A 131626-nucleotide genomic window follows, 5' to 3' on the forward strand; every position below is an offset into this window, starting at 1 on the left:
ATCTCAATCGTTCTCGTTGAGAATGTAATTATTAAATAAGAATAAAAGATGGATACAAACTAGAGTGTCACATCGGTGATTATCTGATCGAGGATATATATCGAAATGATGCTAGTCACATCTAAATTAAACTTGATGATACCACCGATACCATTTCATACTGATTAAAATTATATCAAAGTTTGAAGATGATACGATATTAATTACCCACAAGAAACGACAATGGCATTAACATTACTGGCGATTGTCAGTTGAAAAATCGCAATGCAGTGGAACGCATATGACGCTAAATATAACATTTAAATCAGAAATAAGTCCGGACGGAATGACAGGTGAAAAAACAGTATACTTTTCGTTATGATATGTCACGCGCATGCGCGTAATCGTTGATTTATTTTGCTTTTGGGTACACGTATTGGGATGTTTGGTGGTACTGGGGGTGTACGCTTAGAGGAAATATTCAGTACTTGTCACAGTGTGCATAAATACATTTCAGAAGTGTGCTAGGTAATACAATATTTCAATACCATGCGTTATACAGTATTACTCCTTTTGTAAAATATGCGTTACCAGCGGCGACGTGACATAACATAATCATGAAAGCTTGTGGATATTACAGCGAGTCAGTGATTAGACGGCTGAACGGAATTGGCAAACTACATTCCTGATATTTATTACATTAATCTTTGAACTCAAGTGATATATTTTCATGTACTGAAAACCATTAAAACCATCGTTAATGGCCAGGAAACAGGTTCCATTTGCAAACCAGACAAAAACACGTCATTTCACGGCACCATGCTCTAAGCGTTTATAAGATTTGCATTCAATGAATACAACGACGGCGACGACGTCGTTTCTTGCGTGCAGACTAACTTCCAATATAATCAGATTGAACTGAGGTTGGGTGACAACTATTAACAACGTATACATGTTTAGGCTACCTAAAAATTATTGGCAACATTGTATCATTTCAGTTTGGGAAAGTGATAAATCAAATAGAGATTGGAGTTCACTTTAAGACAATGACGAAAATTTTAGTCGATGTTTACCATGTGTTTCAGTAATACATGGCATACATCATACACTTTGCTGTTATCAATTGTATTTCAAATATTTTATTTCAGAAAGTCAATTCAAGAGAATAAATTCTGTACTATGAGTTATATTTCACAGATTAACTATGTCCCCTATGTTTGATTTATGATTGATGTCAACAAACATCACACGACGGTTTATAGACTACAAATGCGTGTATGACGTGAAGCCGCATATATTTGAGACGTCATTTCAAAATTGTACCTAGTTCGACTTTTCCGTGCACATCATTTTGGTCCACTTATGTCTATTGACGATTCGTCACGGATTATGCAACAGCCACAGTGGTGTTTTAACAACTCATTCGGTTCGATGGGTAGACAGTGACGTCATATGTATCAACTTGATCAACGAATAAGTTACATCTGGTTAAGTTCAGGTTGATATTGTTTTGGAGGAAACCCAGAGTCGTCAGACAAGGTGCGGGGCTTGATATATTCCACCACCCGAACAACGATTATGTTATTCCTATTTGTTGATTTTCTTTAAAAATAATTGTTTATTGGTTGTTTATTTAAAGAGCCATGGTCATCGCGTCTTGGTGGTTATGGGGCCCATGCGATAAATACAACGATGTCAATTACAGTCTGTTTACACAAAATTCGAACACGACTGTCGCGTTATAACTTTACTCCAGTTTCCAAATATCATTGCCTTGTAACAGCTGTGCTAAGTTAACAAAGCTCATAAATGAGGTCAGAATAAATCCCACAGTTCCCACCTACTTTCTATTGAATGATAAAGTAACACGCTGATATATTAGAAGAATCGGACATTGGGATGAATATTCGTTTCCCCGTAAGTTATCATTATTTCTTTCAAAATATGCAACAAAGCAGCAACGATTCTGATTTATCGACTACGAAACTTGCGAATGCACTGCGCCGTTCCACTTCAATACCAAGTCGTTGATTACAGCAAGGAAACGAGATAATCTGATAAGAACTGCAACGATTCATATTATCATTTAATCACCCACGCCAACACCATGATAAACGATGCATCGGAGATAGACATCCGCTGATAATTTCATTACCTGTGGTAAATAAAGGTTCCGGAGCCTAGGAAACACCGAGTGCTTCATCAATCTGAAGAATACCGTCAAAACAACGCCATACATTTTAAACGTAATGAATTACGCGCCCTTCAGCACCTGGAGGTATTCGCCTACATGAACGTCCCATTTACCGGGCTGCCGTTGATAATCAAGAGTTATTGAGGCAGTTGAAAATCCAGTGACCAGAATACTATAGTCTAGCAGTGCACATACTCAAGCAAACTAGCGCTTGGATTCCTCTCCCAGTACTTTATTTATATTTTGATAATATGACACAAGAAAAAGATGTATAGCTACTAAGTCAAACATTTAAGTTCACGCACGTAACAAGCGAATCTAACATCTTTACTCACACGCTCATTTCAATTTACGCACGTAGTTATCATCGCTTGTAATTCTAGACGTTGTAAACCTCGCACCTTCAATAACGATGCAGTGAACCACGCATGATAATTTACCTTTGAATGTATCTTCTACGCGTACATAGTGAATCTCACACTTTCACCCTAATACCACCTGTTGATTTCAACGCAATGTACCATTTGTGTTATGTAAAACTGACGCTCCTTCATTTATTTACGTAACATATGGTATAATGTTTTTTGTTAGAAAAGGTTACTACTTCAATCTAAAAATAATATTTGCAGTATTTTATACAAATAATTGCATTACCATAAAGAAAGTTGATGCACATACTGTGTTTATAGCACCATATGTCATGTAGACAATAACACATTCATGGCTACCATACAGTTTGCTGGAGGGACGTTTATAAACAGACGTTCGTTTCCTTTTTATAAATATATATCACCAGAGACTAAAGCAAATTCACATATTCCGTGTGTTCCCTCCAGGCTAAGTTGAAGTGGATTGAGATAATGATTTAATATTTATTTAGTTGTGTGAAAATGTACAGTTGTAAATATTTGTAATAAATCATTAATATACACGATATAACTGATGACAATATGTAAATGCAAAAATGTATATTCCCATTGAATATTTCATTCACCATATGCATTCATGTGCTAGACATAATTTTAGACACGTAGTTCAACAGCATATAGGGTAAATATAAAACCATACCAGAAATGTCCCCTCTAATATAAATTTGTAAATTTTAACGACACATCGAGAAATGTGAATTCTCTTTTCAACCAGCATATAGATCTATATTGCGACAAACGCAAAAGTGTTCACATTAGTCGTAAATTAAGTGACTCTCGGCGTTACTTGGGTGTACCAAACCAGTTAATTTAATATACACAGATCGATTCGATTGAATATTTGAATAAAGCAATATTCAATCAATTGATTGTTTTAACACAAAAAAGTATAGCTGAAAATAGTAAACAAGTAGACAAATTAGCCAATCCCTACAAAGCATTTGTGAGCAAAATTTCCAGAGCCAAATTAGAAATTATCCAAGAATTAGTCATCAGCTCAGTCGCACCAAGGTAGCGACAGAACAAAAAATTCAAGGTAATATACATGTTTTGTACTCTGCAATATCTTCACAGGGTGAAATTGTATTTTTCTTATTTTGTGTAGATGTTAAAACATTTGTTCGTTCAAATCTGTTCAGTCTCCATAATTGAATAATTTACAATCCGCTGACAGACCCACGATACATCAGTGTTGAATGATGAGAACTAATTATCACCACATCACACCATTTTACCGGGCCATTGTTAAATATATAAAACACACAAATAAAATGAAAACACTTTATTTTATGAATTAATTACCGTTTACCAAAATAAAAGTACAAAATAACTGAATGCATTATGAATGCATAAACAGAATGTAATAGGTGTAACAATCAGGTAAAAATATACATATGCATGAAATTCAAGGGGAGCAAAAAACAAATGTATGACATTCACACTATTTGGAAAACCTGCCAAATATACATGAACAATTCGTTACAGAAAACAATGAATTATGAAAAAAAATTATGGAATTAAGGGAATGTTACTCATTCTAGAAATGAAGTAATATGCACCAAAAGCATCGTCTAGTATCAACAAAAATTAAATGTATTAAATGACTTTTCCGAAATCGTAATATATGTTCAGAAATCGAACAGGATATGCTATTCATGTTTTTTTGTATCCAAACTGAATTTCATTTGTCCAGGCTCATGTAGAGAGATACAAAACACGAAATGAATCATCATGGACATGTATCACAACATGTATAATGTTTGTATCAAATTTAAAATCGAAAAATCGTGTCCAAGATACCACATTTTCGAAAAAAAACAAGATGGATCTTTGATCTGATTATGAATAAACTGACACAAACATGTATTTCTATCTGCATAATCTATGTGTCAAATATGATTGAAAATGGTCCCCAATATATAGTAGTATAATCAACAAGCCATGCATGGCACAGTCCCCGATGGTTATCAAATTTAAGATATATAGTTTTGTTTATAGTAATATAGTTGGAATATAACCATGTCAGGAATATGATTTTTTTAGCATTAAAATGATTGACATTTGTATCTGATCGTCAAACAAGTACTTGTCCATATTGAGAGATATTGCTCTGGAACAGCATTCAAAATTTTGAATACATGTATATATATAAAATGATGTATAACGAATATATAAAATTTGAATATAATCAGTCAAAGAATTTAAGAGATATGGATCTAGAACCCCAATCATTAAAGCAAAATGGCCGTCAGTCAGCCATTTTGAATCCAATCTGAAAAATAAAATGCCGTGCATCAGGAACCCGTCTAATGTATGTACCAAGTTTTAACGAAATCCACCCATAAATGCCAGAAATGCTTGATATATGATGATTTTTTAGCACAAAAATGACCACCATTCGGGCATTTTGAATAGGATAGTCAAACCAATATATCTCTTTATCTATGACATGATGTATAATGAATATTTAAAATTTGAATATAATCAGTCAAAACAAGTCGGAGATATGGGTCTAGAAGCCCATTCATTAAAACAAAATGGCCGCCAGACAGCCATTTTGAATCCGATCTGAAAAATAAATGATGTGCATCAGGAACCTGTAATGTCTAACATATGTACCAAGTTTGAACGAAATCCATTCATAAATGCAAGAAATGCTTGATATTTGATGATTTTTTTAGCACAAAATAGGCCACCATTTGGCCATTTTGAATAAGATCGTCAAACCAATATATCTGTCTATCTATGACATCATGCATAATGAATATTTAAAATTTGAATATAATCAGTTAGAGATATGGTACAAGAGCCACATTCATTAAAACAAATTGGCCGCCAGTCGGCCTTTTTGAATCTTATCTGAAAAACAAAATTATTTGCATCAAGGTCCCATAACATCTAATGTATATACCAGGTTTGAACAAAATCCATCTGTAAGCAGCCGAGAAATGCTTGATTTATAGGATTTTTTAGCAGAAAAATGGCCGCCATCTTGAATCAGATCTTGAAACAAAATGATGTGCATCAAGGTCTTATAATGTCTAATGTATATATATGGATTTGAACAAAATCCATCTGTAAACAGCCGAGAAATGCTTGATTTTGATGATTTTTAGCACAAAATGGCCGCCATTCGGCCATCTTGAATCAGATCGTGAAACAAATTGTGCATATGTATAATATCATGTATAATGTATGTGTGAAGTTTGATTGTGATTGGTCCAGGCATTTCTAACATACAGGTCCGGACGCACGCACTGCGTCTAAACGTGGACTAAAAAGCAAGATGACCACCAGTCAGCCATCTTTTATTTGATTGACAACAAATTGTCATAAACATGTAATCAAAAATGTCCAAATTTGAACAAAATTGACAAAGCATACATAAGATACCACATTTTCAAAAATCAAAATAGCTACCAGTCGGCCATCTTAGATTAAATCAGTAAACCGCTGCATGTTCATATGTCCCAGATAAAGTACTAGGCATCTGCAAAGAATGAACAGATTTGGTCAACAGGGTTCTGAACGGTAGGAGACCGAAATACGAGTCCCTGTTTCAAATTTTGATGAGAAAATGAGATGAAATGCTCAGTCTACTACACAAATAAATGACAAGATCACCTCGTGTTGTTATTTCTGTGACTGTAACCGCCATGTTGAATCGTATGGGATTCGACAAAATCTTCATTGCAAGCAAGGTTCCCGAAATCAATACATTCGTCAATAAGTTCCAAATTAGTTGGACAACAATTGGTATTCAAAATGTATTTTCACAAAGCGTTTCCGGGGTCAAGTATGTTCTGAATATGCGTAGGGCTACACAACTCACCATGATGATGATGATTCATTGCCATCAAAAATATGTGTTTGACTGTCTCTTTGTTATATCAATAGATATATTTTCGAGCTACAAAATCGACAGTTCCAATTAAATGTAGTTTTAGTAATATAATTCTTTCAACCCCGAAAAAAAATCATTAATTTTGAAAAACATATGCCAAGTTAGTGCATTGTGTGAAAAAACATGAACTGCGCATATGCAGAAGGAAAAGTAGCAGTCATTCATCGGCGAATCACAGAGAGGTGTGCAAAGAATGCTGGGAATACAAAAAACAGCATGGAAATCCCCTATACCATTCCTCAAAATTTCGAGAATAAAACAAAGAAAGAAAGTTTCAAATCATTTGCATATTTATCATGTGTACCAACAAATATGATGGTGTGTATGTTTTTTTTATTTCAATCATCTAGTACTTAGATATAGCTGGAACACTAATTTACTAATGATAATCCAAGCAAATTTGGAAGTGAAGCATAATCCCAATTATCTACAGGAGCAATGTTTTAGTGCCTTGATCTGCAGCTGTCTAAGCTGTCAGATGACAACCGTGTTGTCACACACTCAGATAAATTAAAAATTGATTAGCCTTCAAACCTTCTGATGATATCGACATTTGACTGTAGTATATCTCCAGCCTGACGTCAGTAGTTATGACTGGTGACATATAATTATCCACTGATTCACGTTGTCTTTGGTTTGAAAAAAGCTTTTAAGCCCACTTGTCTCTTCTTGTCCCTTTCATTGGTCACAGGCCCATCAGCTTTCCTCTTTATGGAACCCTTGAAAAGTAAATACAGAAACAGATTGAAAATACGTTAGAGCTACCTACTGATGAATATAATATTTTGAGAGCGGCAGTTGGTAATCATTGTCTTGGTATTAATGCAAAATAAATGTTAGTGGTTACTTTGAATGATTGTCAACGACTATAATTACAAACTACTTTAACTTTAAGTTCTGCTCGACTCAAATTTAATCAATGTCTTTGTTTTTTATAGACATATACAGTGTGTGAAAGCGTCCCCTATGTTACAGCTTTCAAAATAGCAATACATGTGTACACCCACTTGGCACCGGAAAATCTAATGCATCTGTTAATTATTGAACTATAAATAAGCTCAGCTCAATATCAATTTAATCAATGCCTTTGGATATTGCAAGTTGCCACACTCGCACGGGATCAATCCTCGCCCAGTGGGACGACAGAGAGCAAGGTAAATATTCAGCCGCTACAGAGTGGCTGGTAATCTCTCAAATTCAAATACTATAATCTGGAAACTATAACAAGTACTTTATCTAAGATATGGTAAATGGGTTCTGTCACATTCCTTTAGGGATTCCATCCAATATGTTGGTAATTAGGTTATTTCGGAGTTCAAATGAGCAAGTATAGGCCCCAGTTATAGATGTTATAGTACAACATACACTAGCCATCACACTTCAATTACATGTTGTAATTATCAGAGTTTCATTAGTGAAAGTGTACGGTGTAAAGTCAAGTGTTCTTTCTTTAAATTTCCATTCAATGATTGAAGTATCCAATTTGAGCTTACGATGACATTTTAATGCAACATATGCTTATACACTTGGGAACAGGTTCATGGAATATAAGAGGAGAGATCACTTTAATTTATATGCTACGTCTTATTGAAGTGTAGAGTCCTGCTTGTGACACCATCAGATAAATTGGTGAAAAGTGTATTGACATTACACGCACTAAGCATTAAATGCGTGTATTGAAGATGTCAAATATATAGATATCATGACGCTAGCTTCAGAAAATATCAAATTATAATCTCATAAAATTTCAATTCAATGATTGCCACACCTGGAATGGTGATAATTTTATATCATCAATATAAACCACGACCTTTGATATGGAGGTTGAGTAAGGTCATACTTTATTTAACCCTCTGTCTGAAAATCTAAAATGCAGGGGCTAAGTTAAGCCTCACAGATACATAACCATAATTACAGGATATAAAGCGAACTGCGTCAGTTGTTAATACATTATTAACGCGGATGATGGTAGCAAGGTCTGGCTGTATCCATTATCTTCTACACTGTAATGTGTATTAAGAACATTCGCTTGCTTTCAAAAATATACTTCATGTATTATACTGAAATAAAAATCACTGACATACCCATTCATTAATCTAAACTCAATAGTTGTATTTCTACGTTCATTCTAAGTTTAATGAACTTATAATAAGAGTATATATGGGACATCCACGCACATACAAAGGACAATGTGTACTGTAGTAGAAAAATGGATGTGGTACACAAGGAGAAAGGATCAGTCTAAGGGCATTCACAATAATTAATGATAATTAATGATATGTGGACCTCAAGGATAAGACCAAGAAGTGATATCAGAGTGATCATATCAAAGAAGATAGTCAACAATATCAAATAATGTTGTAAAAATCACCACTGAATATGTATTATGGATGGTATTTTGAAAGTATTTGTATAGTATACACTCTACATTTCTACATGTTTCATTCAAATGAGACTAAGACTCACAATGGAAGCAATAAATTGAAATGACCAGATTTGATAATATACAATGGTGCGAGTCATCACTGAGCCAAATACCGTGCATCCAAGAGTTGGAATGCTCTAATTTAAGCATGCAGGTTTATATAATCAAAATCTCATCAAATAATTTATGTTGATTTCAATTCTGTTTATATTAAACCTACTACAACATATTCTAGATTATCCATGTTATTATTTAAATAAAATGATAAATCAAGGTAAACAATTTTACTTCAACAATGAAACTTTTTTTGTGTGACGACAATCTTATTTAATCTCTCACAGAATAGTAAAACATGCCTAGCATAATGCGACGAGTAATAGATCAGAATACACGTTACGTGCAATGAGTACGTACAACTCCGTGAGTTAACATGAGAGGTGACTTTAATTGCATCAATTGTGAGCCACCGCATGCAATAATTCATTGACTAAAACGAAAACTGAGGAGATGCATTTGTGAAATTATCATTATATAATCATCCAACTAATATGTAATTAATAAATAATGTGACAGAACATTTGTCAATACATATTAAATATGCATTATTATATAACATTTGTTCACTCCGCGCAGCATCAACAAAAATTATACATTGAACTGTCGTGGTCGGCAAACTAAGCAGTCCAAAATAAAAAGAGATGAGAACGTGGTGTATCATCAGAGGAAACGTAAACCTGTTGGTTTCATGTTTTAATCGTGTCCTCATTGCACATAGCAAATGACATTATTGCCATAGTGGGTAGCAGAATACCACGCCACGACTAGGATCTACCCTAATTTCGGTCTCATAGAAGATGTGGGTTTGCCCTGACTATCTTCCAAATTAAGTATGTATGTATGAATGAACGAACGAACGAATGAATGAATATGAATTGTCTTAGTCGATTTCATTTTAATGTCATGTTTCCATAAATCAATGTTTACTTAATTGTTCTGTCACTCATAAAGCGACATCAGAATTTACATAATGCACATTTATGTTGTCTACATCTAACAGGGTCAATACATATATGCAAATAATAATGAGAAATAGCTTTTTACAGAGATGTAATTGTTTCTGCATGTCACATGAGACCACAAATCAATCAGCTCAATAGTCTCCAGCACTTGTCTCAGGGGAGATTACTTGGTACGTAGTACGATCTTGCGTAAAATACAAATGTGTGGTTAAATCATCCAATCAACTCCACTAAAGGTTAAAATGGATACTACATCATGTCATTTTGATATAAAAAAGCAATCATAATATTGAAAATGTTTGATCAATTTCTTTGTAATATTCGATCATCATAAATGAACTTAATAAATGAATATCAAAATAAATAATTGAAAACATATAGTTATATGCAAAGACTAATAATATACATTACTAATCATATCTTGTTTTGATTTTATAGTTAAAAGTTTTTTAGACTCGAGTGGACGTTAGTGGAACACGATTTGTGCCTGGCACATCTACAGTGCATATTATGACATTTAATTAACTGTAGAACGTTCTTCAATTAAATTTAATGAGAAAATGAATAAGTGCATGGACGTATACACGAATCTGAATTAATAAATCGGCCACTCCATGTATTGTCTTCACGCTGTATTAAATTGAGAAAAAAACAGCAGAAAGAATTAATAATAAAAACGGCAGCTGTTACCTACAAGTAGATCTCAAAACAAATTAATTGACTTCCTCTGGGTGGATTATTTCTACTATGCTGACCTGTGACTGCAATAAAATGTAGGATTTGCACAAATCTATGGAGATTTACACGACACAGGAATGACATATCATTGGAAACACAAGAATCTATTGAAGCATATTACACTGTCATCATAACGTAAATCACCATTCGACAGCGTATACGGGACACAGGGGGGAAATGAAGGCTTCATTAAATTGCAGCCAAGTGGGGTAAGGGTAAGATCATAAATCGAATATCACGACAAGTTTCTTTATCCAAGTTATGGATATGAAACTCTCCTAGATAGAGCCATCGCTATGCCCGTTATCAGTCATAATTCATTTATATGATATGTTAAAAATTAATTTCATGATTCTGTATTGCAGTTTTATTCACAGCGCGGGTGCATTTATAAAATTATATGGTATTATCAAACTTTTCACTATTTCTTTTTATAAATAAACATATAATGTATGTACGATCAGACATAAATGACCTTGCTTGCATTCACTGACCATCATGTTACTGCCGAGAAGCACAAATAATCTCGGCTAGCTTGAGTTGAGATTCTAACAAGTGCAACAACGCCAGGGCTGTTTTTCAACTAATATCCCATGTACTTGTAAGATGAACACATACCCAAGCCAGGCCGGAGTCAAATAGAGAGCACATGTTCCATTCAAAATTAAGACTGATGAAATCTATTATGGTACAAATGGATGAATAAATTTAATCGAGTATTCGTCACATTACATACATACTAATTTAGAAATATTATCTTCATCACAATTTTCATTATTACAAAGCACAGTAGTGCTATAACATATGAATAATCTGTCAATAATTGTGAATCATTATATATCCACTGGGTTTTAATTTTGTCGAAATATGTTTAATGTATTCTATGTGGACATTACAATACAAATGATTGTTTCACTTGCAAACCTACCTTGCGTGCTCAAAATACGATAAACTAGTTAAACCGGTGAAGCACAATGCTTTTAACACTGTATTGTAATTCATTGTGTTTTCAGTGAACATCTACGCTTACTCAAAATGCAAATACACCAAGTTCGTATATACATATAGTAATTCACTTATAACTATTTTTGGAAGGCCTCAATTTAACTTTTTTTCCCCGACTCTGAATTTAAAATGGTGAGAGGGATATATTGAATTTAAAATGGTGAGAGGGATATATTGATTATATATATATATATATATATATATATATATCCATCTCACTGATATGTACTTCGTGGCGTGCTGTTTGTTATATCGCACGACATGGTTTGGGGTTTGTAATTTCTATTATAATTTACGTTTACGGAGTGGATACCATGTTATATTCTACATTCAAATGAGAGAACCACGAGAGAGTCAATATTTTTAGAAGTCAAGCCTGGGACACAGATTAGTTTTAACTGAATTATTCTATATGTAACAGTTTTCAATAGGGAACACATTGTGCTGATATATTTACATGCGAGTTCAACAAAGGATAATCAGATTTTGACATCGCTATGCCTATCATAGAACAGAGTGACAGTGCAAAATAGGGTGTCACATCAGGTATAAACATTATACTGCGATATTATGAAAGACTTTTGATAGCCACTGACTGCAGTCATGTAACTATAATTACCCAATTCGCATTTTAAATATGACCGACAACTGCTCGTTATAAACACACTTGTGACTTCTTCTATTCAATACTGTTATACACCACTATAATGTTATTCAGGGTGTTCAGTGAATGGGGCTGCAACTTGAATTATCCCTTGACGATATTTTACAGTTTGGAAGCTGACCTGATAAAGATAGAATAAGGACGGCTACAAACTGTTGACGACATTGCCGTATATGTGCAAATTGATCTCCACATTCAAACTCTACTGTTTTATTTAATGAAATCATTTATATTACTTTCAATAATAATAATAATAATAATAATAATAATATTAATAATGCTGTTAATTAATGCATATGCTCACAATTTACATTTTGAACACCATAATAACAAGATTTTACTTGGCAGTACGGTCAATACCCATACTAATGAAAACAAGCAGATTTACATGGTTAGATTCTGCATTACAATCTGCCTTTATCATTTAATTATGCATTGACACTGGCGTAGATAGATTGCTGGTATCCAAAACTTATTCAAAAAGTAAGATTCAAATAAATAAATCACCACAATTACGATGTTCGTAGATCAAATTACAAGTTTGTCATATTAGTCATTCTGTCTTCTTGATGGTTTTGATGCCCGGACGTGGGACCACAAATACATGTTGTTTGTTTGTCAAAGGTTCTTCCCCCATGAAACCTAGTAAAAGTGATCTATAAAAAGCAGCAATAAATTCCTTGATAATAAAACAGGAATTACTTAGACCAAGTTGTTAAACGGTGTGATGCAAACCGTCTAACAATTAATTGTTCAAAGACCAACTTTATGATTATTAGTGGTCGACGTGTGTTCCATACAGTGAACAGATCTATATCGATAAAAAAAAAAAAATATTGTGAAAGAGACTGAATCAGCTACCTTTATTGGGGTTGAAATTGACAAACATTTAACATGGAAAAATCATATTAAAAAAATTAATAAGCTGAACAGGAATTAAGGCATCATATTCCAAAGCACACCCCTTTGTTATTATATTATTTAATAATCCAACCATATTACGTACGGACTGAAAGTTTGGGGAAGTACATATCCATCACATCTAAAAAGTATTCTAACTATTCACAAATTTATTACAAGAATTATAACATTTTCTGAATTTATTGCCCATTCTGTCCATATTTTCAACGAGCTTGAAATCCTTGATATTTATAAACTACACAAGTTTCTTTTTATGTTTTTGACGATATTATTAATTGGAACACACCACACAACATGTCAACCTACAACCTGCATTATATTCAACACAATTATAATACCAGACAACAATACAGAAATGATATCTCAATCCCAAAATCGAACACAACAATCGGTACATCTGTAATATCTCATTTAGATCCAAAATTATGAGAAAGGAAAAATCAATTTTAAAAATTAAAATAAAAGAAAAGCTATTATCAGAATATTTGAAGTGATTATATATTAAATATATATATATATATTACATATTATCAGTGTCTGCAGCTATTTCAGGTTCCTTTTACTCACGACTATTTTCATTACAACAGTGTTTGTAAATATTCGTAACAATTATGGGTAAAGAAATAAATTATTATTATTGTGATAATTTGCCTTTAAACTAGCTTTTATGTGTTATGAAGGAATCATGTATATTCACCACCTTCTCACACCATCTTTAACACATTCTAAACAAGTCTGATAACGATTTATGAATCACCATATCGCTGCATGAAATGCCACTGAGACAAGAGACTAGTCGGTAAAAACAACTTATATACACTTTTTTTTATTATCACACAATATATAATTAATAAAGGTGAATGTTCTCCTACATCAAGATGACTGGAATCCAGAACATAAATAAATGAAAATTGCTGCACAAATTAAACTTTATAGTTGAATTTGAATTGATCATCATTAATCTATCTTACTGTGACAATCTATTTTACTTTTGTTTATCTCGAGCTTTGGTTCCATTCAAGCAAGGTGGATACTATTGATGGATACCAAGGTGGATTTTATTCTAGTGACTGATCTAAGCGCTGTGAAGCAAGTTAGATACACTAATGTGGCACCAATTTCTTGCAATGGTTGAAAAAAGTTCTCAATGTTACATTCTCGACTCATTGAACACTAATGAACACATTTGAACAAACTAATTACAACAAAAAAGGAAAACCTATTTTAACTTTGAACAATGTCAGTCAAGGCATGTCGAAGGAATTGAAAACAAAAAAACACTTATGAATAAAATAAACAGCCTCTAGGCTGAGAGAGTTCCGCTGATAGCAATGCACATTTCAATTAAAGAAGTGAATATATCATTATAAAATGAACAAATACGAGAGAGATATACCTGTAGTACTTGTATGTATAATATCAAATCCATCAGACTTGCGGTTTTCAAATATCACTTTTTACCAAAAATATTCACCCAACTTAGAGAATTGAAGATGTCATTACGAAATAAACAAATCTAAGAGAGGTCTGCCCAAGGTACATATGCACCAAGCATCAAAACAATAAGAATTGTAGTTTTCAAGAAAAAGTTGAAAAAGTGAAACGTGGACATGGACGACGAACAACAACGTACAATCACTCATATGATAAGCTATATATGAGCTAATAAAACCTAACGTGTCTGTTAGTCGGCCATTTTGAAATAAATCATGAAACAAACGTAAATGCATCTGTTCAGTAAACCATCATAGGAGGGTGGGGGTATCAAGTTTGATTAAACTCAGCACAGGAATGCCTGGGAAATTGTTGCTGACATGTAGTGTTGAGATTTTGTGATTTTATTACTATTTCGGATACTTATTGTGTAAGATGGTATTTCTACTTTCCCATTATTATATAATTAGATTAGTATCCATATACAAACATACTAAATATATTACAATGGCATTAATCTTTATACAATCTAATGCATTTTCCACACAATGTTATTCAGCAAGTTGAGAGAAAATGTTAACTACAAAGTGAAAAATATTGATATGATTGAGTAAAGGTATATGTTCAGTTGTAAGCACTGAGTGATGAACAGAGGAATGATTCTATATATAATTAGGAATGAACCACCTCAGGATTTCCCTTGCATGCAGTTTTTGAGCCGTCCTTTTTGGGGAAGTTAAAATGAAACTAATTCTTAATGTTTCGAGCATATTGGTATAAAATAAAACAACCACTGACTCGAAAATGCATGTTGGCTGGTATATCACCATGATTTTAAATTGGCTAAATACTACCATGAAACTGACAAATATATCCACAATGCAATGTGCCAACCAGCCATACCATAATTACAAATTATAGACATAAATGGTAATCAATATGATGCATGTTCTTTTTTTTTTTAAAAAGAAGTCGGAAACAAAAACGTTAACAAAAGAATATCTTACTAGTTACCTTATTAAAAACATAGATAAACACAGGTGGAACACTGACCACAAAATATAAATTTTGATAGTCAAACAATTTCGGAATTCCCAAGATAAATATAAACTGATTTAATCTTCAACGTTTGTCAAACCATTTTTTGACCAAGTTGAACTACTCACTTCATACAAAATGAAATAGATGATATCTCATGAGTAACCCACAATATCTGATCTATTGAATGAGTATAATAATTTTCGTTTGTTCTGAAGAAAGCATTATGAACACCAATTACCATTAGTTTACTCTCGATTATCTGGAATTCATTGGTAACATAATTTCGATCTGCTTACATGCACCAATCAGACTACCGAGATTTTTATTACAAAGTATGGAGATATAGACAATTATTACACTGTTTTATTACACTGAAATGCCATGTTGTATGGGAGGTATATATGTATAACACATAAGCCAACAATAATATACACCTTTAACAATTACCATACAATCAAAATCCATGATTCACAAATGTATTATAGACACAGTTAGATTGTCAGACAATCATTCGTCATTTAGGCAACAAAATACTTATCCCATCTCCTGAAATCAGACATCTGTAATTACAGTTCCAAATGTCAGGTTACAGTCTCCATGGATACGAATAGTTAAGATTAATTCTTTAGTTATTTCTGATACTGCAGCATTAAATGACTAACTTCACAGCAGAGCAGTAGATCAAAGGTTGCATCAAATATGGAATAAATGACATTTAATCAGGGATAAATTGATTTTTTTCTCATGACAGGCATGATTTTTCATCTTCAAATCAGATCCGAGGCTACGGATCAACCGGAACCATTTGTCAACACATTTCACTCTGATTATTATCTTATCCCGTATACTCGAATGAATTGTCAGTATGTATATATAAAACGATCATCAAAACCAGGGGGTAGGAAAGGAAGATAAAACACATTGAAAGGAAATAAGATTCATGATATTGGAAGGAGTTTCCAATGAACCCCCCCCCCCCCCATTTTAAACTGGAACCTTAACAATTCAGCCCCAATGTAATTGCATATGTATCTCCAAATAAGTGTCCTGAAGAGGAGTATATAGATTAAGGGGGCGCCGAGGCAGGGTTAGGATTAGAGTTGTGGATGAGGGGCCTTAAGGAATACTTACCATGCCATTAAAATTAAATACATAACATGTCACAGGTCATAAAAACTGACAATGGGTAGTATTGCAAAACAAATCACATCATCGATTTTTCATACACATGATACAAAACATTATTTAATCCGAGTAGGGGCCATTGTACTTATGGGTGAACGCTTTTTATCTTATTAGGCACATAATATAATAAATTTGGACTTAACATTCAATGTTACGACTATGCCAATAACAACAAATAAATAACTGAGGAATATTCCTAGACCACAAATAAATAACTGAGGAATATTCCTAATTTATTCAGTGAATTTACTGAGGCACTTAGTTTATGTTATCAAAGAGGTGGAACGAGTTTTAGCCCATAAATGGTCATAAATATCCTATTATAACATTACCACAATCGCAGATATTTCCAAGTGAATTTTCACTGTTTCAGTACTTTTAATGAAACAATGCTTCTATAAGCTTAAAATGACTGACACAGTTGAATGTGTGACAATGTAGCCATTCATCGTTTCTCAAAAAAAAAACAACATTACTCTGTGTTGATAGACAACTATAGTCTGTGTAGTATGCATCATCATTTTTTAACATACAAGTTGCAATGTATAACTGATGTCATAGTCATACACCCCCGGTAACAGGAAGAAAGGCCACAAGTCATGGCCTAATGTAGCCCCAACTTCTGACCCAGTGTATATAAGCTGACGTGTGTGTGATAGACAAAATTGATTTTATGTCAAATGGGAGGTGTGGATTATACAATCACTAAATCAATTTACCATAGCATTATCAAGTACTGTCAGATAATGTAACATCATAAGCCCTTATTTTTCAAAAGTGCATATCATTATAGACAATTTGGAATGTATCTTGGATGTTTTTGGGGGGAAAAAATAACTTTTCACAGCTTTAATTATTGAGTGAAACATTATGATGGCAGAAATTGACACTATTTGAACTAACCCAGAAAAATGTGTATACATTTTCAAAAAACTGTTTAAATGTTCCTTCTATTCGTAAGTGTAAATTAATATATCAATATGCAAATAATTCACCTTATCAACTTTTATAGAGCTTTTGTATGATCGATATTCGTATATAAATCATCAATAATCTCAGTCAAGCAATTTAATTTAATTTAATTTGTATGTGGCAATTAAAAGTGGAAGAGAAGCAAATGACACAAATTTCATATTAGTCAATCAGTCTAAACACCACTAGCACTACTTATACATTCTATACATGTCCTTCTATGATGAATTTCATTTTACGATACAGGATGCTGTTACATTTCAATTGCAGTGCAGGAAACATTAGTAATTTAAACAGGGGAAAATGCCATCAAATCATCATTTACGAAAAACATAACCATTGCAAATTACAGTGTTCCTATCTTTGTGAAATAAGCTTAGCTAAATGGCATCATGATTGATGGTGTGCATGCCTCACCTTTAAAGCAGAATGTACATGAGTTGTGATTCTGCATTACTAATGTCAGTTTTCATTTCTTTATAGTTTATCATTGCAACTTATTCCATCTGTGTCGATGTAGTTTTGTTTGGCACTTAAATACTGTAGAACTCCTGGGACTCATTTGAAGGCAAAGTATAAGGTTCTTTTTTGTCACACACCATATTTAAGGGATGGCTTTCTCATGCTTATTATACTCCAAGCATAGATGTATTTAATTAAGGGAAATTGATAAACCATGAGATGTTAAATTATTTAAAATTTACTAATAAACTACATACTCATATTACATGACATATACTTTGAGATATCTAATTGTATGAACCAGTGCTCTTGGACTCACCAAGATATACCAATATCAAACATGGTATCCATTTGGATGTGGTGTGATGCAAAAATAAAGATTCAACAGAATTATTTATTCCCCTTGGAACTTATAAAGTGCATGCACAATTAATATAAGCTTTTGGTCAGAAATTCATGGAACACTTGTAAACTACATCACTCAATTGTTAATAATTTATTCCAGGAATGAAATATTGCAGGAAGAGTTTATAATATATTACGGGATATGTGTGGGGGATGAATATTCCTGAACTGATTAATTGATACATGTGATTGTATTGCATAAACGCTATGAATTATTTCATGACAAAGTCAAACATGCACCATTAATGGTGTAATACCTGAAATGGAACAGTTTCTGGCCATTGTTCAGTAGATGTAAAAGATAAGATATAGTTGACCTAAATAAATGCAGAGATTATTTATTTTATCGAAAATGAGAGAAAACTGCTTGACCATCAGGAATCAACTGCATATTAACATCCCCTTCTATAACCTCTATAGAGAAGTGCTATTTGTGCTGAGAAACAAACATGTTTGGAATTTCAGGTTATAAAGCAATTTAGTTAATAGCTTTAAAGACAGTGGGGAAGATCGGCAATGACCAATAACATATCTGAACAGCTAAATCATCTTTGATGACATCAGAGCTATAACATTATAAACTGATTGCTATACATGTGCTCATGACTGATAGAGACATGCCCACCTAAGAATTGTCACCAACATGTTGATAACCACTACTAATGAGGTCCCATCTCTTAGTCAAAGGCTGTTGTGGACTAGAAATAAATGTTTCAACCCTCATAAAGTGTTGAAAATAGTCACTTCCAGTTCCTTCCAAAATGTTAGCCAAACTAGTTGACCAATCACAATTCTGAAAGCTCCTAATATGCATGATATGTTTCAGAAGCATGTGTGTATAACAGCTCCTGTGCTTCAACAAAAACGAAACAAAGAAACAAGAAAGAAAAGAAAGCACTGCTACATTTGACAATACTCAATTTTTTTTCTATAAAATTATGACCAAAATGTTGAACAAAAATGGAAATATAGTACCGGTATCTATGAAATAAGTATCAGAATAGAGGTCATTATTATGCAGAATAGGTATGCATGTATTTGTATTTACCCTGAGCTAATCAGGTCTGTTTGTCAGAGCACTTAAGATCCAAGTTTCAAATATGCTGAGTGGTGCTTCTTTAAGATAACAGTAGAACATGTGCACATGCACAAATAAACTAATGAAAAAAATAAATAAATAAATATTGATCATTTCCAACCTTTCTGTGTAGTCCTATTGAACTCTCGTATTCTCGCATCACTTTCTTCATGGCAGTTGAAATTGCACAACCATCAAAATCTTCCCTCGTCACCCATCTGCAAGTAGGCTGATCGTCATGACAACATTCTATCTTCATACTGTCCACAGTAAGTGTTTCTATCATGTACGTCTGGTGAATATGAGAGAAGATGTGGACCAACTAACATGGGGAGAGAATGATATGGGTAAGTGATTTTTCACATCCATAGTTGACCACAACAAAAATTTGCATGACATTTTAATTAAAATAAAAAAAGGATTAGGGTAATCTTCACTAAGCCCTGTTTAAAATAATGAACAAAAACAAAAACAAAATTTCTTGGATTTGGTTTCAAGTTATAGATTTAGAAACGACTTTTATAAAGATAACAAATAGTTAATAATTATTATTATGAATATTCTGTGAATAAGTTGTACAGTCCCATCTTAATAAAGCTGTCCGAGCCAAGTTCAAGTTACCAACTACAGAGCATGTTACTGTACACACGTCATCATGGGAGAACCCATGTAAAAGATGTAAAAGATAGGATATAGTTGACCTAAATAAATGCAGAGATTATTTATTTTATCAAAAATGAGAGAAAACTGCTTGACCATCAGGAATCAACTGCATATTAACATCCCCTTCTATAACCTATAGAGAAGTGCTATTTGTGCTGAGAAACAAACATGTTTTGAATCTCAGGTGATAAAGCAATTTAGTTAATAGCTTTAAAGACAGTGGGGAAGATCGGCAATGACCAATAACCTATCTGCACAGCTAAATCATCTTTGATGACATCAGAGCTATAACATTATAAACTGATTGCTATACATGTGCTCATGATTGATAGAGACATGTTCACCTAACAATTGTCACCAACATGTTGATAACCACTACTAATGAGGTCCCATCTCTTAGTCAAAGGCTGTTGTGGACTAGAAATAAATGTTTCAACCTTCATAAAGTGTTGAAAATAGTCACTTCCAGTTCCAGTTCCTTCCAAAATTGTAGCCAAACTAGTAAGTTGATCAATCACAATTCTGAAAGCTCCTAATATGCATGATATGTTTCAGAAGCATGTGTGTATAACAGCTCCTGTGCTTCAACAAAAACGAAACAAAGAAACAAGAAAGAAAAGAAAGCACTGCTACATTTCACAATACTCAATTTTTTTCTATAAAATTATGACCAAAATGTTGAACAAAAATGAAATAAGCATCAGAATAGAGGTCATTATTATGCAGAATAGGTATGCATGTATTTGTATTTACCCTGAGCTAATCAGGTCTGTTTGTCAGAGCACTTAAGATCCAAGTTTCAAATATGCTGAGTGGTGCTTCTTTAAGATAACAGTAGAACATGTGCACATGCACAAATAAACTAATGAAAAAAATAAATAAATAAGTTCAGCCACTGTACACTGGGTGAGTGTGCCACAGACTCGATGGGGAGGTCAAAGCCACTGTACCCTGGGTAAGTGTGCCACAGACTCAATAGAGAGGCAAAAGCTACTGTACACTGGGTGAATGTGCCACAGACTCGATGGGGAGGTCAAAGCCACTGTACACTGGGTGAGTGTGCCACAGACTCGATGGAGAGGCAAAAGCCACTGTACCCTGGGTGAATGTGCCACAGACTCAATGGGGAGGCAAAAGCTACTGTACACTGGGTGAGTGTACCGCAGACTCAATAGAGAGGCAAATGCCACTGTACACTGGGTGAGTGTGCCACAGACTCGATGGGGAGGTCAAAGCCACTATACCCTGGGTAATTGTGCCACAGACTCAATAGAGAGGCAAAAGCTACTGTACACTGGGTGAATGTGCCACAGACTCGATGGGGGGGGGGGGCAAAGCCACTGTACACTGGGTGAGTGTGCCACAGACTCGATGGAGAGGCAAAAGCCACTGTACCCTGGGTGAATGTGCCAGACTCAATAGAGAGACAAATGCCACTGTACACTGGGTGAGTGTACCGCAGACTCAATAGAGAGGCAAATGCCACTGTACACTGGGTGAGTGTACCACAGACTCAATAGAGAGGCAAATGCCACTGTACACTGGGTGAGTGTGCCACAGACTCGATGGGGAGGTCAAAGCCACTGTACCCTGGGTGAGTGTGCCACAGACTCAATGGGGAGGCAAAAACCACTGTACCTCGGGGTGAGTGTGCCACAGACTCAACAGAGAAGCAAAAGCTACTGTACACTGGGTGAGTGTGCCACTGACTCAATAGAGAGGCAAAAACCACTGTACCCTGGGTGAGTGTGCCACTGACTCAGTAGAGAGGCAAAAGCCACTGTACCTTGGGTGAGTGTGCCACTGACTCAATAGAGAGACAAAAGCCACTGTACCCTGGGTGAGTGTACCACAGACTCAATAGAGAGGCAAATGCCACTGTACACTGGGTGAGTGTGCCACAGACTCGATGGGGAGGTCAAAGCCACTGTACCCTGGGTGAGTGTGCCACAGACTCAATGGGGAGGCAAAAACCACTGTACCTCGGGGTGAGTGTGCCACAGACTCAACAGAGAAGCAAAAGCTACTGTACACTGGGTGAGTATGCCACTGACTCAATAGAGAGGCAAAAACCACTGTACCCTGGGTGAGTGTGCCACTGACTCAGTAGAGAGGCAAAAGCCACTGTACCTTGGGTGAGTGTGCCACTGACTCAATAGAGAGACAAAAGCCACTGTACCCTGGGTGAGTGTGCCACTGACTCAATAGAGAGGCAAAAGCCACTGTACCTTGGGTGAGTGTGTCACAGACTCGATGGGGAAGGTCAAAGCCACTGTACCCTGGATGAGTGTGCCACTGACTCAATAGAGAGGCAAAAGCCACTGTACCCTGGGTGAGTGTGCCACTGACTCAATAGAGGCAAAAGCCACTGTACCTTGGGTGAGTGTGTCACAGACTCAATGGGGAGGCCAAAGCCATGGTACCCTGGGTGAGTGTGCCACAGACTCAATGGGGAGGTCAAAGCCACTGTACCCTGGGGTAGTGTGCCACAGACTCAATAAAGAGGCAAAAGCTACTGTACACTGGGTGAGTGTACCACAGATTCAATAGAGAGGCAAAAGCCACTGTACCCTGGGTGAGTGTGCCACAGACTCGATGGGAAGGTCAAAGCCACTGTACCCTGGGTGAGTCTGCCACAGACTCAATAGAGAGGCTAAAGCAACTGCACCCTGGGTGAGTGTGCCACTGACTCAATAGAGAGGCAAACGCCACTGTACACTGGGTGAGTGTGCCACAGACTCAATGGGGAAGTCAAAGCCTCTGTACCCTGGGTGAGTGTGCCACAGACTCAATAGAGAGGCAAAAGCTACTGTACACTGGGTGAGTGTGCCACAGACTCAATAGAGAGGCAAAAGCTACTGTACACTGGGTGAATGTGCCACAGACTCGATGGGGGGGGGCAAAGCCACTGTACACTGGATGAGTGTGCCACAGACTCGATGGAGAGGCAAAAGCCACTGTACACTGGGTGAGTGTGTCACAGACTCGGTGGGGAGGTCAAAGCCACCATACCCTGGGTGAGTGTGCCACAGACTTGATGGGGAGGCCAAAGCCACTGTACCCTGGGTGAGTATGCCACAGACTCAATGGGGAGGCAAAACCACAGTACACTGGGTGAGTGTGCCAGACTCAATGGGGATGCCAAAGCCACTATACTCTTGGTTACTGTGCCACTGACTCAATGGGCTGACCAAAGCCACTGTACACCGGGTGAGTGTATCACAGACACAATAGAGAGTCAAAACCCACTGTACACTGAGTGAGTGTGCCACAGAATCAATGGGGAGGACAAAGCCACTGTACCCTGGGTGAGTGTGTCACTAACTCAATGAGTGCTCACTGTTTCACTCTTATGTACCCCGTTATTGATATTGATGTATTCAATAAGTGTTAAATTGGTGAAGAAATTACTGGTTAATAAAGATATAATGGCACAGTTTCCCATTTGTGTGCATTATTTCATTTGAAATTTGTATATTATTCTATTACCGGGTAATTATTATTTTACTAATAGCTAGTTACCAGCCGAAGCCTGGGCAGGTAACTAGTACACTAACCTTTACATTATTCCACAAATTTTTCAAAACCAGAATGTATCACATACCAACACATTTGCCTAACGTCCTTGCACAGACTCGATGGGAAGCCCAAAGCCAGTACTATAACTTGGGGGAGTGTGTCACAGACTCAACTGGGAGTTCAAAGCCACCGGCAAGATTCCTTCACTAGTGGCCAGAGATTTTGGGAGTACATTAGTTAAGATCCACAGGTGCATGTAATGGACTCAGTCTGGTTTAACTAGGGTAGGACATTAAATTACTATCCCAAACATATATGGTTTTCATAGCAAAATGTTTACTGTAAGCAATTATTAAATAAACTTTCAATCTCAGGAACAATAATAATAAAAAAAAAACTGCCGATAAATATAAATACTCACCTGCCCCACATTACGCCGTTTTTGCACAGTTCTAATATTAAACATAGTAACATTTTCCTTGAGGTATGTATCCATGGCAACTTGCCTCTTTTTCTCTGAAATATCCAAGGCACCCAGGAGTACGCTTGGGAATTCCCACATGTTTGCCAATAACCCTAGAAAAAACATTTATGATTACCATTTGATTGTCATATTTCCTGCCAAAATTATCAGGCAACTTTTCAATAATTTTATGTATTTGTGGTAGTAGTTGTGCGTGTTATTTTTTGGACATTTTAGAAGAAAATGATCATAAATTCAATAAAAAAATTGTAAACAATAACTAAATAAGTGAACTAAATATAAACAAAGTTTATTTCAAAATTAACATTCAAATCATTTTCAAGAATAACTAAAGTTTCAAGATGCAATTTCCAAGCAAATATGGTTGTCAAGCATGAAGCTGAAATATCAGTTCCTATTTCTAACATCACATCTTTGTACATTTTCTAAATAAAATATAAATGGAATTGATACAATCACAAAAATATGTTTGAGTAATATTAAGTTTTCGAAAAGCAAACAATTTTAAGTGACAATCTGCTGACCTCAGAAAATTAGATTCCGTCAACAAACCCGGAAAATCAGGAGTACTCACGTACAGATTTGACGATTGTTTGAGCAGGAATTACAGAAACTGTTTGAACAAAGACAATCAAGCCCTTGGGAAATACTAGTTGTCACCCATGTTTTTGTAAGATACCATAAAATTTACAAATATTGCACCATATCAAAGATTTGTTGGCATGTATAGGGATTCATCTCTGAATTTCACATTTCTGTTTGAGCGTGAAAGTTAAATTTTGACTTATTTCACAAAATATAACCCACAATTTTTTATTCATAATTTTTCCAAAATTTTGATAAATATCTGTAGCCAATAGGAAATTATGTTTAATTTAGTTCAATATTATCAAGAAAATACAAAAAATTCCAAAAAAACAGTCAAAACATTTGGTATGGAGTTCAAAAGACTAACCTGATATACTTAACAATTATAGTTACAATCTAATTGAACATTCGTGTCTGGCATAGTGAAACTGATGTAAAAATGATCAACACTTTTATATTGACTTAGGCATTATATCTACAGCCTGTCAATCACACAGAATAATAAAAAGCTATTAACATTCAAATTCTCAAGATAAAAATAACATATAATATGCAATAATATTGAACAAAAGTTCCATTAAATGAAAACGAGCAAATAAAAATTAAGATCTTTATTTCCATGGAAACATCAACTGTGTGATTTCCCTAAAGCATTAAGCCCCAGTGGCAGTTTTGACTTAAAAACTGGTTAAAATACACTCAATCTTCATTCATAATTTCAAAACCTAGTTCAGACTTTCAATTTGCCAAACATTAGGTTAAGTTTAGCAAAATTCAGGAAAATTCTGAATCAAAAATGTGCCATCTATAAAACAAAATTATAGTAACTTGACTCTACTGAACAAAAAAATAATGAACTTCAGAAGTTCATTAGTCATTGAAAAGGAAGGTATCTTAAAACACCACTATTCTATCATCGTTAGTCTGTTTTCTGGGTGGTATTCCCACATCACACACACTACATGTACCTACACTATGTTTTTTATATAAAGAAAAATGGACATAAACAATACCCACCATTCTAGTGCATATCATCAATCCCTATGCACATTCATGGTTCTGATGCCAGTGGCATTTAAATATCAATCAAAGAAAGCTTAGAAAGAACTCCCGTGTGCTGAGAGTATTAGAGACACAATAAAAATTAATTCAAAATTACTTGAACTTGAGATACTGATGGAAAAGCTTATGCAAATAAGGTAACTAATATGAACAGATATAAGTGTAAAACTAATAAGGTCTGCACAATGTAAAAGTAATAAGATCTGTGCAATGTAATATCTATGTACCAAGTTTCATTGAAATGTGATTAGAACCAAAGAAATATTAATTATTATGCTAATTAGATAATTAATATGAACAGATTTTAACCCAAAATTAATCAGGCTGTCTATTGTCCTAGAGCATTTATGTACCAACTTTTATTCAAATGTGATGATCAGTACTTGAGATACCAGTATTAATCAATTAATTATGTTAATTAGGTGATTAAGAAGCATAAATATTTACCAAAAACTAATATAGAGTATAGTCCTAAGTTCATTGAAATGTGATGATGAGTACTCTTTAAAAGTGTCATCATAATCTAACGAGTGGCTCTTTAAACATCAGTGCAACAGCCATGGAACAGCAAAAAATTAACTAATTATGCAAATTAGGTAATTAATATGCACAATTATTTACCTCAAAACTAACCAGGTCTCTGCATAGTCCTAGAAATTCTATGTACTTGAGATATTAGGTGAAAAGCTGAAAATTAACTAATTATGCTAATTAGGTCTCTGAACAGTAACTATGTACCAGGTTTCATTGAAATGTGATCATTTCTACTTGAAATATCAAAAGCTGAAAATTAATTAATTATGCAGATTAGGTAATTAATATGTACTGATATTACCCTAAAAATATCAGGTCTGTGAATTGTCATATGATATCTATGAACCAAGTTTTATTGAAATGTTATGATTAGTACTTGAAATATCAGTGGAAAAGGCCAAAAATTGATTAATCATTATGCAAATTAGGTAATTAGTATAAACAGTTTTTTACCCAAAACTAATCAAATCTGCGCATTAGTTCAGAGCATCCATGTGCCAAGTTTCATCAAAATCCAATAAGGGGTTCTTCAAATATCTGTGGAACAGACATGGAACAGCTTAAAATCAGTTAATTATCATGCAAATTAGGTAATTAATATTCATAATTTTTTACCCAAAACTAATCAAATCTGCGCATTAGTTCAGAGCATCCATGTGCCAAGTTTCATCAAAATCCAATAAAGGGTTCTTCAAATATCTGTGGAACAGACACGGAACAGCTTAAAATCAGTTAATTATCATGCAAATTAGGTAATTAATATTCATTGATTTTTACCCCAAACTAATAAAATCTGCGCATTATCCTAGAGCATCCATGTGCCAAGTTTCATCGAAATTTGATTAGTGGTTCTTGAGATAACGGTGGAACTAAACAAGCAGCCTATCGGCTGAGATAGCTCCGCTGTTAGCAATGCACATTTCAATTAAAGAACTGAAGACATCATTAGAAAATGAACAATATGAATAGTATCAAAGCAATAGGACTTACAGTTTTTAACAAGAAGTCGAAAATATCACTTTTTACCAAAAATTACAAAAATATTCACCAAAATAAATTAATTAGAGAATTGAAGATATCATCACAAAACGAACAAATCTGAGAGAGGTCCACATGTAGTACCTATATATGTAATATCAAAGCAATCGGACTTACAGTTTTCAACAAGAAGTCGAAAATATCACTTTTTACCAAAAATGACAAAAATATTCACCAAAATTAGAGAATTGAAGATATCATCACAAAATGAACAAATCTGAGAGAGGTCCACATGTAGTACCTATATATGTAATATCAAAGCAATCGAACTTGCGGTTTTTAACAAGAAGTCAAAAATATCACTTTTTACCAAAAATGACAAAAATATTCACCAAAATTAGAGAATTGAAGATATCATCACAAAACAAACAAATCTGAGAGAGGTCCACATGTAGTACCTATGAATGTAGTATCAAAGCAATTGGACTTGCGGTTTTTAACAAGAAGTCAAAAATATCACTTTTTACCAAAAATGACAAAAATATTCACCAAAATCAGAGAATTAAAAATATCATTACAAAATGAACAAATCGGAGAGAGGTCCACATGTAGTACCTATATATGTAATATCAAAGCAATTGCACTTGCGGTTTTTAACAAGAAGTCGAAAATATCAGTTTTTACCAAAAATGACAAAAATATTCACCAAAATTAGAGAATTAAAGATATCATTACAAAATGAACAAATCGGAGAGAGGTCCACATGTAGTACCTATATATGTAATATCAAAGCAATTGCACTTGCGGTTTTTAACAAGAAGTCGAAAATATCAGTTTTTACCAAAAATGACAAAAATATTCACCAAAATTAGAGAATTAAAGATATCAACATGAAATGAACAAACCTAAGAGAGGTCTACCCAAGGTACATATACACCAAGTATCAAAGCATTTAGGCTTGTAGTTGTCAAGAAGAAGTCGAAAAAGTAAAACATTGACACGGACGACGGACGACGGACGACGACGACGACGGACAATCACTCAAATGATAAGCTCCGCTCGACAAAGTCGACAGCGGAGCTAAAAAGTGACATACATACAGACAGACATACAGATATACAGACAGGGTAGCTGCAAAGACTCCCTTTTGTGCTTCGCACACGGGAGCAAAAGTCTATAATTTATGGTTTGTTGACCTCAAATAACATTTCTCAATAATGTTGTCACTTATTATTTGCATCAAGAAGATTTCAGAATTTGAAAAACAAGAAAAGGTCACCAACTCATTTCTATGGAGATTGGAAGAAATCTGTGAAGGTCACGAAAAAATATCGGTTACCCCTCAACTCAGCATATCCTTTATGATGCATCACTCACTAATTATGCTAATTCACTTAAATGTCATCAAAGAAATCAGAAATTGTTGTAGGGATCTTGAAAAACGACCACACTGAAGTAGATAATTATTCTGAATAATAATTATTACACTGAAAGGTGCTCTGTATTGCAAATATTATTGGTGCATGATCAATTTATGCATTTGTAGGCACTTAGTTTACGACCGGGAATTGTGGTGTAAAACAAGAGACCACTAAAGAGTTTAAACAGCATATACAATGCTATCCCATGATTCCATGTAATCCAATAAGACCTTTTAAGAATAGTGACATTTACCTTTTTCAGGTCTCTTGATCAGTAAAAACTCATCTTCGTTTTTACTGCTCTTTTTGACAATACAAACAGCAGTCTGCAATAGGAACATACAACTTCCAATGCATAAATTAGTTTGAATATTGCAAATATGAATGTTAGATGTGAAAGTAAATAAACAGATGGTATTAAACTTTGGTTTTTGCCAATAAAGACACGCAGGTAGAAAAGCATATTAAAACTGGGGGTTCCAACACAGTTTCTGTGCAGCTGCACTGCAGTCTCTCTGGGAATTCTGCGGTACTCTGCAGCAATACTTATGTAACCTCTGTTTCCCTGGCACAAAATGAAAATTTACTGCGATACCTCGCGTAATGCGTGGATCCAACGTCTGCCACAGTAATCAATAATGTTTTTTTCGTGGGTTATTCGAACTTGAATTTCCCTTTTTACTGCTCAATGTTAAAATATCAATTTCATACCAATCTTTCAGAGAGAAATATGGTGTTATTTCATCAAAATTGAACCCCTCAAAATGCATAGCACATTATTAAGTCTAAAAATACCCAAAAAATAGTTTTGTGTTTGTTAAATCCCATGCAATGTTTCGAAACCACTATGATGCTATGACTTTTACTTGCCCTGTTTTTACATTCAATTTCACATGTAATGTGTGATCTCCCAGTGAACAGTCTATTAGAACAGCTTATTAGAATTAATGTGTTCTCAAAATTCATCGTTTTTGATGAAATTAATTAAAAACTCCAGTAGAGGCGAATCCCCGATAGAAGCACACTTGAATAAAAATAGCATTTATTGTATACTAAACACAATTTTGTCTCAAACTATGAATAATCAAATATTGTACCTTTTCTTCTCTTGCTGGTTTTTTTCTTGATTTTCTTGGAAAATTCATAACTCCCAGATTACTATCCCATGATTCATCATTTGGAATACATAATTTACATCCACTAGATACTGGAATAATAAAATAAAGTCACAGAGTATAATTGTATAAGGATTTACTCATTTAAAAAGATGAGGGTAACTGGTCAATTTGGAAAATAAATTGCTGGTAATTTCCCGACTTGACTCGATAAAGAACAAAATTTTGAATAAGAAATTGTTGTGTGGTATAAGTACATAAAATTGCACAATTCCGCCATACTACCACTCATTTCAAATGTACAAAAGTCATGAGAACACACATTATGATGAGTTTTTCAACAAAAATAGAAATATTAAAACAGGACTTAAACTTAAGAGTTGAGAAGGCACCCAGTTTCAATGCCAAAATTTATAAAACTACTGGGGTATATAGAGAATGTATTTTTTGAAGGACAACAATAACTTGTTGCTAGTTATAAGAGTATCAAGGGAAAAGCTTTTGATGCCATTGTGAAGTATTAAATGGTTTCCCATAAACCAATTAAGATAAGAAAATTCATCGCAATAATTATTATTCCACTAAGGGTATGCAAATGACAGCCGACAATACAATGACACAAAGGAACCATGGTTCAATGGTTATTATGCTGAACTGGCAATAACAGGCTGTTTGTGTTTTTTTGTAAAGATACGCCAGTATGAGTAGTGATCCCTATGCTAATACATATATAATAGAACGTCTTCTGAGATGTAAACAGTATTTCCACTTCAAGCCTACTCACAACTGTAAAATTGTACTGATCAACCTTTAGGCCGGTCTTGCAATGAAAACAAAAGCAGCAAGATATTCCGCTATTCAGAAATATAAGCATGGCACGTGAAATCATAAGCAATCATTAATACAAGTAATCAAATATTTAACCTCCATTGCATTTTATGAAATTCTAATGTAAAATGGTCCTTTAGGAGTGAAAAGAAGACAAATGTGACAGTCATAATGTCTTCTTAGGATTAAAGAATGAGTGAATAGTTAATCAGTGCAGACAGATTTGTGACAAAGACGCCATACGAGTCTAATCCCATACAGATGCGCTTCTCACGATTTCAGAGAAATAAATATGTGTATACACACAAAGCACCTTACTGGCTGGATTACATCTATTGCTAGGATCAAGTGGTTTCAAACACACCATACATTTAAATCTAGATTTGTGCAGCAGCAGCAATCTGTCTTATTCTGTGATAGAAGAGTACAACAAATAAGATTGATGACAATCATGCCTATAAACATTATAATATTTTAATAATACAACAATTAATCAAAGAAAGGCTTAGAAAATAAAATTTAAGATTATCCTTTTTAAACGAGAAGCATGTCAGCTAATATAGCTCTGCTCTTTGAGTTGCACAATGGGAAAGCAATCTGTTCTACAGAGCTGACAGTTCAATATTAACAGACAATTATGAAAATATAAATTTAAATATGATATGTGGTTATTGAGATATCAGGACATTGCATCAGTGTCCATACACGTTCACTGTGGTTGTGATCATTTCTCAGCCCAACAGTTGCTGCACACTTCCCTTGGTTCAGTCAGTGTCTGGTTTCTCAGCTAGGTCTGCCAACTATCGGCATCTAAATCACAGCTCGTCTAGTCTCATAAACCGTCAACTCAGAAATATGCACCAAGTAGTTTGGAGCTCACTCTTTTTTAGTTTTATTTGTAAATTCTTTTTGTGTCAGGTGACAGTTAGGGATATTGAATGTTACTGTTGTCTCACTTGACAACAATGCTTACATGTGTATTTTTACCACAGACACCATATTTCTGTTTGTTGACAGGGTTGTATGACCATCTTCCTATCATAATAGCATTATAGCAATTGCACTATCCTGGCATAAATTAGGCCCAGGTACTTGCGGACCTTAACCATGGTACACCCAAAGTCATTTTCGTTAGTGAATGAATCTCCACCAGTGGATTTAGCCTTCCTATTGAGTCTATGGTACATTAACACAGGGTAGGGGGTTGACTCTTTTTATTTTCAACCCGAGATGAGATTTGAATCTTGGTCTACTGAACATGAGTCAATTCTACAACCACTATATGCTACAGGTGACTGTTTGAAGCTCATCCTAATGTATTGTTTCAGTTCAGTCGTTACACGTAACCAACTAAAGTTAGTCTGTAATGATAATTGGAGTTTGAGTTTCAAACTCCTCTGAAAAGCTAAAATACTGACTTTCTTTATCACCAACCATCAACATATTGTCTAACAGTCGAAACCAATGTTTCCCAATACCTCAAGCAAAAATGTTTTGCTCACCAACTGCGTTGATATATTCCAACTTTCACACAGTTTCCACTCATTGTAAATACAAGTAGTACCTTGAGTCAGCTAACGTTTGACCAAACACGACTCATTTTATTAGACAGAATGTTTCATCCTTACGCCACAGTCATTTCTCGTATAATTTATTCATGATTATAATCCAGTAATTCAATTGGTTAAATCAACAAACAAATAAATAAAGGTCACAAAGTTGTGACATCCCATAGTTACTTTTATTTGATTTTTAGGAATACAAGCTAATTATAATTTGGTAAACCCAGCACAATTAGGCTCTAGACCAATCAAAGTTAAGACTGATTTAATTGTAGTACAGAAATCTTATCACTGGGTTTCGTTTTATAATTTGATAAGAAAGATACTGACCCGAAAAATACATAATGAAAAATAACACATCACGTTACTGCACTATCTAAAATATATGGAAGAATGATTATTTTCCTCTGCATCTGCTTCAAATGATCAGCAGTTTAAAAGTTTTCATATCTGTCCACTTATTTCTATGTCTAACAAATTTTGCATATCATACACTCAAGTTATCTCTGAACTTATATTGTTCAATAAAATGGTCGACAAAAAATGTTTGACTTTATACTGTAAGAAGAAAATTATTCCAGTTACATTTTCACTAATATCTTGAAAAATATACCTGCATGACCATCCCATATAGAACTTGTCTATGATCACAAAGTTTGAGTTATTGTGATCAAGGTAAAAACAACGAGAATTTGAAAATCATGAACAATTTGAAATGACATTTGAATAACAGTGATTGAATTAACCACTAATTGACAGTCACTGCAGAGATTCTTGTGGCTGTTTAGAACATAATATTATTCCAACTTCTTGTCAACTTTTAGGTGAAAATTATGCATAAATCATGCCAAACTATATACAGTAAACTAACATAAAAATTATATTCTATAAATATTCATTATGACTCAGGGCAGATGCATCACCATAGAGTGCAATTTGCATACTGATTTGCATCCTAATTTGCATACTGGTCACCATCTTTCCTTTCGTACACCCAGAGCCATGGTTACATAGTCTACTTATCATATTTGCTGATTTTTTTTTACTTCATATCATGTTTCTATATAAAATATATAAATAAATAAATAAAAACCAAACTATGAATAATACAGCATATTTGAAAAAAAACATGAAATCCATCAAATTGAGGCGTAAAGAATCGCCTGTGGCAGTAATCAGTCGTGACTTGGAGAATAAAAATGTTGCATACACATTTTATGTTCATCAGATTTATCTGGAGGCAAGTGTGCAAACCGATATACAATTCTAATGAAGAAACACGATAAGGTAAGAAATATCTGTCTTTAATAGTGTCTTTGTATTCTGATAGAAGACATGAAATTAGAACACTAATTAATGTACACAATCATTTATATCAAACCCTTCAGGGGTGAAATGGTTGTAAGTTGAGTCAATATATTCCTTAAAGCACATATACAATGATTTACTCAAGTGATTAATCTTGTTTGTTTGAGTTAAATGATGTATGCTAAGTTCTGATTATGTTTGTTGTGTTATTATATTGTAATGATCTATAAGTAACTTTATCCATGTCAAATATATATTTTGAATACTTTCAATGATGACTGTGTTAAGTACAAACAAAGTTAACATGTTTGCTCTATTAGAAGAGTATTCTCAAAATCACATGTTTTTCATATGATTTATGGTTCATTCGTTTGTTCATCCATTTTGGCTTGTAAGCAATGCTATTGGAGAAAAAATGATACTCGAATAAACTAAATATTATTTTAAAAAGATAATTTGTTGTTTTCACTTTGGTGAAACTGGAAACTGTGACGCTGCTGTCATAAATTCACACCCACATAACTACTGATAATTAAATGACTGCTGTTTGCTAGGAGTGTCTGCTAGTTTCCACTTTTTCCTAAGATGTCAGCTAGTTCACACTGTTTGCTAATGGTGTCTGCTGATTTGCACTGTTTGCTAAGAGTGTCTGCTAGCTTCCAATGTATGCTATTAGTGGCTGCTAGTTTCCACTATTTGCAAAAAGTGTCTGGTAGTTTCTACTGTATGCTATTTTTGGCTGCTAGTTTCCACTATTTGCAAAGAGTGTCTGCTAGTTTCTACTATATGCTATTTTTGGCAGCTAGTTTTCACTGTTTGCTAAGAGTGTCTGCTAGTTTTCACTGTATGCTATTAGTGGCTGCTAGTTTTCACTGTTTGCTAAGAGTGTATTCTAGTTTCCACTATTTGCTATTAGTGGCTGCTAGTTTCCACTGTTTCCGAAACATGTCTGCTTGTTTCCACTGTTTGCTAAGAGTGTGTCTGCTCGTTTTCTGTTTGCTAAGAGTGGCTGCTAGTTTCCACTATTTCGTACGAGTGTCTGCTAGTTTCCACTGTTTCCTAAACATGTCTGCTTGTTTTCTCAGTATGCTAAGAGTTTCTTCTAGTTTTGACTATTTGCTATTAGTGGCTGCTAGTTTCCACTGTTTCCGAAACATGTCTGCTTGTTTCCACTGTTTGCTAAGAGTGTCTGCTCGTTTTCTGTTTGCTAACAGTGGTTGCTAGTTTCCACTATTTCCTACGAGTGTCTGCTAGTTACCACTGTTTCCTAAACATGTCTGCTTGTTTTCTCTGTATGCTAAGAGTTTCTTCTAGTTTCCACTATTTGCTATTAGTGGCTGCTAGTTTCCACTGTTTCCGAAACATGTCTGCTTGTTTCCACTGTTTGCTAAGAGTGTCTGCTCGTTTTCTGTTTGCTAAGAGTGGCTGCTTGTTTCCACTAATTACTACAAGTGTCTGCTAGTTTCCACTGTTTCCTAAACATGTCTGCTTGTTTTCACTGTTTGCTAAGAGTGTCTGCTAGTTTTTACTGATCCAAAAATATAAAAGATATATTGATAAAACTATACAGATTGTCAGCCCATGGAGGCGCACTTCTACCCACAATTCATCACTTTGCACATGTGAATTTTTATCATCCACCATGTTTGATTTGTTCTTATATAATGATGATCAATGCAAATTTTGTAAGTATGAGTGACAATCTCAGGTTGTAGCAGAATAATTCAATTGAAAGCATAACTCATTTCGTTAATGGATCAGTATCGGATGATGTCATCAGTACACTAGTGGTATAATAAATGCTTGAATAAATATCAAAATTTTAACATAATTTCTGTTTCTGTGTGGTTTATTATGCACAAAATGTTGTACTTCATTACTCATTTTCAAAGAAAAATTTTAAATTGGTTGCTAAGTGTCACTAGGGAAAATATAAAACTTTGAGTGCTGATACAATACAATATGTAAATGACCTCACCTGCACATTCAATATCAGGTATTTCTGTCTCAGCATCCTCTTCCAAGGCTTCACTTTTAACATCTTTCTTCAACAATCTTTGTGTGGACTGCCATCTATTATTTTCCACCTGTAATTAACCATTCGTATATTATAGGGGATAAAGCTGACATTTTTTATTGACAAATATTTTGTTATTGTTCAATGTTCAATAATTACGTTATTTTACATTAGCTAATATTTTTCTTATTTAATATCTTGATCAATATTTATTTTATTCACCAATATTCTGTTATGTTTTTTTCTTGAAATTTATAGATGACTTTATAAACATCTGACTGACTAAATAATAATGACTCAATATAGTTTAATAGTATATTTTCATCAGCCCATACAAAATGAGGAAGACTTAAGGAATAATGAAGGCTAGTAACAGCAACATTGCAAATTAAAATTTTGGGGAGAAAAAAATGAATTAAAATTATTTTTAGAAACCTTGCAATCCATCAAAACGTTTAAGGTAGTCCATGATGAATTCAAATTTGGCACTTCTGAGCATGTTACGACACATATATGCAATGCATTGTGGGAACGAACTTATCACTGTATATAATGGGAACATATTATCACATCACACTGGAAACTATTTTTTTAAATGTTTTAACAGTATTAGAATTCATATCAAAAATAATATATGCCTTTTTCATCCTGTGTCATTGACCAAAAGTGAAATGAAGAAATAATTTAAAAAAAAAAACAGTAAAAAAAGCAACTTAATTAATTTGTTCATGACATTTTGAATTGTTATTTCCCAAAATAACTATTTTTTTTTCTTTTTCATCACCTAATGGCATTAATCTACAATAATGAAGTATTAAGAAGATAAAAAAAAAAAAGATATTAATCATTCAACTTGGATCTCCTTAATTACCTCATTAATACATCATGCAGTTAATAAAATATTAAACGTAAATAACAATTAAGAACAGGTGACGTAATAAATGACAAATGTTGCTAATAAAGCTAAAATACATTTTTAGTTCACAGAGATAAATACTCAAAATATATATAATCATCAAATCAAACTTGAAAATATTCAATTACGTGTCTGCATGCCTCCATATCTAAGTTTCCTCTGAGTGGTTCAAATTAAAGTATCCAATTGAATATCAGAATATGACGTGTGTAACGAGAACCAGATGGACGATGAAATGCCTTTTCTCATGACAATGTGATAAATAACATTACGTCATATGTTATATAATCAATACTCAGACATTTTAAAAATAAATCTTCAGAAGTCCAAATAACTGAATCACTGTACAGTAAGGAGTTATCGGCAATGTAGCGGAAATATTTAGAATAAATCGAGGCATTTACTGTAAAATACTTTATTTTCGCTTGGAATTTATTTTCACTATTTTCGCTGAAGGGATGATTCAGTGAAAATAAAATCCAGCGAATATACCTTTTTTCCTATATTTTACATTCAACTCATCAAAAGTCAGTGAAAATAAATTCCATACAAAACGCCCAAAAAAGCATTTTCAGGAAAATTAATTCCAGCTAAAATAAGTACTGTATGGAAAAGCACACATATTCAAAAACATATATTTGACAAAAAAACACGCTTAAATTTGATTGTCAGCAAGTTTTTGACATGTTAAGTAGTATTATTATTGCTACAGCAACTGTATTCAATAGATATTCGCAGCACTGACAGTTTCGTAGCTTCCATTGTGATAGAATTCTCATCATCTTAGGGTGTCATCACATTACCAAATCACACACAAGATTGACTGTTCGACAGTCAAAGATTTACTGTTTTACAGAATCAGTATTCGATGCAAAGCATTTTCCAGTAAGATTAGTCCGAGACAACACACAAGATTTATACTCATGTTATAACTTCGTCTGAGCAAACTTCCAATATAGTTAGTTGTGTTTAGAATACACTTGAAGCAGAATTTGAACAGCAGTGCATGATGGGATTTATTGTAGTGGAGTCAATAAATAACTTAGTTGATACGGCAGGTTTTTATCAGTACAACTAGAGACCCCTGTATTGGGAATACATGCCTATAATGACCCAAAATGATGCTCTGACCATTATCAGTGTGTGAAATTTACATGTACCCATTCATTCTCCATACATACAAAGTCATATGGTACACCACACAAGGGTATAACAGACCATAATATACTGGCATGCATAATTGAATATTGTGTTGTGTTTATAGCATGTTTATAGTTCCATGGAACAGTGCTGTGTACCTGGACAATAAAAGAATTTGGAATGCAATGTGTTATGTAGACACCATATGCCCATTACCATCAAATTTATTAAATAACATGCAGGTTTATACTATTTTTATACTTCTGTGTGTATTTCTCTTGTACATACAGTACTGTTTAGAATCTCCATTGTATTGTTTAGTACAGTCTTTTAAAATAAAAATTACCATTATACATCTCCCAGTGTAAACTCTAGAATTTACCCACATGTATGAAAACTTGAATGCACATTTTTGAATGTGATACGTAATTCTGCCTTATTTGAAGAATTCGTGTCTCATTTCCAACACATTCATACAGTTTCGGTAGTTCACGTCAAATTCAAGGGCACAGCAAAGTGTAACAATGATTGAATTATAATCACAGTAGAGTACAGATGCAACATTTGGTGCCATGAATCGTATAAAATGTGTTTTTCTGGCGTTTCAGCTATTAACTTTTATCACTACAAGCAGAGAAAGATGTACAGTATTTAATATTAATTTAGGAGGATATCGCAAAATACGCATCCAAGCAGTACAGGATTACTTGAATGCTTTCCTGCATAAATGTGGAATTACGGAATTAATGTGGTAACCTCATTCTTTGTTACACTAGATATTCAGTCCAAATGAGATCAAATACTATAAACAGACGTAGCTATATGCTACACAGTATTGAAATGCAGGTTGATCATTTCTTTAATCATTTTTTAACCTTTTTAACCCTTTAAGTCAAATATGTTCTATTAATTATATTATATATTCTATATATAAACATTTAATCTAGACCTTAAATTGTGATGGTATCTGTTCTAATGAGTGAAAACCTTGCCCTGGGCGCCACTCGCAGAAATTATTACCGTTGACTCAATATCGTCCAATCACCAAAAAATTAAAAACCTATGAACCACTCAGTTTTCATTCATTGGTCTGCACAAGTCAACATCTTTGTTTATATGAGACCAATATCTCAAGCATGCGTGGCGCGACGACCACCACTTTTTAAAGCAGGGGAGAATTGCTTATTTGGGCTGAAATGAACAAATTAATCATAAAAAAATACATTCCAATTCACAAAAAATTGCATAAAAAATCTTTGCGTTCAAAAGATTAATAAATTGTAATGTATTTACGATTATCTCTTGTATCTTTCATTCATAACCACAATGTAATCATTCAATAGATTATAAATCAATATTTTTATGCAACATAACAACTTTTTTACTATTTTTGAGAATATCAAATCATTTTGTTGTGAACCAATTAAAAGCCAAGGCTGTTTTCGTCACGTAGTTCTGGAGTTCAATATATTTTGTACACCACATGGTACTTCAAAGAAATTCAACAGCACATGACCACTTGTTAATCAAAACAAATGATTCCAAGCCATTGGTTGCTGTCAGGAACAATTAACCAAAGCACTGTTGTACATCAAAAAAAAAAAATAAAAATAACTTAAATTAACATTTATTGTTCACAACTTGTAATTACGTACGGAAAAAATCATGCTTATAAAAAAGAAGGTGACCCCCCTCCCCCATCCCAAAAATAAGTTAGTTGTGTACCATAATATCCACTACATGCGACTCAGGAAAAAAAATCCAAACAGCGCCACCTATCAATACATCATGCATACTTTTTGTTTTCATGGAGTGACAGTGTAAATTGGTAACAGGAATTTACCTTAGCAAAAGCATGGCAGATATTGTTCACAGGGCATTCATTGCATTTGGGATTCTTCGGTGAGCAGACAGTGGCCCCTAGTTCCATCATGGATTGGTTGAAATCACCAGGACGTTTGGTATCAACAATAGTGTTAGAAAGGTCCCTAGAGTAATAAATACAGACAAAGTGTGTTATTGTGCTGTCTACAGAGAGTAGCTGTTACCCGATATATTCTGAGCTTAATAGCATTGTGAAATTTATTTCCAATTCATTGAAAATATTTGTTCACATCTCCAGATATTCTACCGTTGTTTTTGAGTACAATACCGGTAACAGAAATGAATTCTTCTCATATTACTGATTTAAAGCGCGGTGGTCGTTGAGCAATGCATGTTCAAATTTCATGTAAATAAACAATGTATTTTACACACTTTGTGTACGTTGCCATGAGTCCCATATTGAACTGAACGCAGCGGGACAACCACCACCATTTAACCTTTCCTTCACTAGATTTTCTTGCCCAAAATATTTTTCTTGTATTCTTTAATATGTACCCTAATTCTGGTGCCAACTGACAAAATTTGAGTTAATTTTCAGATTTTACTCAAAATATTTAGCTGTATTTGCCCAAATCTTCTAAAAGGAAGTGTGGACTATAAACAGGACTATTTTGTTCATTTGCGATGAAAACAGGGATCTGGTGGTGAAATGAAGGACGATGTTCACTTACCAAAATGTCTGAATACATACTGCCATCAGGAACAAAGGTGTTTTCTTATCAAAATGTCTCAGTAATTACTATCATGAGGGAGGGTGTACACTTACCAGAATGTCTCATACCATTATTGGAAACAGTTCCCTCCATCCCCATCCCTAACCCTAACCTTACCCTCCAGCACTCCCCATTTAATTGTACATGCCCCTCCTATGGACATCTATAGTTATCTAGAGGGGGCATATACAAATGAATTGGGTAACTGGAGTGGGTGTTAGAGTTAGGGTTAGGGATGGGGGGTACAAAAGGAACTCTTGCCCCATTATTACCATGAGGGAGGGTGTACACTTACCAGAATGTCTCCATGACACATTGACTGGTGCTATCAGCTCCGATGGCTCTCATCCGTGCCAATACTCTGATAACGTTACCATCAACCACTCCTGTTACCTGTAACAATAACATTTAGAATTTCTGTCATCATTATTACCTATTGTCAACAGAGTGATGTCATGCTTTTGAAATTCACCATAGAAATCCATATGCACTAGTATTTTAAATAAGTAAACATAATGACCGATGGATGGAACATTAATTAGTTTTGTACATTTGAATATTAGCATCGGTAGTTTTAGCGTGTTTTTTTTTCAGTGGAATTGTTGGCAGATATTCAAATGCAATGACTATTCAAATATTAATTTGCATAACAGCTTTTTGTCATAAACACTAACAAATATAATTTTGACTGCTAGGAATTTGCTGATTCAATGAGATTTGTGAAAATAAAATTTTGTGACACTCCGAAGAAATTCTAATGCCTACAAAAATTCATATTTTACACTAACTCACAAATTTTGTTCACAAAATTAAATCAGTATTACAGTAATATGAATAGAGGAAAAACACAATTTCAGCATCGCACAAATGTACAATTTTCTATGAAATAAACTTTATATTAAATAGGTCATCAAAAAAATTCTGACTTGAATGTGTTAAGTTTATTACCTCGTTAAATGCTATAGAAGCAATAGCCGCTGATGTATATCTACCAACCCCTGGCAGTAGCTGCAACAGTTGATCAGCCGTTGATGGCATTTCACCGTTCAATTCATTCACAACTTTCTGTGCTCCTTCATGTAACCTTCGACCCCTACTGTAATATCCCAAACCAGACCACATTTCATTAACTTCCTAAAAAATAAACAGAACACAGAACAAGACCATTTAATAAAACTTGGTTTGTTCGTTAATAACAAAATGAATTATCATAAATTGGAAAAAAAAAATTCCTAGGATACATGAAATCCAGGTCAAATTAAATTATTTTTATTTTGACGAATAAAATGTTTTTTGAAAGTAGCATTTGTTTGTCATCTGAAATAATTGGTTCTGTTACTCTTGTATTTTGTTTGGTTCATTGCCTAGGTTACAATTAACTGACAACCATTTAGCTCAAATGAATTTTGAAGGAGTGATATTAAAGGGCAAGGTTCATTCACACAATGTATGTTCAAATTTCATATAAACAAACAATATATTTTACATACATCGCTATGAGTTCCATATCGAACAGAACATGATGCAACGATCATTTTTATTGTCACCCAAATAGTGATCTTGTGTGAATTTTATGTAAAGGTATAAGAAAAATAACTGATGATTAAATAGTAAGTTCATGTTTTCCAATTTTATTTTCTAATTGCGTTCCAGGTGTTAACTAGAGGGCATAGAATACCATTTAATTTTATTCTTACAGATTTGAATAGCTGCTGATGTATAAGCTTTTCATTCTGAAGTCAATTTTTGCTACCTTTCACAAAATTCTTTAAAATGGTATAATTTGAAAAAAAAAATATGTACCCAATAGAAAATTGTGTCTATTCGAAAAAATTATGTTTGTTTTTTTCTCATACAAAAAACTCAATGCTGAAGGATGCACCACATGCACCACTTACTTCAAGTTTTGCTTTAGCCAAATCTTGCAACGTCGGCCATTTCTGAAAAGAAAAAGAAGAAAAATTTTTTTTTTTTGTAAATAAACAGCATAATCCCAATATTTATAACAAGTAAAATCTGAGCTATCCAATCATGTCAGTTTTTTCAATAATGTTCATTATTATACATCTGTCACTGTAATGCCATAAGTTACAGCGTGCAGTAAATTTGCGGTATTTTACAGAATATTTTCATCCTACCATATAAGGAAATGCGAATTCCAAATATGGAATGATTATGTGCGTAAGCGTCCTCTAATAATAAAAACAAACATGGCTGCCACCAGGATTTGACCAGACTCCACACAAAGAAGTTCGCTGATTCTGTTCACAACTTTTTGGATTTCACCATTCCCATGAAGGAAAAGATGTATAATAATAAGGTTATTACGAGGATACCTCAAAGTATGCACTCAGACAGTATGCTGTCGCATCAGCTTCCACTGCGCATCGATCGATACTGCCGCTGTACTGTCTTTGAGGTATCCTCATAATAACCTTATATTATGTTGTATTTATTGGTTTTTTTCTCACAGATAAAAACAAAAGATTTTTTTAAAGCCAACAGAGGGCAGGTAGGTAGAGAAATTTGAATTTTTTTACATAAGTGTCAAACTCCCTCCCAAAGAATCAGTGTAAAATACTCAAGGGTGGGGTGAAGATCGACTGTCAATTTATTAGAGGGCACTGTCTCCTTCCCTAATGTCAAAGAATTCAAAATATAAAGTACTGGAATACGATAGTTTTTGTCAACCAACTGCCGACCAATGGAACTTTTATAGAATAGGCTTTCTTTGCATCATGCATTTTTGTCATACTGTTTAGTGACATACTGTAAGTAATGATCATATTAGTGAGAGTTGAATTCCATGGCTGTCTCGCACTGTGGGTATTTTTCCTTCTACAGCATTATCTGCGTTATTTCCTTCCATTTTCTATTCAAAAACCAACAATCAATTTATAATAAACTCATAGAAGATGACACTTTTAGTTTCTGAATTTAAACATCTTAACCTGATATAAAAGCCAAAAGATTTGAAGAAATAATTGATTAATATAATCTGAATATTCACAGTTACCTGCATCCATTTATTGTAGTAGTCAATCACCGTGGCAACTTGAGTTTGTTGTAACATAATCTCAGAAACCCAGATTGCATAACTCCTTTTATTAGCGTCTTCTAATTGTGACTGTCACCAAGCAACAATAACAAATATGGATTACAATACACAAAAGTTATTATTGAGAACATTTTTCGTGATTTGATTATTTATTAAAAGAGTGTTGACAGGAACAAATTAAACAATTGTGTCATCATACCCAATAACTCCAGTCAAATATTCACAGCTAAAATGATTGCATTGTATCCTAACTCACACAAATAATTTTTTTTATGAAAGTTTAAAACAGTTAATTTTTTACTATGAGAATTTTTTATGAATAATTTTGCGAAAGATACTGTGTCTCTCGGTCTTAAAAAGCCATCATAGTCATCGTGCAGTGGAAGTTCGAAAAAAACAAAAATATATGTTTAACATACATTGTATCTGTCACACGCAACGTAATATTACCGTAATTGGTATAGTACAGGTGTGATGGTTCAAATACCAAAATGGCAACAGTAACAGAAAGACTTCCCTGGCGGCGATGATAAAATACGAACACGGAGCCAACAGATCAGGTTTCAACTGGTACTGGTATTATTGTACTCTGTAAACATCAAGTACAATAACGCAGCAAAACTCCACTACTCCAATAACTAGATACTTAAACTCCAATACAATTCAACGAGATCTCCGATCTGATCTCAGTGCTGAACAACTCCCCTATATATACCCCCACTGTCTATAAATAGACCATTACATCAGCATACATAATGAGTCTGGAACTTACTACAAATTTCTAGAATGTTCCATTACCTTCTATTGACTCCTACAGTGTTCTATTACCTATTCAACCAGTTTCTAAAAAAATCTAGAATATTCCACCCAGACACAGTACAGTTCTAGAACATTCTCAGTGACACGGAAGTGGTAAATAGGTCGTATGCGACAATGATCAAGGATTTATAAGATTAGGGTATGCAAGGGAATGTGAGTAAGATCAGATGCAAATTGAAAAAGTCACGCATATTGTAAGAAATTTCTAGAAATTCTTATGCAACTTAGTGAGTCTGTGTAAGATGTGTTCATAACAATCATTTTTGGCATTGTCACTGTTCATTCACAAAGCATGTAATAAAATATTTTTATGGTATGATATTTGTACAGAGTATTGCCAAATTAAACATCTAATAAAAATAAAATATAGTGTTGAATAATAGGGGTCATAGGTCAGTATCAACCAACTTACAAGTTTTCGCCATGGTAACTCCCTTTTGTTTTCATCGTACCACTGCAGAAGACTTTTCCTCATTGATGTTATTACAGAGTCTTCAATAAAATAATGATATGGATAGTCTTCTTTTTTCACAGCAGTTGTACCTGTATTTGTGGGAAACAAGTGAACATTTAGAAATTATCCATTCGCAGCAGCAGAGATTTATGCAAACAAAAAACAGGTTTTGGTTCTCATCCTAGGAAAAATTGAAAAATGATGACTTATTTAATACCACAACAACAAAAATATATGTTTAATAATTCATAAATAAAGCTTTCAAATACACACATTAAATGCATTCAAATAAAATGTTATTAGTTCCAAATACTGATGGAACAATCTAGTGACCATGGGCATGTTCACACTTTCATTAAGTGAGCACGCTCTATTTGCACACAAACTCCAGTCAACATCCTCATCGCTTTGCCTAAGGAACAAGTAATTGTCAGTTATGTACCTTATAAAACATGTCCTATGTTGAACATTACATTAAATATGGCTTTGAGTCTTGTTTACAAATTTACATACATCATATCGTCTGGATTGGATTCTGTGAGTACCAGTACATGTACACTACTATTGAAACAATGTCATGTTACTCACTTATATAGCTATTAATGAACTGAGAATTGAAAGCATATATGCACACATTCTCTAGGTTCTTAGAGCGTGTTGAGCACTTGAGATACCGGTAATCATATTTATTTTATTTGAAGGGAAGGTTGGCTTTAACTGCTATTGGAATTTAACTGCGATTGGAATGTTTTTAAAGATGTATTATAAACTTGTTTCCTGGAATCTTGCCAATAATAATAAAATAACCTATGTAACCACTGGAAAGATTGGGCGAAAAAAAGTTTTTTTGTCCTCATCCTTTTTTCGCTCAGAAACACAAGAGTGATAAGATTTGATTTTCAAAGACACAGGAAGTTTGGATCGAATATTCCTTGGTTGAAGTAAGAAAGGGGCAATATCAGAGCATGGGACTTTTTTAGGAATTTCTGCCAGAACAACTGCACAAATCATAAGGATAAAACACCAGTTGTTAATGACACAAAAAAACATTAATTCTCAACTCTGATGAAAAGACCAGTTACTGCAACAAAGCACTACTAACTGGGAAAGCTACTCATCACTGAAGCCACTCAGCAACTAGTACTGGATTTAAATGTCCCTAACTCCCTGGTCTTCGATACCTCAAAAAAAAAAGCTTGGGTGCGGATTTCTGTCACGCACTGTAGTTACTCTGCCATCATCTCAGGGACACAATTACCTTGGACTTGCAAAATTTGTATCAAATCGGTCTAGGATATTAACCCTCATAGAACTCATAGAACCATATATGATGAAAGCACATCGTTTTAGTATTACAGTAAGAGTTGAGATTACCATTCATTTTTATCTTCGTCTTCTTTTCTGCAATGTTCTTCTTTCGACCCATCTTTACTTTACAAGATTCTGTCACACAGTGTGTTATGACCGCTACATCGGTTTTTGACGTCGATTGTCGGTATGTAAATAAACATTTGACAACAGCTGACCCAACTTTCCCGCGAAATATACATATGCGCATCTGAACTTAGGTCACCGCGCACAATGACGTCAGTAATTTAAAAATGGCTGCTTCCATGGAAAACACGCCAGTTTCGCAATAATATTATATCGGAAGGGAATGCAAATATTGGACTGAAAGTTTGACAATAATAATGGCATGGTTTTCGCAGGTCCCCGTGGTAGATGTCCACAAGGATAATTTTCATGAACTCAGGCCGTCCATGCAGCTCGCGATCCAGTCGGCCACATTTGTTGCTGCTGATGCGGTATGACACTTTTTAATAAAGGGTGGACCAATCACCGTCCCTCAAGTTGAGGGACGGTGGACCAATATAGTTTATGGGGAAGGCTTTATTTATTTATTCATTTATTTATTCTGCAAGGCCAATGGTCATGAAACCTATTTTGTGATATATATATTAATCCATTTTTGAAACTTAAATTTGTTTCCCAAATCTTCGAACCATTATTTTAAAGCGGGAGGGTCGTCACCCGCGCACGCGCGGGAATTGAGTCCCAAACAACGATAACAACACACGCTAAAAACGCAAAGGCGCATGGGTAGACGCTTGTTTGTAAGTAATGACACGCTATTCTCACAGACGGACCGGAACAGGAAGTCAGTAGAAGACAAAAGATTTTTTTGTTAGCTTGGGGGAAAACAGAAGTGTTAATCCAAAAATTCATTGTCTTTTCCTGTTTGTGATTGGTCCTGGCAACGTTTGGGGGATCATGACGTAGCTCCGACTGTGAGAATGGGCATCTGACATATGCGCAGGTGACGACTCCCCCACTTTAAATGATCTACCCTTAATTCATCAAGTTCAAGTTAATAGTTATTTTGAAGTTGAGAAAAAGAGATGAGTTGTAGGTTCATATATTTTCAGTTCCTGACCTAGCCCTGTGTACATGTCTGTAGGTTGGCATAGCGGCGGGCACAACAGACATGTACACAGGGCTATTCCTGACCATACAGACCATATCACTATTTAGGTGGGTTTTGTTCTGTCGCATTCCAGTGGAATGGAAACACTCCCCCTGGAAGAAAACATTGATGTGCAATAACACTCGTTAGATTTCATATAGCTGTGGATTGGCAGTTGTTCATCAAAACCACTATTTTTACAGTGAATTCCATGAAGGCATAAATGTTTTTTATATAAAATATTTATAAATGAAAAAACAAACTTGACCAATCACAGTGCCTTAGTGCATGGTTGTAAATTGGCCAATAATTAAAGGGAACGTACAATGACTTGTCTGGAATAGGCATTTCAAAATAGTTTCTATAACTATTGAAACCGTTTTGGAATTTTAATTAAATGACTGAAATTGACTGTAATGCCAATTATTCTGAGCCAGTTTCCTGGAACCATTTTAACAAGTAGTCACACTGTGTTTAATTTTGTTTCAGGAGCTGAGCGGCCTTGGTCCAAGGAAGTTATTGGTAGCACAGTATGTATGATTTATATATATTTATTTCTGAACTTCTTTAAGTACCCGGTATGTATGCAAGGAGATGAGTGAGCTCAGCTTAGTAGTTTATTGAAATTCACGTTAAAGCGGAGAGGTCATCACCTGCACTCATAAATTCAAAGCCTCATGGGTAGACGCGTGTTTGTAAACAATGACACACCTGACTTTAATTGTAACTGATGTTACATTGCAGAGTACATATATACAATTATCAAATGCAGGCATCAAGATTTAATCTTTTGTGTGTGAGTTTCAAGATATCCTAGCATCTGTCAGGACTCTTCATTCATCTGTTCATAAAAACTATTTTAAGCATATACATGCATTTGGAGATAAAATTTCACCCATTCTTGTCAGAAAAACATTTCCTTTCTGGAAATATGTTTTTCTGTGAATAATCTTTAAAACAATCAAAATGACATTGTCCATATGAGCAATAAAAAGCCAACTCGTAGGGTATTTAGATTTCAGAAAGAGCGATCAGGCTGCAATTATGTTTTCAACCCCCGACAATGTCTATGTTGTGCAAGTTTGGTAGTTTGAAAGACCTTAAAAACATGGACAGTATTTTGCTCATCACAGTGCTTGTTATATAACTTGATTATACTTTCTGAATTTTTTCTTGCAGTTCAGTGGATGACAGATATAAAGCTATGTGTGACATTGCGAAATCTAGAGCCCTGATATCCCTTGGACTCTCCTGTTTCAAAATAAATCCTCAACAGACTTGTGGTGATGTTGTTTCATTCACTGTTCAGTCATTTGATATCACCATGCTATGCAATGAAGACTACATTGTTGAACCAGGTGCACTCTCTTTCTTGGTAGAACATGGTTTTGATTTCAATAAACAGTATTCAAAAGGCATTCCCTATTATAGAGGAGTTGACAAGGTAATTATGTTCTATTTTAGGTATAAACTGTTGTAAATGAATGATTTTGTATTCGGGTAAAAAAACTGCAAGAGGGAGCACTACAAATCAGCGGCACCACCAAGTGGGGGAGATAGGGTTCTCCCTACCAGGGTGTGGAGTTTTTGATAATTCTAAGTTAAAATGGAGCATTCTATGTCTTCCTTGTGACCAAAATTACTATCAGACAGGTCACAGTTGAAGACTGGCCACATGTGATTCCTGGTCAATCAGAATTTTATGGTTGCCAGAGGATTTGCTCCCCAGAGTAAGGGGGTGCATGGTCATGGCATGAGGGTGCTGCGCCCCTGTTCCCTTGTTTTAAAAAATCCCTGAAACACCATTCTTCTATGGATAATTGGCATATCATGTTCAGCATATTAGAAGCATACATAAAACAAATATAGCATTTATTGCATCATTAAAACGTGATCTATTACGATTATAGACATACCTCAGCATTGTGTATTTAAGAATGTGTGATAATAGGAATGCCATTTTAAATTGCATGATCCACAAGTGCATATACAGTGTTGGGGAGGGGGGGGTGGTGTAAATTTCAAGTGTTTTGGTTAAGTTCCAGTTTGATTTTGGTTTGAAATGTTAAAATAATAATTATCTATCAGTTTAATATTCCAAATAGAGAAGTACAAACTCTACACCCCTGATCTGAGATTTCTTTCAATAGACCATTTTCTCTTCACTGCAAGATACTATGTAATGTGTGAACCAAAATTAAAACAGTACAAACAAAGGTGTTGTAGTGGTGTCAAACACCTTGAAAACAATCTCAATGCCATATATTACACTTTCAAAGATCGACATTTCAACATTGACCTATAAAAAGAAACTTTCAAACTGTTTGCCTATCACACAGTATGCAAGATCCCGCAGTAAACAGAAAATCAATTTTAATGTGCCACTAACAGAGCTTATAAGGTAATAGTTGTCCACATTAGTTGTATTTCCCAGTTTGTTGGGTGTATGTGTTCAACCAAAAAACCTATTTGTACTATCACCATTTGGTATGATTAGGGTTAACGGAATCATATAGTCTGTTCAGTCAACATTCTGTTGTATTACATTGTTTTTACCTAATAAAAAAACTATTTCACTAAGACTATCAACTTAATAAAACTTTGAAATCCTACCTCACAGTCATTTGCTGACCAAGCTACTTTTCAGCATTGAAACAACGTATTGTAAATGAACCATCAAAAACCTACTGTAAAAAGGTTAATTATTCACTGGGTTTTAATTTTGCTTATTTCACTGACTGGAAAATGCACTTTAAAACCCATTGACTATGTAAATTGTAGCATAGAACACATTATCTAAATGATAAAACCGTGAATTTAAAACCCACTGATTATGCCTGAAATGGTAAATCAGCAAAATTTAAACCCAGTTAAAATTAGTCATTTTACAGTAATCAATTTTTCTCTCACCTACAGGATGGATCAGATGTTCATCAATTCAGAGAATTATTCTCGGAGATAATTAAAGCAGAAAAACCGTTGATTTTTCACAATGGATTCCTTGATCTTGTCTTTCTCTACCAGTGTTTTTATTCAGAGCTGCCGTCGTCCATGGCAACATTCTTAGCAGATCTTTCAGAGATTTTCTCTGGGGGTTTGTTTGATACGAAGTACATTGCTGAGTTTCACTCCAGAATGTCTGCATCCTACTTGGAGTACGTCTTCAGGAAAAGGTAAGTGTCTTGTCTCTGTGTTCATGATCTTCAAAGCAGTGGACAATATATATTTATATTATGGGCAGGTTAAATCTAGCTTGCCTTAATATAATGATCCCATGCCACTAAATTTTACTCATCTGGAGGATGGCTTCTGCATGATTGTATAAACAAAAGATTGAACATATAGATAGATGGATGATATGTGGCTGTGTTTTGGTTTGTGTGTGGGTAGATGTTGTGGGTAGATGTCATTCTACAAGCATTGAATGAACGCACTGAATCACTCTCCACCAGATACAAATTCTAATATTTAAGGATTCTTGTATTCTTAACGTGGCTGTTAGGTGAACACTTGAACTTCTATAATGATATTCAAAAACAGTACAAACTCATCATTATAAAATGTTTGTTTTGCTTTGTTTTCTGCAAATTATTCAGATTACTGCGACAGAATTACATTTCGTATCCCATTCACATGATTCTTGTGCTGAACATTCCATAGAAAGCTTGTAGTAAAGACGGATTCTGGACCATGCATGTGTGTGTGTCTCTTTAATATACTTGATGGGTGACAGAACCAGGTTTTGACACTAAATTATTTGTCATTTTCCAAGTCTGAAAAATTCTTATCATTTTTGTTACTTTCTGGTGAATCTGACAATCACATGAGCATTAGTGGGCATAAGCCTGGATCCGCCACTGAGTTGTAATTCTTTTCTATATTAAGTTTATAACTGTGATTTTCATTTCAGGAAGTGCCTAGAATAAATGGCAATCAGAGTTGGTTGATATATGTTACTGTTTTTTAAAAAAAACTTGTTACTATTGCCGGATTAAGTATCAATTTTTTGCACTTTTTTTGTATCAAATTTAGTAATTAAAAATTTGAATAATTTAAATATTAATAAATAAAATTTATTATAATTTTTTTTACAGCCAGAGAGATAATGCTGTGAACCAGTCCAAAGGATTAAAACATGTGACCATTGGTTTTCCAAATTATCCTACCGCCATGAAATGTATTGAATATCGACAATGTGGGTTGCCTAGCAACATCATGGAACCTCTAGGAACAACAAAACTTGCAGTTGAACTTTGTATGCAGTATGCTGTGAGTATATGATTCATGTCCTAGGATTGGCCATTTTGTTTAAAAGAATGCAGTTTCTGATCCCTATATTCGATGTGCCTGGACCAATCAAGTTTAAACTTCACACATACATAAGATAAATATTGGATAAATGCACATGTTTTTTTGTCACCATCAAATCCAAAATGGCTGACTGGCAGCCATCTTGTTTAAACAAATGCACTTCCATGGAGCCGTACTCATACTCATACATACCTGGACCACTCAAGTTTGAACTTCACAAATACATAACTTATTAGTTTATACATATATCTTATGTATATATCATCTGTAAGACAAACTGGGACTTGTTTTAATATAAAGACAAAGTGAACAAGAAAAACTAATAGTACTGTAAAATCTGTATTAGAAACCGTGGCTTCTAATAAAATGGTACAAAGCTACAGAGGGGATGCGGTTTCTATTAGAGCATCTACACATCTGAGAAATGATGAATTTTTTGTTCTCAATTATTCAAAAAGAATGGGTGCGACTTCAATTAAGGATGCGGCTTTTAATACAGATTTTACGGTACATTTCCTAAATTAGAAATTGTGACAAGTGCATGTTTTTATATATTTTAGTTTGTTTCCTTTAAATTGCACAAAAAATGAGATAATGCATTGAAGTAACAAAGGTTCCAGGAATGCATTTTAACAGTTTACATCTGTTTATGATATTTCAATTAACTTTAAATTCTCGGGATATTTACTTTAAAAGTACTTAATTAGCACTTGGATTTATTTTTGCTGATTGGATAATAATTAGGTGTAATCCTTTAGATAGCTTTTAATCGTGTGCCACGCATGCGCCAGATTTGTGTCTGGGTGGTGGAACAGACGTGGTGCTCAGCTGATCATGATTTAACTAAATAAGCATTAGTATCATCTGTTGTTGTACAATCTGATCTGCGTAAAACTTCAAAGTGGTGATGTTCAGTGTTGCTCATTGTTCTGTTTCCAATTTCCAGGGTTACGGACACTGTCCTTTGAGTACCAAATGTCCAAAGTCACATGATCCTGACCAGATTCTGGATCAGGAGGATTCAGTTTGTGAAAACAAAAGAAAGAGAAAGAGGAATCGGAATAGACGTAAGAATAAACATAAAATGGAGGAAAGTGAGACCAAGACGAGGAAAGTTGTTCAAGATGGTTTGGTAATTACGGAGCCTGCTGGTGAGACTGATGAGAATTACATAGATGCTAGGTTTGACAAGCAGCCAAATGATCCAGTACATCTTGATCTGAACACAAATAAATGTTCTGGCAGTGGAATAGAATCTGACAAAGCAATGCATTGTGGAACACATGGTACTATGCTCGAGGGGGATGGAGAAATGCATCTTGGGATGAAAGATGAGTCTGGTATCAAAAAGGATGTGTTGGAAAGAACTGAAGATAAAAAAACAAAGAAACGAGCAGATGGCTCTGGAGATGCTAATGAAACTGGCACTATGACTAGTGCAGTGGAGAAAGTTGGTTTACTACAAAAGCAGCGTATGAGAGGACACCGTGCAGGTTTTGATGCATTCATGACTGGTTTTAGTATGGCTGCCTTTATCGCTAATCATTCAACGCGAGGAATCTCAGACACTGAAACGGATTGTTCTTTTATTGAGAAGTTTAGTCTTCAAGACATTATCAACAGGTTATGCCTTAGTGGGAAGGAAATTCCATTACATGTCAGGAAGAGTAATTTCAGTAAGACATCAGTCAACCACAGAAACAAGATGAAGAAACTAAAAGAGGCTTGAGAAGGGCATGGCATTAGGCCACCTCTTAAATTCTATTATTAAGTTTAAGGATGAGATTCACCTTTTTTTCACCACATTACATATATTTAGAAAGCTGAATATTGTACCTTATCAAAAATATTAAAAAACTTAAAATAAATTACCTTTAACATTTTTATCCCATTTTGTGCTAACTAGTGTCATTCAAATCATCTTTTTAAAAAAATAAAATTGATGTTCGGATAATTTTGCATCTTGTTGTTTCAATACTTAAACTTTCATTTTTTTATACAGAATGTTTTGTATTTGAAAAAAAAAAACTGTATTGAATAATAAATTTGTATTTATTTCATCAAATGGGGATTAGAAATTATGACAAGTGCATGTTTTTATATAAATGAAAAGACTTGCTATAGCTTTCTTTTATGTGTAAAAAAATCGACATCATAATCAACAACCTTATAAGGGGAAACCATTCAGGTTTCTTTCAGATGATCTATTCTTACTACTGTCAGTAGCAGGATTCAATCTAAAAGCCAGGGAAAAAAACTTTAACATTAACCAGCAAGACTGGAGAACAAAAACTGACAACATTATTATGAAAGTCAAAATTTTTCGACACGTTTAACTTAAAGGGCGGCAGTCGTCGCACGGCGTGTTATATAAGTTTCTTATAAACAAAGATGGGGACTTGACTGTTGCACAGATCAACGAGTACAAACAGATGTTACCAAGCTTTAATGGAATGTTTTTAGGTGATTGGAAAGTATCAAAGGAGTCACCGACAGTAACTGGTACAAGTCGCACCCAGGTGAAACCTTATACTTGTGATTTCAATTAGAAGAGCGCATTTGGATTGTGGGAAAATCAACGTTTATCAACACAAATTTCGCACATGCGCAGTGTGACAACTACCGGTACTGCCCTTTAGCACAGAAAAATGTATGGCATTTAAAATTTCATATACTGGTTCTATAAACAGATAACCAAAATGTATAGCTTGCCTATGTATGTATTCATGCCTTGGTCATACATTGTGTAATGGAGATTTCCTAAGATTCTACACGTGTTCATTCATCCAAAATGATTAACCAGTCAATTTAAACGAAGTGCTCACTTATTGTCATGCTAATCTAGATAATTGAACTAATTCAAATACGACACTGTACTGTTTTTTTTAAAAAAAAAACAAAGTCAACACTTAAAAAATGATTTATGCTGTTCTCAGCAATATGAAAAAAATCAATGTAACTTGTGTACAAGCAATAGATCCTATTGCAGGGTCTGTGGTCAGACATCACAATGAGGTGTTCACTCCTCGTGGCAAAAGTATAAATAACTTGTTTTTGCCCAGCTTGGCCACTGGTGGCGCTCTGCTCCAGCCATACACAGGTGAAAGAGAAAACTAAATTCCTAACTCTTTAATGTCTAAAATAGTTTATTTAAATAGGATGAAAACACTAAGCCATAGTATCATCTCACTCATGGTCTTTTGTAATTAGTACTATACACAATTAAAAATAAGTACAGAAATTCAGACTATTTTTGATACAAACATTTTAAATAGGTAAATCAAACTTCTGGAGGTGTTTTATTCCAAAATTCAGCAGCTGAGAATTCAAAACTGAATAAACTTCAATAGTTTTACCAGGTGCAAAGTATAACATGGAACTGTCTGAATCTTTTTAATATGGCATTTGTAGCACCTACTTCTAATTTTAACATTTGACTTGTACATGTTGGGGCAGGACGCCATCCATTTCAATTTTTTTCAGTTCAAATGATGGATGTAAATAGCTGTGGGGAAGAGTTTTATACCACTGAATCAGACCAGAAGTATAAACACTACTCTCTCCACAATAAATATCTAGTCAATAGCTATCATAACCGTTTGACTGTACACTTTTATTAGTCCCCGCTCGGACGAAGTCCGAAAACGGGGACTTATAATTTGGTCTCCGTCCGTCTGTCTGGAGTCATACCTCAGAATCCCTTTGACAGATTCCGTTCATTCTTTGCATGTACTTAGTACTTTATGTGGGACATATGCAATGGTTTAGTGATTCAATTCAAAATAGCCGACTGGCAGCCATCTTGTTTTTTGAAAATGTATTTTGGACATGCTTTGTCAGTCGTCATTCAAACTTGGTACATACCGGTAGATTATACGTTAGGATACATGTCCATGATTGGATCAAGGATGGTCGACTGGCAGGCATCTTGTTTTGTTTTTTTATGCGGTATCTTGGACGTGCTGTCAGTTTTCATTCAAATTTGGCACATACATTTACTTTATACATGTTAGGATGCATGTCCATGACAATTTGTTTCAAAATCTGGTCAAGGATGGCCGATTGACAGCCATCTGACTTTTTGGCCTTACTACTACATTTCCACAATTTATGTACCATTTTCATTCGTATTTGGCACATACATATCAGTGTTTCATAATCAGATCAAAGATGGCCGAATAACGGCAGTTTTTATTTTTGGCCATATTACTTACTACACGGAACACTCGTTTTGATGTAAATAAACAATCTGTTGTATACGCCACTTGGAACTAAAGTTTCAAGGACACGCTCGCGACAACACCTCTGCTTTAATATGACAAGCAAAAGGAGAATTTTCACAAATTTAACGGGGACTGTCATTTTCAATGACTTGTTTTAAATCATTTACTGAATAGTTAAGTTCTTCAACAGGCAACTTGATCTGACACAGTTCGAAAATCAGGACTTGTGGATTGACTTCTGTGTATCTGGACCTACATCTCAGATATGCCTGGACCAATTCAGATACATTATACATAATTTGTTTCACATTCTGATTCTAAATGGTGGCCATTCTTGTGCTAAAAAAAATCATTAAATATCAAGCATTTATGAATTGATTTTGTTCAAACTTTGCACATTAGACATGGGTTCCTGATGCAAGTCATTTTATTTTTCAGATTGAATTTAAAATGGTCGACTGGTGGCCATTTTATTAATGCCGTTTCAGAGCAATGTGAACAGATACAATGGCCTGATTTTTTTAAGGAGTTGCGTTTTGTTTTTTAATTTACGACCATCTTAGTTTTACACCACACGGCTGTATTAGTCATGTCAGAGCTCAGTTTTTGTTGCACATGTTCCACCATAAAAGTAATATCGGCATAAATGCAGAGTACTGAATTCACTTGCCAGAGCAATATCTTTGATATGTTGTAAGTAGCGGGAAACCCAATATTGAGCCTTGTGGCACAGTAGTGGCGATTGCAAGATACTCTTGTAGCTTTTGAATTTGTGATCTGTCCACAAAATAGGGTTTGAACCACTCTAGTGATTGGTCACTTCAAGACTTTACGCAATAGTTGATAAAGTATTGTTCAATCATGGAGCTATAATGGCTCCATGGTTCAGTCGACTTACTTTGGCACTCGCGCCCAGTTTCACATAACAAGTGCAACTGAGTGCATAAATTCCAACCATGAGAAAGACCAACCATTTCTCTTTTTTTATAAATTGTATTTATTCTGCACAAACACAAACAAAATAAGCAACACTGTATAGAGTACTATGATTCTAGTGTGTATATATGTAAAATAATATCTAAGATAATATCAATCTACAGAACTGAAACAAAATATATAACCAATTGTTAGAAAATGTCATTTCCAATTCAGTGTGATCAACTGATGTGCTTTAGAATGGGAATATTTGATGTAATCATTGAACAGGCTTGAGAATAAGCGGCAGTGAAAGATAAGAATCTCATGCTTGATACCCGACTTGAATGTCTATTTGCACATGATTGATGAATGCTGAAGATTAATTTGAAGACTAAACCTCTAATCAGCCTTGGAATGACAGGATCTGAAATCTGAATACTGAGCGGTAAGAGCAGAAATGTACAACACTTCAATTGTGCCAATAATGCATAGTACAAAGGTGGTAAAAAAGACTGCGGAGAAGAATGCGTTTGTTGTGAAACTCTTTAAATCGAAGACACTGCTTACAAGAGCACCTGCGTCATCTATAGTTGCCACATTGTGGACATGGAGTAGGCAAGACTTGCAGTGATGAAACACCTGTTGAGGTAGGTGGTAGATGGAATGCATTTGTTGACAAACTGAAATACAGCCCACCTGAAAACATCAAATTCTGCCAAGAGTTATTTAACTGGCAAGTTTTCAGAAGAAATCAAATTCACTGGTGTTTTCACTCATCTTCTAAGAAATGGAGTGAAACAATAAAGTAAGCAATATCACGATTTAATGGGGATTGAATTTCGCTTGGATCTGAAGATTGGAATTGGTTTTGTGAGGTCCAATTAAATCTATGGCGTTACACAGCAGTGACTAGGATGTTTCCATGGGAGCCTCAGTTTCCTTCTCTGAATCTTTCTTCACATCCTCCACAGTCTTGGTTTGAATTTCCTGAATTGAAAATATAATAGAAGTGTTAATTCTGAATATAACATGTGGCCAACCAATCCTTATCTGACAAAATCTCATCACTTCCCAGAGGCACTGACCAATGCAGATTTGATCTTTTACAGCCCATTATATCCCAAGATATTAACACTGGTAATGCATGCATTTTTGGGTCACTCATGTTATACAGAATGTGAATGTGTTAGAGAAAACTACTGAGAATTATTCTTGTTTTTCAAACTACTTTAGGTGCATTTAGGTATTCAAGGTACAAATGTACATACAGTAATCGCACATTCAAATTTGAAATTTGCTGGCACTCTAAACATACAAAGTTAATACTATTTCCTCAAATGATAATTGCATAAGTGAAATTAGCTTTGAAGTTAAACTAAGAGAAGGTATAACAAGGAAAGTTTATAGGAATAAGGATATGGAAGCTGAGCCCAGGATATAACAGACCAACCTTTCCTTTCTTTTTTTCAGGGGAACTATCTACACCATTAACACCATTGACACCATTCACCTTTTCAACTCCATTGGTTGTTTTCTCAGCTGTTTTGTCACCACTTCCGTTTTCCACTTCAGATCGGGGTTTTTTGGCATCAACACTTTCAGTGCCTTCCTTACTTATCTCTTCTTCTGGCTTCCTCTGCAAAGGAATTATGTCAATGTAGGATTAACCATATTTGCAATATTATATGACATGTTTCAGACAAGCACTAGTATTATTGACATAATGGTCATGTAGCTGGATTATATTGTTGCTCTTCAAGTTGAACTTGACTTAATAATTGTTACGATGTACCAGGTATGACAGGCAGGCAGGCAGGCAGGAATGAATTTAGAATGGTCTCACCTTTTTACGAACAAGATGACTAATGTCGTTAATAGGAGCAGCACTCTCTGGTTTCTTGCTTTCAGACTACAAAATTAGAAAACCATAGTTAGAAACTTATTCATCGGACAGTTGCATACTGATTTCAGACATACTCCATAACAAAAATAGTACTACCGTAAAATCTGTATTAGAAGCCACACACATCCTTTATGAAGAATTGAAACCCCAAAATTCCATTTCTACACCATGTGTAGATTCTCTAGTAGCCGCATCCCCTCTGTTGCATTGTACCATTTTAATAGAAGCCGCGGCTTCTAATATAGATTTTACAGTACTACTATTTACAAATATTCAACAGATTAATCTAACAATATTAGCGAAGAAGTGGCATGAACATAAATCAAAATGCCTGTCATCATTTACGTCCGATTCTCAAAAAAACAAATATGCACCTGTTACAAAATGTACAGGACACAAGACATTGAAAATGACAGTCCCCGTTAAATTTTTGAAAGTTCTTTTTGTGCTCGTCATATTAAAGCGGAGGGGTTGTCGTGAGCGTGTCCTTGAAACTAGAGTTCCAAGTGGCGTATACAACAGATTGTTTATTTACATCAAAACACGCGTTCTGTGTAGTAGTAATATGGCCAAAAATAAAAACAGCCGTTATTCGGCCATCTTTGATCTGATTATGAAACACTGATATGTATGATGTATGTGTACATAAATTGTGGAAATATAGCAGTAAGGCCAAAAAGTCAGATGGCTGTCAATCGGCCATCCTTTACCAGATTTTAAACAAATTGTCATGAACATGCATCCTAACATGTATAAAGTACATGTATGTGCCAAATTTGAATGAAAACTGACAGAACGTCCAAGATACCGCATAAAAAAAAACAAGCAGCCTATCGGCTGAGATAGCCCCGCTGTTAGAAATGCACATTTCAATTAAAGAACTGAAGACATCAGAAAATGAACAATATGTATAGTATCAAAGCAATCGGACTTGCAGTTTTTAACAAGAAGTCGAAAATGACTAAAATATTCACCAAAATTAGAGAACTGAAGATATCATCACAAAATGAACAAATCTGAGAGAGGTCCACATGTAGTACCTATATATGTAATATCAAAGCAATCGGACTTGCGGTTTTTAACAAGAAGTCGAAAATATCACTTTTTACCAAAAATGACAAAAATATTCACCAAAATTAGAGAATTGAAGATATCAACATGAAATGAACAAACCTAAGAGAGGTCTACCCAAGGTAGATATACACCAAGTATCAAAGAAGAAGTCGAAAAAGTAAAACATTGACACTGACGACGACGACGGACAGTCACTCATATGATAAGCTCCGCTCGACAAAGTCAACAGCGGAGCTAAAAAAAGATGCCTGCCAGTCGACCATCTTTGATCCAATTGCGAAATAAATAGTCATGGACATGTATCTTAACATGTATAATATATGTACCAAGTTTGAATGAAAACTGACAAAGCATGTCCAAAATACAACATTTTCAAAAAACAAGATGGCTGCCAGTCGGCCATTTTGAATCGAATTGCTAAACCACTGCATGTGCACATGTCCCACATAATGTACGAGGCACATGCAAAGAATGAACGGAATCTGTCTAAGGGATTCCGAGATGCAAATTATAAGTCAGTTTCCGGACTAATAAAAATTAAAACAATGCAGTATGCCACTAAGATTAATTACACATAAAGTTGTATCTACTTACACTTTCAGCTTTTACTTCACTTGAACCCTATAAGAATGAAATAGAAATTATTTAATTTCATAACAGTATCATACACTACAAAGTGTGATGAATAAATATTTAGAGTTTCAGTTACTCTTAGTTTCCTGCAAAAATATTTCCATTGTTGCATCAATAATCTCCACAAAAAAAAACAGTACAATGGTTTGAAATAAAAAAAATCATTTGAAATGTTTAGAATGAGCCAAACAGACCAAACATTAACACAGACAAGTGGCCAATGAGGGTGCTTCACAAATATCTGATAAAAAGTCTATGCTTACAAACTCAGCAGCTATAACTTCAGTTGCAGCTTTTATTTCATTTTCTAAACTCTTTCTCATGTCTTCAGCATCTTCAATCTGAAACAATAGTTTCAAGAATATTAGTGGACATGTTTCATTTTTAACCAGTCTAGTAAAAATGAAATCCTAACAATAGACAGTACAATTCTAATTTGCTCATCTTTTGATGATATTGAAGACCAAACAAGCTTACCTTTGACATGATATCAGGTATTAGATCTTTCAACTCTCCCATTTCTTTTTGGTCAGCCACCAAAGGATCATCATCACTTGCTTTTTCTGCAATACAAAATTGGAATTGTCTATCTTTACATTGTATATAACCAAGATGAGACTGCACCACACTGCTCTACTATCTACCGTTAATACAATATCAAGCACTGCACCACACTGCTCTACTATCTACCCCTGATACAATATCAAACACTGCACCACAGTACTCTCCAATGCCCATCCAAATTTGAAATTAGTATGAAGCATCCTTTTTTTTTTACATTACCCTGTATTTACCTTTGCCCTTTCCTTTTTCACTTTCTTCAATTCTCTTTGTTAACATCACCATTCTGTCTTCAATACCCTTTTTGGCTGCTTTAAAATGCTATGAGTTGAAGAGATACAGATATCCAGTTATAAATGATAAACCCCGATTCAAAAGATTTTGAATAGAGTAGCAGTCACATGCATTTAACCATGTTTGTTGGTCAGTTGTGTATATAAAGACCCAATAAATTATTGTATGTGTAGTGCATGCATTATTCAGTATTGGTCATCCATATCAATTTATGAACAATTGAAAAATAATCAATATTCCTACCTCTATTGCTGAATCAAATGATTTGTCAAACGAATGTGCAAGACCCAATTGATAATTACTACCAAGTTAAGGTAAACAATATTTCTCAGTATTCCTTGAAAAGAACATTCTGGTCAATTTGAATGTACCTGCCAGCAAATCATTACCAACTCTGACATTTATACAAATCTACATTTACTACAACAGAAGCCTTAAAGATTGATTGGGAATCAATAGTTAACTATTTGGAATTGAGCAGAAATATATACTCAATATATACACGTACTCTGACCTTACGAGCAAAAATTGCCTATTACCAACCACTGCCGTCACAATTACAGATCATCAATGTAACTGGATGCTGTGACAGTAGGCTTTCACTCAGACGAATTTCATCTGCGGAAAAATTTAAAACTACCACATCGGTAGGATGAAAGGATACGTTTCTGCAAGAAGTCTGCTTTCTGGTGATAATTGCTTCATTTGTAAATTTAAACAGTCTTTAAAGTCTCCAACACTTTGCCCATATTGCTCAGTTTCCAGTCCCAATTCCCCTAGTTTCAAGTAGCATTGCGCCACCCGAAGATCAGCTTCTTTGCCTTGTTGCCTGCAAATAAAATTTAGTTAACAGGTAACAGTTAACAGTTAACAGTTTTTTTCACTAATCTAAGTTAGCCTTTACAGTGGTGTTGAGAGGAATTCCGACAGTCAGCGAGATAGATGGCACTGTTTGATGGCTGCTGTGTGGGATTCACTATTTCATATGGAAGTCAACATAATGATTAGCATATCAGCAGTGTTCTCCACAAGGGGTTTTAGGCGGGCGGCCTGCCCATCAAGTTTTACGGTCGCCCAGTAACTCTCAACACCCGCCCACCAACGTACATCCAGCTGAAATTATTTGTAAAAAGCTTGCATTGTTCTTCCCAAGCCTAAACAAAAGAGTAGTTGCCCAACCCTTTATTTTGCTATTGTTTCAACAGTCCAAACATAAACAATGTCCATTGGAAGTCTGCAAGCAGTTATCAAGTGTATTCATGGCAATGTGTCAATCGCTTGACTTCATTGTCGCCAGACGTTGTTGCCACTTATTGCTCACGATATGCAACTACAGTGGTTTCAATTTACAGCTGTATTTTTAATAATAGTCTTCCGATCACAAAAGAAAGAAGTAAATACGAACGAAATGTATATGCACAGAAAACAAACAAATATATTAGCAGATTGCATGTAAACTCAACAAAAATTTAAATTCTAGCCGTATTTACAACGTTCGCTCGATTTTCATTGTGAAAACAGCATGGAGAAGGCAAACTGATGACATTTTGGCCTACCCCATTCAACAACCGTCTGCCACCCACCGCTGTTGGCACTGTAACGATTTAATATCCAAGTTGCATAGGGGAACAGCGCATTCTGGGTGTTCGTGTACTGAATTCGGAAAGCGGTAATAAACATTAAACATGGCTGCTGGATTAGTTTACCGCGAGTATTTGTAATTGAATAATATTTTAGTTATCTTTTCCACGTACTTTTTTCAATTTATCTATTTTTTATGTCTAATCTTTCGAGAACATATCCGATTCTTTTATTTTGCCGATTGCTAGCATTTTTTTCTTGAATTCCAAAACAATGTGTGAAAACGCAACGTATCGTGGCCGTACATGCGTAAATGCATCTTATCGTCCGTCGGCACGGGTGAGTACTGATGCCACAAATAAAAATGTTATGGATTTTGTTTTGACAAATTGTCTGTTTTGGCTTTGTGGGCAAATCATCTCGTATATTTTCTACCTTATAACTCAATTATGTTTTGTACTTGCTCTTGGTTACTCGAATTGCATTTCATGAACGCAGAATAATTTGCGAACGCATAAATCACCGATTTCAAACTTTTTGCATTTCGTAAATATTGATAGTGACCAATCTGTTTGTATTTCAAAAAATGGTAACATGTTCCAATTAAATTAAATTAAAAAGAGAATAGTAAATAACTTAGTGTGTATTGCAGTTCATGTCATAAATGCGAGAATGCTGTATGCAAATGATATGCAAATTAATATGCAAATTTATGCTAATTAGGCCGCCCACCAGCTAATTTGGATTGTGGAGAACACTATCAGTATGCATTTAAAGGGCGGTAGTCGCGCCACACATGCGCAAGATATTGGTCTTGTATAAACAAAAACTTATAAACTCAAACTATACTGTGCAGACTAACTAGTACAAACTGAGGTTACCAAGCATTAATTATTAGTGCAAGTGGCACCCAGTTCAAAACTCTTACTCACGATTTCATTAGAAAAGCACATTGGATTGTTGGAAAATCAATGTTTGTCAACACAAATGTCGCATGTGTGGTGCGACGACCACAACATTTAATAACTTTGGTGTATCTGAATTAATATTAAAACATCAGGATAACCTGTTTTTGGTAATGTGCATCATGGGAAAACTGGATTTTGTTCTTGTGTGCTATAATAGATTTATCTGGACTGCATGCTGTCCATGGAACAGCACTGTCTAGATCTGACAAAAAACCAAAGTATTGTGCAAGGTTGCAAGTCATTTTCCCAACTGACTGTCCAAATCATTCAAGCCTCTGTAACCTTATATTCAGTGGAGTGTCTAGGAGAAGTCTCCTTTCATGTTGATGGAAATAATACAACTACACTCTACATTGACTGACAAACAAAAAGAAAAACCCATTTTCTTGCATGGTTACAACACCGTTGGGACCTTGTGCAATAATACCTATGAAGCACAAAAATTAGAAAGCACTGCGACAGACTAGACATGGCAGTAAATACACTCTGAATGAAGTCAAAGTTATTCTACAGCAGTTAACAAAAATTAACTGCAACATGAACTGCTCAAAGAATGTAGCAATATTTTGTTCAGTAACTTGGTTGTTATTTCATACAAGCTAGTAACCTTTTTCAAACATTTTCCTTACTTTTGATCAAGACCTATGAAAACTAAAACAGGTTCATCTAGTCAAAAATTAAGAAAATTACAACAAATATAAAATTTTGCAATCAAAAATTGTGATGTTAAAATTATTGCAAGTCCAGAACAAAAGGAACTCATTACCAGACATTAAAAAAAAAGTCCACCTCAGTCCAATGATAGAATCGTTCTGTTTTTCCACTACTTAAAATCAGTACTCACCTTCGGAATATAACTTTAGCTAATTCTAACATTTCCCAGGCCAGTTGAAAATTTGACACATCCTCAGTTTCCTGAAAATTCAAGAATACAATGTAAATCATTTCTGTCAAATATTAACACACCAGCACTGTGGCAAAACAATTTAACTCTTGTATTCATAGCCTAGTTTGGCAAACTCACTGGTCTGGCAGACCATTGCCTTACAAATTAGTCTATTGGTATGTACAGCTAATTTTACTCCTACACATATTGAAACCAGTGGTACAAAGTTGTAACGGACAGTTTTGAAGTGAAAATAGTTTATGCTGTCTACTTGAACTGGAATTTGACAAACAAGGGGTTCTAGAAATCTTACCGATTCATTTTCTGTTTTTTCTCCAGCTGGACCCGCTTCATCTTCAGCAGCACTATCATCTTCCTCAGCACCTTCCTCCATACTTTCCTCTTCCTCGTCTTTTTCCTCTTTCTTCTCAGCCACTTCCTTCTCATCTTTCTTCTCAGCCACTTCCTTCTCATCTTTCTTCTCAGCCACTTCCTTCTCATCTTTCTTCTCAGCCACTTCCTTCTCATCTTTCTTCTCAGCCACTTCCTTCTCATCTTTCTTCTCAGCCACTTCCTTCTCATCTTTCTTCTCAGCCACTTCCTTCTCATCTTTCTTCTCAGCCACTTCCTTCTCATCTTTCTTCTCAGCCACTTCCTTCTCATCTTTCTTCTCAGCCACTTCTTTCTCGTCTTTCTTCTCAACCACTTCTTTCTCATCTTTCTTCTCAGCCACATCTTTTTTCTCCGCCACTTCCTTCTCATCTTTTTCCCCAGCCACTTCTTTCTCATCTTTCTTCTCAGCTACATCTTTTTTCTCAGTCACTTCCTTCTCTTCGTCTTTCTTTTCTTCATCTTTCTTTTCAGTGACATCTTTTTCTATATCAGTTTTCTCTGCAACATCTTTTTTCTCTGGTTCACTTTTACCAGGTTTGTCTTCTGTTGTAAAAAGTGAATAATTTAGTATGGGTATCCAACACATACAATACTTCATGTTTGGCATGCAATCCATCTTTCAGTACTTTCCCATTATATTGTACAGAAAAAACCCACACTATTTCATTACTGCACTGAATATTCTATGATTAGGCACACAAAGTACAAAAGGTAAAGTTTTTTAGTCTCAAATTAACTGAAAACACTGAAGAACAAAAACATAGTATTTAGCCAAAGGATTGGTCCAATTACATTAGAATCCGATAGGGTTGAGACAAATGATATTTTTGAACCATTTGAAAGTAATCCTTAAATTTATACACCTCGAGTGTGAAAGTTGCCCTGACCTACCAAGAGTATGATGCATTATACCAGAGTGCATTCTCACACACCCCTGTCCCCCACCTCAAGGAGCCCATTTTGACCTCGCATTGTTCGTGCTATCTCTCTCATTCAGTTGGCTTAATAACATTTTACTGTTACCAGTGTTCTCCCCAGGCCTCTGAAGCAACACTGTACCGTGACGCTTGGACACTCGGTCGTGATGCTTGCCCTTTGTCCGTGACGCTTGGTCACTCGCCCGTGATGCTTATGTTTACAAGTGTCAGTCTCGTCTTGCACGTATTTAAAACAATAACATGTATTGATCGATTTAGGTAATCCCGCTTTTGTTAGCCATACAAAGACAGTGATAAAAACGGAAGTCTGCAATATGTTGCGAAGTCTTTCAAAGGTGCAGAGCCTCCAAATCAAAAAAAAAAATAACTAGAGTAGCAAGAATTTGCCCATTGCACGCAACGGCAACAATGTGACAAAACAAGTCACGGCGTACGTTGGGAAGATCAACCCTATTTTTGCTGCACTCTGATTTGTTACATTAATTACCCCAAAATTAAAAAAAAAAAAAGTGAAATTATGTCGCATTGGAAAGAAAAGTATGAATAATTCAACAGCAGACGAGACGGGTTGAGAAAAAACAAACTGACCTCTGGAAATACCCCATTCATAGGGTGCCTTAGTACAGAAAAACGCCGCCCTAAGGCGACATAATGCACGTTGCAACCGGTGCATGCTGGGTTACCAGGGGTTCTGACCGAGGTAACAAAGATGGCGGCGTAGAATGCACGATTTTCCGCGATGTTTAAAAACATCTCGTTGGCAATTTTGATGTAATGCCTATGATAATCGTCAATGAATCGTTTTAATAAACAATTTGTGATCGTAGCCTTGCTACATTTTAATTTTGTTGTTGTTGACCTGTCAATCACGCCTTTGATAATTACCGAGTTGTTGCCAACATTTTGAACAGATGAAGTAAATTTCAAAACAAACTGCCTGACCAATTGTAACGACTTATCAACATCTGACTGCAATTCTTCGTGTAATCAAGGGGTGAAAGGGGTGTAATTAATTGTAGATTGACAATATTTGTTGGGAAAAACTGATTACTATGCAAATAAAAATTATGCAAAGTAGATGCATTGTTATGCAAATTGGCCGTGATGCTTGACATGAAGTCTGGGGAGAACACTGGTTACTGATGCAAGATTTACAGGAATGCAACTACAAGTAGATTAGAAAGCAGTTATTGTGTTAGATTATTTTTAGAAGCAGCAGTGCAACACATTTCTCTATTGCACGTTACCAAGACAATCGCCAAAATGCAATTTAATTCACCTTTGTCTGCTTTTTCTCCTTCAGTTTTTCCCTCTGAATCATCTTTCTTTGCTTCATCCTCTTTCTCAGATTTTTCTTTTTCAGACTTCTCATCAGTTTTTGATTCCGACTGTTCACCATCTTTTTTTGGTTCTTTTGATTCAGTCATTGCATCTATTACATCATCACTTATCTTGTCTCTTTCCTCACCTAAAGGAATTTAACGAACGACAACGATGACGTTTAAGCCAAAATAAAGAAACACTAACCAAAATAGAATTTTCAAATATCCAAATTGCAATCACCAGTTCATTATTCTAATGAACGAGACCAGAAGTGCTGAAGTATACAAATACCACGTTTATCACAGGTCCTTTGCCAAAAACAATGATCTTCTTGAAACATTGGCTCAGCCAGTAACAAAGCAATCTTATCTAATACAGATATTTTTTTTAAATAGTAATACATTAATACAGAACCAGCAAACAATTGTTGAACCTACATGCATAGCAATGTCAATTGCAAAATTATGAAGGTTGGCAGAACAAGTGCAAGTGGGGGTTGCGTTATATGTGCGTGCGTGTGCGTGCGTTAGCAAGCAGGTTGCAAGTGAGTAAGTGAAAAAGAGCAAGTCATTATTCTTTACTGAAATTTGTTTGATAGACTATGTATTTTGGAAAATACAATTGATCAAATGTGTAGCAACTTTAAAGTTTCAAAAATTGAGTTTTTCAATTAAAAAAAAAAAGCCCTATTGCCTTTCGTTCGTACAGTTCTTTGATTTTTGCAACTTGAGCACTCAACCTTTGCCATGGGTAAAAAAGGTCAAATAATCTGAAAAAGCACCTAGAGTTTTGATCAATTAAATTTCGTTTTACCAAAATGCTGGGCAGAACACAGCATTGCCTTTATTGTGCCATTATATTTACAAACAAGACTTGCCTTGCACATCGTCTGGTTTTTCAACTTTACCATCATCACTCTCCTCTGCTTCATCTTCCTCGGGCACACCTTGTAAAGCATTGCCCAGTACTCCCGTTTCCATCCTAGCCAGTTCTAATAAGGCTTTACCATATTCAAAATATACCTCTCCACATTCATTGGCAGCCTCGCCATACTTCACACCTCTACAAAATAAAGCATTTGTATAAGATACATTTTCAATTTGTACATAAAATAACCATCTTAAATATACCGGTATTTCAGGTTACACAGTGTGATGCAGCTCAAACAAGCATTAATTGTGAACAGTAAGTACACATGAAGTCAAAACAAAAGTTTAAAGTTGATAGTTAACCCACTTCTGTAATATTTTTATCAGGTGGCTGAGTAAGATTATCATTATAATTTCTAAAATATATATGATGACTTTATTTTTTGGTTATACATCTTGTCAGACAACAAATTTATAGCACCAATTGTATGTACCTATCTGCAACAATTTAATAAATATTAGTTATGCATATTATCAAGGTTATACGACCATATAGTCATCTGATGCGTTAGTCCTATCATGTTGTCAGATACACTCATTATAGCACGGGTTGCATGTCACTATCTGCAGCAGTGTTCAGTACGTTACAGTTTTGCATATTAAAATGTACACATGAAACTAATAACAGGTAATATGCTTGGATTTTAACCCAGAAGTAACCAGATCTGTGGATTATTCAAATGCACTTATGTTCCTAAGTTTTTTTTTAAATTTGATCAGTGGCAAAGCACCTATAAATAGGTTAATTTATGCATATAAAGTAATTAGTAAGCACAAATATTAACCTTAAACAGAACATGTATATGGCTTATCCTAAGCATCTGTGTATGAAGTTTCATTGAATCTGTTCGAGATATTTGCGGAAAAGTTAAATACTGGGTAATTACTCTACAAATTAGCTCATTAAAATGCAGCATTGTCTGGAAACAATGAGTGCATATCTATTCTTGTGGTATGAATACAATAGATTAGGCAAGTATTATTCATTTTGTAGTTTATTAGGAAATGTGTGGACTTTACATTCTGAACTTACAAGTTCTTAAAATTTCCATAGATACTACACTCTATTAATAGACACTTTGACATGCTATTGAAAGAACTGCATGTTATCGAAGATTGAAATTACTTGTTTGAGAGATTGTTACAAATGAATTACCGCAACACCCAATATGTGATACTTACAGCAATTCAGAAGCCTCCTGCAAACAGTTCACAGCTGCGGGTATGTCTCCAATAGCCATATTACGTTTGCCTTGACCAATCAATTGTACCGCTTCTGTATCAATGTCAGTGCTGCAAAGAAAATCTCCCAAATCAAAATATTTTTCTGGCAAGACAAATTAATTACATTATGTTGCACTTTGATAAATATTAAAAATAAAGTTATTTTTTTCCCGTTTTTTATGAACAAACAATTGTGCCTATTATGCACAAAAGTAGTTTAGTTTTGTGTGGATTCAAAATATTTAAAAGGGTAAACAAATACAATTTGAACTTTGATTTAGATATATTTGTCCATATCACAATGATATAAAACTGAAGTTCAAATGACAATTACTTTGTGGTCATGGACCAAGTGTGGAAACAAAGACAATCTTCAACAAATAAAATACAGAATTAATTTGACATAACAGTCAGTAAAAAGAAAATCAGGAAGTTTGACAAAATTAATGATTAATCAGCTGTGTAGTCTTATCCATTACATCTCATTTCCTGGATGTGGGTCAAAGTGAAACTAACTTTAAACTTGGAATAGTTAAAAATGCTTAGTGCCAACCGTTAACAGTTATTTGACACAAGCACAAATGTGTCAATTGACAATGAAAACAAAGGCATTTAAATGCAAGGCTGGCCACAAGAAAGAAATGAATCCCAATTCCAGCGTTATAGAAACACCCCTAAATAAAATTACAATTCATATCAGTTTTCATTTTAACTGGAGGAGGGGGTTATTTCTGGGGGAAAAAACTATGGGATGACTTTTTCTTTGTCCATCTCGATTCGTCCTTGAAATATTAGCTAGGCTAATGTTAGCTAGGCAAATAAATCTCCCGCGAAATTGCACGTTACACAAGTAAACCGGGTGCGACAAAACATTATGACAACGGAAGGTATTCGCAGCACAAATACAAATGCTAAGCGCAACAAGTGAATATGAATATGCTATTTTTCGGTAAAACAGACATTTCGATTTGCTTTTACTGATACCAAATGTTCATGCCAAACAAAAAGCTCCAAATCAGCAATATTTTAAACAATAACACAACAGCACTTCCGGATAAAAATATCCACATTGTGCAATGCAACTGGTACTGTCTGAAATTACGTACCTGGATTTTGGTGGGGCTGGATCTGTAGAAGTGGACGCCATGGTGATGGGAGAGGAAAACTGAACTGGAAACTGAGAAAGCAGAAAAAGAAGTGTCTCCGGCTTGACAGCTGAAGTGAACAACGTGCGTATTCGCGCCTTTTGTGTCTTCGAAAGACCGGCTGTTATAATTAGTACCACGCACCCTACTAGGTTAGGTAATTTAGGGCAGATTATTCATATATTCAGAATCGTTTAAATATATATATATATATACATATATATATACAATCGTTGTAACGTTCTATGGCTTCGTTATTTTATATTCCTTATAATATATTTAATAAAACGCAATAAACAAAACTGTGTTAGACTATTTAAAAAAAATCGTGGGAGGGCTGATTGTAAATCAAATGGCCACAGCTTATGCAAAGATAAATACACTCGAGGCTCGTGACCTCTAGTCAAAAATGTTTTTTTTTCAGCAATGTCACATTTACAAATTTAGCTGAAAATAAAAATAAAGTACATGTGAATGAAATTCCCTGAGAATAGTCTCAATTATAAGTGTCTGAAATTCTAAAGTTCACCGTAGGAAACCCCGGCAGTGACGTCACGAGTCGGCCATTTTGTTCCTCGTGAGTGAAAAGTTACGAAGTTGGGCTCATGTGTATTTGTAAGTATTTGATATTTGTCTTAGTAGCCACCGATTTTGTGGCATTATTTGATAATTTATCTATTGTGGTCGGTACTGTGTGCTATTGTCGGGTTGTAATGTTGCTTGAACCATTCAGATCATGGTTAAATTGTTGGATATTATAAGAATCTCGCCAAGACACTTCGCTGTTTGCATTCCTGTCCTACATCATGGTTATGCTGCCACTGAATGTTAGTGTTTCGCGTGCGTTACTATCGTAGTTTGTTTTAACTTCTGTTATCGCAGTGATTGTATAATACTAGCGTGTTATCTAGGTTAATATCTAACATAACCATGATGTGAAAGGCATAATCAACGTTTTGTGTGATTATACCGAGTGATGGCGTACTGACTACCACTGGCATCATGACAACAAGCACACACAAGAAAGCTTGCCCATTCACTCAGTCACAACGTACACGTATTTGTGTGCACAAGAGGAGCAATTAGTTTAGTGAGGAGATCCTTGCCAAATATTGACTCTTAATATCTCCTGTTCACTTCTCGATCCCTATTTTGTTTACATTCTAAAAATATTGTCCAGTTGCTATATTATATTCACATTTGAGGCAGTTATAGGTATTTCAATGGAAACATGAATTATATCTCGATGCTTTTCATCGAAAGAATAGTTAAAATGAAGTCTGGCTGTATGAATATTGTTTTGATTCCACAAACACCCAAGTGCAATATTTCCGGAGGACATAGTTAGGATGTAGAAATTAGGTTTAGTCATTTCCTGGTTATTGCTGTATATTGCAAATTTTAAAGTGTTTATGAACAATGGCTATTTTGGAGAAATATCTGTGCTATCATGAGCCAGCACAGAGGTCTATTTCTTCAAATGTATTCCTGCCACCATTACCTTTTGCTCGTCATTGATTTGTCAATGTATCACAGTAGAATACTTTTAGAAAGTCCACAAAAACATTTTCCATGCTGGTGTTAGATTTTCGTTTCAGATGATATAGATTCTGTTTTCAAAGTGTTTTCGTTTGTTTATATTTCTTTGCCAAGTAATCAATTTGACAGTCAGCTTGAAGAATCAAGCAACACCTTAGTCACCACATTATTCTGTGATGAAATTTTGTAAATTAATATATCACTCTTAGAGTTTAAAAAAAAATTATCTGCTATCGATAAAACATTTTAAAACCTATTACCAGCAGGAAGTCACCACACCACAAAATAAGTTGCATTTACCAAATCTTGACTGACTTAACTTCATTCAGCATGTGAAACAGATTCAACGCGAGCTTTGCAGACAATAACAATTTCAACCCCCATCTATGTGACTTCGTTGTTGCTATTCAGTGATTTGTTATCAATCTCAGTGTAGTTTTTTGCTTTAACCATGGAACTATAAACCACAGGAAGAACAACAAAACTAAGAGGATTAAAAAAACCTTGTGTCTTAGTTTATCTTACAGTGCTTTCGCTTTTGTTTCCACAACATTAGTCATACTCCATGTTAGTTGCCGTCGATACGCTCGTATGAACCACTTTGATGGGAACAGAAAATTTGAAGAAAAATTTTTTTTGCATCTGCGCAGTAAAATATTTCATCCACTGCGCTTGCGCAAACAAGTCGGTTTGCAGGGTGACCTTCAGTGTACCAGAAGTCGTGCAACGGGTCGGAGTTTAGCGAGTTTTCATCATTTTCAATGTAGTTTTTGGATTACTTTTTGTTTTTTTCAACCCTCGAAAAAATAAGGTTGCGAAAGTTTGCGAAACATGTTTGTTGTAGAGGTATCTCGACTTATTCCGTGTTTCCCTTCGATCACCGGAAGTGGCAATGTGTTTTTTTTTCCTGTTGAATGTTGCTCATTCATCAGAGTTTGTGTTGGCGCTATTGTTTTTTTATGCTATAACCAAAACAACTCGATTGCGTGATCTCCCGAAGTCGTCCGATTGACTTCGAAAATGACTGATTGTCGGAGATTAACGTTCATTTACGTAAACTGGCTTATTTTTTAATGCGACGAAATAAACAGTCAAAATAAACATTTAACATCGCGGCATAGTTCAAATGAAACAAAGTGGTTGTTCTTTCTGTGGTTCATAGTTCCATGCTTTAACAAAGCCATTGCTAAATTATTTCATTGCCACAGCAATTATAAGAATGGCTGTTGCTATTCTAGTTTGTGTTTATTCATTTGTTTGTCCAAATCAAACTTTTTTGAACAATTAATCACATTACATAATAAGCCTGTACAAAGAGAAATCCAGACTTAGTGAATAATTATTTGCATATTGATTTAGTTATCCAATACTTGTGTAAAGGGATCGAACCCGATGCTAACATTTGGCACTCAGAATTTCTGACCAAAACAAAAAGTTGCTGGACCAGCACTATTTGTTTATGATACACACAGGATGTCAGCCACTGGACCATCATTCTCATGTCTTTGCTGGTTTCCTTGCACAGTAACACACTTAGAAAATTAACACAGGCACCACTATTCAAAATCAACAAACTTGTGACACAGGCCTGATGTGTTTTTATTTTAATCTCCTGTTGACATTCTGACTAGATCAAAATAAGTTGTACATTAAGATAATGCAAGAAAAGGCAGTGATAAACAAACAGAAGGAAGTTTTACCATTGCAGTTTAAATCTGAAGAATTTGTTGAGTTACAGAAAACCTTGCTGACAGGGATGCGTCAAGCTGTCGTTTGTTTAATTTACACACAGTCCCTCTATACACTTGCACTTAAGACAATAAGTGTAGTAAGCGTCAATGACTTGTTTATAAAATCCAGAACCTACGAGTCAGTGATCCAAGGAATACTTATTTATGTGGTTTACCAGCATTGCATTAGTTAAGAAAACAGAGTTAATTTTTGTTCTCACTTTGGCCATCACAAACTAAGAACTTTCATTGAAAAACAAAAATGGTCGACAGGCGAGAGTTCAATGATTCAAGATGCACTTTATTATCGCAATCGCATTTAAAATGCATATCTATTCATTTTTATCTAAGCAGATTAATTTTACATTTGAAAAATTTATAATAAAATTTAAGTAGTTAAATCAGTAACTCGTGAAAACACAAACAATAATTAGCTCATGAATATTTATTAGTGACGGGAACTTGATCCAGGCATGACAGAACCCTGCACCAGAGGTAATATTAAGATTCTTCTAGTGTGACATACTTGCTTCCTATTTATTGAAATGTTTCTCAAGTCACTAAAAGATAGACAAGTTTTACTGATAGTTGATACAACCAGTGGTCATGGTGGTTCTTTTGTAGCCCAGGTTAATCAAATTAGAAAATACAGGGATTATCACCTAGATAGTGCAGCAGACATTCTGATATCATTTGTTGTTTTCCAGAGTTTCCCTCTTCTATGTTGCTCAGACTATGAATATTATTAATCTGAATATAGTCTAAAATTTCCTGTGCCCTTCATGTAAACATGTTAAATTTTTTTTTCAGAATCATTAAAAAACATTTACCATGAATCCTGAGAAGCTACAAAGGTTACAGGCACAAGCTGCCCAAGTGCGAATAGGTGGCAAGGGGTCTGCCAGGAGGAAGAAGAAGGTTGTACATAGAACAGCAACAAATGATGACAAAAAACTTCAAGGTTCACTCAAGAAATTAGGCGTAAATAATATACCTGGTATAGAGGAGGTAAGGAATTGGTATCTCAAAGTATTGGCTTGTATGGTTAAACTTTAACTCCAAAGTCATCTTTTTACCTATTTTTACAAAATAAACTGGTGTTCAAAGGATTAACTGTTCATTCAGTAATTACTGTTGTCGCTATTTGTTTCATACACTGAGCTCCCTATTTTTATCACAAAATAGTCCCGTTTATAGTCTGCAGAAAATTGGGACAAAAATAGAAAAAAATGTTGACTTAAATTTTGTCTGTTGGCTCTAAAATTGGGATACATTTTCAGAATATTAAAAAATGTAAGAAAAAAAAATGTAAGAAAAGTCTGTTGGTGAAAAGGCTAACCGACAATACTGTGATTTAATTGATTGACAAAGAGGTTGTGTTACAAGCAATGTTGCCAGTAGGCTGTTGTCTAATTTAGAGACAGTATTGCTTGCAACATGGCCGTATTTACAGCCAATTAGCTGATATTGCATGTTAGGCGTACAAAACAAATTCTGGGCCATACTAATGATTTCTCCTGAAAGCAGTGTTTTACACGGACCATTTCAAGCATAATGGCTACAAAGGACAAGTTTATATTTGTTCTGTGAAGAAAGGTCTCTTCTATAGTAGATTTTTCTGTACAGTGTATATTATTTGTCTGAAATGTTGACATATCATAAATTTAGATCCATTTCCTGTAAAAAATATTATGCTCAGTTTTCCCGAACTTTTTACAGGTTAATATGATAAAAGATGACGGCACGGTGATACACTTCAATAATCCTAAAGTTCAGGCTTCTCTTGCTGCAAACACATTTGCAATTTCTGGTCAAGCCGAGACAAAACAATTAGCGGAGATGCTCCCAGGAATCCTTAATCAATTGGTGAGTGATTCATTTTTGCAAAGTTTCTGGTAAAGTTATTTTTTTCTGCAGGCAATTTCAATATAGCAGATTCAGTGTCTCGTCCAACATTTGATATTCGTTTGGAATATTGGGGGGGGGGGGGGGTAGACCACAAATTGTGTGTACTGGCAAATACAATATACTGTGGCGATTTACTAAACTGAAAATGGAAATTGCAAACAAAAATTCTGTGTTTAAAGAGTGTTAAAATATATCACAATGAAAAGCTGATATTAACTAACGACTCTCAATGGTACTTTTGTTACTGAGGTATTGGCAGTCTTTAACCAATCTTGAGATGAGGGAAGGGAACAAAATTAGAAGAAACTGTTACAGTCAAATTTCATTTCCATGAATTGGAATTTTGGTTATTTTGTAATAAAATGAACATCTTTATATTGATTTTATCTGTGTATAGACATGTATTTCCTTGTCAGTTGTTAACACGTTTCATTTATTGCAGGGTGCCGATAGCTTGAGTAATATCCGCAAACTAGCTGAAAAACTGCCAGTGCAGGAAACTGCTGAAAGAATATTACATCCTTCAGATGACATAGATGAAGACGATGAAGATGTGCCAGGTATATGAATAACAATTAACAAGTTCCTCTTATTTCTGTTTATCAAGTCTGCTGTTTAATTGAGATATCAAGACTCTCAGGAATTAAATCAGTTCACAGTAAATAAAGTTGAAAAATATCAGATTATGTAGAAATAATTGCAGTATTATCCTAAATCCTCCAATACATAAACCAAGATTTTTGAGTTTGTGCTGGTTTATTGAAAAACAATTTGCTTTGACCATGCACTTGCACTATAAAGCAAATGCAGTTATTCTTGCATGTTTATACAATATTGTAACAAATAATATTCCACTCATTTCAGATTTGGTTGAAAATTTTGACGCACCATCAAAAGAAGAGGCATAGAAGAGAGAGGGGTTGTCTTTGATTCGTGGGGAGGGGGCTTATTGTATGACTGGGAGGGGCAGTATGGTAAACTTATTTTGTAGAAAGTGTTTTTGTTTTGTACAGCTTAAAAGAAATCTCAATTCCGATGACATTGTTAATGTTGCGTCGTAAATTTGACATTCAATTTGAGTATCAAGAGTACCTATTATGTTGAAATATTATCAATTCTCCTGGGCACAAATTGGGTATATGGGTTCATTGTAAAGAATGTCTGCCTGTACTGTTCACAATAAATTGAATGAACCAATGATGGTAATTGTGTTGTAACTGTTTCTTTATTATGAATAATGCAAGTTAAATAACACCTACTGGTTCTATCAGGCTTGTTGAATCCAGTGCATGCAATTACCCGGTACCTGCAATCCTTATTGGTAAATTGTACACGACTATCTGTGGATGTACATGCCCAAAAAAGTGGTTTTTGAATAGTTAGATGTGTTATCAGTAGCTTTCTGACACACAATGAGTGTTTCTAAACATTTGAGTGGTTTGTCTCCACCCCTGTTTATTTCACAGATTAGTCATTTGCATATGAATGTGTCAGACACAAGGTCACACAGCCACTGAAAAAAAATCATTGATTTTGGTGTTTTCATCTGCCAATTTTTATTGAATTATAGCTATCCCATTCCTTTATTTTTGACTCCCATGTGTCTGTGTGTGTCCGACTATTCCACTGCTATCTCAAGAACCATACATCGGTTTTTGATGAAACTTGGTGCATAGATGCTTTGGGCCAATGCGCAGATTTGATTAGGTTTTGGTAAAAATCCATGCTTGTTAATTGCATAATTTGCATGATAATTAGCTAATTTTTAGCTGTTCTATGACTTCCACTGATATCTAAAGAACCACTCATTGGATTTTGATGAAACTTGGTACATTGATGCTCTGAACATGTGTGCAGATTTGATTAGTTTTTGGTAAAATTCTGTGCATATTAATCACCTAATTTGCATGATAATTAGCTGATTTTTAGCTGTTCCATGATTGTTCCACTGATATCTAAACAACCACTCATTGGATTTTGATGAAACTTTGTACATACATGCTCTGAACTAATGCTAGGTTTTCATTAGTTTTTGTAATAATCCGTGGATACTAATTACCAATTTACATAATGATTAGTCAATTTTCGGTTTTTCCACTGATATCTCAAGTACTAATCATCACATTTCAATGAAACTTGGTACATATATGACACTGCACAGACCTGATAGTTTTTATGGTAATATCAGTACATATTAATTACCTAATTTGCATAATTAATTTTCAGCATTTGATATAAGTAGTTAGCATTACATTTCAATGAAACTTGGTACTTACATACTCAAGGACTATGCAGAGATTGTTTCCGATAAATATTTGTGCATATTAATTACCTAATTTGCATAATTAATTAATTTTCAGCATTTGATATAAGTAGTTAGCATTACATTTCAATGAAACTTGGTACTTACATACTCAAGGACTATGCAGAGATTGATTGTTTCCGATAAATATTTGTGCATATTAATCACCTAATTTGCATAATTAGTTGATTTTTCAGCTTTTCCACGGGTATCTAAAGTACTAATCATCGCATTTCAATGAAACTAGGTACATAGATCCTTTAGGACTATGCAGAGACCTGATTAGTTTTAGGGTAAATAATTGTGCATATTAATTAACTAATTTGCATAATTAATTCTCAGCTTTTCTACTGATATCTAAAGTACTAATCATCACATTTCAATGAATCTAAAATTATGCAGACCCAATTAGTTTCCAGTAAATATTTGTGCAATTAACCAACTTTCACACTGATATCTCAGGTATTAAACATCACATATCAATGAATGTACATGGATGCTGTAGGACAATAGACAGACCTGGATAATTGTGGGTTAAAATCTGTACATATTAATTACCTAATTTGCATAATTAATCAATTTTAAGCTTTCACACTGATATCTAAAGTACTAATTATTCCATTTCAATGAAACTTAGTACAAAGATGCTCTAGGACAATGTACAAACCTAATTAGTTTGGGTAAAAATCTGTTCATATTAATTCCCTAATAAGCATAATAATTCATAATTTTTTGGTTCTAATCACATTTCAATTATACTTGGAAACAGATTTTCTGTTACATTGCGCAAACCTCATTAGTTTTACACTCAAATCTGTTCATATTAATTTTCTGATTTGCATAATTAGTTTTCAGCTAAGTAATTTCGAATTATATTTAATGTGTCTCCAATACTCTCAGCACATGGGAGTTCTTTCTAAGTTAAGCTAAGTCAAAAAAATCTTGGAGTATTTGTAGTTCGTTTTTTTTCTATCCAATCATATGAACAGAAATAACCGAAAAAGAAAAAAAAACAAAAACATCCAAGACGAGAAAATGGTTTGGTTCGAGTGTAAATCTGTGCGTCAAATGAGGTGCATTTGCAAAATCTTTTTACACCCACCCGACAACCAACTGCTACGCAATACTACTGTCCCATTATCAATTTGTATTTAATGGTGAATGTCGTCTGACGCCATGACCAATGTTTATCAATTAAGTTTCAGTGGGGGGTTTGGAAAAAAACTAAAGGAATTAAGTTTTTTATCCGACATCGATCTTTTGACGTCGTCCCTTAGTCATTTGCATATGAATGTGTCAGACACAAGGACACACAACCACTGAAAAAAATCATTGATTTTCGTGTTTTCATCTGCTGATTTTATCGAATTATAGCTATCCAATTCCTTTATTTTTTGGTTTCCAAAAGCCTTGCACATTTGGATGCCCCTACACATGTTAAAACAGATCTTGATGTGAAAACAAATTGCTTGTGCAGATAAACAAGCTTGAAAATCTTTGCTGTTACTTCATAGACGTTTTCTAGGAGTTTGTTTTTCAAAATACAAGGTCTTTAACAAAAAATAACGTATACTTATTGTCGTCCAATTAACACCAAATTTTTACAGCTTTAAGGTGACAATGAGAGGAACTTGAATGTGTCAGACAAAAACGACAAATTTTCAGTATAAAATTTATTCATTTTTTAGACTTGTGAAATCAATGTAGTTTATTCACAAGGGAATCTAGGACCAATTGGACTTGTACAGACTCCTTAACAAAATGCACAATGTTGCTGTATAATGGTCAGTCTAGGTATGTGATTCAAATTAGTTGCACTTTATAATCCTGAATGCAGGTTGAAATTTTCCCTTCAAGAGTCCGTTCTGAAAACATGAGTGTTGCAATGTGTTGCAAAGTTGTACAAATGGATCCACACACTGAACACTGTTACCCATCAACAGAGACTGCATACCGGTAAAATACATAAAATGATTTCGTAAAATACAACAAAAACATTGTCGATTGAATATTCATATGCAACCGAACACTTTCACAGCCATCAAATTCTTGAATGTCCAGTGACTTATCGAGCCCCAGTGACGTATCGAGCTGTTGTCCTTCACCCTCAATGTATTCTGCTGAACACAAGTCTTGATATGTGAAATGTATGCGTGTCCTTAACTGCCTTCCAATTCATATTTCATTTCCTCTAAAGATTCATTGATCTTTTCCACCGTCTGTGCCAGCCTGCAATACAGAATGTCATAGCCAATTAAATCATCTTACATTTCACAAAATTCCTTATTCTGGTACCCTCAGATGCGTTGTGACTCTATTTGCGCATGCGTACCGGTAACCTACATAGCAATGGGTGTATAAAAAATAGTTTAGGCAATCAGCTTTCAGTATGCGAACAGATGTTGACACATCAAGTCTGAGTATATTTTTTTTGATAATCAGGTTGCATAGATTACTGTAAAATACTTAATTTTCACTTTTTGTTTTGCTGAAGGGATGATTCATTGATTATAAAATCCAGCAAATATACATTTTTTCTTGTATTAAACATTCAACTCGTCAAAAATCAGTGAAAATAAATTCCATACAAAATGGCAAAAAAATATTTTCAGTGAAAATAAATTCCAGCTAAAATAAAGTATTTTACAGTACTGTATTTTGCTGTAGTTTTCATTGTTGCTGTTTCTTTAATTCTATAAAAGTTGACGAGAAAGCATGTTTTAAACATGTTAATCTAAACTGTTGGTGACAATTCATCCTTTCAAAGCACACAATAATACGTTAGCACAAGCAGTAACGTTTATATAGGCAATGGGTGATGAGCCATTCAAAATTATGTCAAATTATTTAAAGTTGTGCAAATTATTGACATGTGCAACTTGGTGTGGTCACTAAGAAAATTAGGCTTTATAGAATACATTACTGTTTACAGTCTATGTCTGAATACCAGCAATATTTTTTAAATATTGTACCGATAATAACGGTTATACAATACTTGTTGGAATATCGACATGAACTCTTTTAAAAGATTATGTGAGTGAGAAAGTGTTCATCTTCAGCTGATTTTCCACAACAAAATGCAATATGGATTGTACGTTAGAATCTAGCCAATCAGAGAGCCCTTTCCAGTTCATGTACATACATAGACGGCAAATAATTCTGTGTCACTGACTGGCTGGCTGTTTTTAGTACATTGCCATGGCAACTAGCATGTGCAGACTGAACCATAAGTACCTGTAAGGCCCCAAGCACTCTAGACCCATTCAATATAATTATTAGATTTTTCAAAGACTCACTATAATAGACAGCATTTAGTATACTGTAAAATACTTTATTTTCACTTGGAATTAATTTTCACTGAAGGAATGATTGAGTGAAAATAAAATCCAGCGAATATACCTTTTTCTTATATTTCACATTCAGCTCATCAAAAAACAGTGAAAATAAATTCCATACATAACACCAAAAAAGTCTTTTCAGCGAAAATTATTTCCAGCTAAAATAAATTATTTTACAGTATATGGATTGGTAGGTATAGCACATATACCCTTCACCTCAACCACCAACACTATGGATTGAAGGATTTTACCTTTGTTTAAGTTCAGGAATATCACGAGCACCAATCTCATCATGTGGATGATCAATTGCATTTTGTTTTGCAAGCTGTAATGCGGCAGTCTGCAAATAAACATAAAATCAAACAAACATTTACCGATAACTTAATAATTTTAGACAAACACAACTGTACTAGGAGGAAATTTTATCATCACCTTTTAAATTGAAAGGTACCGGTAAGTTTTTTTTTCTTATTTTCATAAAAATTGAATTTTCTTTCATTTTATTTTTAAATTTCTGACAAAAACTTGAAAGTCGACTGTAACATTTACATTTTTAAGTGAAGGTTTCAATTGCATTCACTGCCAGTATAAGCTGATATGTGGAGAACTCAATGTAGATCAGTTGGTAGGCACATGGTTAATTGACGATTTTCCGTACAACTGCGAGATCTCAGGAATTGCGTGAAACGTCTGCCGCAAAAATCAAAAGATTTGATTTTGAACTTGAATTTTTTTATTTCGTTGCTTACATCAAAAGGCAGATCTCTAACAGGTAAATATTGCGTTTAAATACCCTTACTTCATTGAAATTGACCTTCATCAAATGTGTACAGCACATTATTAAGCATGGAAATATCCCCTAAAATACTTTTGCCTTTGTCGAACCCCATGCGATGTTTGTCACCACTACGACGCTATGACCTTTAATTGTTCTGTTTTTTAGTTTTATTTCACGCATAACGCGAAATCTCGCAGTGAACAGAAAATGGTCTATTAAAGTTAATAGCTCATATTCAGTGTGGCAATGTACAGTACTGTCTGGGCATACTGAGGTAACTCAAAATTTACTTGGATTAAAGCTAGCTTTCAAAATTATCATATTTCTAAACTACTGTAAAACTATTTTTGCTGAAGGAATGATTCAGTGAAAATAAAATCCAGCGAATATAGTTTTTTTCTATATTTTACATTCAACTAGTTAAAAATCAGTGAAAATAAATTCCATACAAAACACCAGAGGGGATTCGGTTTCTATTAGAGCATGTACACATGTGAGAAATGATGAATTTTTGGTTCTCAATTGTTTAAAAAGAGTACCCAGTATCATGATGGGTAACAAGTGCATACGAGTCTCTGTTCAGTCAAAGATGTAAGAGTGTGTCATAGCTCATGTAATCAAGCCCACTTCTGAAACATGGATGTTTTCCATAAATCTGAATATTTTGTTCTTTGGCCAACAAAATAGTCACTTGTAGGACAGTTGAGTTTCTGGCTAAAATCTTGACTAGTTACTTACCAATTCTAGTTTTGATTTCTCTTCATCTTGTAACAGTTTTATTAATCCAACCAGTTCTTTCTTGTCACAGTTCTTCAACTGTGTTTGAATTTCAATAATGGCCAAAGAGATTCGGTTAAATTCTTGTGTGACATCGTGTACAGATTGACGGTATTTCAGGAAATCATAATTTGGTGCTGATTTGAGGTATTCTTGGTGATGTCTGCGGAGAGTGTGAAAAGAAAATTAGCACTCAATTAATATATTTCCTGTGAGAGGATTGAGTGTGAATGTAGCCTTGGATGCAGTCTCACAATGAGGAAATAATAAACTACCGGATAACATACACAGAGAAGTTCAAAAAGAATATGGTAAATGGAGTTCATTCTGTTTTACTCACAGAAATTATGCGGACAATGCTCTTTATCATATAAATACCATTATTTTTTTCTGCCTAAATGCTGCAATATATATATATATATGTTGCAGGACATGTTTATGTACTTTTCTATAATTTCTTTTTCAATTTGATATAACTTTCACCTGGCATGTTATGATCAACATTTTTGAAAGTGAAGTTATGTAGGTTTAATTTTGTGTGAAGTAAACATAGCTGACCTTGGGCGTTTGTATTAATAATGCAAAATATGTAATTAGATATTGCCAAACTAAATGGTAGCCATATTTTAAGGAGTGGGGGTATTGCACTGCACATGTTTAAACTTCTGGTAAGCAAATAATGGTATTTTACACACATTTTATACGTCACTTGACTAAGGTACTAATACTTAACATACTGATGCGTGACAACCACTACTCGTTAAATTTGAGCAAAAGATTGACCATTAGAAATACTATGAAGATGTCTCCATAAAATTTGTGATTGCTTTTTTCTATTAACTGTAAGTGTGTGTTTGTTTTCTGTAAATTTCCCTATAGAATTTTTTCTTCTGAACTCCCTTTGTAGAGTTGTAATTTTAAAGGATGGTCATTGTCGTGCTTTGTCATGCTCAGTAATGTTTGTGTTATTTGTTGAATCTGAATGGCTTGTGTGATATTACTAGAATCATAGCTTGGCAGTAGAGAAGTGCTGTAACGTGAGAGTAATGTTATAATAGAGTAGGCTACATTTGTATTTACATGTACTTGTATATACATAATTTAACCTACCCATCAAAGACTCTGTATGTATGAACTCTTTGCTCCTGGAGAACAAAAACTTTCTTGACAAGATCTTGAATATTTTCTTCACTCTGAAACCATACATAAACAGTCTAAAGAATTAATATTTGTGGCCATGCCCACAGAACAATACATAATGATCTATGGTATACGCAATATAGGTATCTACTAATATACTATGTAAGCTCAAACACCATAGTGTAAATTGTAAGAACAGAGAATGTGACACGTTTTTATGGTTACATCCTAGTAATGCATGAATTAGGGACGACGTCAATAGATCGATGTTGGATAAAAAACTTATTTGCTTTAGTTTGGGGGTGAGGGGGTTTTGACCTCAAAAGGTTTCCATCCTACAAAAATTATTTTATTTTTTAATGAAGTCAAAAAAATCTTGGAGTATTTGTAGTTCGTTTTTTTTCTATCCAGTCATAGACAAAAATAACAGAAAATGAAAAAAACACACATCCAAGACGAGAAAATGGTTTGGTCCGAGTGTAAATATGTGCGTCAAATAAGGTCAATTTTTGGGCATGGACCTAGAGCATGCGCAGAACCCAGAAAAGTAGTTTGCGCATGCGTATATTCCCCTTCATTATTACAACTAAGTGCTATGCCATACTACTGTTCGATTAACGATTTGTATTTAATGGTGAATGTAGTCTGACGCCATGATCAATATTTATAAATTAAGTTTCAGTGGGGGGGGGGGTTTTGGAAAAAACTAAAAGAATTAAGTTTTTTATCCGACATCGATCTTTTGACGTCGTCCCTTACTTTACCACAATTGCTGTTATATATTACAGTGAATATACCCGGTACTTCCATGCCTCTGGAAGCTGTATTTCTAGGTATCTGAGATTTTTGAAAGTACATGTACTGATATCTTGAGCTTATATATAAACATTTATTATCAGTACACAACTACAATAATATCACATTGGCTCACATATGATGCAGGTTCTCTATGTTGGAATTTCTATAATTTTTAGATATATGGAACCCAAATACAAAATATGTTGATTTTCTGTTAATGTATTAATTTCTACTCTTAAGAGGTGAAATGCTAGCCTCAGTCCAGAAATAAGTATTTGTTACACAAAATTGAAAATAAATTTAGCATAATTTATTCTACTAATATTATGTATAAATAGATCAATTTGAATTTTATAAAACAAAAACAAAAAAACAATCAATAAAATATGCATCCAAACTTAACACACTCACATGGTTGAGGTTGACACACCAATCATTGCTATCTAAAGACTAGCATGAGTACTGGTTGCTATTAAATATTACCCTCATTTGTTTTCATGTTGAAATTAAAGTTGGTTGGTCTGGGCACATTGCCCAATTCTTATAATGCTTATCAAAACATAAACCCAAACTTGCCTCAATAAAGTTTATAGTATTGACATTTCACTTATTTTTCAAAGTTTTTGAATTGTTTTATTTTTTATTTTCTTGTTAACAAAACACTGTATTATTTTTGTTCCAAAATGCCACCCTACACTTTATCTCTAGTTTAATACAGTGAAATGGATAAAGTTGTACTTTAAATTATAAACATACTTACAACAATTTGTAAATACTATGAGGTTATTATGAGGATACCGAAAAGTATGGACGAGGACAGTACAGCGGGAGTATCGATCAACGCGCAGTGGAGGTCAATGCGACTTCTTTGTATAGGATCAGGTCAAACTTTGGTGGCTGCCATGTTTGTTTTTATTATTAGAGGAACCTTACACGCATAATCGTTCCATATTTGGAATTTACATTTCTTAATATGGTAGGGTGAAAATACCCAGTGCAATACTGTTGTAAATTATAGGGTTACGGTGACAGATGTATAATAATGATCATTACCTTTCATTCAAATTCAAATATTCAATAATAATTGGTCTGAGAGCTTCAACTGGTCTACGCCTATAATGCATGCACATGCCTTCAAGTGACATAGCAACTGTGATTGCTTACTTATTAAAAAATGAAAGGCTTGCTGATTGGATTGTGTTGAACTAGTTATCAATATTTGACTGAACTTGTGATTGTGATCTTATCACCTTATTGTTTCTGGATTGCTCAATTTACCAGTAATTTATAAAAAATAATATTTATAAAACATTTCTAATAAATATAGCTTAATGCCCTTGACTGCACTTGCCAAACAGAGGAAGGTAACTGTTAACCACAATATTACGTAACTTTCAACCACCACCCAACCCCAACCTATAATTTCAAATCGTCCATCTACAATATCACACATTTGTGTTGAGATAGTGACCTGAGTGGACACAGTCATGATTCCGATTCGATGGGGCCTTTTACTGTACATTTCTTTCATGGTCGACACATAATCATCTGAAATGATTCTCGGTATAAACAGTTATGATATGAAACTACCGGTAATGTTCGTACACATGTACTTACCATGACTTGCAGGATTAGTCAACGAAACCAAAACAAGGTCACAGTATGTGAATGACCTGACAATCAACAACATGCGCAATGACCTCGCTTGACCCTGCGTAACCTCTCCAACATGGCTGCGCCCATGGCATAGTTGTGCGAATTGTTAACCAAAAAGTTACCGTGTTTGTATTTTTCCGTTACCAACCGTCGAGAGACAATTCTGACAGAAGTTATATACTTACTGGCATGTGTTTATAAAGCGAACCGCTTCAACAGATTTTTCATTGATTTTATCAATTTGATTTGTTGGGATTTTTACAACAACATATACGATCGTCATGGGAGATAAACTGTCATACGAAGACATACAAAATGCCTTTTATAGTAATCTAAATGGGACAACGCCGTGCGAAGTCAACATGGTGGTTACAATCGCACCAGCGTCTATTTTGCTTCGAGCCGTTGTAATTCCATGGATATTTGGAGGGTTTCTGTGCCTTGGTCTGTGGTAATTATCACCACCCCCTCTCTCCCGTACTCAATCACAACATGTTTGCCGCGGCTGGAACCTGGAGGGAATGTGACTGACCATGAAGTTAACAATTACTAGAAACTCGGGTGTTGATTTTTCCTTTGTCTTATTTTATATATTTTTTTTTTCTAAAATCTTTTTCATTAATTTTTTTTGTTATATCCAATTTTTGTTTTACCCCACCCCCACCCCCATGGCACTGCGAGTCTCTAGTGATAGTCAACCCACCATTTTCAATTTGGCTTCAGCATATATCATATATGCTGTAAAATGAGCTACATATATATACTAGTACCTGCAAGTCTGTTGCTCTTGGTTTTTATATACGATTTTATATGTATGTTGGTATCATACATCTATTCATCTATTCCATAATGAATTGCTATATACATCTTTTGTTTGTATTATGTTACAGGGGTAATTACATACTGGACTATCTCATACTTGTGGTACCATTAATGTTAGGTTTTACCATCTTGGACATGTACCATCAAGTGATTCTTATAACTCTTCTCTGTATCGTTATTGGACTCTTTGTAACCGCAGACTATGCCTACAACAAACCACCCGCAGCATACAGGACATTCTCAGAAGTATTACAGTTGAATATTGCCAGCAAGAAACCTTTCATTTCCAATTACAGAGCTTATGCAAATATTGCTACAGCTATTGCAATTCTGGGTGTAGACTTCGTAATATTTCCTCGAAGGTTTGCGAAGACTGAGACGTACGGTTCTGGATTGATGGATGTTGGTGTGAGTGGCTTTATTATTGCCAATGCTATTGTGTCACCAGAAGCCAGGGGGAAATACAAAGAAGTAAGGTACATGTCACTTTTATGTGTTGTTGAGAGGGTTTCTCCCTCAAAACCAATAGCCAATCCTAAGAACCTCTGTAATAAACTTATATGAATGATTTGGATGATGAATGATAATGAATTGAAATCTTGTCTGCATGTGTAAATCAATTATTATTTATTATAGTGGATTTGATGTTGCACTCCGTCACATGCTAAGATCTGTGAAATCTACATCACCACTTCTAGTACTTGGACTAGCCCGACTTCTGTCGGTGAAAGCAACTGATTACCATGAACATATAACAGAGTATGGAGTGCACTGGAATTTCTTTTTCACCTTAGCAGCTGTAAGGGTAAGAACTCAGCTACCAGAACTAGTACCGGTAATACATGTCCTTCAAAAAACATCTAAATATCTGCACCAGACCTGTCACATTTCCATCCCTGTTTACATTTTTCTTTTTTTTTTATCTGAAGCAAACATACTACAGGGGTAAGTAGAGCATAGGGATTTCATTGTAAAACAATAGTATCCATAGGCAAACTTTTCTCAGTAGATTTAATATTGCAAATCCCCCGGTGGCGAGCTATTTTTGGTGTTCACACATGTGCCAATAGACTTTGTTGATGTTTTACATAAAAAAAAGAAAAATATTGCACAACCATACAATTTTTTTGAGAAACTTTGGACCAGAAACCATGTTCTAAATAGACAATCTTACACTAGATAAGATTCATCATCTGTATTTGCAAACACACATTTTTGTTTCCTTAATTGATACACTCCAATTTGAACAAAATGTGACCACCACCAACCCCCAACTTCCTCTCCTCAAATACATTAGGGGATTTAACAAGCAACAAACAAATTTGCAGAGCAAGTTATTTTTTTAATCTTTCCTGACTGTTTAATCTTCTCATCTTTCCAGGTATTATCAACACTTTGTTTAACATTCATCAGTGTCAAAATCAGCTGGGTGATCTCATTGGTTGTTGCCATTGGTTACCAGTATCTTTTGACCAATCATGGCTTAGAACACTTCATTCTTCATGGTAGTGATGGCAAGGATACAAGAGAAGGCTTTCTCAATGCCAACAGAGAGGGCATCATCTCCTCACTGGGATATGTTGCTCTTTATTTTGCTGGAGTACAGCTTGGTCGGTTCTTTTTTCAACCAAGGTGATTTTCATTCATTGTTGTTTAGATATCAATTAAGCACCTGGAACTACACTGACATCTATATTTATTAAATAGTGTAAAACAAAAGAATAAAAAACTATTAATAATGATCTCTCTTATATATTTTGAAATTAGAATTATTAAACAGGCTTCTAAAACCCCCTAAATGCTTAAAAATCTATTTAAGACTTGCAGTCCCGCACGCCACCTACATGTTACTTTTTGGTTCAAAAAATGTCCTTTAGATGAAGAACTACTATTAATTTGGGTTCAGCTGTTCAAAGTTATTACTCACACATGCATTCACCAATTTCTTTTGAACAAACACAGTAAATATGGTCAACCAGCAGCCATTCTGGATGTAAAAATATCCTAAATCCTAGTCTTAACATGTCCTCTACCTGTTCAAACTTAGTAGGATGGCTATACATATTGGGCTGCTTGTGCACATTATTTTAGTGGGATGCTTTTCAGAATGACCAGCTGTTTATTTTTTCTCTCTACCTTTTTGCTGTGAATCAAATTTAAGTTACTGTGTCAAACTATTTATATGAATTCATGAATGTCAAAGTCACTGCAAGGGTCAATAGCAATGATTTGTAGTTAGTGGTAACATTATGTTCAAATAAAGATGTCAACAGTTCATGATTAGGAAAAACATGAAATATGCAAACAAAAAACAGAAAGACTTAAATTTGTAACTTTTCAATAAAGAAGAAACATTGATTCCATATTAATAAAATTAGAAAAATTAAAAAAAAACATTGTACTGTTTTAGCAATAATCTGGTGGTACATTAAATAAAAACATTGTGCTTCATTAGCTCCACAGATACATTTAAAAAAAAAACTGTTTTAATTACAGGTTCAATGTTTTGGATTGGTGCAAGGCTTTCCTTATTTTATGTGTTGTAAACATTGTTCTGTGGATATTACTCCCCATCAGTACAGAATATACACATCCTATTTCAAGAAGAGTTTGTAATCTATCGTTTATTGTTTGGTCGGTAAGTGTCACACCTATGGCCATACTTTTCACTAAAATTGGTCATTATTTTCAAACACTTAAGGAGGCTTATGGTAATTATATGTAAATTGTTTGTATTGACACATGTTTGGGTTTTCAACCAATATTTGTTCATTATTTTCAAGTTGTTTTTTTGATTAATAGAAAACAACAATCAATTTAAATTGTATAATTATATGTCTGTCTGTAAGATGGAGTGTGTTATAAGTTAGTGGTATTGCCTTGGGTTTTATATCATATTTTCTCTGTTAGTAGTGCTTGCCTTATGTCAATTACAGAGGTTTTTCAGTCACAATAGGGAATATTTTAATGATTCAGTACGCAATAAATATGATTTTTTGTTTAATAGAGAAAATACAGTTTTGAAAAAATATGAATAAGTAAGGAAAAATTACACAAAGAAAAAAAATGGTTGTTATCCTTCTTTTCCATGCCTAAGATTTAAGTATGTTTGAAAATAAGCTTCTTCTATAATATAAAAGACAAAATCTCAGAAAGCCTAACCTTTTTTTTTTTCGAGGGGCATTTAGCTGATTTTGATTCTGTCAATATTATGAAAACATCAGAGAAAACACACTGCTGAATATTTTAGTGTATGATACATTAGTCCAAAACACATGACCCAAACACATATAACAGTGGTGGCTCACATACCTGACCTGAAAATACCTGATGTGTACCATTATACACAATGTGAAAGCTGAGTTTAACACTATTAATATTTTTTTATGAGAGCGGGGGGAGGAGCTTCTGTGAAAGTGCCTCTTACATACACTATTGTGTATACTTTTCAATTTTGTTTTGCTTCACAGTTACTGTACTGTATACACTTGCTTACGGGTTTCCTCTTAGTTGATCTTATTACCTTATTTGCGTCAGAGATGGGATTTATACGAAATTCAACTCCGAGGACTAAGGACCATAAAGGTATAATTAATTAATTATAATGACAATAATGACACAAACAATATTATTGATACCCCACCACATCCAGATTTTTTGATGTGATTGGTTACATAATTATACCTGTTACACAGAAAATTAAAAAAACTGTCAACAGTTGGAAATGAAATCACCAAAGGTGTCCTGTGAATTAAAGCACACACCCAATTCTTGATCTGCCCATATCAAATTTTGTGTTCAGCAAGGTTTCTCAAACATGTCATGCTGCAAAGCAAACAATCTCAGTATATGAACTGCACCATCATTTCTCTAAATGTAACAGAATATCTGTGTGTGTCGACCACAATACTTCAAACAACATTTTTTTTTTATATATTTAGATGATCCAAACACAGCCACAGTTCTACAAGACAGCAAGTATTGTCTGATTGCATCCATTAATAGAAATCAGCTTCTGTACTTCCTTCTCGGCAACGTAATGACTGGGATCATAAACGGTATCATGAAGACCATTCTGGAGCCACCTCATGTTGCATTTGTTGTACTTTCTAGTTACATGTTTATACTGAGTTTTGTTCATGTCATTTTGCATGCATTGAATATTACTACTAAGGTCTGGTAGTTGAGTAATTTAAGGCTGGTATATTGAAAGAATTTATTTTTATATCCTTGTACAAGTTTGCTCAAGTTAAAATGTTTTTTTTTTTACATAATAGAATCTCTGTATTCATAAAAAAATAGATTGACTTGACATGAAACTCTTATAGCGTGATGGGAAGAGCTTTATTTGTAACTTAGCAGTTTTACATTTATGGACTGAGCAAATCAGTTCAAAATGCTGTATAAATTAACCCCCCCCCCAAGAAAGAACATCTCAGGACCAGAACATTTTTTTAAAAGCCTGCAACAGGTTATAGCAATCTTCTTATGAATGATTCTCGCATGAGATTTAGCGCCATCTAGTGTTCAGTGTTTGATTTGTTGACTTCTAGAAATTTAACAATTACTTGTCGCATCAATTATAAAAATTATGGTTACATTTCTACTATAAGAAGAATGTAAAAAAAAAAAAACTTGAAATTGTTTTCTGGGATTATAACACAGAACAGTTGTCCAGACTAACACCAATCACTTTAGTACTTTGAACGCTTCAACCTATCAACTTGCTATTTTGAATACAGAATATTGACCAAAGTATCTTCTGAGAAAATAAAAAGAATATGTCTATCAGTGGGTACATATAAATGCATATTCAGCCTTCAAACTTGGACCAGATAAAGCCACTCTGCAGTTTTAATTTTTTACTTGTTTTTGTTGTTGTTATGGCTACCTTAATGACCCCAATCCAATGTATTTGCTGCTAGTATGAGTAGATTGATTGGTGCCCTGTAATAGAAGGAAGGCACACTGCTTGCAGCGCTTTGGCCATTGAATGTGTATTTTACCACAGCTTTCTTAAATCTGTGCACAAGGGTTAAATGCAAGCCATAATTGGTGAGCAAAATTGTTACAAATCAGCAGAATTGTAACTCACCAAATCAGACAATTACAATTTGCATCCAACACTTAATATGTTTAAACATTCCTTTTTTTCAATATTGCCATGCAGTATTTGTTCTGTTCGTACCACACGTGGTTACATAAATTACAAAGGTGTTGATGTTGTCAAAATTGGTAATAGTTTAATGATTTGGTATACATCAAATGTGATTTAGGGTTTATGTGATAAAATAAATACATTATATGTAATTCCATACAGCGTTTTGAAGAACAAGCTAAATAATACATGGCATTGACTTTTTTTTTTATCTGGGACTATTGAAAAGGTCAGGCTCTTATTTTTTCCATGCCGAAATTTTACCCACCATTTACGACAAGGATTCCTCATCTTTTCCTCTATTCTTCCTGACCATTTATAAACCCACAATACTGGTAAGTAGTAGTAAATTGACTTCCCTTTGTTGTAATATGACTTTATGTCCACTTGTATAGAAAAGCTATACGTGATACCTCCCAAATTACTTTTTCTCCTGAAAATTTCCTAAAAAGAATACATTTTTATCTTGTCAGGAAAAAAAAATCTTTGAACTCAAAATTCAAACAACTTAAAAAAAATAATGAGGTCTTAATTTGGACAAAATTTTCTGGATTTTTTTTAGGGCAAAGGTGGAACTAATTCCCTGAGCAGAAAAGTAAATTAACAGAAATATTTTTCCGGGCACATGAAACTTTTCAAAAAACAAGTCATTGTCAATGACACGTCCCCGTTCCGTTCATATTTGAGTGACATATACATTCAAAGCAGATCATGACCGAAATGCACCTGCATATGTACAACACATTGTGCTAAATCTGAACAAAATCCATCCATGCATGACTGAGATCCGGTTCTGGAATTGTGAAAATATGTGATTTTGATGCATTTTCGGCCTTAAAATGGCCATCATTCCGCTATTGTTAAGCAGATCATGAAACAAATGCACATATCTATTTGTGACATGATGTACCATGTGTGTGTGAAGTTTGAACTTGATCAATCCAGAACTGAATTCTTTAACAAAATGGCCGCCAGTCGGCCATTTCGAATTTGATCCGAAAAAAAAAAAAGACGTGCATCAAGGTCCTATTATGTTTAATGTATGTACCAAATTTGAACAAAATCCATCCATGCATAACTGAGATACGGGTCCGGAATGGTGAAAATGTGCGATTTCAATGCATTTTCGGCCTTAAAGCGGCCCCCATTTGGCTATCGTTAATGAGATCATGAAACAAATGCACATACATATTTGTGACATGATGTACCTTGTGTGTGTGAAGTTTGAACTTGATCAATCCAGACATGTCTCGGATACGGATCCAGAACTGAATTCTTTAAAACAAAATGGCCGCCAGTCGGCTATTTCGAACTTGATCCGGAAAAAAAATGACGTGCATCAAGGTCCTATTATGTTTAATGTATGTACCAAATTTGAATGAAATCCGTCCATGCATAACTGAGATCCGGGTCCGGAATGGTGAAAATGTGCGATTTCAATGCATTTTCGGCCTTAAAGCGACCGCCATTTGGCTATCGTTAATGAGATCATGAAACAAATGCACATACATATTTGTGACATGATGTACCTTGTGTGTGTGAAGTTTGAACTCGATCAATCCAAGCATGTCTCAGATACGGATCCAGAACTGAATTCTTTAAAACAAAATGGCCGCCAGTCGGCCATTTCGAACCCGATCCAAAAAAAAAAATGACGTGCATCAAGGTCCTATTATGTTTAATGTATGTACCAAATTTGAACAAAATCCGTCCATGCATAACTGAGATCCGGGTCCGGAATGGTGAAAATGTGCGATTTTGATGCATTTTCGGCCTTAAAATGGCCGCTATTTGGCTATCGTTAATGAGATCATGAAACAAATGCACATACATATTTGTGATATGATGTACCTTGTGTGTGTGAAGTTTGAACTTGATCAATCCAGACATGTCTCGGATACGGATCCAGAACTGAATTCTTTAAAACAAAATGGCCGCCAGTCGGCCATTTCGAACCCGATCCAAAAAAAAAAATGACGTGCATCAAGGTCCTATTATGTTTAATGTATGTACCAAATTTGAACAAAATCCGTCCATGCATAACTGAGATCCGGGTCCGGAATGGTGAAAATGTGCGATTTTGATGCATTTTCGGCCTTAAAATGGCCGCTATTCGGCTATCGTTAATCGGATCATGAAAAAAATGCATGTGCATATGTCCCATATAAGGTGTGATGTATGAGTGAAGTTTGAACTTAATCGGTCCATGCATGTTCAAGATACAGGTGATCACGGACGCACGGACGCACGGACGGACGGACGCACACAGGGCAAAACATAAGTCCCCGTTTTCGGACTGCGTCCGAACGGGGACTAATAAGTGCGGGGTGCAGACCTCCCAAAAGATGTAGGGAATGGGCAAAACTATCAAATATGGAGGGAGTTGAGCAATTCCCTGGTCGGAGTGAAACAGCTCTCAATTTCACCTCTTTTATATAAATTGGCCAGTCCGTACTATAAAATGTATTTTGTCATGAAGATTTTTAAAGGTACATGACCCCATCCCCGCGCAATCACGACAAAATTCGGTTTCTTTGAGCCGCCATCAAACGAAGTCATTTACATTCCTATTTATAGAGGGCGATGTATGTGTCGATGTCCTTTTGCCAAAGACTTCTTCGTTCTGATCTCTGCATTTATACACAGTCACTCTACTACTTCAAAACCATTTGCTCAAATCGTTACAGAAAGTAAGTATGTAAGTATGCTACCTATATTTCTTATAAGTTACTTGGCCCCATTATATCCAACGATTTCACCGATGAAACATGGTTAAAAGTGATCAAGTCTGAAACATCAATTTGTTGTGATCGTGTCCTGATTCATTTTTAGAAAAATGTGTTGATAGCTTTACTAATGACAACATGTATGGGTTTGAATATTTTCTGTGTTGTTACCTAATGTTTGATGTGAGTCTCTCACCAGTAACCACCTAAAAATTGAATGTGGTTGCCATTACAATGTGGCTAAAGAAAAGATCAGTAAACTCTATGATGGCAAGTATGTTGGAAATGAACAGCATTTGTCTTTCAGAAGCTGAAAAAATGATTGATAAATTGTATTCGATTAAATATAAATTTGAATTTCTTATTCAGAGGATTGTTATGTGTCAATAAAATTATTATAAAACTAAAGAATGTGTAAAACTTGCACTCCAATCATGGTGTAATACTACCTCCTGTCTGGGATAAAATCACTGTCAAAACTTACAATCCAATATCCGATCCTGAAACTATACTGATTTTCAACATAATGTGTGTTTAAACAATGCTAGCTTTGCATTAGCCTAATTGTAATGTTCTTAACAAATCATTATGAAACATTTTATGTAAGGGAAAGGGCTGGTTTGTTTATTTATTTAACCAAAACGATGATCTAACACCTGGTTGCTAGGTGCTATTGAGCATGCCTGCATAATTAATTATAAGACAAAACTAGGTCAAATATCACAGCAATACAGCAGTAGAACACTACACTGATGTTACATTGTCACTGTACACTACATGAGTGCTACTATGCTATCAAAGAAGGGTCATATCAAAACCAACGACTACCTAATATTGCCTACTTTATATCATTTGTTTTATTTCAGTTAAAACACTGGCAGGAAAAGATATTTGAAAATAGATATATCTGTGCTGTATCTTGTAAGATTGTATACCAAGTGCTATGGAAAAATCAAGAAACTATAGTCATTGTGCATATCATCATTATGGAAACACTTTGTGAGAAAAGTCGTTACCATTTGCGTCCCCTAAAACAGCATATGCGAATACATGACACTGAGAAGTTTCGTCCTTGTGAGTTATGTGAGAAGAAGTTTGCCTATTTACATCATCCTAAGCAGCATATGCAAATGTATAATCCCTCTCATTGTTGTGAGTTTTGTGGGAAGAGTTTTAGTCATTTAAGTACTCTCGTGCTACATAGACGAACACACACCAATGAGAAACCTTATCATTGTGAACAATGTGCGAACAGATTTTCTCAGTCATCAAGTCTTAAAAGGCATATGCTAACACATACCAATGAGAGGCCTCATCATTGTCAGCAGTGTGAAAAGAGTTTTGCGCAGTTAGCTACTCTTAAACGGCATTTAGAAACGCATACATATACCCAAGAGAAGCCATATCATTGTGAGCAGTGTGAGAAGAGTTTTTCCCATACAAGTAATCTCAAACTGCACATGCGAAAACATAACAATGATAAGCCTTTTCACTGTCAGTATTGCGAGAAAAGATTTACACAGTTATGTAATCTCAAACGGCATATCGAGTCACATACTAATGAGAAGCCATATTGCAATTTATGTGAGAGAAGTTTTACTTCCGCCAATAACTATGAACAGCATATGCGAACACATCCCAACGATAGACCTTATTATCCTAAGACATTAGAATACTTTAAGAGATTTGTTATGCATAGCAATTCAAAAAAAAACATTAAAATGGATCTAATTAGAAAAAAACACCAACTCAAGAACTTCACATACATACATTCAAATCATCAAAATGTTATTGAAACATCAAATTCAGTAACTCAGTTTGGCTGTGATCAATGTGAGAGTATATATAGTCAATTATCTAGTCAAAAACACTCATTAATTATTCACAAAGGGGAGGAATGTACATATACCTGGGAAACAATAAATGATAAAAAGCTATTAACTGTCACACTTAACACGTATGGAGACAATTCATGTAAGAAAGATCAAAACCAAATGTTTATTGCACATGCTGGATTTATTGTTGAGAAGCAAAGATATGATGAATTGACAGAATTCAGATTATACAGTCACAGAATTGATAAGAAATTTCAGTTCTTTTAATTAACCAGTTATAGCATATAGAGAAACATATGAATCACTGTGTGTATTTTATTTTTGCATTGTAATGTTATGAAATTTAATGGAAAATGTTGACCTAATATTATGCTTAAATCCTTTTTTTTAAAAACACCTTCAGAATGTGATGATGAACTGGTATAAATAAAAATTAAATGCTTTAATGTACTTATTTTATCTTGCCCAATTATAATTAGATAACGAAAAATGTATATATTCTAGTGGTTGCAATTATAGTTTTTGACTCTCATGTGCAAAGCTCACAATGGGAGTCTTTGCAGTTAGTGTAGTGTGTGTACAGTATGTGTGTGTGTGTATGTGTGTGTGTGTGTGTTCGTCTGTTCCACTGCTATCTCAAGAACCATAGATTGGTTTTTGATGAAACTTGGTGCATAGATGGTCTGGGCCAATGCACAGATTTGATTACGTTTTGGTAAAAATGCATGCATATTAATTACCTAATTTGCATGATAATTAGCTGATTATTAGCTGTTCCATATTTTCTAGGTATCGTAATGTATATGGCAACCAATGGCTTGGCACCTTTATATATAAGTGTAATGTTCAGTTCTATCTCCCAAACCCACAAGTATAGTACACGTTCCTCTCTTAAAAATAATTTACGCATTACTAAATGGAAAACATCCATGGGTCAGAGGACGTTTCAGTATAGAGGGGTAACCCTATGGAATAACTTGCCATTCCATATCAGAAATTCAGCCTCTTTAGCCATTTTTAAGAAAACTTACAAAATTTATCTTAGTGAAAAATTTGTTGTAAATGGCTCAAGCCTATAATGTGTATATTGTGTTTATTGTATATTGGCCTACCCTCTTTAAATAAAGTGTTAAATAAAAAATTAAATTAAATTAAATTAGTTTGGGATTAAAATCTGTCCATATTTATTCCCTAATTAGCATAATAATTCATAATTTTTTGGTTCTAATTACATTTCAATAAAACTTGGTACATAGATGGTACTGAAAACGGCAAATTCAATTGCTTTGATATTACATATATAGATACTACATGTGGACCTCTCTCAGATTTGTTCATTTTGTGATGATATCTTCAATTCTCTAATTTTGATGAATATTTTTGTAATTTTTGGTAGAAAGTGATATTTTCGACTTCTTGTTGAAAACCGCAAGTCCAATTGCTTTGATATTTCATATATAGGTGCTACATGTGGACCTCTCTCAGATTTGTTCATTTTGTGATGATATCTTCAATTCTCTAATTTTGATGAATATTTTTGGTAAAAAGTGATAGCTTCGTCAGGTAGACCTCTCTCAGATTTGTTCATTTTTTAATGATATCTGCAGCGGAGCTATCCCAGAGGCTGCTTGTTTTTTTATATAAAAACAGAAAAATCATTTCATTTCACTAAAAGTGTGAAAATCAACACACACTCATGTAATTAGAGTAACAATTACTTAACAATGTCTTGAAAATGCTAAGGTAAATTCGTACACACTTGTGTGAGGCTGTATTCATACTGCCAGAACACTTTCTAGTTGACTTGTCATCCTGCTTGACCTATGAGTAGTTGTCAGTCTTTCAATAAACATATCCCATTTCAGTTTTCACTGACATGCAGACTTCAATAATTATATATACATGCGTGTCCCTCGTCCAGCCAAGTGCAACCCCCACCCCAATCTGATTAAAATCCAATGTAGGTATGAGGCTCCAATTTTTATTTTTTTTTAATATTTTTTTTTTTTTTTATATATAACCCTTTATATTATATTTATTTGTATTTTAGTTTGAATATGTCGATTTTTTTGGAGCCTCATACCTACATCGGATTTTAATCAGATTGCCCCCACCCCAACAGGAATGACCTTTCCCGAGTTTAACCAAACAGGCTGCTGCAAATATGTCAATGACATTCATATGATTCAAACTGTTTAGAGTTCGTGTACACAGTGGGGTCAAAAATTAATACAGCTACATTAATGTATGTTGAATTGAATTACAACGCCATCCCTTAAAAAATCGTTAATTGACACATTTTGCACAAAACAAAAATAAATTAAACATATCCTAAAATTTAGCACAAATATGATGCCATGACATGTCATTATTCCCATCCACATAATCAGCTTAGTGTTAACTGACATTAATATTTCTTTGAGAGTTTCTTTCTTTGGTGGATTTTATGGTGAAGTTAAGGGGTTGACAGGGTCACTCCCCTAAAGTAATATACAATTGAAATGAGGGAGGGGATCCCAAAAATTACAAGTTAGACACAGAGAGTAAAAAAACAAGCATGCAAAGGTGATACAGGTAGAAACTGATAGTGTGAAGGGGCAAAAAATATTGGGGGGGGGGGGTTCAGTCATCGTCTTTGTTGCTGTTAATTAGTCCTTGTTTCAGGCGCAGCCTGAAAAAGGAAGTGTAGTTTCTTTCCGATTTCCATCTGCGACTTCTCTTTCATTTTCTCAGAAATTCTGCAGCAGATATCAATGAAACTTTGCAGGTTGATGAACAAGTCTCTGCTGAATATGCACATACTTTTTTTTCCAGATCTGAAAATCCTAAGTGTTTTTTTTTTCATGATTTTTATCCAAAATTACCTCTTCCCAATACCACTGAGAGAACAACTGAGCATACTCAGAATAAATAATTAGCTTAGATTGTAATGCTAAGGATCTGAATCAGTGACAGATGGTCGTACCATTACGAAACTGGAAACGTGGAAACTGTAGAGGGGTGTCAGGGCTACATTTTGATGGGAATTATAGTGGTGATAATGAAACAAACCCACGTCCTGGTAATATACAAAAACCTGAATTAACAAAGAAGTCAAGTTGTTATTAAAGGTACATCAAGATTTACTCAGATTTATGAATGCAGTTTCTTGAGCATGTATACATGTATGAGACATAGTTTGGTTGTACTTGTGTACTCTGAGATTTTGGACATGGGTCAATGAAAGTTTACTGTTATCAGTACATTATAAATTAAGGGAAATCACTTTATGATGACCCTTACCAAATAAGAATACATTTGAAATGTATTTAAAATGTGTTTTTTTTCACTCTTTTCAATGCACTGTAAATATGTTATAAATGTGTTTAAAATGTATTAGAAACGCCTTTTACACAAGAAAAAAACGCCTTTTAAACTGCCAAGTTTTCGACACTTGAGATGATGAGGTGGATGCATTTTAAATGCATTCAAAATGCGTTTTAAACACGTTTGGAAATAAATGCATTTTAAATGCGTTTTAAATGCATTTATTATATCGAGCCATATCAGAATGGAAATAAACGCATTTATTTATAAAATTATTAAAATGCATTTTACTTGATATTTATGTCTCAGGAACAATTAGTATAAATGCATTTTGAACTGGTTCATCTTCATTCACCAGATTGTGTGTGTAAATGTACTTGGGAAATAATGAACTGATACCAAAAAAATACCAATAACAATCCGTTTTATTACAAATGATACATGTGTAAATGTGTAAAATTCTTACAAAAATAAATATTAAAAATGTTTTTTTTTTACAACCTTGCACATTGGGAATCCGGAGTAATGTACATGGCAAAATTAAGTATAAACGCTCAGAAATAATGTATATAAACAATTTGCAAGTAATATACTCTCTAAAATTTAACAAGCATGCATAATTATTACTACTTAATATAGAATAAACAGACCAAAAAGTTTATTACTGGTACTAAACTGATATCAAATATTCATTTTTTGGTGTCTTGATACCGTAAACCTGATATCATAGTGCCCAATGCACGGTTTATGGATGCTTCTGGTGTCGATTTTGGTCCACTCATACAGAAAGCTGTTGAGGAATAAACAGTAAATAGAGTAAAAGTTCAATGAGATGCATGTTCTTAATAAAATGTGTAGTTTGTACATGTGACTTGTGTCCCCTATTTAAACTGATGCATTAAAAACAATTCATTGTTTTAAGTATATGACTCAGAACAAAGGTTTGTTAATGCGAAACCTTGATGTATGATGCCTTCATTGTGCAGTTTCATTGAGACACAAAATCAGTCAACCTCACAAGTATACAATCTGCACTGGTTATTGTGAAAGCCATTTTTTTGTATATTTCATAGATGGAAGCTCAATCAACAGGATGAAATGTCTATTGCTATTTTGACTTGTGCAATAAGCTGTAACTCACTTTCACAAAAAAACAAATTTTATTTTCAATGCATTAGTATCAATAATTACAATATACTTACCAATAATGGACGACCTTATGTCTGGATCCATTGGTTTTTTCCCATTAACTCCACGTATATTCATGTTCATAAGCTCCTTATCTGTGAACATTGTTCGTGCTAGGAACAGTGCGCTAGCAGTTGGCGATGAAGCAAGCTTGTGTTTTGCCTTCATCAAGTTTTTCTGTGTTATATAAACACCATCACCAGGTGTCAATTCTACCATCTATGCAAATAATACAATAACAAAAACATTAAAATTACCTCTGCACAACAATCTTTAGAGTTGTTACACTAAACAGCAACTAAATTGTTGACTGATGGGGAACCTGTGTATCATATTCATTTCAATCTTTAATGGCTACACAATTTGCTGTTTGTTATTGCACATTATGTAGCTGTTATTTAACACTTAACATAAAATAAAACTAGGGGTGTTATCAAGTTTGTAAAATATACACTCCACTTTATAATTCAGCTATCTTTGTGATAAGCCCAAAACAGAAATCCGACACAGTTTTTGCTGCTAAGTGGGTTTATTAATTAACATGGAAATCCTTTCGTTTTTTGACTTGTCACTCTGATCACTCCTAGACAACTGAATATTGCAAAATTGCCTGTCGGCTGAGATAGCTCCACTGTTAGCAATGCATATTTCAATTAAAGAACAGAAGACATCATTAAAAAATGAACAATATGTATAGTATCAAAGCAATGGGAAAAATATCACTTTTCACCAAAAATGACAAAAATAATCATCAAAATATCACCACGAAATTAACAAATCTGAAAGAGGTCTACATGTAGTACCTATATATGTAATATAAAAGCAATTGGACTTGCGGTTTTCAACAAGAAGTCAAAAACATCACTTTTTACCAAAAATATTCATCAAAATTAAAGCTGCAAGCAGCATCACAGGGGCCCAAGTATACATGCCATAAATAATGTCAAATGATACACATGATACACAATTAGTTTGAATGATTAGTACCATGAGGTCGAAATGCAGTTGGTTCCATATATTTATTTGAGATATAAAGGTTATTAATATATGGTCATAATCTGTTATTTTAATCAAATCTCTTGTTCAACATAGTCATGATAACACAGGATTCATCTTCCTAACTGCAACAGTGTTTGAGATACAACGATTATGCATATTAATGAGCTCACATGACCATATATGGTCATCTGTTATTTTATTCAAATCTCTTGTTTAACATCATCATAATAACACAGGTTTCATCTTCCTACCTGCAACAGTGCTTGAGATATAACAGTTATGCATATTAATGAGTTCACATGACCATATATGGTCATATGTTATTTTAATCAAATCTAAGGTTCACTGTTGTCATGATAACACAGGAATCATCTTCCTACCTGCAACAGTGCTTGAGATATAACAGTTATGCATATTAATGAGTTCACATGACCATATATGGTAATCTGTTATTTTAATGAAATTGCTTGTTCACTGTTGTCATGATAACACAGGAATCATCTTCCTAACTGCAACAGTGCTTGAGATATAGCAGCTATGCATATTAATGAGGTTAGAAGCCCCCACCCCATGGGCGTGTAGCCACATGACCTAGCCATATGCCATTCAGGGGAAAGAATGTATCTAAAGAGTAGAATACACATACAAAATTTTATTCCAATCGGACTAATACAAAACATGTAGTTGCATAATTTCAATTTTCACAAAATGCAAGATGGCGGCCAAACCACGTGACTTATCGAAAATATATTATTTTTTTCATATGCAGTTGAGGCCAGGCATGGTAAATATAAAAACATCTAGTAGATTTGTTGACTCACCTCTGAGAAACAAATGCCCAAACTTTTAATCAATTTTGCTTAAAATCCAAGATGGCGGCCAAACCATGTGACTGATCTGAAATTTTTTTTAGGTTTCTGAAAGGGTTAGTTAGAGACATGCCATGACGCAATATTTGAGATAATCGCTCAAGTGCGGCATGAGTAAAAAACTACTTCCTGTTGAGAACAAACCCAAAATGGCGGCCAAACCACGTGACCAATCATAATGAATTTCTCAAATCTAAATCTGCTCCATATGTAGAAGCTAAGTACTGAATATGAGAACATTTTACTTGGCGGTTCTGAAGAAGAAGATTTTAAAGTGTTTTTTGCCGTTTTTAGGAAAAACAAAATGGCGGGAAAAGTCACGTGACCGCTAAAGTTTTTATTTCTGATATTTATTACACATGAGTTGTACTATATACCATAAAAAAATCTAGACGCCTAGACCCTCAGAAAGTGGTCAAACAGCCACTTCCGGTTTTATTTCAATCCAATATGGCTGCCAAACTAATTGGCCAATCAAAATTCTGAAAGCATGTTGCACCAGTTCACATTAGGGACTATCAGTATAGAGCATTATCAGACTATTCCGTTCAGCGGTTTTCTCAAACGGCTTGACGAAAAAAGTTACGGAAGAAAGAAGAAAGAAAGAAAGAAAGAAGAAAAAACCGAACAATAAGAATAGGGGCCACGCCCTACAGGCTTGGGCCCCTAATTAAAGATATCATCACGAAATGAACAAATCTGAGAAAAGGTCTACATGTAGTATCTATACATGTAATATCAAAGCAATTGGACTTGCGATTTTTAACAAAAAGTCGAAAATATCACTTTTTACCAAAAATGACAAAAATATTCACCAAAAATAGAAAATTTGAGATTTTGACATGAAATGACTTTTTCGACAGCGGAGCTAAAAAGGGGAACATACCTTGAACAAACGAGCAACCTCTTTACTTATTTTCCCACCAGTTGGGGTTGATGCCATTTCAATAACTTCTTCATCCAGTTCTAAATAAATAAAAAATATTTTCAGCACAAAATGCAAAAAGCAACTTCAATCACTGGAACTTCTATAAAATTGAGTCGTATACCTGCCTTCAGTGGTACCGTACTCAAGTCGGAAAATAATGATTTTTTAAGGATGAGCACATACCCGAGCACCCCCTCGGAAAAGAGAACAAATTTTAATTCATGTGACAGATTGAGGGGGATATCACGTCTTTCAGAGAAAATAAAAATACAAAATTAGTTGCGTCTTCATTGACTTTTACAATAAAATAACAGAAATGGTCACAAAAAATATGCACATTTTTATAACAATATTAATTATATACCACCCAAATTATCTAGATTAAAAATGTTAGAGCCAAAATCTTTATCATTAATTATCAAAGACCAAGTTTTAAATTAAATTAGTGGCATTTTGAAAGAATAGGTGCTTTGCTGAATGCGACCCCGAATATAAAAATTATGCAAAAATGGGATGTGGGCCCTAGACCAGGCATGGGCGCTAACAGTACTTTATCAATTCACTTCTGTGTTGTTGTTTTTTATGGCTATAAAAAGTCAATTGTGCCCTATGAAATATCGTAAAGTTCTACAATTCAGTCCAAAACAATTTTTGTCATGAAAACGGGTGCCCACAACCCTTGCATAGTAAATAGCTTATGTATCACATGTAGGAACCACAATCTATAAATTAAAACTATTGTATACATAAATACATAAAGGAAGAATATTGAGAAAATGTTTATTTTTCACTAGGCGCAAAGGCAAACTCATTGGGCATTGTGCCAATTGCTTTGTAGCCTCTGAAGTTCAAGCCCTGTGATCATTATACTGTCATGTAGTGTATAGGAAAATCATGAAGTTTTGTGTCAGTGACTTTCCAAAAATTGCGTCTACAGTAATATTATCAAATAACGAAAATTCATAGTTTTGAAATTTGAGCAGTTTACAGGAATTCAATTTAAAAAATGAAAATGCACAAATGTGCCCTCAACACGAGTGTCTTTAAGGTTGTTCAATGCAGTCTTGAACATGGGTGGGTCACCCATATGTGTTGGCATAGGGCAAATCACTGAAACCCACGTATCTTTACAAATGTAGTTCCAGATGCATCGTTTCATCACGTAATTATAATTTCCCCATGTATTAACTCCATAATCCATCTAAAGTAATAGTATGTTTATCTAAAAAATTAGGTATGTACACCCTATTTTTTTCACATATGACCATGTAGCAATAATTCATAAATATAAAAAAAAAATCCAAATACTTTTGTGAAACTGTATTGAGCAACCTTACAGCAAGTCTCAGAAGTATTGGGGCAGCCAATTTGCAAACTCGCTAGCGAATTGGCTAACTGCTTGGGTTTTGACTAAACAGTTGGGTTTCGAATCTTACTGGCGCCGTCTTGTGGTCACGCCCACTCTGGGCGAATCTAAATAACAGCAGGGGATGACGATTTTTTTAGCAGTTGGCTAATGTTACCCTGACGGGGTCATTTAGTTGTGAAAGTTTGTCATTTTCTTCCTGATTTGTAGGAAATTGTTTATCAACTTGTCTCTTTATTTAGTTTCAAGCAGTGTTCAAGATGGCTACCCCATATAGTAAATATCGGCGGATTAATCGCATTTATCATATTATCGCTTTACGCCAGCTGACTATGGCCATTTTCAGGCTTACCAGGCCATTTTCAGGCTTACTACTTTTACATTATCACGCCTCGTAACAAAGTAAATCATTCAGGGGAATCTAGACATGCTCCTACCAGGCTATGTAAAAGCATCTATGTTCCCTAATGCAACTTAGACTCGCTCAGAGTGGACGCAGCCATGTTTAGTCAAAACCCAAGCAGTTAGCCAATTCGCTAGCGAGTTTGCAAATTGGCTGCCCCAATACTTCTGAGACTTGCTGTAAGGGAAGTAAACAATGAAAATAACAATGTAACTTACGTTCATTTCGAACAGCTGCAAGCTGAACTTTAAGGTTTGCATTTTCTTTCTTCAGAATGTCATTATCCAATTTCATTGATTCACATCTCTGAAGAAGTGTTGAGTACTTCCTGCTCAGTTCAGAGTAATTAGTTTCATTACCAGTAGTACCCTGTTTTAAAAAATGTGCACGGGGCACCTTACCACCTTGAGTTGGTCTATCATCTTGATGTTGAGATTTGTGTGCTGGTTTTTCTCTTGGTGGAGTTAAAAGGCTTAATGATTCTTCCACCAAGTCATCACTACAAAAGTTTTGTAAAGTGGCATACTGTGGTGGTTCATCATCATCAACATCAGTATCATTATCATCCATAGAAGTAATTAATGGGTTCTCATCAAAAACATCCACAGATGACTCTGCATAACTGCAAATAAAGTACAAAATATCTTTACACTTTTGTGTCAAAGTTGAAGCCATCTGCAGAAAAAAATATGCTCTTGTGAATAATATTAAAGTCATATGAAAGAAAAGTACACACACATAACAAAGCTGCCAGACAAGTATAGACAATGATTCAGTGCAATAATTTTTGTAAAACGTGAAGTGTGCTTTGGAAGCTGGTGATTGTATTACAATTATGTTTAGAGAGGCAGTTCAGACTTAATTGGAAAATATGTTTTTTGAGCTTCTACAACAATTGAAGACAGTCTCTTTACCTGAAGAGGCCTTGTTGTTTCATCTGCTGCAAAGCATCATCACAACTTTTTAAATTAATTGTCCTTCTCTCTTCTTTTTCTTGTTTTTTCTTCAGGGTTTCCTCTTTCTCTTTTCTTTTTAGTTCCTGCTCTGCCTTTTTCTTTTCTTGAGCTTCCACTTTTTCTTTTCTCTTTACTTCATCCACAACAGTTTTCTGTTTTTTTTCCCCAGAATCTTTACTTTGGATCACATTCTCCGACTTCTTCTTTTTGTCAGATTCATTGGTTGAAATCAGTTGTGATTTTCTTTTACCACCATTCAAGGCTCTCTCAATTACTGACTTGCGATGTAGCAAATCATCTTTGTCATCTTTAAAATAAATTCATTAGTCAAATCAGAGAAAATCATTTAAAGGCATCAATGTGACAAGAACAAGTCTCACAACACAACCCAAGTCATGAAGTTCTATTTTGATGTGCCTAACAATGACCATTTGTGGTTAGTGAAAAAAAATTATCAAAGACGAAAAAGAAAAGTCCAAATGAAAACGCATTAGGAAAAAAAACTACTATAAATTGAGACAGATTTAGAAGAAAAGGCTGACAATCTCTGGAAAAATGTCATTTTCATTCTAATTCAAGTAATTTAATTCTAGTAATGTTAAAATATGAATTGTATTTGGCATTATAGACACACAGACATATATTTTAGTTCATGCGCTTCTAATAGACAAAACATGATAAATGCCATTTCACTGATACCATTCAGTGTTTTTCCAATATATAGCTTGTGAAAAGTGAAAAAAAATATACAAACACTATAAATAAATTATTTAACTTGTGTGTTAATTACCATGCAAATTAGCAACAACCAGTGACCAAAATCCTGGGGAGAACATGCACTGACAAAGAAAGGCTATCGAATACTCACCACTTTTACCGAGAACTAAGCATTTATAATGCTTTTTATCACTGGGCCACACTGCTGTGGTAACACCTCCATTTACTGTCAGACCACTCTCTTTCACAACAAGATATTTGTTGTCTTGAGTGAACTGAACTAAGACAAAATCTGAAAAGAATTTATAATTATGACAATTAAAGTTTTAAAAATGCATAAGAATGAAAGATAAAATAAGGCAACATACATTGAAAAGTTAAACTAAATTTCCTTTGAAATACTAGATGGTAAAATAATAGTTCGACACCCCCACCCCCCAAACAAACATACTTCTGTTTATAGCATTTACGTAAAGCTGCCATTAATTTTCTCAGAACATCACAAATTCTAAAAAGTATATGGCACGTTCGTGAGTAAATATATTAATTGGGTTGATAAAATAATGAACCCTCTGTTGGTCAATAGTTGGTCGAATCATGACTCAGAGTGCATTCAATAATTCTTTTTAAAAATAGCAGATCTCTCATAAACGTAACTACATAGCAACGTACCTTCATCTCTGAGATGTGCTGGTGGTTGTCTTTTTCTTGCAACAGCCATAACATAAGTATGCAGCGAATTGTTATTCAAATGCAAGCGACTAACAATATAGACTGAATGAAAATACCGCGTATTGTAAGAGCGGGAAAAGAAAGTAAGGTCATTACATGGGGTCATTTCGTTTTCTTCGCTGTGATTGGCTGAGCGGAACCGGAATGGCGAGTTTTTTTTTGTTTTTTTTTGTTTACAAAATTGTACACACTTTCAAATTGTTTTTATAATAATCAGATAAAAAGGGAACATACATAATTAACTCAGTAGTAAATTTAAAAAGATAAAAGATTCATCCTGAGGAATTATGACGTCACGCCGCCATTTGGCATCTGTACTTTGTCACTTGCGTTTGAGAAACTAGTCTGTGAACTTGTAAACTTACTGGTTTACAAACTTTAGTTATCGTTTTTACGCGTAGTCATGGATGAACACATCGATCAGCCATCAACTAGAAAACGGGGACGTTATTTGTCGTATCTCAGTGATACATCGGTGGCACTTCCACGCTCGACTGCAAGAGTTTGGCCGAGCACTGCCCGCCGCGGCTTAACGCCGAATACGACTGTAAATACTCGCGCCAGTTTGAATGACTCTGTCGAAAGCACCATTTTTCAGGCTAGTGGTCCTTCTGATTTCGGGAATGGAGTTTGTAGTGAGCGTGTAGGATTCCCGGTCGTTAATGTGGATGATGGAAATTCTGACATTTCTTGCATATATAGCGAACGTGCAGACGAGCAATCTAGCCCGGAAATAAACACCCTTACTGACAGTGACATTGGAGAGCCAAATGCCGATAATTTCGAGAATGATTTGTTTTCCCCAGAGGGACACCAAGAACAGCATCTCTGGGAAAACTATTTGGATGACGCTCCATTGGATATAGACGACGAACCTTCGTCACTGTCCGAGTCAGATGAAAACATGCCCTTATACAGTGGCTCCCCAGTTACTGTAGGTGCCAGTATGCTCCTAATCATATCATTTGCTATTCGTCACAGTCTTAGTGGTGAAGCCCTTTCAGATCTCTTGACACTTATTCAACTACACTGCTTGTTACCCAACTTATGCCGGACAAGTTTGAAATTATTTCAGACGTTTTTCATGAGTTTGAAATCACCAATACAACGCCATTACTTTTGTCCACACTGTGGGGTGTACATAGGGAAGACGCTTATTGACCACTGTTTGGTATGTTTGAAAGACACAGTGGATAAAGGATCATCCAGCTACTTCATTATTTCGCCTCTCTTCAGTCAACTACAGAGTATTTTAGGAAGTGAGTACCTTTATTTGTTATTTTTGACCTCATCAACAACTTTAATTTTTCATGTGAATACAATTACCACGGGGCATTTTTAAATGTTAATTGTGTTGCAACTCAAAGTATGGACATTAATTTTACTGAAAACTGAATATGAAAATTTGCTATTAGTTCAGACTTTCTGCGGTCAATTAAAACTAAATTATTTACTGCCTCAATCTGTTTTTATCTAAATTTTGCAAGTACATGTAAATTCTAAATTTAAGGGTTATCATATAGGTTGAAGTTGTTTGTAATAATTTCCTGAATTATGATTCATTGAATCTGCTACAGTGTTTGTGCAATATTGATATTCATTTTACAAGCAGGATATTGTTGACCATATCTTTGGTCGTGCATAAACATATTTTGTTCAAACTGATGCATCATGTCTGTCACACAAATGTAAATAATTATTTGACCCTAATTTTGACAGTCACTAAAAACTGCTTGGGGACTTGTCATTGACAATGACTTATTTTAATTTTCAGGAGATAAAATGCTTGATAAAATGAACTACTGTAGAGAGAGAAAGAAGAGACATAGGCACAATGTGGAAGATGTTATGGATGGAATTCTATATAAGAAACATTTCACTGAGGATGGGTTTTTTCACCATTCAACTGCAGAGCAGAAAAAAACAGAATTACATCTGTCATTGCAGATGAACTTTGATGGTGTTGCTCTATTCCGGTCCTCGAAGTTCAGCATATGGCCAGTATATTATACAATAAATGAGCTTCCGCCATCTGAGAGGTAGGCTGTTTTTTCTAATCCTAGAATATTATTACTGGTGTTATACTAGGTGTACATGTATAAACAAATTATTTTGGGTATTTTTGGTCAAAACCAGGATTTGAAACTTGTATTTTCAATCTCTTCTCCAAAACAGAAACTCACAATGCTTTTAAATTAAATATACAAATATATTTGTTTTTGTTAAAATGTGTTTATCTTATACATGTAATACAGAAATTGTCATTCGCCCTCACTGTAATGTGTTTATATCTCTTGTGTTTGTGTTATTACTTAATATCTTATACTTCAAATTGCTTTAATTCTGCAAAAGACAAATTTCAGTGAAAATTTCTCTGTTGTCATTCACAAAATTTTGCCATAATATCATCAGAACAAGAAAATTGCTTGGAGTGGAAATTTAATAGTTTACAGTATTTCATTTACAGTAGAAGAGTGAAGTGAAGCTCTTTCAATCATAGGGTCACATGTGTGGTATTCAGGGCTTGAGTTGTGTGTTATCATTAATTAATAATTTTTCTATGAATAATTGCAAGACACTTGAATACAGTCTGAATTTCATTTATCTTTAGGTATCGAAGGTGTAACAAGATATTTGCTGGTATTTGGTTTGGTTTTAAGAAACCAGAATGTAAAACATTTTTGCAACCATTTGCTGTGTCCCTTAAAGAGTTGTTTACAACTGGTAAGTTACTCTTTATTTTTTTTAGCTCCACTGTCATTGAAGATGACACATTTTCCATTGCTATCTGGTGTCTGTTTGGAGGCCATCAACAATTTTCATCTTTCTCGTGAAAACCAGTAGCCTGAGTGCTTTGATGTTTAGTATGGTTTCCTCATCAATATCTTAAATCTTTTGATCAAAACCAATATTTTGGACTTAATCACGAGTTTCATTAAGTGCCAGCCATCGGCCATATGGCCGGCTACAAGCCCAAATTAGCCCTCTATTTTCATGTCTCAAATAAACGTACCAGAACGTTTATTTTTTCCCTAAAAAATTCCATGCTTAAAAAAAAAATCATGCCGTTTTCCCATTGAAATCAAAGCCAAAAGATCTCACTAAAACATCGGTAAATCTCTTCCGTTTTGTATTCACAATAAAGTTGCTGAGCTGCATTAACATATTTAAATGAGCTATGGTAATTCGAACATGTCGGCACCCTCCAGCATTTTGATTGGTTAATTAGCGATTTGACCTATCAGATGAAGAAAAACAGTTGTTTCAGGACCCATGTGCATGAAAAATATGGCTGATATCATATTGCATCAAGTGTTTACATGTGACTAAAATCATTCACTTCCGATAAAACTAAATTGATTTTTACTTGCATTTCATAACAATTCAACAAATTTATTTTTTATACGTTATTATAATCAGTACTGAGTACTACCGGTAATCAACAATTGCAACACTTTTATAACAAATAATGTTTATTAGATTTTGAAGATTTGGCCGAGGGTATGTTTATTTGGGACATGAGAGTACTTTCTGCCATAACCCCCCACCCCCACCCCACTGCCAACACAGGTCTCGCTGCAGCGCTTCTTCACACTGCCTAGAGCCTTTTTATTTTATTTGTTGGCCTTTTGTTACAGGATAATGGCCTGCTATTAAATGCATTTGTGAAACCCCTGCATAATTCTTCCCGAAACCGTTCCTCATGGTTTAAAATTTGATATACGTGACATTAATTTTCTTGAATATTTGTGGGTTTTTTTAAATTTCAGTTAGAAGCTGCAACATAAACCACAGTTGTTTATATTATTTCAATGATATTTCATTATACAGCCGACATTATCATGACATTATTGACATTATCACAAAATTAAATGTAATCTAGCTTTTATATTCAAAGCCATGTTTTTTTTTTCTTTTCAGGAATTGGTGTTTCAGTTAAAGGGAAGAAAGTCTTGGTGAAGGGCATTCTCCTCAGCTCAGTGTTTGACTCACCTGCGCGATGTATTTTCATGGAACTGAATCAGTTCAATGGGTTTTTCGGTTGCCCATTTTGTTTAACAAAGGGAGCAACTGTTAAAACAGGCCAAAAGGGCCATATGCTGGCTTATCCCTTCAACACTGATAACAGTTCCACTGGACATGACCAGCTGCGAACTCTGCTGGAAACAAGGCAGCATGCTATGGAAGCATTCACTAAATCTCAGCAAGGGAATTCTTCAGCTGTGATGGGAGTAAAAGGAGTTAGCTGGTTTTTGCATGTCCCTAAGTTTGATATGATCAATGGCATGGGTGCAGATTATATGCATTGTGTTTGCTTGGGTATAACAAAAATGTTGCTAATCCTTTGGACTGACAAAACAAATAAGGACAACCCATGGTATGTAGGAAATCAACTTGAGCTGATTGATACAAAAATTCTTAGAATTAAACCACCCCATGTAATAACACGTGCTCCAAGAAACATTTTTAATGAACTTTCTCATTGGAAGGCATCTGAATTTAGAAATTTTCTTCTTTTTTACTCCATCCCTGTGCTATGGAAAATTTTGCCAAATGAATATTTCCAACATTATTGCTTACTTGTTGAAGCTATTTTTATTCTGCTACAGTCATCTATATCACCAATGCAACTAAAGAAGGCATCAGGTTTATTAAGGCACTTTTGCTTCAAAATTTCAACACTTTATGGAGCACGCTATGAAACATCAAATGTGCATCTATTGTTGCATCTCTCTCAAAGAGTTGAATGCTTAGGTCCTCTTTGGTCCATGTCATGTTTCTACTATGAAGACTACAACGGACAGTTGCGAAATCTCTGTCATGGGACTCAAAGCATGCCGCAACAAATAGTCACAGGAGTTTCCATTCAACAGAAAATACCAGAACTAGAATTTTGTTTACCTCCTGATTCACTTCATTATGATTTCTACAAAAAACTCACTGAAAATAGAAAGATAGTTGCTTCTAAAACAACAATTTCAAATGGTGTTTGTAGTGTTGGTGGGATGGAGAAAATAAATCCCTCTAGATCTGAGGTGCAAGCTTTGAGAAATAGCTATACTATTCAGTATGACGGAGATAATGGTCTTGAATATGGTCAGGTTAAATATTATGCAAAGTGTATTTTGAAATGCCCAAGCCAAGTGTTATGCGATTCTAATTGTATATGTTTGAACCCAGTATATAGAGCTATCATTAATAAGTATTCTATAAAGCATGATGTACATCTGGTACATGATGATATAAGTGGGGCTACTCTGCCACATATAATCCCAGTCATTAGAGAGAACACCTTTCCTTGTGCAATACCAATTCACAGCATCACACAGTGCTGTATATCTGTAAACTGTGGTCACAGAGAGTGCGAGTTTATTTGCCTTATACCAAACAATATTGAAAAAGAATGAGTAGTTGAGAACTTAGTTAAAATCCCAAAATCTAGTAATGAATAAATGAATTATGGCATACCCCTGTACTAGTCTTGTCTGGTTAATGTATTTGACAATAACACTGCTTCAGCAATAACATGAGTTCTGTCCACTATCAGGTCACTTGTTTCATCTTCAATTTATGTGTATTTATATCACACATTGAAAAGGCCATTTTGTTTACAGTTGTACCTACCTGTACATATATATTTTGGACGTTCAGATTTTACAAACATGAGGCTTCAATACATATGTTCACTGATCTGATTTAAATGGCTGATAGAAGTAGCATCCATTCTTTTTGAACAATTCAAAACCAAAAATTCACCATTTCTCATACGTGTAGAAGCTACATGTCCTATTTTGTGCTATTCAGCTCCGCTGTTGACTTTGTCGAGCGGAGCTTATCATTCGAGTGATTATCCGGTGTCGTTGATCATGTCAACTTTTTAAATTTTCAACTTCTTCTTGAAAACTACAATTCTTATTACTTTGATACTTGGTGCATATGTGTTTTCTTAAGACTCATTCAAATATAAACATGTTTAATATTCCATTGTTTATGCAAATTCATAGATTTTATTTTGAATAAATTGTCAATATATACATGCAAGTTAATATTGAAGGCTCTCTTTGTGAATATGCGATTTACCGGGGGGGGGGGGGGGGGGGGGGTAGTTCACTTTTAAATTGTTGATGCACATACAGTAAGTACCATGTCTGTGTCATACTGGAGGTTACAGAATATAAAAGTAGCAATCATGAATAACGTAAAAATTAAAGTGTGGAATAAATGCATTTCAAATGTATTTTTTTGTGTGTTTGAATTGGACTTTGTCATTGAGCTCACCATTGTGGGTGGATTCAGACTAAGATTGAAATAAATGTATTAAAAATGCATTTACAATGCATTGAAAAACTTCCACTCATAGTCAGTGAGTGCTATTTCGTTAGAGATTGAAAAAAACATGTTTAAAACACCTTTTTTCCCCCCAACGCATTTTTACAAAAAATATTGTGTTCAAATAAACTCATTTCAAATGTGTTTAAAAGGCATTTTGAGATTTAAATGTATTCTAAATGCATTTTCAACATGTTTAAAATGTGTTTTCTCTCTTCTGATTCGGTAAGGGGAGTTGTACCCACATAGAGTACATATTAATTCACCTGTTTGCAGATGTTCCATGTATTATTTTAACATGAGTATTTTATAATTAAATGACTGGGACATTCATGTCTTGTTAATATTGTCAAACAGGACTTTATTTATTGTGTCTTGTGATACCTTTTGGAGCAGTGGCCTAAACCATGGAATAAATAATATTATAATATTGTTATAAGGGTGAAGGATTACTTTTATCTCAGAAATATTATACTTATGTCGTGTATTAAGTATGAAAATACCGGGACCTCAAGATATTGACAGAATTGTGCTCCATATCTCGAAATTTGGAATTGTGTATGCTGGACAACGGATGCACAAACTGTGTGTATGCCTTCAAACACTTCACTGGTCAGAGTTGATATACATTGCTGTGTGTGGAATTAATCTTCAAAATCTTCAGAATTACTAGACTCCAATGTACACATTGCATCGTAACATAGAACAGATGTAAACATTTCTTACTTTCTTGCTTCTTCTTGCAAACTACCAGCCATTACTTTAATGCCTTGGCCACAAGCAACGATAAAGTTGATTCCCTTTTATTATTTGATTTTAGAGAATATTTTTATCATTTTTGGTAAAAAATTATATTTACAAATTTTTCTTGGAACAAACATGTTTGCGTAAAGCATATCTGAATTTAGAGCTTGGCCAGGTGCCAAGTTTTGAAACATTGGAGATAAATGAGAGTTGTTTCTCAACTATTAAAAAAGTTGAACGAGCTGGATTCAAACCATAACTTTCATATGCGGTGAAGTAGTGTGTATTTAGTCCCCGTACGGATGAAGTCTGAAAACGAGGACTATTAATTTGGGGTCCATCTGTGTGTCCATCCGGAGCTATTTCTCGGACACCGACCTTGTTCAAACTTGGCAGACAGAAAATGTACGATGACCTAGATATGCACAGCAATTTTCGTTATGATGCGATTAAATATGACTGACTGCCAGCCATTTTATCCTCAAATTTGCTAAATTCTGATATTCAAACGTGTCCGGAACTGAACAGGATGATTTCAATCAAACTTTGTATGGTGATCATGCATATTATAGGTGCACATCACTTTTTTTCAAGATTTGGTACGAGATGGCTGACCGGCGGCCATTTTGTTTCTTTCTGTTTTCATGCTGATTCTTCAAAAGATATGGCCTGATTTAGATCAAAGTTTGTAAATAGGTACTTATACTTCAAGATACAACACCATGTTTTGTTTTAAGATTTGATCAAATTTGTCGAAATGGTGGCAATTTTGTCAAAAAAAACATAAAATATCATTCCGTAACATGTCCAGAACTGTTTCTTGGAGATGAACAGGGCGATTTAAATGCCAGTTTATAAAATGTGCCACAGTTATGTAGCTAAGACAATGCCAGTTTACAAAATATGCCACAGTTATGTAGCTAAGACAATGCTGGTATACAAAATATGCCACAGTTATGTAGCTAAGACAATGCTGGTTTACAAAATATGCCACAGTTATGTAGCTAAGACAATGCTGGTTTACAAAATATGCCACAGTTATGTAGCTAAGACAATGCTGGTTTACAAAATATGCCACAGTTATGTAGCTAAGACAATGCTGGTTTACAAAATATGCCACAGTTATGTAGCTAAGACAATGCTGGTTTACAAAATATGCCACAGTTATGTAGCTAAGACAATGCCAGTTTACAAAATATGCCACAGTTATATAGCTAAGACAATGCCAGTTTACAAAATATGCCACAGTTGGCCACAGTTATGTAGCTAAGACAATGCTCGTTTACAAAATATGTCACAGGTATGTAGCTAAGACAATGCCAGTTTACAAAATGTGCCACAGTTATATAGCTAAGACAATGCCAGTTTACAAAATATGCCACAGTTGGCCACAGTTATGTAGCTAAGACAATGCTCAGTTACAAAATATGCCACAGTTACGTAGCTACGTCAATGCCTGTTTACAAAATATACCTCAGTTATGTAGCTAAGACAATCACAGTTTGCAAAATCTGCCACAGTTATGTAGCTAAAACAATGCCAGTTTACAAAATATACCTCAGTTATGTAGCTAAGACAGTGCCAGTTTACAAAATATGCCTCAGTTATGTAGCTAAGACAGTGCCAGTTTACAAAATATGCCACAGTTATGTAGCTAAGACAATTCCAATTTACAAAATATGCCACAGTTATGTAGCTAAGACAATTCCAATTTACAAAATATGCCACAGTTATGTAGCTAAGACAGTGCCAGTTTACAAAATATGCCTCAGTTATGTAGCTAAGACAGTGCCAGTTTACAAAATATGCCACAGTTATGTAGCTAAGACAATTCTAATTTACAAAATATGCCACAGTCATGTAGCTAAGACAATGCAAGTTTACAAAATATGCCTCAGTTATGTAGCTAAGACAATTCCAATTTACAAAATATGCCAGTCATGTAGCTAAGACAATTCCAATTTACAAAATATGCCACAGTTATGTAGCTAAGACAATTCCAATTTACAAAATGTGCCACAGTTATATAGCTAAGACAATGCCAGTTTACAAAATGTGCCTCAGTTATGTAGCTAAGGCAATGCTGGTTTACAAAATACGCCTCAGTTATGTAGCTAAGACAATGTCAGTTCACAAAATGTGCCACAGTTATGTAGCTAAGACAATGCCAGTTTACAAAATATGCCATAGTTATGTAGCTAAGACAATGTCAGTTCACAAAATGTGCCACAGTTATGTAGCTAAGACAATGCCAGTTTACAAAATATGCCATAGTTATGTAGCTAAGACAATGTCAGTTCACAAAATGTGCCACAGTTATGTAGCTAAGACAATGCCAGTTTACAAAATATACCTCAGTTATGTAGCTAAGGCAATGCCAGTTTACAAAATGTGTCACAGTTACGTAGCTACGTCAATGCCTGTTTACAAAATATACCTCAGTTATGTAGCTAAGACAATCCCAGTTTGCAAAATCTGCCACAGTTATGTAGCTAAAACAATGCCAGTTCACAAAATGTGCCACAGTTATGTAGGTAAGACAATGCCAGTTTACAAAATATGCCACAGTTATGTAGCTAAGACAATGCCAGTTTACAAAATGTGCCACAGTTACGTAGCTAAGACAATGCCTGTTTACAAAATATACCTCAGTTATGTAGCTAAGACAATTCCAGTTTACAAAATCTGCCACAGTTATGTAGCTAAGGCAATGCCATTTTACAAAATGTGCCACAGTTATGTAACTAAGACAATGCCAGTTTACAAAATATACCTCAGTTATGTAGCTAAGACAATTCCAATTTACAAACTATGCCACAGTTATGTAGCTAAGACAATTCCAGTTTACAAAATGTGTCGCAGTTACGTAGCTACGACAATGCCTGTTTACAAAATATACCTCAGTTATGTAGCTAAGACAATCCCAGTTTGCAAAATCTGCCACAGTTATGTAGCTAAAACAATGCCAGTTCACAAAATGTGCCACAGTTATGTAGGTAAGACAATGCCAGTTTACAAAATATGCCACAGTTATGTAGCTAAGACAATGCCAGTTTACAAAATGTGCCTCAGTTATGTAGCTAAGACAATTCGAATTTACAAAATATGCCACAGTCATGTAGCTAAGACAATGCCAGTTTACAAAATATGCCACAGTTATGTAGCTAAGACAGTGCCAGTTTACAAAATATACCTCAGTTATGTAGCTAAGACAGTGCCAGTTTACAAAATATACCTCAGTTATGTAGCTAAGACAGTGCCAGTTTACAAAATATGCCTCAGTTATGTAGCTAAGACAATGCCAGTTTACAAAATATGCCACAGTTATGTAGCTAAGACAATGCCAGTTTACAAAATGTGCCACAGTTATGTAGCTAAGACAGTGTCAGTTCACAAAATGTGCCACAGTTATGTAGCTAAGACAATGCCAGTTTACAAAATATGCCATAGTTATGTAGCTAAGACAATGTCAGTTCACAAAATGTGCCACAGTTATGTAGCTAAGACAATGCCAGTTTACAAAATATGCCATAGTTATGTAGCTAAGACAATGTCAGTTCACAAAATGTGCCACAGTTATGTAGCTAAGACAATGCCAGTTTACAAAATATACCTCAGTTATGTAGCTAAGGCAATGCCAGTTTACAAAATGTGTCACAGTTACGTAGCTACGTCAATGCCTGTTTACAAAATATACCTCAGTTATGTAGCTAAGACAATCCCAGTTTGCAAAATCTGCCACAGTTATGTAGCTAAAACAATGCCAGTTCACAAAATGTGCCACAGTTATGTAGGTAAGACAATGCCAGTTTACAAAATATGCCACAGTTATGTAGCTAAGACAATGCCAGTTTACAAAATGTGCCACAGTTACGTAGCTAAGACAATGCCTGTTTACAAAATATACCTCAGTTATGTAGCTAAGACAATTCCAGTTTACAAAATCTGCCACAGTTATGTAGCTAAGGCAATGCCATTTTACAAAATGTGCCACAGTTATGTAACTAAGACAATGCCAGTTTACAAAATATACCTCAGTTATGTAGCTAAGACAATTCCAATTTACAAACTATGCCACAGTTATGTAGCTAAGACAATTCCAGTTTACAAAATGTGTCGCAGTTACGTAGCTACGACAATGCCTGTTTACAAAATATACCTCAGTTATGTAGCTAAGACAATCCCAGTTTGCAAAATCTGCCACAGTTATGTAGCTAAAACAATGCCAGTTCACAAAATGTGCCACAGTTATGTAGGTAAGACAATGCCAGTTTACAAAATATGCCACAGTTATGTAGCTAAGACAATGCCAGTTTACAAAATGTGCCTCAGTTATGTAGCTAAGACAATTCGAATTTACAAAATATGCCACAGTCATGTAGCTAAGACAATGCCAGTTTACAAAATATGCCACAGTTATGTAGCTAAGACAGTGCCAGTTTACAAAATATACCTCAGTTATGTAGCTAAGACAGTGCCAGTTTACAAAATATACCTCAGTTATGTAGCTAAGACAGTGCCAGTTTACAAAATATGCCTCAGTTATGTAGCTAAGACAATGCCAGTTTACAAAATATGCCACAGTTATGTAGCTAAGACAATGCCAGTTTACAAAATGTGCCACAGTTATGTAGCTAAGACAGTGTCAGTTCACAAAATGTGCCACAGTTATGTAGCTAAGACAATGCCAGTTTACAAAATATGCCATAGTTATGTAGCTAAGACAATGTCAGTTCACAAAATGTGCCACAGTTATGTAGCTAAGACAATGCCAGTTTACAAAATATGCCATAGTTATGTAGCTAAGACAATGTCAGTTCACAAAATGTGCCACAGTTATGTAGCTAAGACAATGCCAGTTTACAAAATATACCTCAGTTATGTAGCTAAGGCAATGCCAGTTTACAAAATGTGTCACAGTTACGTAGCTACGTCAATGCCTGTTTACAAAATATACCTCAGTTATGTAGCTAAGACAATCCCAGTTTGCAAAATCTGCCACAGTTATGTAGCTAAAACAATGCCAGTTCACAAAATGTGCCACAGTTATGTAGGTAAGACAATGCCAGTTTACAAAATATGCCACAGTTATGTAGCTAAGACAATGCCAGTTTACAAAATGTGCCACAGTTACGTAGCTAAGACAATGCCTGTTTACAAAATATACCTCAGTTATGTAGCTAAGACAATTCCAGTTTACAAAATCTGCCACAGTTATGTAGCTAAGGCAATGCCATTTTACAAAATGTGCCACAGTTATGTAACTAAGACAATGCCAGTTTACAAAATATACCTCAGTTATGTAGCTAAGACAATTCCAATTTACAAACTATGCCACAGTTATGTAGCTAAGACAATTCCAGTTTACAAAATGTGTCGCAGTTACGTAGCTACGACAATGCCTGTTTACAAAATATACCTCAGTTATGTAGCTAAGACAATCCCAGTTTGCAAAATCTGCCACAGTTATGTAGCTAAAACAATGCCAGTTCACAAAATGTGCCACAGTTATGTAGGTAAGACAATGCCAGTTTACAAAATATGCCACAGTTATGTAGCTAAGACAATGCCAGTTTACAAAATGTGCCTCAGTTATGTAGCTAAGACAATTCGAATTTACAAAATATGCCACAGTCATGTAGCTAAGACAATGCCAGTTTACAAAATATGCCACGGTTATGTAGCTAAGACAGTGCCAGTTTACAAAATATACCTCAGTTATGTAGCTAAGACAGTGCCAGTTTACAAAATATACCTCAGTTATGTAGCTAAGACAGTGCCAGTTTACAAAATATGCCACAGTTATGTAGCTAAGACAATGCCAGTTTACAAAATATGCCACAGTTATGTAGCTAAGACAATGCCAGTTTACAAAATGTGCCACAGTCATGTAGCTAAGACAATGCCAGTTTACAAAATATGCCACAGTTATGTAGCTAAGACAGTGCCAGTTTACAAAATATACCTCAGTTATGTAGCTAAGACAGTGCCAGTTTACAAAATATACCTCAGTTATGTAGCTAAGACAGTGCCAGTTTACAAAATATACCTCAGTTATGTAGCTAAGACAATGCCAGTTTACAAAATATGCCACAGTTGGCCACAGTTATGTAGCTAAGACAATGCTCGTTTACAAAATATGTCACAGGTATGTAGCTAAGACAATGCCAGTTTACAAAATGTGCCACAGTTATATAGCTAAGACAATGCCAGTTTACAAAATATGCCACAGTTGGCCACAGTTATGTAGCTAAGACAATGCTCGTTTACAAAATATGCCACAGTTACGTAGCTACGTCAATGCCTGTTTACAAAATATACCTCAGTTATGTAGCTAAGACAATCCCAGTTTGCAAAATCTGCCACAGTTATGTAGCTAAAACAATGCCAGTTCACAAAATGTGCCACAGTTATGTAGGTAAGACAATGCCAGTTTACAAAATATGCCACAGTTATGTAGCTAAGACAATGCCAGTTTACAAAATGTGCCACAGTTACGTAGCTAAGACAATGCCTGTTTACAAAATATACCTCAGTTATGTAGCTAAGACAATTCCAGTTTACAAAATCTGCCACAGTTATGTAGCTAAGGCAATGCCATTTTACAAAATGTGCCACAGTTATGTAACTAAGACAATGCCAGTTTACAAAATATACCTCAGTTATGTAGCTAAGACAATTCCAATTTACAAACTATGCCACAGTTATGTAGCTAAGACAATTCCAGTTTACAAAATGTGTCGCAGTTACGTAGCTACGACAATGCCTGTTTACAAAATATACCTCAGTTATGTAGCTAAGACAATCCCAGTTTGCAAAATCTGCCACAGTTATGTAGCTAAAACAATGCCAGTTCACAAAATGTGCCACAGTTATGTAGGTAAGACAATGCCAGTTTACAAAATATGCCACAGTTATGTAGCTAAGACAATGCCAGTTTACAAAATGTGCCTCAGTTATGTAGCTAAGACAATTCGAATTTACAAAATATGCCACAGTCATGTAGCTAAGACAATGCCAGTTTACAAAATATGCCACAGTTATGTAGCTAAGACAGTGCCAGTTTACAAAATATACCTCAGTTATGTAGCTAAGACAGTGCCAGTTTACAAAATATACCTCAGTTATGTAGCTAAGACAGTGCCAGTTTACAAAACATGCCTCAGTTATGTAGCTAAGACAGTGCCAGTTTACAAAATATGCCACAGTTATGTAGCTAAGACAATGCCAGTTTACAAAATATGCCACAGTTATGTAGCTAAGACAATGCCAGTTTACAAAATGTGCCACGGTCATGTAGCTAAGACAATGCCAGTTTACAAAATATGCCACAGTTATGTAGCTAAGACAGTGCCAGTTTACAAAATATACCTCAGTTATGTAGCTAAGACAGTGCCAGTTTACAAAATATACCTCAGTTATGTAGCTAAGACAGTGCCAGTTTACAAAATATACCTCAGTTATGTAGCTAAGACAATGCCAGTTTACAAAATATGCCACAGTTGGCCACAGTTATGTAGCTAAGACAATGCTCGTTTACAAAATATGTCACAGGTATGTAGCTAAGACAATGCCAGTTTACAAAATGTGCCACAGTTATATAGCTAAGACAATGCCAGTTTACAAAATATGCCACAGTTGGCCACAGTTATGTAGCTAAGACAATGCTCGTTTACAAAATATGCCACAGTTACGTAGCTACGTCAATGCCTGTTTACAAAATATACCTCAGTTATGTAGCTAAGACAATCACAGTTTGCAAAATCTGCCACAGTTATGTAGCTAAAACAATGCCAGTTCACAAAATGTGCCACAGTTATGTAGGTAAGACAATGCCAGTTTACAAAATATGCCACAGTTATGTAGCTAAGACAATGCCAGTTTACAAAATGTGCCACAGTTACGTAGCTAAGACAATGCCTGTTTACAAAATATACCTCAGTTATGTAGCTAAGACAATTCCAGTTTACAAAATCTGCCACAGTTATGTAGCTAAGGCAATGCCATTTTACAAAATGTGCCACAGTTATGTAACTAAGACAATGCCAGTTTACAAAATATACCCCAGTTATGTAGCTAAGACAATTCCAATTTACAAACTATGCCACAGTTATGTAGCTAAGACAATTCCAGTTTACAAAATGTGTCGCAGTTACGTAGCTACGACAATGCCTGTTTACAAAATATACCTCAGTTATGTAGCTAAGACAATCCCAGTTTGCAAAATCTCCCACAGTTATGTAGCTAAAACAATGCCAATTCACAAAATGTGCCACAGTTATGTAGGTAAGACAATGCCAGTTTACAAAATATGCCACAGTTATGTAGCTAAGACAATGCCAGTTTACAAAATGTGCCACAGTTATGTAGCTAAGACAGTGCCAGTTTACAAAAAATGCCTCAGTTATGTAGCTAAGACAATTCGAATTTACAAAATATGCCACAGTCATGTAGCTAAGACAATGCCAGTTTACAAAATATGCCACAGTTATGTAGCTAAGACAGTGCCAGTTTACAAAATATACCTCAGTTATGTAGCTAAGACAGTGCCAGTTTACAAAATATGCCTCAGTTATGTAGCTAAGACAGTGCCAGTTTACAAAATATGCCACAGTTATGTAGCTAAGACAATTCCAATTTACAAAATATGCCACAGTTATGTAGCTAAGACAATTCCAATTTACAAAATATGCCACAGTTATGTAGCTAAGACAGTGCCAGTTTACAAAATATGCCTCAGTTATGTAGCTAAGACAGTGCCAGTTTACAAAATATGCCACAGTTATGTAGCTAAGACAATTCTAATTTACAAAATATGCCACAGTCATGTAGCTAAGACAATGCAAGTTTACAAAATATGCCTCAGTTATGTAGCTAAGACAATTCCAATTTACAAAATATGCCAGTCATGTAGCTAAGACAATTCCAATTTACAAAATATGCCACAGTTATGTAGCTAAGACAATTCCAATTTACAAAATGTGCCACAGTTATATAGCTAAGACAATGCCAGTTTACAAAATGTGCCTCAGTTATGTAGCTAAGGCAATGCTGGTTTACAAAATACGCCTCAGTTATGTAGCTAAGACAATGTCAGTTCACAAAATGTGCCACAGTTATGTAGCTAAGACAATGCCAGTTTACAAAATATGCCATAGTTATGTAGCTAAGACAATGTCAGTTCACAAAATGTGCCACAGTTATGTAGCTAAGACAATGCCAGTTTACAAAATATGCCATAGTTATGTAGCTAAGACAATGTCAGTTCACAAAATGTGCCACAGTTATGTAGCTAAGACAATGCCAGTTTACAAAATATACCTCAGTTATGTAGCTAAGGCAATGCCAGTTTACAAAATGTGTCACAGTTACGTAGCTACGTCAATGCCTGTTTACAAAATATACCTCAGTTATGTAGCTAAGACAATCCCAGTTTGCAAAATCTGCCACAGTTATGTAGCTAAAACAATGCCAGTTCACAAAATGTGCCACAGTTATGTAGGTAAGACAATGCCAGTTTACAAAATATGCCACAGTTATGTAGCTAAGACAATGCCAGTTTACAAAATGTGCCACAGTTACGTAGCTAAGACAATGCCTGTTTACAAAATATACCTCAGTTATGTAGCTAAGACAATTCCAGTTTACAAAATCTGCCACAGTTATGTAGCTAAGGCAATGCCATTTTACAAAATGTGCCACAGTTATGTAACTAAGACAATGCCAGTTTACAAAATATACCTCAGTTATGTAGCTAAGACAATTCCAATTTACAAACTATGCCACAGTTATGTAGCTAAGACAATTCCAGTTTACAAAATGTGTCGCAGTTACGTAGCTACGACAATGCCTGTTTACAAAATATACCTCAGTTATGTAGCTAAGACAATCCCAGTTTGCAAAATCTGCCACAGTTATGTAGCTAAAACAATGCCAGTTCACAAAATGTGCCACAGTTATGTAGGTAAGACAATGCCAGTTTACAAAATATGCCACAGTTATGTAGCTAAGACAATGCCAGTTTACAAAATGTGCCTCAGTTATGTAGCTAAGACAATTCGAATTTACAAAATATGCCACAGTCATGTAGCTAAGACAATGCCAGTTTACAAAATATGCCACAGTTATGTAGCTAAGACAGTGCCAGTTTACAAAATATACCTCAGTTATGTAGCTAAGACAGTGCCAGTTTACAAAATATGCCTCAGTTATGTAGCTAAGACAATGCCAGTTTACAAAATATGCCACAGTTATGTAGCTAAGACAATGCCAGTTTACAAAATGTGCCACAGTTATGTAGCTAAGACAGTGTCAGTTCACAAAATGTGCCACAGTTATGTAGCTAAGACAATGCCAGTTTACAAAATATGCCATAGTTATGTAGCTAAGACAATGTCAGTTCACAAAATGTGCCACAGTTATGTAGCTAAGACAATGCCAGTTTACAAAATATGCCATAGTTATGTAGCTAAGACAATGTCAGTTCACAAAATGTGCCACAGTTATGTAGCTAAGACAATGCCAGTTTACAAAATATACCTCAGTTATGTAGCTAAGGCAATGCCAGTTTACAAAATGTGTCACAGTTACGTAGCTACGTCAATGCCTGTTTACAAAATATACCTCAGTTATGTAGCTAAGACAATCCCAGTTTGCAAAATCTGCCACAGTTATGTAGCTAAAACAATGCCAGTTCACAAAATGTGCCACAGTTATGTAGGTAAGACAATGCCAGTTTACAAAATATGCCACAGTTATGTAGCTAAGACAATGCCAGTTTACAAAATGTGCCACAGTTACGTAGCTAAGACAATGCCTGTTTACAAAATATACCCCAGTTATGTAGCTAAGACAATTCCAGTTTACAAAATCTGCCACAGTTATGTAGCTAAGGCAATGCCATTTTACAAAATGTGCCACAGTTATGTAACTAAGACAATGCCAGTTTACAAAATATACCTCAGTTATGTAGCTAAGACAATTCCAATTTACAAACTATGCCACAGTTATGTAGCTAAGACAATTCCAGTTTACAAAATGTGTCGCAGTTACGTAGCTACGACAATGCCTGTTTACAAAATATACCTCAGTTATGTAGCTAAGACAATCCCAGTTTGCAAAATCTGCCACAGTTATGTAGCTAAAACAATGCCAGTTCACAAAATGTGCCACAGTTATGTAGGTAAGACAATGCCAGTTTACAAAATATGCCACAGTTATGTAGCTAAGACAATGCCAGTTTACAAAATGTGCCTCAGTTATGTAGCTAAGACAATTCGAATTTACAAAATATGCCACAGTCATGTAGCTAAGACAATGCCAGTTTACAAAATATGCCACAGTTATGTAGCTAAGACAGTGCCAGTTTACAAAATATACCTCAGTTATGTAGCTAAGACAGTGCCAGTTTACAAAATATACCTCAGTTATGTAGCTAAGACAGTGCCAGTTTACAAAACATGCCTCAGTTATGTAGCTAAGACAGTGCCAGTTTACAAAATATGCCACAGTTATGTAGCTAAGACAATGCCAGTTTACAAAATATGCCACAGTTATGTAGCTAAGACAATGCCAGTTTACAAAATGTGCCACAGTCATGTAGCTAAGACAATGCCAGTTTACAAAATATGCCACAGTTATGTAGCTAAGACAGTGCCAGTTTACAAAATATACCTCAGTTATGTAGCTAAGACAGTGCCAGTTTACAAAATATGCCTCAGTTATGTAGCAAAGACAGTGCCAGTTTACAAAATATGCCACAGTTATGTAGCTAAGACAATGCCAGTTTACAAAATATGCCACAGTCATGTAGCTAAGACAATGCCAGTTTACAAAATATGCCACAGTTATGTAGCTAAGACAGTGCCAGTTTACAAAATATACCTCAGTTATGTAGCTAAGACAGTGCCAGTTTACAAAATATACCTCAGTTATGTAGCTAAGACAGTGCCAGTTTACAAAATATGCCTCAGTTATGTAGCTAAGACAATGCCAGTTTACAAAATATGCCACAGTTATGTAGCTAAGACAATGCCAGTTTACAAAATGTGCCACAGTTATGTAGCTAAGACAGTGTCAGTTCACAAAATGTGCCACAGTTATGTAGCTAAGACAATGTCAGTTCACAAAATGTGCCACAGTTATGTAGCTAAGACAATGCCAGTTTACAAAATATACCTGTTATGTAGCTAAGGCAATGCCAGTTTACAAAATGTGTCACAGTTACGTAGCTACGTCAATGCCTGTTTACAAAATATACCTCAGTTATGTAGCTAAGACAATCCCAGTTTGCAAAATCTGCCACAGTTATGTAGCTAAAACAATGCCAGTTCACAAAATGTGCCACAGTTATGTAGGTAAGACAATGCCAGTTTACAAAATATGCCACAGTTATGTAGCTAAGACAATGCCAGTTTACAAAATGTGCCACAGTTACGTAGCTAAGACAATGCCTGTTTACAAAATATACCTCAGTTATGTAGCTAAGACAATTCCAGTTTACAAAATCTGCCACAGTTATGTAGCTAAGGCAATGCCATTTTACAAAATGTGCCACAGTTATGTAACTAAGACAATGCCAGTTTACAAAATATACCTCAGTTATGTAGCTAAGACAATTCCAATTTACAAACTATGCCACAGTTATGTAGCTAAGACAATTCCAGTTTACAAAATGTGTCGCAGTTACGTAGCTACGACAATGCCTGTTTACAAAATATACCTCAGTTATGTAGCTAAGACAATCCCAGTTTGCAAAATCTGCCACAGTTATGTAGCTAAAACAATGCCAGTTCACAAAATGTGCCACAGTTATGTAGGTAAGACAATGCCAGTTTACAAAATATGCCACAGTTATGTAGCTAAGACAATGCCAGTTTACAAAATGTGCCTCAGTTATGTAGCTAAGACAATTCGAATTTACAAAATATGCCACAGTCATGTAGCTAAGACAATGCCAGTTTACAAAATATGCCACAGTTATGTAGCTAAGACAGTGCCAGTTTACAAAATATACCTCAGTTATGTAGCTAAGACAGTGCCAGTTTACAAAATATACCTCAGTTATGTAGCTAAGACAGTGCCAGTTTACATAATATGCCTCAGTTATGTAGCTAAGACAATGCCAGTTTACAAAATATGCCACAGTTATGTAGCTAAGACAATGCCAGTTTACAAAATGTGCCACAGTTATGTAGCTAAGACAGTGTCAGTTCACAAAATGTGCCACAGTTATGTAGCTAAGACAATGCCAGTTTACAAAATATGCCATAGTTATGTAGCTAAGACAATGTCAGTTCACAAAATGTGCCACAGTTATGTAGCTAAGACAATACCAGTTTACAAAATATGCCATAGTTATGTAGCTAAGACAATGTCAGTTCACAAAATGTGCCACAGTTATGTAGCTAAGACAATGCCAGTTTACAAAATATACCTCAGTTATGTAGCTAAGGCAGTGCCAGTTTACAAAATGTGTCACAGTTACGTAGCTACGTCAATGCCTGTTTACAAAATATACCTCAGTTATGTAGCTAAGACAATCCCAGTTTGCAAAATCTGCCACAGTTATGTAGCTAAAACAATGCCAGTTCACAAAATGTGCCACAGTTATGTAGGTAAGACAGTGCCAGTTTACAAAATATGCCACAGTTATGTAGCTAAGACAATGCCAGTTTACAAAATGTGCCACAGTTACGTAGCTAAGACAATGCCTGTTTACAAAATATACCTCAGTTATGTAGCTAAGACAATTCCAGTTTACAAAATCTGCCACAGTTATGTAGCTAAGGCAATGCCATTTTACAAAATGTGCCACAGTTATGTAACTAAGACAATGCCAGTTTACAAAATATACCTCAGTTATGTAGCTAAGACAATTCCAATTTACAAACTATGCCACAGTTATGTAGCTAAGACAATTCCAGTTTACAAAATGTGTCGCAGTTACGTAGCTACGACAATGCCTGTTTACAAAATATACCTCAGTTATGTAGCTAAGACAATCCCAGTTTGCAAAATCTGCCACAGTTATGTAGCTAAAACAATGCCAGTTCACAAAATGTGCCACAGTTATGTAGGTAAGACAATGCCAGTTTACAAAATATGCCACAGTTATGTAGCTAAGACAATGCCAGTTTACAAAATGTGCCTCAGTTATGTAGCTAAGACAATTCGAATTTACAAAATATGCCACAGTCATGTAGCTAAGACAATGCCAGTTTACAAAATATGCCACAGTTATGTAGCTAAGACAGTGCCAGTTTACAAAATATACCTCAGTTATGTAGCTAAGACAGTGCCAGTTTACAAAATATACCTCAGTTATGTAGCTAAGACAGTGCCAGTTTACAAAACATGCCTCAGTTATGTAGCTAAGATAGTGCCAGTTTACAAAATATGCCACAGTTATGTAGCTAAGACAATGCCAGTTTACAAAATATGCCACAGTTATGTAGCTAAGACAATGCCAGTTTACAAAATGTGCCACAGTTATGTAGCTAAGACAGTGTCAGTTCACAAAATGTGCCACAGTTATGTAGCTAAGACAATGCCAGTTTACAAAATATGCCATAGTTATGTAGCTAAGACAATGTCAGTTCACAAAATGTGCCACAGTTATGTAGCTAAGACAATGCCAGTTTACAAAATATGCCATAGTTATGTAGCTAAGACAATGTCAGTTCACAAAATGTGCCACAGTTATGTAGGTAAGACAATGCCAGTTTACAAAATATGCCACAGTTATGTAGCTAAGACAATGCCAGTTTACAAAATGTGCCACAGTTACGTAGCTAAGACAATGCCTGTTTACAAAATATACCTCAGTTATGTAGCTAAGACAATTCCAGTTTACAAAATCTGCCACAGTTATGTAGCTAAGGCAATGCCATTTTACAAAATGTGCCACAGTTATGTAACTAAGACAATGCCAGTTTACAAAATATACCTCAGTTATGTAGCTAAGACAATTCCAATTTACAAACTATGCCACAGTTATGTAGCTAAGACAATTCCAGTTTACAAAATGTGTCGCAGTTACGTAGCTACGACAATGCCTGTTTACAAAATATACCTCAGTTATGTAGCTAAGACAATCCCAGTTTGCAAAATCTGCCACAGTTATGTAGCTAAAACAATGCCAGTTCACAAAATGTGCCACAGTTATGTAGGTAAGACAATGCCAGTTTACAAAATATGCCACAGTTATGTAGCTAAGACAATGCCAGTTTACAAAATGTGCCTCAGTTATGTAGCTAAGACAATTCGAATTTACAAAATATGCCACAGTCATGTAGCTAAGACAATGCCAGTTTACAAAATATGCCACAGTTATGTAGCTAAGACAGTGCCAGTTTACAAAATATACCTCAGTTATGTAGCTAAGACAGTGCCAGTTTACAAAATATACCTCAGTTATGTAGCTAAGACAGTGCCAGTTTACAAAACATGCCTCAGTTATGTAGCTAAGACAGTGCCAGTTTACAAAATATGCCACAGTTATGTAGCTAAGACAATGCCAGTTTACAAAATATGCCACAGTTATGTAGCTAAGACAATGCCAGTTTACAAAATGTGCCACAGTTATGTAGCTAAGACAGTGTCAGTTCACAAAATGTGCCACAGTTATGTAGCTAAGACAATGCCAGTTTACAAAATATGCCATAGCTATGTAGCTAAGACAATGTCAGTTCACAAAATGTGCCATAGTTATGTAGCTAAGACAATGCCAGTTTACAAAATATGCCATAGTTATGTAGCTAAGACAATGTAAGTTCACAAAATGTGCCACAGTTATGTAGCTAAGACAATGCCAGTTTACAAAATATGCCATAGTTATGTAGCTAAGACAATGTCAGTTTACAAAATATGCCACAGTTATGTAGCTAAAATAATGC

At 34.7% G+C, this 131626-nt stretch overlaps 9 protein-coding genes across 10 annotated transcripts; 5 read left to right on the forward strand and 4 right to left on the reverse strand.

Moving 5' to 3' along the window:
• Positions 1–6787: 6787 nt before the first annotated feature.
• Positions 6788–43696, reverse strand: LOC100373318 (adenine DNA glycosylase-like). The gene is made up of 11 exons (XM_078009307.2): positions 43603–43696; positions 42485–42526; positions 41535–41720; positions 40882–40979; positions 39833–39977; positions 35895–36003; positions 30201–30310; positions 29357–29429; positions 24458–24612; positions 19976–20176; positions 6788–7224 (listed from the first exon to the last, which is right to left on the reverse strand). The coding sequence occupies exons 1-11, from the start codon at positions 43657–43659 to the stop codon at positions 7126–7128; spliced, it is 1275 nt and encodes a 424-aa protein (XP_077865433.2). The 5' UTR covers positions 43660–43696; the 3' UTR covers positions 6788–7125.
• A 2809-nt stretch (positions 43697–46505) lies between these two features.
• Positions 46506–53757, forward strand: LOC100373168 (target of EGR1 protein 1-like). Its single transcript, XM_078009306.2, has 6 exons — positions 46506–46722; positions 47871–47911; positions 48561–48825; positions 50298–50554; positions 51476–51650; positions 52639–53757. Exons 1-6 carry the CDS (start codon positions 46609–46611, stop codon positions 53419–53421), a joined length of 1635 nt encoding a protein of 544 aa, XP_077865432.1. The 5' UTR covers positions 46506–46608; the 3' UTR covers positions 53422–53757.
• A 3605-nt stretch (positions 53758–57362) lies between these two features.
• Positions 57363–70817, reverse strand: LOC100373022 (protein HGV2-like). 2 transcript variants are annotated; one of them, XM_085503416.1, is made up of 15 exons: positions 70647–70817; positions 69499–69609; positions 68265–68449; positions 67344–67532; positions 65047–65669; positions 64692–64762; positions 61963–62127; positions 61542–61599; positions 61238–61325; positions 60921–61006; positions 60707–60784; positions 60405–60431; positions 58677–58742; positions 58284–58469; positions 57363–57820 (listed from the first exon to the last, which is right to left on the reverse strand). In XM_085503416.1, exons 1-15 carry the CDS (start codon positions 70685–70687, stop codon positions 57743–57745), a joined length of 2052 nt encoding a protein of 683 aa, XP_085359542.1. In that variant the 5' UTR covers positions 70688–70817; the 3' UTR covers positions 57363–57742. The 2 variants fall into 2 exon arrangements, with proteins under 2 accessions (XP_085359542.1, XP_085359541.1); XM_085503415.1 differs by lacking the exon at positions 67344–67532 and having other exon boundaries at positions 70647–70795.
• Positions 70818–71223: 406 nt separating this feature from the next.
• Positions 71224–77068, forward strand: LOC100372723 (transcription factor BTF3 homolog 4-like). The gene is made up of 5 exons (XM_002734807.4): positions 71224–71300; positions 74765–74962; positions 75674–75820; positions 76305–76422; positions 76727–77068. The coding sequence occupies exons 2-5, from the start codon at positions 74786–74788 to the stop codon at positions 76768–76770; spliced, it is 486 nt and encodes a 161-aa protein (XP_002734853.1). The 5' UTR covers positions 71224–71300; positions 74765–74785; the 3' UTR covers positions 76771–77068.
• Positions 77069–79822: 2754 nt separating this feature from the next.
• Positions 79823–86696, reverse strand: LOC100372573 (required for excision 1-B domain-containing protein-like). The gene is made up of 5 exons (XM_002734806.4): positions 86613–86696; positions 84168–84250; positions 83019–83220; positions 81754–81842; positions 79823–80393 (listed from the first exon to the last, which is right to left on the reverse strand). The coding sequence occupies exons 1-5, from the start codon at positions 86613–86615 to the stop codon at positions 80324–80326; spliced, it is 447 nt and encodes a 148-aa protein (XP_002734852.2). The 5' UTR covers positions 86616–86696; the 3' UTR covers positions 79823–80323.
• A 27-nt stretch (positions 86697–86723) lies between these two features.
• LOC100372873 (glucosaminyl-phosphatidylinositol-acyltransferase PIGW-like) lies at positions 86724–92817 on the forward strand. Its single transcript, XM_085503417.1, has 7 exons — positions 86724–87102; positions 87542–87949; positions 88110–88278; positions 88855–89105; positions 89970–90111; positions 90944–91058; positions 91415–92817. The coding sequence occupies exons 1-7, from the start codon at positions 86933–86935 to the stop codon at positions 91654–91656; spliced, it is 1497 nt and encodes a 498-aa protein (XP_085359543.1). The 5' UTR covers positions 86724–86932; the 3' UTR covers positions 91657–92817.
• Positions 92818–95227: 2410 nt separating this feature from the next.
• On the forward strand, positions 95228–97642 carry LOC146739162 (uncharacterized). Its single transcript, XM_085503826.1, has 2 exons — positions 95228–95329; positions 96224–97642. The coding sequence occupies exon 2, from the start codon at positions 96344–96346 to the stop codon at positions 97457–97459; it is 1116 nt and encodes a 371-aa protein (XP_085359952.1). The 5' UTR covers positions 95228–95329; positions 96224–96343; the 3' UTR covers positions 97460–97642.
• A 3263-nt stretch (positions 97643–100905) lies between these two features.
• On the reverse strand, positions 100906–109405 carry LOC100377820 (uncharacterized). Its single transcript, XM_085503418.1, has 7 exons — positions 108597–109405; positions 108076–108216; positions 107166–107514; positions 106470–106873; positions 104441–104520; positions 101701–101905; positions 100906–101288 (listed from the first exon to the last, which is right to left on the reverse strand). Exons 1-7 carry the CDS (start codon positions 108760–108762, stop codon positions 101188–101190), a joined length of 1446 nt encoding a protein of 481 aa, XP_085359544.1. The 5' UTR covers positions 108763–109405; the 3' UTR covers positions 100906–101187.
• A 1031-nt stretch (positions 109406–110436) lies between these two features.
• On the forward strand, positions 110437–114132 carry LOC146739163 (uncharacterized). The gene is made up of 3 exons (XM_085503827.1): positions 110437–110695; positions 111268–111380; positions 112578–114132. The coding sequence occupies exons 1-3, from the start codon at positions 110439–110441 to the stop codon at positions 114062–114064; spliced, it is 1857 nt and encodes a 618-aa protein (XP_085359953.1). The 5' UTR covers positions 110437–110438; the 3' UTR covers positions 114065–114132.
• Positions 114133–131626: the final 17494 nt, after the last annotated feature.

This window comes from Saccoglossus kowalevskii, chromosome 9, assembly GCF_978046115.1.
Source record: "Saccoglossus kowalevskii chromosome 9, keSacKowa6.1, whole genome shotgun sequence".
NCBI classification, from domain to species: Eukaryota; Metazoa; Hemichordata; class Enteropneusta; family Harrimaniidae; genus Saccoglossus; species Saccoglossus kowalevskii.

What these genes read in the sequence shown, in the direction of transcription:
- LOC100373318 (XM_078009307.2), bottom strand. Translation starts at nt 43,659, where the DNA reads ATGTTACAACAAACTCAAGTTGCCACGGTGATTGACTACTACAATAAA. An exon ending in TGTGTCATGGAGACATTCTG is followed by an intron (nt 39,978 to 40,881) that starts GTAAGTGTACAC and finishes TTATTACTCTAG; the next exon opens with GGACCTTTCTAACACTATTG. An exon ending in ACCTGATATTGAATGTGCAG is followed by an intron (nt 30,311 to 35,894) that starts GTGAGGTCATTT and finishes TTATTATTCCAG; the next exon opens with TATCTAGTGGATGTAAATTA.
- LOC100373168 (XM_078009306.2), top strand. Translation starts at nt 46,609, where the DNA reads ATGGCATGGTTTTCGCAGGTCCCCGTGGTAGATGTCCACAAGGATAAT. An exon ending in AGGAAGTTATTGGTAGCACA is followed by an intron (nt 47,912 to 48,560) that starts GTATGTATGATT and finishes TTTTTCTTGCAG; the next exon opens with TTCAGTGGATGACAGATATA. An exon ending in AACTTTGTATGCAGTATGCT is followed by an intron (nt 51,651 to 52,638) that starts GTGAGTATATGA and finishes TCCAATTTCCAG; the next exon opens with GGTTACGGACACTGTCCTTT.
- LOC100373022 (XM_085503416.1), bottom strand. Translation starts at nt 70,687, where the DNA reads ATGGCGTCCACTTCTACAGATCCAGCCCCACCAAAATCCAG. An exon ending in AAAACCAGACGATGTGCAAG is followed by an intron (nt 67,533 to 68,264) that starts GCAAGTCTTGTT and finishes AAATTCCTTTAG; the next exon opens with GTGAGGAAAGAGACAAGATA. An exon ending in GTCATCTTGTTCGTAAAAAG is followed by an intron (nt 58,470 to 58,676) that starts GTGAGACCATTC and finishes ATTCCTTTGCAG; the next exon opens with AGGAAGCCAGAAGAAGAGAT.
- LOC100372723 (XM_002734807.4), top strand. Translation starts at nt 74,786, where the DNA reads ATGAATCCTGAGAAGCTACAAAGGTTACAGGCACAAGCTGCCCAAGTG. An exon ending in ATATACCTGGTATAGAGGAG is followed by an intron (nt 74,963 to 75,673) that starts GTAAGGAATTGG and finishes AACTTTTTACAG; the next exon opens with GTTAATATGATAAAAGATGA. An exon ending in AGACGATGAAGATGTGCCAG is followed by an intron (nt 76,423 to 76,726) that starts GTATATGAATAA and finishes CACTCATTTCAG; the next exon opens with ATTTGGTTGAAAATTTTGAC.
- LOC100372573 (XM_002734806.4), bottom strand. An exon ending in ACATACAGAGTCTTTGATGG is followed by an intron (nt 83,221 to 84,167) that starts GTAGGTTAAATT and finishes CACTCTCCGCAG; the next exon opens with ACATCACCAAGAATACCTCA. An exon ending in ATTCCTGAACTTAAACAAAG is followed by an intron (nt 80,394 to 81,753) that starts GTAAAATCCTTC and finishes TCTGTATTGCAG; the next exon opens with GCTGGCACAGACGGTGGAAA.
- LOC100372873 (XM_085503417.1), top strand. Translation starts at nt 86,933, where the DNA reads ATGGGAGATAAACTGTCATACGAAGACATACAAAATGCCTTTTATAGT. An exon ending in TATCGTTTATTGTTTGGTCG is followed by an intron (nt 90,112 to 90,943) that starts GTAAGTGTCACA and finishes TTTGCTTCACAG; the next exon opens with TTACTGTACTGTATACACTT. An exon ending in GAGGACTAAGGACCATAAAG is followed by an intron (nt 91,059 to 91,414) that starts GTATAATTAATT and finishes TTATATATTTAG; the next exon opens with ATGATCCAAACACAGCCACA.
- LOC146739162 (XM_085503826.1), top strand. Translation starts at nt 96,344, where the DNA reads ATGGAAACACTTTGTGAGAAAAGTCGTTACCATTTGCGTCCCCTAAAA.
- LOC100377820 (XM_085503418.1), bottom strand. Translation starts at nt 108,762, where the DNA reads ATGACCCCATGTAATGACCTTACTTTCTTTTCCCGCTCTTACAATACG. An exon ending in AGCACATCTCAGAGATGAAG is followed by an intron (nt 108,217 to 108,596) that starts GTACGTTGCTAT and finishes AATTCTTTTCAG; the next exon opens with ATTTTGTCTTAGTTCAGTTC. An exon ending in TGCAGCTGTTCGAAATGAAC is followed by an intron (nt 104,521 to 106,469) that starts GTAAGTTACATT and finishes TTATTTATTTAG; the next exon opens with AACTGGATGAAGAAGTTATT.
- LOC146739163 (XM_085503827.1), top strand. Translation starts at nt 110,439, where the DNA reads ATGCTTGATAAAATGAACTACTGTAGAGAGAGAAAGAAGAGACATAGG. An exon ending in GAGCTTCCGCCATCTGAGAG is followed by an intron (nt 110,696 to 111,267) that starts GTAGGCTGTTTT and finishes ATTTATCTTTAG; the next exon opens with GTATCGAAGGTGTAACAAGA. An exon ending in TAAAGAGTTGTTTACAACTG is followed by an intron (nt 111,381 to 112,577) that starts GTAAGTTACTCT and finishes TTTTCTTTTCAG; the next exon opens with GAATTGGTGTTTCAGTTAAA.